Source organism: Xenopus laevis, chromosome 3L (genome assembly GCF_017654675.1).
Source record: "Xenopus laevis strain J_2021 chromosome 3L, Xenopus_laevis_v10.1, whole genome shotgun sequence".
Classification (NCBI taxonomy): domain Eukaryota; kingdom Metazoa; phylum Chordata; class Amphibia; order Anura; family Pipidae; genus Xenopus; species Xenopus laevis.
In genome coordinates this window covers 156,709,296-156,820,372 of record NC_054375.1, presented here as the reverse complement: position 1 = coordinate 156,820,372, position 111,077 = coordinate 156,709,296, and the positions used below count along the sequence as shown (strand labels likewise).

Sequence of the window (111,077 nt, the reverse complement as noted above, 5' to 3'; positions counted from 1 at the left end):
TTTTTGAAAGAAGAAGCAAGATTCGGGAGGAAGGTTTTACAGTCAATTGTTCATTTGAATGAATAAAAAGTGTGATTAACTGCTTATTGTCTTGGCCATGGCTGGCCAGGGTGACACCCAGATACTAGCTGTATAACTAAGACAGTGAGTAGGGGGTGGGCTGATGTTTTTTTTTGCTTGGGGGAGGATCCTGTCTGTGGGCCCGTTGGGAGGATTAACCCGTTGGTGAATGCTGCCATGGAAGGTGACCAGGAAACAGAAATTACAGTTAGTAAGAAACAATTTCCTGTTATTTTTGAGTTAATTCCTTTGGCTGCTGACTGCTTTATGCAAAAGAGACCACATACAGCACATTCTTTATTGATGAAGGAACACATATACAAATCCTTTGGTTAATTAATTCAACAGTAGTGCTAGCTGTATCTGTAAGGTAGATAATTTATCTGGTCCAAACCCCAAAAATAAACTTCTGTCACTTGTCATATGACTTGTTGCACCTGAATCTACAGTATGTACCAGTTCTGGGTTGGATATGTGTTTGTTACTTTAAAGGTTCTGTGAAACTGATCTCCATAATGGTTATTTAATGTTATTTTGAGTATTTGTTTAGAACTTCTTGGAAATTGTGTGGTTGCTCTGCTTTCAATATTGAACAGTCTTTTGTAACAAAATAATGATCCATTCAGGTTGTGGGATCCCGCTGTGCTATGTGTGTTACCCACATTGGAATCCTTTGCTGCTTTGGAATGTTGCTGCCATGGATACAATGAAGGGCAAATCTCAGTTTTGTTGCTTGGATATATCACTCACATGACCCACCTTCTGGGAGATGTACCTGCTGAGGAGAACTGACAGATGCTGTTTGGCTTAGACATTCAGATGATTTACTCTGCTTCCCCAATCCAATATGTTGCTGAGAACTTTGTGCAAAATATCAAATTTTTTACACCTAATAAACCAGCCTTTGTGATTGACACTGGAACTGGATTCCTCACCAGGATCGGACTGTTCCACATGCTTCCTATCTAATCCTTAGGAAGTTGCACTCTCTTATGCTTGGACTGACAGTGCTATTCTAAGATGGAAGAACAAGACCTATGACCTGAGTTTAACAGTTTTTGGGGGGTTAAAAATACACATTTTGATGTTATTGACAATGTTTAGGAGATTTTCCTTATCAGCTTGGCCAACAGTTTAAGAGGACATACACTGCTAAGACTGTGGTTTATTGCTGATACTGAAAGATGTGACTTTTGCCCATCGTGTGTAAAATCTCATGTCCTCATTTTCCTCCAATCAATGACCACTTAACAACTTCAATAGATTGTAAAGCACAGGATAAGGAGTTATAGTCGATGGCCCTTTAAGTCCATCAAAGAACAATGAGTGAGTTGAAGCCATGTTTCTTTGGCATGTCAGTACAACAAAAATGTGCCTTTTAACAGACAACTTGCCCTTAAAGGAGAATTCAAAAAACCCTTCCCCCTACCCTACATAGATCCCCCTTCTTTCTCCACCAGCCTAGCTGCCCCCGGGAAATGCCGCTAACTTTTTACTTGCCCCTTGGTGCAGATTCAGGGATTGCAGATCACGGCAGCCATCTTCCAGGTCTCTTGTGTCTTCTTCTGCCGCTTCTGCAATTTCCGTCCATTGGCACATGCGCAGTTGTCGCAAACTGAGAAATTGCTCCAACTGAGCATGCGCTGATTCGCTGTTCTCTCTGATTACCAAAAAGATAGCTGCCATGAATATAATGTGAGAAAACGCTACTTCCTGTCTACTGAAAAAAGGCAATAGGGTGACTCACTCTGCAGGATCTCTGCTCCACATCTCCTCCTACCGAGACTTCTGCCAAAGTTAAGTGATATGGCTGTACGGAAGATTTTTCAGCCACCTTGTAATATATATCAATCATCATATAATATTATATTTTTGGTTAAAATATAACTTTTTATGACATTTACTATAGTGCTGTTGCAGCCAAGCAACATGACATAGGAACCTCTTTTACCATAGGGATCAAGGCAAGACATTCTGAGACCATTTTATAGAACATTTATTTGTCCAAATATTTGACTGGCAGCCCTTCATAGACCTCTTCACCAACAGTTTCCAGAAGGTGGTACAGATAGGGCTTGAGGCGGAAGGTTAGGTGGTGGCCCTCCATCTGCCTTTTGGATCCTTACTCTTTGCATCACAATCTTGTTATGATTGCACCTCTTCAAGCCACTGAATCACTTGTACACCACATCAGTGTTACAGAGTACAGCACTTACAGTATTCACACCATCCACTACTTGCTGCCAGAGCTGTTTGAATCTGGCACCATTGATCTGACAGGAGTTCACACCAAACGTACTGTCCCATTGGTTGATTACCTCATCCACCAGTGCTGAATTCTCCTCACTTGAAAATCTGGGTCCAATATTGGATCTTGGCCTTTCATCCTACTACTGTGTTGGGGGGTGGTAGTGGGGGCCTTCTCCTTCTGACTCTACTATTAAGAGGCTGCTGCCCATCCTCCTCCTACTTCCCCCTAGTCCGAACCTGGGTCCCCCTACCTATACTTCCTTTACCACCACCCCAGCCCTGGATCCCCTGCCTATACTTCCTTCCACACCCCCTGTCCTGAGTAACCTTGCCTACACTTTCTTCACCACCCCTGCCTGGGTCCCCCTGTCTTGACTATGCCCACACCCTGATCCTTCTCCCAGGCCTCTTGGGCCTCCCCCTCCCCAGGGTCCACCACCTCCACCTAGCATTCTTACTTCTATCCCAAATGCTCACCCTCCCTCTGCCCTCCCCTTGGGGTTCCCTACTTACTATTCCCATTTGGTTCAGGACTTGTCTGAGAAGAGGTATCCTGCTCTCCCTTCTCCAGTTCCCTCTCAAACAAGTGCTGAGTCCACTCAACTTTTTTCCCTCTTTTCCCCCGCTTATTCCCACCTTCCTCCTACTCCTCCTCCTCCACCTTCTGACCATGAAATTTCCAATAAAATGGCCAGTTTCCAAAAACATCTCCTCCCTTTTTGCTTTTACAATGGCAAGTTAATAAAATGTGTGCCAGTGCTCCTAAAATGGCCACTGGAGGACTTTCTGTTGGTCATAAAAAAAACAGCAGTTGAGAAAAGGAGCATCCATTTAAATTTCCTGAAAACCTTTAATTTTTTGAGTAAATCATTAAAAAAATACTCACATTTTTTTAGAAAAAACCCTGAATTATTCATACAATTCAACTTGAAAAATTCAGGGTTTTCAGGAAAAAACACACAAAAATTTTCAAATTAGCCAATTTTTTTGTGATTAATATTAAATATGATAAAAATCGTGGAATTAAAATAAAAAAAATTGAGTTCACTTGGTTATAATAATTAGAAAAAAATTAGTATTAGTAAATAACGCATTTCAAGTTGCTGCATGAGTAGCTTCATTATCTATCAGTCGCTACTGAGCATGCTCACTGGGCATTACTAATGTCGGTCCCACAGCAACTGTTATAATACAATAAATACATGAATTGCTCCATTTCCCAGCAGTCCCTACTGAGCAGGCTTCCTGAGCATAACTAACGTTTGTTCCAGAGCAACTGTTACAATTAGAACATGAGTTGTTCATTTTCGTAGCAACACCTTCAACCACTACTGTTAAGAAATCCATTAACAAATGTATCCAAATTTTCAAAGTTTAAAAAGTCAGCAACTTGACATACAGAATTTACATAAATGAAAATAAATACATTTCTCAAAAGTACATTTACACAAAAAATAAAAATTAGAAGCGGAATAAAAAAACTACTATTTCTAAAATAGAAAATGCAAAAAGGAAAGGTTGTGGGAGCACAACATGGCTTAATAAAAATGTACTAAATTACAATGGAAGTGCTACTGATCTGGCCAAATTAACTACAGACATAGAAAAAAAGAAGAAAAATTGATCAATGCACATTCCCTGGTCCACTGTCATATCAGTAATCTATGCAGATGCATGTATTTACAAAGTCAGGGTTTTTTTAGTTACAAAATTATGATCATAAAATTGATAAGCCACCATACCACGTCAAGGTAAAACCCATATGGCGGTCCCTAACTATTTACCTCTGGTCATAATTTTAAGTGCTGAAGCCTCCTGGCATAACATCATTACCTGAAATAAAAGTGTAAAATATCTGAAAATTAGTTTAATGAATAACCCACTCAGTATGTGAGGAAATAACTCAGATGATTCTAGTAATATTTGTATAATAAAGATATAGGAATTTTTATTTTCATTTTGACTTTGACATTGGTTTTACTCTAAGGATTTTATTATTCCAGCCTCAATAGGCCTCAGCAGATTTCTCCATAGACTTAGTGACTGTGTAAGTTGGTGCATCTAGTAAATAAAAGGAGACAAGTTTAACACCTCCCAGTCAGTAGCCGGTGCCATTCTGATAGGAGCAAATCACGTCAGTACATTATTGCCAGATCCTCTGGGAGATGTTTCATAGGAAGAAATGCCTGTTACAATGTAGAGCAGGTTGGTCTGATGCTTCTTCTTTCTTGTAATTCCAGGATATTTCTGGTTTAATCTGTACTCTCTCTCCATATTCAGAACATCCTTGGCAATTAAATGGGGAACCCTCACAATTATATAAATGCACAAAACCTCATTGGGTGTTTCATAAATTGGTTATATTTTCACTTTATTTTTTTCTATAACAGTCGCTTTTTAACCTAATGTTATTTCTCCAGATGCAACACCACACACTCATGCTGTGAGTCACTGACTGATTTCCCCTGATCTAATTGGCTGATTCAAACAATACACTACTGACACACAGAATGGTTGGGTCGGCTGCAGTAGGAATAAAATAGACTAAAATCCTGTTCTGTACATGAAACAGCTCTTAACATGTTCTGTATTTCTGCTGCATATTGTTCCCTCTTCCCCAGCCAGTCTGTTAATTCCAACTCATTTCTTTCCTCTCACCGGCTATTCACTGCTCCTACTTCCCACTGTTCTCAGGTTCCTCACACTTCTATTAACTCTGGGTTTAATGGGAGGTTTCTTACAAGGGAGGCTTCATGGGCTAATGTTTTGGTTGAGCTCAGTCTGATCTTCTAACCTGAGTCTGCACTAGATTTGCTCTGATATTTACACTGAAAGCTCTAATACACCCAGTTCTGCTGCCATTGGCATCTGAGCAGGGGACATTTCACTGGTCTCTCCAACATGTACCTGAACTGATCTCCCCTCTTATCTGTCTCTATCTTCTGTATTTGTATAACTATGGGATGTAATATAGAGTTTATATGTTGCACTTTTACACCATAAACAGTGTTTATGTCTCTATAACTCTCTCACATAATCAAATCCATGTGTGTCCTTTTATCCTTTCTGGTATCTATTTCAGACAAACACTTGTAAATTCCTTTTTATAAATGGTTCTTTGAATCTCCCTGTTACATATCCCCATACATTTGAAAGGAACATGATTATGATTGTCAGCTCAGTGCCCAAGAACAAGATCAAAATATCTCAGATTTTGGTCCTACACTGTTGGTCCCAAAATTCCCTTCTTTCTCACTTGTATTATCATTTATGCATTTTAAAAATATTTCTTCTATCAGTCTTAGATTGTCAGCTTCATGCTCCCAGTACCGTTCATATTACCATGTGTTTTTGTGCTTCATATTTTTCTTGGCAAAATCTTTGCCCCAGGTCTGTGCTGCAGATAATATATCTCCCTATCTTTGCTCTTATATTGTCATGTTATCATAATGCTCTTTTTTTTTGCTTCTTTTTTTTGGTCTTCATTTTATCTTTTGTCTGCTGTTCTTCCTTAAAAAACTGAGTTACTCAGTAACTTTAGATTATCAGCTCTTCAAGGAAATGTCCCTGTGCCTTCAGCCTCATTATGGTATTGCCAATTCCACCTTCAAATCAGCATTTCAATTAAATACTAAATTGCTTTTTCTATTGTGTGTTTGAAAAGAAAATGTTGAAAAACAGCACATCCCTCTACTTGTGCTTGTAGATTGTCAGCTTTTCAGTCAAAAAAATATTTCAATGTGAAAGATCCGACTGATCTTTTATTGCTCTCTTTTGCCTTGTATCAGTGAGATTGTCAGGCCTGGCTAGCTTTCATACCATGAACTCTCTCCTTGAACCCATCCAATCTGGCATCAAACTGTTCAGTAGACCCTTGATATTCATATTTAGGGTGGTTTACCATTGTATGTAAGGTAGATTTGGGGGTCTTTACATGCCATGTACTTCAATAAACCTATGTACAATGGGTTCAGGGTTTCTTTGGACCCCTGACATTCATGTTTAGGGCATTGTATCTTGGTACCTAATGATATGTGGCAGATAAGATGCTGCAAAGTGGAAGTGTTGAGGTGATTTTAAAAAATGTCACCAACTTTAGGAAAGCTTTACAGCTTGGTACTTTGGAGTAGAAAGACATATATCCCCAATTTGGATTTAGAGGATTCTGTACTTTTCAAAAACATATGGCTTTCTGGGGTGAGTGTCCTTTTTGTAGTTTTACTACTTGTAATATTTACAACTACAGAAATGAAAGCTTGTATGGGGTGTCTTTATTTTGGTACATATTATGCTATATGGAGATATGATGAGGTTGATTGGAAGCTTTGAGATCACTTTTCAAAAACTTCACGCATTTTTATAAAACATGATAACTTTAAGAAAGAATTGTAACTTGGTTACTTGGAATAGAAAGATAGATTTACTCATTTGGATTTGTCAGAAACTGTTTGTAGTTAGTGGAATGTTTGGCCTTTAAATCAGAAGTTTTCAGTTTTGTGGAGTGGTGCTTTGGAAATTTGGTGTCCTGCTTGGAGTACATGCCACAAAACTATGTATATATAATTTTCTTGGGTAAATAAAAAGCACTCCCCCCCCAGGAAAATCTCCTAATGAGAAAGAGTGAAACATGTTGGCCAGATTGACTGGCAGTAAAAGGGTTAAAGTAAAGCTGTGCCAAGAAAATGTCATGTTGTTGGCACCATCAGACTGTCAGCTCTGTGCTCTAGTTTTTGTGAGGTTCTGCACTCCAGTTCTCTACAATAAAATTTCTATTTTACTCTTCACTGTTTAAACCCTTGAGTGAAACACACTAGGTGGACAGTTACAGTTCAAACATATTGTATCCTTCAGTGTATCAGCAGCACATTCACAGGGCTCAATTTCCCAGTTTTCCACATAACACTTCCTATAACACTTCCCATAACAGGACACTGCCAGGGGGGACTCAAGCTTGTAGGTATCCCTCATGGACCCTTGCAGGCTCACTCTCTGGACCTAGCTTTTCCACTTATGCTCCAGCTAGTGAGATTCCCACTGGGAATACTATTCCCTCTGACTTCTGGTTGGGCCCTAGCTGCCCATGCTAATTATCTCACTTATACTTCCTAGAACATACTGTTATACGCTAGGCCTTACTCTACCTAAGCTCAGTAACTCTTCCAGGAGATAACTCTACTGCTGCAGAAGCCACTGCTCATCTTTCTTCCCATAACCATCTCTAATCTCACTTTCTGATACCTTTCCTTTTGTAACTTCTTATTCTCAACCCAATGGGGCCTCTCTAAACCATTGTTAAACTCCCCCTAGTGACCAATCTGAGTATCTATATTAACCATTAAATACACAGTTATATTAAACAATTAACATTATAATATATTATATACTTGTATACAACAGTTGTACATCAATGCTAAAAAGTAATCAACCAGGATTTTGTATTATAATTTTTAAACTACTGACAAATGTGGAGATTCGTTGCCCTGTGATTAAGCCCCTCTAGTCTGGGTGACTGATCTCCTCCAAATGCTTTCCCAATGCTGTAGATACTGGCAAGCTTTAATGCATTGATGGAGAACACAAATGTACAATTTATGACTTACATAACTCTACCAAAAAGCCACATAATTTCTAGCCTATTTTTATAGCCCCTCATGACTCCCCCCTGTTCAATATTGCCCTCCCAGCCCAATATGTTAACCAATGATTGTCCTTTTCTTGTTTACCCAATATTTTATCAATTCCATGCTTGTCATTTTTATTGATTTCAATTTATCTAATTTGAAACATTTCAATCATCTCTGATGATAACTCTTTCTTGACAATTACTGACACAACGTGTGATGTGATACCAATATTAGGAGACATGTTGGTGACTGATATGATTTGGAGTGAGTGATACAGTGTGTCTTTACTTATAGCTTTAGTTTAACTTATAGCAGAAAACAACAGTGACTGTCTTCTATAAATCACAGTATGGTTGAGTTCAGTCATGTAGGCCTCTATAAACTTATTATATTCTTATTATAGTGTTTTGTTATTTCTTGTTTAATCTTGTGACTGTGTTTGATTGCTGCTAAGTATTACTGTTAACCCTTCTCATTTACATAGTTACATAGTTACATAGTTCCATAGTTAATTTGGGTTGAAAAAGACAAAGTCCATCAAGTTCAACCCCTCCAAATGAAACCCAGCCCCATACATACACATTTTCACACCAATCCCCCCATACACTCACATATAGCAATATCTCTATTAATTGTAGATTTTAGTATCACAATAACCTTGGATATTCTGCTTGTCCAAGAAACCATCCATGTCCTCTTAAAGGGGCGGTTCACCTTTCAGGTAACTTTTATTATGTTGTAGAATGGCCAATTTTAAGCAACATTTCCATTGGTTTTCATTATTTATTTATTTATTATAGTTTTATAGTTACTTGCCTTTTTCTTCTAACTCTTTGCAGCTTTTAAATGGGCGTTGTTGACTCCCTTTTAAAAACAAATGCTCTGTAAGGCTACAAATGTATTGTTATTGTTACTTTTTATTACTGGTCCTTCTATTCAGGCCTCTCCTATTCATATTCTACTCGCTTATTCAAATCAGTGCATGGTTGCTAGGGGAATTTGGACCCTATTCGCTGAATAAAAAGCTAAATAACTCAAAATCCACAAATACTAAAAAAATGAAAAGTAATTGCAAACTATCTCAGAATATTACTCTCTACATCATACTAGAAGTTAATTTAAAGGTGATCAACTGCTTTAAAGGTAAACAGAATCAGCATTACCAACCTCACTGTCCTCACTGTGATGAACCCCCTACAGTACATTGCTTCTGGTGTGGTGATCCTTATTATGGGCAAAAAGGTCCCCCGGTATCTGTCTATAATGTCCTCTAATGTACTTGTAAAGTCTAATCATGTCCCCTCACGAGCGCCTTTTTTCCAGAGAAAACAACCCCAACCTTGTCAGTCTCCCCTCATAATTTAACTCTTCCCTCCCTCTAACCAGTTTAGTTGCACTTAGTCTCTGCACTCTCTCCAGCTCATTTATATCCCTCTTAAGGACTGGAGTCCAAAACTGCCCCCATACTCCAGATGAGGCCTCACTGGGGACCTATAAAGAGACAGAATTATATTTCATCCCTTGAGTTAATGCCCTTTTTTATACAAGACAGAACTTTATTTGCTTTAGTAGCCACAGAATGACACTGCCCAGAATTAGACAACTTGTTATCTACAAAGACCCCTAGATCCTTCTCATTTAAGGAAACTCCCAACACACTGCCATTTAGTGTATAACTTGCATTTATATTATTTTTGCCAAAGTGCATAACCTGCATTTATCAACATTGAACCTCATTTTCCAGTTTGCTGCCCAGTTTCCCAACTTAGACAAATCACTGTGCAAAGTGGCAGCATCCTGCATGGAACCTATAGTTCTGCACAATTTAGTCTCATCTGCACAAATAGAAACAGTACTTTCAATGGCCACCTCCAGGTCATTAATAAACAAGTTGAAAAGCAAGGGACCTAGTACAGAGCCCTGCGGTACTCCACTAACAACACTGGTCCAATTAGAACATGTTCAGTTTACCCCCTTTCTTCTCTGTAAAATGTATCCTTCAACCAGTTCTCTATCCAAGTACAGGTCTGAGATCTGGCATTTTCTAGATAAAATCACCATAAAAAAAATGGAGTCTATTGGAGATGGTCGTGCTGTAATTTGGATCTTAATGGATAAAATGTTTTTGGATAACTGGCCCTATACCTGTACAAATATTATGTTTCAGGCCAATATTACTTAATTTAATCAGTAACCTTCTGTGTGGTACTGTATTTGATTATGGGGGGTGTCATCTTGTGAGAGTGTCTCTGAAAAACTGATGGTGTGTCCAATCTCTTTTAAAAGAGAAAGGAAAATTAATATGTGTATCTACATTTATCCCTGGTCTGACAGCAATTAAACTTTTTTTATTTTATCAAACTGATTCTGCTGTACAACTTATATAACTCATAAACCTGTGTAACATAATTACAGTCCATTTACGATGGAGGTCAGGTGTCCAATAGGCTTTTCCTACATAAAAAGTTTTTTTGCCTTTCTGTATTCTGTGTGTAACAAATGTGGTGCCACTTGAGGTGTCTGACTTGGGATATAATGCAGCATTTAAATTGTACCCAAAATTGACTGACCCTTCTTGGCACCTCTCTAGTAATATATCATTTGCACCATGAATATTTGTTGGTATGGCTAGGGAGATATAATCTGTAAAAATTAATTATTTTCCTCCTCATCATTTTGCTGTGATAATGCAGTGAGTGACGTGTGTCTTTTGGATATGGTAAAGCCATTGTTTAGGAGTTTTTGAATTGGATTTTAGAACCAGAGAATAAACATGACATACACAGGAATTAGATTGATCCAGCCAATGCGGGATGGAGGGGAGAAGAGTTATTAAAAGAGAAATTGTCTCCCAAGTTCTTGATAGTATAAAAATGGAAGATTTATCTTATATTGCTCTTAGATTGTCAGCTCAGTGCGCAAGAACAAAATATCTTCATGAGATAAAAATTAAAGTATATGGCCCTAGCAAACATACAAGGCAAAGCCCCTGACATACAGCTTTTACCAGTGCAGAGCAACAGTACATTATAATGTCATTCCTTTAAAACTCTTATATTTTTTGGTGTTACTGTTCCTTTAAAAAAAATGTGCTATTTTCCCTTCTAGGCAATGCAAGTGAATAATCACTCAATGGTCACAGAGATTTTCCTTTTGGGATTTCAAAATCTCAACAATTTCAAGATCCTGATTTTTTCTTTGATTCTTTTGATTCACATATTGACCATCTATGGAAATGCCCTTGTCATAGTATTGGTAACAATTAGCCGAAATCTTCATTCTCCCATGTTCTTCTTTCTCCAACAACTCTCCTTATCTGATCTCCTAGGGTCCATGCTTATTGCCCCCACCCTGCTCAGAACTGTACTTAATGAAGGAGCTAAAATATCCCTTATTGGCTGTATTGCACAACTTTATATATTTGGTGTCACTGAAGCTTTACTGTGTTTCCTTCTAACTGTGATGTCCTATGACAGATATCTGGCCATCTGTAATCCTCTGTGTTATTCTTCAATAATGAGCCACAGATTGTGTGTTAAATTAATTCTCATGACATGGCTACTTGCCCTTAGTTTTACACCAGTTACTATAATTACTGCAGCTACACAAAAGTTCTGCAACCAAAATACCATCAACCATTTCTTCTGTGATTATTTTCCTCTTCTGGAACTTTCCTGCTCAGACACCTCATTAGCATGGTTATTGACAATCACATTATCTTTCCCTGTGTTACTTATTCCCTTCATGGTCATCACTGGATCCTATATCTGTATTGCCCATGAAATCCTAAAGATTACGTCCAATATTGGGAGACAAAAAGCCTTCTCCACCTGCAGCTCCCACTTGGCTGTGGTCTCCATATTTTATGGGAGTCTCATTGTTACTTATGTGGTTCCCACAAGAAACCAGTCACAGACCATTGGAAAACTTCTTTCACTTTTATACACAGTAGTGACTCCTTTTCTTAACCCAATGATTTACAGCTTGAGAAGTACAGATATGAAAACTGCTCTTGGAAATATTATACAATAAAATATATTTTACCAAATATAAACCAGGATTTTGACTATTTCTATTATTCATTATATTTCTAATAATGCAAAATGTCATCAATAATAATAATAATGTTTGATTGTTTCATTATTCATGTTTCAAAGTGAGAGCTGCCATACTATTCTCTATGAGACTTTCCATTTAAATTGTGCCAGTCTCTAGACAGAGGATACCTGGTAAATTGCTGATCTACACAAATATCTCATCCTAACTGTAATTGTTTATTTATGATTGTTATGAGGCCACAAAATCATAATTTGCCCCAGGATAAAGCTCCTTGTGTACCATGGTCACTTTATTATTATTAACAAGTTTAAAGCACCAACATAGTCAGCAGTGTTGTACAATAGAAATATATAAAGAGTGGTAATTCTTGATTCCCAGAAGGTTTCCAATCTCTCCCAATCTGTGTTCAATCTAGAATATATAAACCCTTGTAGTTGAGTATAGCTCCAGCTGTCTCTGGGGTGTGAACCCCATCTTTTTTGGATTTCTGCCTGGGAAATCAATCTCTTATTTCTGATTATGTCTCTTATTTTGGTAGATTTAGTTCACTATTTCTCCCATCTATTAAAGGCCCTGTACTCCATACTTGGCTGGAACTCCGGGTGCTGCACTAAAGTTTGTAATATATATGGGGTTCTTGTTAACCATATTCTAATTTGTTTTTATGCCAAATTTGTTGCGGAAAAGAAAGATTTGGGTATTGTTATGGACAGTACTTGAAAATAGTATGATAGTTTTGGCATAAAAAACATCATAATAGCTTGTATTCTTCCCAGCCATGACAATAAGGGTTTTTTCCAATTATCTATCAATTTCTGGAGAATACTTATCAGTGATAGGTAGTTTTCTTGATATAATTTCCCAATTTCTGCCCTTAATTTGACTCCTAAATAAGTAATTGATTGACTTGCCCATTTAAATGGAAAATTTTATTTAAGTGCTTTAGCACCAGCTTTAGAGATATTTATACTTAGTATAAATATATATAATCAATAAATATATAATTATATATATTATATATATATATATATTATATATAATTAAATTTAAAGTTAGAGAGCTCACCAAAGTTTCTCAATAAATCTACTGCTTTTGGCAGAGCTAAGTGCGGTTTTGTAATATATAGTAAAAGGTCATCTGCAAAAGCCAGGCATTTGTATTCTTTGCCATATGCTATATTGCCGGAGATATCATTATCCTTTCTAAAGTGTGCTAATAGAGTTTCCATAACAAGTGTGAAGAGGATTGGTGAGAGTGGGCACCCTTGTCTTGTTCCATTAAATATTTGTATTTTAGATGATAATATCCCATTCATTTTAATTCTGGCAGTTGGGGTATTGTATAAAGCAAATATTCTTTGTATAATAGCTGGACCAAACCAAAAACCAACTAAAGTTTCCCTCAAAAATCTCCATGACACCCTATTGAAAGCTTTTTCCGCGTCCGTGGTAAGTATAATTGACGGAATGTCATTCTTTTTAGCCTGATTAATCAGTGAGATAATTTTAAATGTGTTTTCTTTCCCTTCTCTTTCAGGAATAAATCCCTTTTGGTCAGTATGTATTAATTCAGGTAAATAGTTTTTGATTCTGTTGCTTATTATTTTTGCATAAATCTTCATGTCTATGTTAATCAGCGAGATTGGTCTATCGCTCAGACATAATTGAGGATCTTTATTTGGCTTTGGAATTACAGTAATTTGGGCCTCCAAAGCTTGTGGGTGAAATTTACCTTTCTCCATAATACTATTAAAGTTCTCAAGTAGATATGGAGATATTGTATTTTTGAAAATGTTATAGAATGATGATGTGTACCCATCCGGGCCTGGGCTTTTCCCTACAGGTAAAGCTTCAATCCATTCATCAATTTCTTTCTTCTGAAACGGGGCATCAAGGGTTTGGCATACTTCTTGTGGTATTTTGTTAATGCCTGACTCTTTAATAAAGTTACTAATATTATTTATATTATCTTCTTCTGGCGTAGAAGTCTTTAATTTATACAATTTCTGATAGTATTCCTGAAAGACTTCAGCAATACCCTTAGAATCTTAACAAATATTATTAATATTATCTTTTATAGACGTGATGTTCCTTTGCGGTTGAATTTATTTTATTGTTCTTGCAAAGTGTTTATTACATTTGTCCCCCAACTCATAGAATTTCAATAATAAAGTTGCAGTCTTTTACTATCTAAGGCTACTAAAGTTTTTTAGTGTTTCCCACAGTGTCCCTGCAGATATATCTGATGTGTTGTTGTTATGCAATATGCTTTCTAACCATCCCTGTATCTGCTTTTTTTATGTTTCCTTATGAAGCATAACTTCGTTAATTCGCCATGTAAATTCTGCTCGTAATGTTTTAGGGATTGAGAATTCTGCTGAAACTGGTGAGTGATCAGACAGAATTGCCTTCCCAATCTCTCCCTTTGTGAATAAATGCAGCCAATGTTGTGAAGCGAATATATAATCAATTCTGGAATAAACTGAATGGATTTTAGTATGTATAGTCTTTTTTTTCAGGATTGAGTGCCTTCCATATGTCAATTAACTGTAAATCTGTTAACATTTTTTTAATTCTCTTCTATATAATATAGATGAGTTTTGGGAAGACAAATCTGAAAGTGGATTAAGTGTTATATTAAAATCTCCTCCCAGAATAAATAAACCTTCCCCAAAATCCTCTAGGACCTGTAGAAAATGTTTTATATAATCTACTTGCCCGGAGTTAGGGACATATACGTTTGCTATAGTACATAATTGATCTGCCAGATTACCTTTTATAATCACGTATCTACCATCTTTATCTGTTAATGTTTCTTGATGTTGGAAAGGAAAGTCCTTGTGGATTAAAGTCATGACACCTCAAGTTTTCTGTAATGGGTTATTACTCATATAGAACTGGGGATAATACTTCATATTCAATGTTGGTGTATGATTCATCTTAAAATGCAATTCTTGTATCTATCATTGCTCTTTGTGTTCTACACTCATTAAACATCTGTGCTCTTTTTATTGGCTCATTCAATCCGTTCACATTGAATGAAAATATTCTCCCTATAATATTAGATGTGTTAGCCATATATACATATTTCAAACATTTGTGCTTTATTCGTATGCCCAATAGTTGGGGGAGGGGGGTTAAAGGAGTCAAGAGAATGAAGAGATGAAGAAAACAAAATAACCGAAGGGGGATGAACAGCAAACTAAATAATTGTAAATAAAATAAAAATAAATAAAATAAGTAAAGTAAAAAAGAAAAGAAGAAAACAAAAATGAATGAATGTGCCATTAAAGATTTACTTGGGAAACTGCCCATTGCTTGCCGATTACAAAAACGGCTGAGGTGATAATCACCTGTAAGTAAGGGCGAGTGGGGGACTAAATAGTATTTTAAACAATACAAACATATCGTGCATAACCCTTAGCTCATCACATTATCTTACCCTTAAACAAATTGCGTCACACCTTTTTTAATCTAGGTTATAAGAAGTTAATAATGAAATGAAAGAGAAAGAAACGAAAAAAAGGAAGTTTGTTACAAATACAACTTTAAGGGGCAAATTTACTTATGGTCGAATATCGAGGGTTAATTAACCCTCAATATTCAACTGTCGAAGTTAAATCTTTCGACATCGAAGTCGAAGGATTTATCGCAATTCGTTTGATCGAACGATTAAATCCTTCGAATCGTTCGATTCGAAGGATTTTAATCCATCGATCGAACGATTTTTCTTCGACCAAAAAAAGATAGCAAAGCCTATGGAGACCTTCCCCATAGGCTAACATTGACTTCGGTAGGTTTTAGGTGGCGAACTAGGGGGTTGAAGTTTTTTTTAAAGAAACAGTACTTCGACTATCGAATGGTTGAATAGTCGAACAATTATGAGTTTGAATTGTTCGATTCGAAGTTGAAGGTCGAAGTAGCCAAAAAAACATTCGAAATTCGAAGTTTTTTTATTCTATTCCTTCACTCGAGGTAAGTAAATGGATCCCTATCAGTCATTTTGATGTGTCTTCTGTTGAATTTTAACGGCTGTGTCATCTTTGTGTGGGTTATAATTTGTATCCGCATTAGTACTGCCATTTATGAAGTATTTAAATCTTACCCTCTTAACTTCCAAGACAATATGGCTATAAATAAATATTTATCTTGAAAAGGCATAGTAAAGTCAAATAATACTAATCAAAGTATACTTATCAGTGATGTTGAAGACAGTCTTTCTTTCTGAAGGCAGATCTAGTATCGAACCAAGTGTACAAAAATACTTCAGAAGATTAATCATTTCTTATAGACCTTTAAATAAAACTGGGAGTCCCAATTATAGAAATGATGTTCTCCTAGAGTCAGTTTGCGGATGCCAACCATGGGGTACTTGTTCATGATGAAACTTGTGCCCACTCTCCTGCAATCTCAAATGACAAATTTGGCAGGGTGTTACTGTCTGTAGACCATCCCGGCAGGACTATAGCAAGGAGTTGAAGTTTCTTAAAAAAGTTGTAGGTGTCAGATGGAACCCGTTTTACTACCGATATCCCATCTTTGGAGGCTTGAAGAGAGAATGGAAATCCCCATCTGTGGAGAATACTGTTTTTTTTTAAGGAGCTCAGTAAGGGGTTTGAGCATTCTCCTTTTCGTAAGGGTTATTTTGGACAAATCTTGGAATAGAATAATTTTGTTGTCTTCATAGGTGAGGTCACCTATTTTTCTCACTTTGGATAGGATTGTTTCCTTTAGGGTGAAACTATGTAAGCAGAAAATAATATCCCTTAGGGCTTTTGGTGGAGCAGATCTTGATTTAAATACCCTATGTGCTCTTTCTATTGTAATATCTGTAGTTATGTCTCTTTTCAGAATACTGTTGAAGATTTGCAAGAGAACTTTGCAAATTCCATCCAGTTGTACTGCTTTTACTATGCCCCTGACCCTTATATTGTTCCTTCTGCTTCTATTTTCTTGATGTTCTGTTTGTCTTTGTAATTCGTAGATAGTAGTTTCCTGTTGTTTTGCATGCTTATAAATGGTCGCTTGGTTTGTTCCTCCTCATTTTCATCCTCCTCCTCCAGATATTGTCTGTCAATCTCTTCTTCTCTATTCTTCTCAGTGTATGCAGTAGCTTCACCCTTATTGCCTCTGGAGATTCCGTTTTTTACAAATAAAGGAGCCAGATATCACGGTACTAATTCCCTTACGTTTTGACGTGTAGTGATTGTGCGTGAGCTCGCCATTGTTTTCTTTGATGCAGGTGAGTGTACAGTATAAAATTTAGCCCCTGGTGTATGTAATGTTGAGGGCTTTGCCTCTGGTAGCTTCGCTGCAGGTGGTTTATCTTTTGCTTTGCCAGTTCTCCCCATTTGATTGTGTTTGATCAGACAATAACAGGTAGTTCGATCGGGTCTGATGGCCTCTTATTATCCTGCTACTTTTCCTCAATATTATGGCAACCAGTTGGGGGCCTATTGAGGGCCTGCTGCAGGGGCTATTAACACTCCCCAGTAATGGAGCTTTGTAGCTTTTTCAGGGCCCGAGGACTTATTGCTTCACTTCATTAGCAGGGTCTGGGTATATTGTCTTTAATAAAGCCAACCAAGTTTTAACAGGATCTGTGTGCCACTAAGGGGTTCAGCAACCTCCTAAGAATCTTGTTGGTTTCTGCTACTGTCTCCTAGTATTGTAATGGGGCTTCTTACCTAATCTGTTCGGCACCTCCTGGGCCGACCCTTACACTTTCCTTGGTGCATTGATAAGGATTGTGCGCCACTGAGGTGTTCACTGACCCCTCTGCTGTTTGCTCAGTTAATTTAGACAAACAGCTGTCTCCTCCTGTACTTTGGGCCTTGGAGCGGAGCCTCGGACTGAACCGAGCGTAGTGGGGATTCATGCGGTGATAAGTGGAGCTTCCTGCTAGACCTGCATGGCACTCTGGGTTCTGACCTTTTTCCGCCTACTGGTTCCCGGCTTGTGAGGGTATCGGTTGTTGGCGTGCTGTTCTATGCTTCCCGGCCTATCCCCCTGAGCCTCATCTCCCTTCACACGTTACATCATTACGTGCCAACCGTCTTTTTTTATCTGTGTTTTTTTTTTTAATTCTGCTTGATTATGAAAAGTTTCATAATCTAAAATGTCAAATATTGGTGTTTGATGGAGAGGTTGGGTGGTACAGTAAACCAAGGCAAGTTAACACTGTTAAAGTTGATGTTAAATATACTTAGACACCCCCTTGTTTATTTGTTTGCTTTTATTTTCTGACTCCTTTTCTTTCTTTTTATCTTTGCATTGCATGTATGTACCATTCTATGTCACCCTACTTTTCATTTAGGACCTCTGGAAGGTCTAACTGTATTCTATTGATGTACATGCCTGATTCTTAATAATAAAAACAAGTTGATAAAAAAAAAAAAATATATACTTAGACACTTTCTGCATAAAAATCCAACTGCTGTAGTGATGTCAGGTCTTGCCACTGTAGCAATGTAAATATGATTGTTGCATCTTGAATCCAAAGTAGTTTTACTCTGGCTTAGTTAATTGGTTTTGTATTATTCATCACTGTTTGTGTATTTTGTGACTTTGGTTAAGAAGAAAACAACCATCTTCTTTTCTTTCAATCTGCATACAAATCCATAAAAATGTCTTCTGTCAACTCACTGTGTAAGAAAGCTGTTTTGATATCAAATTGCTTCAATTGGTTCAGAATATACTTATGTATATATTCACATTTGGGTTTTTTGCTGTGTTTTTCATTACATTCATAAAAACCGCAAACCTGAATTTAAAAAAAAAAAATCTGCCCTTTAATCTCCTCTTCTGGAGGTTGAGATATGTCTTCAAAACCTGTAAGATCTCATATGCAAGTTGTATTCACTTTTAGAAGTCCAGCAGGTGGTTTGAATACATTGCTTCTGTTTGTATGATTATTTCCATCAGGGTTCTATTTTTGTTTAGCCTCTCCATTCTGCTCTGGTGTATATGTAACTGTCTTCCGATGCTCTATCTCATGTCATTTTAGGGTGGTGAAACACGCTAAGATTCTGGGGAGATTAGTTGCCCAGCAACAAATCTCCTCTTCTTTTGGGCAACTAATCTCCCTGAAGAGCAACTTCTGGTGACTTTAGAAAATGAAGTGCTCCAAGTGCCATCCAGCTGGTGATTTATATTCTAGCCGGCAGGAATGCTTTTCGGGGACATTACTTGCCCAAAGAAGAGGAGATTTGACGCTGGGTGACTAATCTCCCTGGAATCTTAGCATGTGTCATCACCCTTAATAAATTCTCTACTCTGTGTCCAGTCAATTCCATTATCACCTCTAAACACAAGTCATTCTCTAAAACTTGTTACTTGCCTGTTACACATTCCTGCTTATTTATTTTTCATTAGATAAGTGACTGTGTATCTTGTATGGTCATCTGTAAAAGTCACTATATGTCTGTTACCTCCTGTGTGGTCATAGAACCACATACATCACTGTGTAGAATACACTCTTGCCTTGTAGCTTTGGTTTGATACAACACTTGCATCTCACAGTAGTTGGACAGACAACAAGATTTTTTTGTTCTATCTATTCAGTTCATGACTACTTTCAGGATACCTGGGACTGAGACACCTGTGTCACAAGTGAATGTGCTTTAGTTAAGGTCGCCATACATGGAGAGATCCGCTCGTTTGGCGATGTCGCCAAACGAGCGGATCTCCCTCCGATATGCCCACCTTGAGGTGGGCAATATTGAGCTGATCCGATCGTGGGCCCTAGGGCCCAACGATCGGATCCTAGCATTCGCAAACGGGCGGTCGGATCGCGGGACCGCATCAACTAACATATGCGGCCGCGATCAGACGGGATTTTTAATCCCATCCGATCGAAAGTCGGCCAGATCTCGATCGGGGAAGCCCGTCGGGGGCCCCCATACACGGGCCAATAAGCTGCCGACTCGGTCTGTCGGCAGCTTTTATCGGCCCGTGTATCGCCACCTTTATTTTATGAATGTATGGAGAGTCTTTCCTGTTCCTTGACTATAACCAATCAATAGCTGCTTATCCACTCTCACTCTTGTTACCAACTTTGTCACCTTTTATGCAAAAGAGACCACATACAGCACATTCTTTATTGATAAAGCAACAACACATATAAGAATCCCATGGTCAATTCATTCAACAGTAGTGCTACTTCTATCTGCAAGAAAGATCATTTATGTTGTTATGTTGCTGTTCCAAACCCTGAAAATAAACTTCTGTCTCTTGTCATATGACTTGTTGCACCTGAATCTACAGTATGTACTAGTCTTGGGTTGGATATGAGTTTGTTACTTTAAAATTCTGTGAAACTGATCTCCATACTGGTTATTTAATATTATTTTGAGTATTTGTTTAGAACTTCTTGGATATAATGTGGTTGCTCTGGTTTCAATATTGAACAGTCTTTCGTAACAAAATAATGATCCATTCTGGGATCCCGCTGTGCTGTGTGTGTTACCCACATTGGAATCCTTTGCTGCTTTGGAATGTTGCTGCCTTGGCTACAATGAAGGGCAAATCTCAGTTCTATTGCTTGGATATATCACTCACATGACCCACCTTCTGGGAGACAGACCTGCTGAGGAGAACTGACAGATGCTGTTTGGCTTAGACATTCTAGACTTTGCTGCTAACTGTCACATTCAGATGATTATCACTTACTCTGCTTTCCCAATCCAATATGTTGCTGAGGTCTTTGTATCAAAATATTTTTAATTTTTTTTTAGGCCTAATAAATCAGCCTTTGTGATTGACATTGGAACTGGATTCCTCACCAGGATCGGACTGTTCCAGATGCTTCCTATCTAATCTATAGGAAGTTGCACTCTCTTATGCTTGGACTGACAGTGCTGTTCTAAGAGGGAGGAACAAGACCTATGACCTGGGTTTAACATTTTTTGGGGGGGTTAAAAATACACATTTTGATGTTATTGACAATGTTTAGGAGATTTTCCTTCTCAGCTTGGCCCACAGTTTAAGAGACATACACTTGACTGGAGTTTATTGCTGAAAGATGTGACTCTTGCCCATCATGTGTAAAATCCCATGTCCTCATTTCCCTCCAATCAATGGCCACTTGCCGACTGGAGCAATATCTTTTCCCAACATATTGTGCACTTCTTGCTTTCACAAATAATTTTTTTGAAAAAAATGATCATCTTTACCCAAAATAAAACTGGCTGCATTGAGTACTAAAGGGAAGCACTTTAGAAAGGGTTAAGTGATTGAGCAAAGCACTAATTTAATGAGACTTGATTCACCCCAACAGTCAGGTGAGGGGAACAAGGCACAGCTCAGTTTGAACATAGACATTATATAAAACATCACAAACAATATTTGGTTAAGACTGAAGGCCTTGGACTTGAAGTTTGGAAAGAAAAAGAGGAAGAGATAATATGAAGGCTGCTCATTGGTACCATATTCCAGTAGGAGGAGGAGGTGACACATAAAACACACTTTTGCTAAAGTGAATTGCAATAATAAACATTTAACATTACAAAGCAGATCTTTGTTTCCTCTGCACAAAAGATGGTAAAGCACAGGATAAAGAGTTAAAGTCAATGGCCCTTTAATTCCATCAAAGAACAACGAGTGAGTAGGAGCCATGTTTCTGTGGCATGTCAGTACAACACACAACTTGCCCTTAAAAGAGAATTCAACCATTAACTAAAAAATGCCCTACCCCTACCCTATGTAGACCCCCTCCCTCCTCCCCCAGCCTAGCTGCCCCCCGGGGAAATACCCCTAACTTTTTACTTACCCCTCGGTGCAGATTCAGGGATCACAGTTAGGCAGCAGTAGATGGTGTGAGTCCTGAAGAGATGCATTGCTAAAGTTTGTGGCTAGAGAGCAAGCTAGGAGTCCTACTTGCTCTTTTTAGCAGGCCCACAGTCAGGTTTGGACCCCCTTCCTTGGCTCCTTCCACTCCCACTTGCCCTAGGCTGTTGGGCAGCACTTGAGGGTGGTGGTTGAAATGCAGAAGAGAGCCCGGGAACTGACCCTTCAGCAGACCTGGCAGAGGCAGGTGAATGCAGAACATGACCCAGGACTGCAAGCAGAGCATTTGTATGCCATTCCTCACTTGCTAGCCACAGCACCTCAGCAGCCACACTCCTGGTACTGGTACTCTCTATCCAGCCTACTTTGCTCTAAAAACTCCCTCAATACAACAACTCCCACCTCAGTTCAGCTAGATAGCCATCAATATGTGCCATTCAGTACCTTTGGTGGACAGTGTCACTGCATTGAGAGGATAAAGTAGACTGAAAAGTGGCTAGCAAGTTAGCAGGCTCCTATGCAGTCCTACACAGAACTCCCACAGCTGAATCTTCAGCTGCTTCCCCCAGCAGCAGAAATAATTAGGATCTAGCAGCACAAAATGAGGGCAGACTGGGTAAGGAGACTGGGTAAGGCCCTGGGTCGGACACACTCAGAACAGTCCCCCATAACCACCTCTGCTAATGCAATACTCCCCTCAGTACAAATCAACTGTGTCTATTAAAAAGCCCTCCCTACTGACCCTGTGGTCCCTGTCAAGCCAAACAACATCAAAAAGAGGCCTTATTTACCATAAGTAACAAGACAAGACATTTCTGAGACCATTTTATAGAACATTTAGGGGGAACAAATTACATTTCCTATCTGTGTCTAAATATTTGCCTGGCAGCCCTTCACAGACCTCTGCGCCAACAGCTTCCAGAAGGTGGTACAGATAGGACTTGAGGCGGAGGTCATGTGGTGGCCCTCCACCTGCCTTCTGGATCCTTGCTCTTTGCATCACAATCTTGTTATGATTGCACCTCTTCAAGTCACTGAATCACTTGTACACCACATCAGTGTTACAGAGTAAAGCACTTACAGTATTCACACCATCCACTACTTGCTGCCAGAGCTGTTTGCATCTGGCACCATTGATCTGACAGGAATTCACACCAAACAAACTGTCCCATCGATTGATTACCTCACCCACCAGTGCTGAATTCTCCTCACTGGAAAATCTGGGGCCAATTTTGGATCTTTGCCCTTCATACTCCTCTTTCCTCCTCCTACTGTGTTGGGGTGGTAGTGGGGGCCTTCTTCTCCTCTTGAATCTACTACTGAAGGGCTGCTGCCCATCCATCTCCTACCTCCCCCTAGTCTAGGGTTGCCACCTTTTAAAAAAATCGTAACCGGCAGGTGGGGTTAAAAGGGCAAGTTGTGACGCTAAAGGGACGGGCCGTGATGCTTTATTGGCTGGCCGGGTCGTGACGTCTAAGGGGGCGGAGCCAAACGCGCATTTGGCAAGAAGCCCAGGAAAAAAGGTGAGTTTTGAGCAGGCTGGGGGCAGGCCACGGGCTTTTTTTAGGTGCATTACAAATTTACCGGCAGCTACATTGCCGGTAAATTTGTAATACCGGCCCCGGCCTTGGCTGGTGTTTTACCGGCTAGGCCGGTAAAAAAACGGCCAGGTGGCAACACTACCCTAGTCCTACCCTGGGCCCCCCTGCCTACACTTCCTTCCACACTCCCTGTCCAGAGTCACCTTGCCTACACTTTCTTCACCACCCCCACCTGGGTCCCCCTCTCCTGACTATGCCCACCCCCTGGACCTTCTCCCAGGCCTCTGGGGCCTCCCCCTCTCCAGGGTCTGGTGCCCTTTCCCTCCACCACCTCGACCTAGCATACTTACTCCTATCCCAAATGTTCACCCACCCTCCTCTTGGATTTCCCTACTTACTACTCCCCTTTGTTTCAGGACTTGTCTGAGTGGAGGCACCCTGCTCTCCTCCAGCCCCCCCTCAAACAAATCCTGAGTCCACCCCCCTTTCCTTCCCCGCTTATTTCCACCTTCCTCCTACCACTCCGCCATCATCTGGCCATGGCATTTCCAAAAAAACTGGCTAGCTTCCAAAAACACCTTCTGCCTTTTTGCTTTCAAAATAGCAAGTTAATAAATGTGTGCCAGTGCTCCTAAAATGGCCACTGGAGGACTTTATGTTGGTCATAAATCCTTTAAGTAAGGAAAGGAATACCCATTTAAATTTCCTGAAAACCTCAAATTTATTGAGTAAATCAGTTAAAAACTAAACATTTTTGAGAAAAAAATGTAAATTATTCATACAATTCAACTTGAAAAATTCAGGGTTTTTGCGGGGAAAAAAACACAAAACGTGTACGAATGAACCAATTCTTTATGATTAATATTAAATATGATAAAAATCGAGTTCACTCGGTTATAATAATGAGCCAAAAATGAGTTTTAGTAAATAACCCGTTTACTCTGTTGCTCCATTTCCGAGCAGCCCCTATTTAGCATGCTCCATGAGCATTATTAACATTTGTCCCAGAGCAATTGTTACAATAAGTACATTAGTCGTTCCTTTTTGGGGCAGCAGCTTCAACCCCTACTGTTAAGAAATCCATCAACAAATTGATCAAAATGTATTAAAATAACAGCAACCTGACATTGAGTGCATGAGTGCATTTACCAAATTTTTTTTAAATTAAACGCTAAATAAAAATGTTACTGTTTCTAAAATAGAAAATTAAAAGTGTAAAATACAGTAGAACCCCTATTTTTCAGGGGATGAGAAAAAAGGTGTAAAATCCAGGAAATGTAAAATCAGGGAACTGTATTATGCATAATATATAGGTGGGACCACGCAGGCCCGGATTTGTGGGAAGGCCACCTAGGCCCGGGCCTAGGGTGGCAGGATTTTAGGGGGGCGGCATGCTGCCCAACCACACCCACATTGGTTCAAAAACACTGGGGATGCGCAAGAGATACAATCTCCATGAAAATTTGCATGAATAAAGGGTAGGGGACAGGGGGGACAAACGGCAGTGGGCCTAGGGGCGCCCGCTATGTAAATCCGGCCCTGGGACCACAAAATGTAAAATGAGGGAAAACTTAAAATCAGGGGATGTAAAATGGGGGTTCTGTATCTGGAAATCTAAAAACCGACAATAGACAACATGTCCTTCACTCCTCATATCCAGTCGCTTATTAAATCATGTCACTTCCACCTAAGGAACATATCCAAAAAATACGATCATTTATCACCCAAGATGCCACAAAAATTCTTATTCACTCTCTCATCATATCGTGTCTAGACTACTGTAACTCTCTTTTAATTGGCCTCCCCCTCCAGAGACTGTCAGCTCCTTAGTCCATAATGAACACTGCTGCGAGGCTCATACACCTCAGCTACCGCTCCTCCTCTGCCTCGCCATTCTGTCAATGCCTGCTTCCACTTACTCTCAGAATTAAATTCAAATTAATGACCCTGACATTCAAAGCACTTCATAACTCTGCCTAAATCTCTGAGCTCATCTCTATATACTCACCCAACCACTTGCTGCGCTCCTCTACTGACCTGCTACTCAACTCTTCTCTCATTACCTCCTCACATGCTCGCATTCAAGACTTTGCAAGGGCTGCACCCCTCCTCTGGAACTCTCTCCCACGGTCTGTCTGACTTTCTCCCAACCTTTCTGTTTTCAAAAGATCTTTTACACACCCTTTTAGAGAAGCCTACCCTCACTCTGCTTAACTACCAAATGCAATACCACATACAGTACCACATCTCTCACCCACTCAATTCTGATCTTGCCCACTCCCACACCTTGTGTCTTATTCCCTTACCTTTAGATTGTAAGATCTTTTGCACAGGGCCTCCTTCAACTTTTGTTGACATTCTATAAATACATGTTATTAATAATAATAATAATAATAATAATAATAATTCTTGAATCTTGAATCTAAAGTAATTTTACTATGTCTTCTATCAACTCACTGCAAAAGAAAGCTGCTTTGATATTAAATTGCTTCAATTGATCCAGAAAATACTTATGAATATATTTAGATTTGTGTTTTTTGCAGTGGTTTTCCTTATATTCATAAAAACCACAAACCTGAATTTTAAAAAAAAAAAGTCGGCCCTTAATCTCTTCTTCAGGAGCTGTTCTGTCCTCCCTATGTTTTACCCTGGGGTAGTATGTAGTTCAACATGCAGTTAAACCTCACCACACTCCAATAAAGAGACTGAGAACTGAAGTTTGTCGATTTTACTGTATGGCAAGGGGAATAGGTGAAACTGTAACAAATAACATAGTTAAAGTTACACAGTTAGATTGGGTTGAAAAAAGACAAAGTCCATCAAGTCCAACCCCTCCAAATGAAAACCCAGCCCCATACACACACCCCTCCCTACTGTCACATAAATTCTATATACCCATATCTATAATAACTATAGAGCTTAGTATCACAATAGCCTTTGTATTATGTCTGTCCAAAAAATCATCCAAGTCCCTCTTATAGTCATTAACTGAATCATCACCCGGCAGTGCATTCCCCAACCTCACTGTCCTCACTGTGATGAACCCCCTACTCTGTTCCTTTAAATGAAACTTCTTTTCCTCTAGTCTGAAGGGGAGGCCTCTGGTACGTGATTCTCTTTATGGGTAAAAAGGTCCCCTGCTATTTGTCTATAATGTCCTCTAATGTACTTGTAAAGTCTAATCATGTCCCCTCACAAGTGTCTCAGAGAAAACAACCCCAACCTTGTCAGTCTCCCCTCATAATTTAACTCTTCCCTCCCTCTAACCAGTTTAGTTGCACTTAGTCTCTGCACTCTCTCCAGCTCATTTATATCCTATATCTTAAGGACTGGAGTCCAAAACTGCCCCCATACTCCAGATGAGGCCTCACCAGGGACCTATAAAGAGACACAATTATGTTTCATCCCTTGAGTTAATGCCCTTTTTTACACAAGACAGAACTTTATCAATTGCAATGAACAATGCAATATACACGTATTTGAGTACAAACTGCAATGAAAAGCACATATGTTGGCACAGATATCTATGCAACAATGTCTCTGGGAGTGCTGGCAGCTGTGGGGGTGATTTGGTGCAACTTTGAGTCTATTTGCTCACCAGAAATTCTACCATGAGGAGGGAATGGAAACTGTGTGCTTCTTCCATCCCACTAGGAAGTCTTGGCTCTAGATCATGGTGGAAGTACGGTAATCAGATAGGTTCAAATGCACTGCTATAACTGGCCTTATGGAAGTGCTGGATATATACAGGAAGTGGCCTTGCCTAATTACAACAAGCATCCAGCAGAGGGAGTTCATCAAAGGTGAGTAATGAAATATAACAGCATGATGACAGTTTATGCTGGAGACATGACACTCCCCGTCTGGTATCTATATATGCCACCAGTTTATTTCTCAGGGGACAAGTAAAGTCAGTTCAGAAATTGGTCTGAGGAACAATTTTGTTTCTCCTTGTTTGGAGGTTTTGACCTCAAACTTGCGGACTCTTCCATCCTCGTTTGGAAATGTTTTGGTGACCTAAGGAGAAGGAGAAAGACCTAAGGGCCATTCATTCCTCTGTGACTGACAGTCTTTCACAAGAACAACATCATCAGATTTGAGGTTGTGTTCGGTGGTTTGCCATTGATTTTGTGGTTTCAAAGTGGAGATGTTTTGCTTTCTCCATCTGTCCCAGAAGGTGTTTGCAAGACGGCCTTTTACTCTCAATAGGACAGTTTGGTCAAGGAATGAGTGAAGCTTCCTTAAAGTGGCGTCTTTGGGGACAGGTTTGTTTCTTGTGATGCACAAGAATGCTGGTCTTGTGAGCCAAGATGTGTTTTTAAGCTGACTTGCGGCAACAGCTCTGGTTGCATGGTCTGCAGGGTTGTAGTCCGTAGGTACATAGTGCCACTGTTCTGAACATGTAGCTCTCCTGATTCTGAGTATTCTGTTACTGACATAAACATAAAACCACCTGGTTGTGTTATAGATGTAGCCCAGTACTAGTACCTTGCTGTCTGTGTAGAATATAGTCTCATTGGGCTCTATGCCTGTCTCTGTTGTAATGAGCTCAGCTAGCTCCACAGCTAGAACCACAGCACAGAGTTCTAGTCTGGGTATAGTGTGTTCAGGAATTGGTGCCAGTTTTGCCTTGCCCATAGCAAACCCAATGTGACATTGTCCATAGATGTCCACAGTCTTAAGGTATGCAATGGCAGCTATGGCTTTTACAGAAGCATCAGAGAACACTCAAAGTTTATGGCTTTGCACCTCTGTAGAAGGAATTGAGTCATATGGGCCTGTTACATGAAAGCTGGAAAAAGTTGTTAAGGAACTCCTCCACTCTGCCCACAAATTCTTTTTGTCAGAGGCCAGTGGTGTATCCCAATCAGATGTTTCAAGGGTCTCTTAAAAGTGCTTTACCTTGTATAGTGACCGGATGTTCTTTTCCTTGAAAGTTATGTCTGAGAGAAGAGAGAAATGTTTAACGGCTTCCTTCTTCTGTTATTAGGCAGGCGTTGCCTCTGAAGCCTAAAAGGGAGAGGAGCGACCCAACTGTTTGAATCATTTTTAACTAGTCCTTGTTCCATTATTTCTAAGAAGAGTCTGTCCTCAATAGACATTGCTACCTGGTTATCCTCTTTTGTTCTTCTTCTGGAACACTGTGCGCCCAAGATGATCTTGGTCACTGCCGAAAGTGTGGTTGTCATCAGAAGTGTTTAAGTGTGTGTGTACCAAGATGGTGCTGTAAGGTTTTTCCAGGAACTGGTTGTGACATGGTTGAAAAATGGTTGAAAAATGGAAGGGCATCCATTTTCTAGTGTTTTTGTGAGCATGCTGTTTACACAGGATGGTTTGTGTACACTTCCCATGCAATCATCTCCTATTATGACCCATCCAAGGTCTAACTTTTTGTGAATGAGGTGCATTGTGAGGGCCATTTACCTGGTCTCTCGCTTTGTGGACCCATAGGATATCCCTCCCACAGAGAAGCATTATCTAAGCCTTAGGGTCAAGTTCTGGGATTAAGTGCATCATCAGTTTCAGGTGTACATGGTGTATAGCAACATCCAGTGTAGGGATTTCAGATCTATTAAAGGGGATCTGGTTGCATTCAATTATAGTTGGTAAGAGTAGACATACCTTTCCATCTATGGACTCTACTCGGTAGCCGAATGCCCTTCTTCCTGCTGTCTTGACAACTCCTGCACATGTTTTTAGAGAGTAAGGAGTGCTTGGGCCCTTGACTTTAAATGAATCAAAGAATGCTGGGCAGGCTAAAGATCTGTTGCTCTGGTCATCCAGGATTGCATAGAGCTTAATGCTTTTATCTGTTTGGCCTGTCGGGTATACTCTGACCAGGCACATTTTGGAGCAGGATCTGCCATCCATGGTTCCTTTGCAGACTTTTGTGCATTGGGAAGTGACCTCTGATATATTTGTAGCAGTGGCCAGTTCATATAGGGGCTACCAAATAGACAATTACAGTCCTTAATTGGCATTCGCTGGAACTATTTTCAAGCTTTTACTTGGGAAAGAAAGGGGCACATCTTGGCAATATTGTGAAGGAAAAAGCAGCAGGTTTGGGCAGTGGTGTATATAATATACAGTAGTTAGAGAATTAGTGAAGACTCCCAGCTGGCTTCCTGGCGTCTACTTAACTACAACAAGAATAAAAAAAACATTTTATATCATTATAAAGAAAAATACATATAAACATTCCCCATTTCCCTTTTTATAGTGTAAATATGTTAAGTCCAATAGTCCCCCCAAATTTCTTTAACCCTTGCTTTGATAGAAGTATTCTCTACTGACCCATGGCCATGAAGTTGGATCTGCTCCAAGTCAAAGGAATCTTGGACACAAGGGGACAATGTGTTTATATGTCCTATATGACTATATGCATTTGCAGTACACTTATATTCCACCATAAACAGACCAGGTATTTGAGGAATGTTAAAGTGAAGAAAGGGGACATGAAAAGCAGCCGAACCCACAAGCTATTTTATATAGCCCTCATGTACACTTGTTGGCACTGGGGATAAATCCATTAGAGATGGGCCATTTGAGGTACCGTCATGATATTCCAAAAAGTTTTAGATTTCTTAAGATCAGTGCATCAAAGGGGGAGGGGCCTTATCCTTTCAGACTTTTGGGAAATCTGTTGCCTGTTGAAGATAGAAATTTATATTGTCATATGTATCAAGACAGTCTTACCTTTTCGATTCAATGTTACTTGATCCACCTGAAACAGAACAGCATGATTATACTCTCAGAGCTTATCAGATCACTTAAACTTGTATATTTTACACCTTATTCTTAATTTTTCTACTAGTGTTGTTTGAAGGCTTTCTACACTTCACTCCGTTGAGTTAGATGATCCAGGTGTTCACAGTACCACCCACCAAATGGCATAATAATATATATCTCTGTTGCATTTTATGGAACACAAATTTATTATTATACCATTGGGGTTCTGTCAGTCACACCTCACCACTGAACATTAAAGCTTCTCCCTATTCATTGCATGCTGGTTTTAACTGCTGCATTATTAGCTATTCCATTGGATGGGGGTGAAGGGCAATGGAGTAAGAAATGTTGTGTTGAATGGCTTGGTGTACATGAAGCAGAGACCAATGTTCAGTAGGGAGTAGAGGTTATAAACCATAACGGTAGCGGAGGGCTCCACCCAAAGCCAAAGGTGGCTGCTATAGGCAGAAGAGTGGAATTAGACCTGAACCTTGGAGTTAGTTCTGGGTTAGGGATACCCTACGTTACAGTTAGCTACTGTTGGTGGAACTATGTAGGGTAAATAATGAGCAACGTTGGATGTGGAGTTGTAGGTGATGAAACATCCCTAAGAAAAATGTGCTTATTGCAGAAACTCTTATTTTATTTAAAGAAAAGAGCCACTCACCCGCACAAGGGATTCAAGTCCTGGGGGTACAATAGGATATGACCTAGAATTCTGATTAGGGTTCCCAGATACATATTGTGCCCCTGAGGTTGCATCTGGATGGGTACAGCAGGGTTTTGCTCACCTGTAAAAAAGAGATAGATGCAGACAATCAGTAGTAAACCCAACATCAACCTGCCTTTGGTTTAGATAATGGTCCAGAATGTTTAAGTGTGCAACTTCTTCTACTAGCTGTTCCTGAGAAGCCAAATGCTTGTGAGATATCTGTTTAATCCTCAGATCAGCCTGAAAACACATGCAAAAATGTTTTGCATTTTTTGGTCCAATATTCACTCTGTGTCGCTTCAGTCATTGGATCTGCTTCTTTCTATCTGCATGTAAAGCTTTTATTCATTTAGTCCTCTGGGAATGTTCTTGGCCAGCTAGACTGGGCCTGAATTACCATTGGGAAAGGGAGCAGGTTCCTTTTCAGTTCAGTGTTTGGCAGGGTGTGTCAGGGTTCAGCTAGTTTATAAAAAGGTTTATAAAAAGGTTTATAAAAAGTTTATAGTTTATAAAGGTTTATAAAGTTTATAAAAAGCTCACATATGCTTTGTCTCTTTCCTCATTTCTGACTGTGATGTCATGTTTATAGCCTACATAGTTCATCTGTAGTCGTAGATTTTTATCTCCAGTTTATCTTGTCTTACAGTATCCCCTTTGCACCTCACATTTCTCTCTGGGACAGTGGGCTGCTTTGTAACCCAAAATAGTCACTAGTAGCTCGGGATACATTGTGTTTCCCACTCTCACTGCCCTGCCTTGTACTATAAAATGAATCAATAGAAACACAGTAGAGTAGAGAAGAAACCACTGAGGAGAAGTAATCTTGTGCCTCTACCCACTCACCTCATTAATGCACAGATGCTTGTGCCAATGTGTGTTCACGCATGCATGCAACAAGGTGGGTGAAGGGGGGTGGCCTAGTTGCCTGGGTCCTGCAGTTGGCCTGGCACTGGCCTTGGGTTTGCCCTCTGGATGAGCTCACGACTGGAGTGGGGGACCCCTTAGGTTGCAGCCACAGTCACCCACCCCAGTCTGATGCTGTGCCCTTCCTTAACCCAAAATTCCTCAAATAACACTGAGTTGAAGTTATATTGTGTCTTATACACTCATTGCTCTGCCTTCTACCCTAAATTCCTCTCTGAGACAAGGGTTACAGCATGTGTCACAATCTCACTGCCTTTTTTTTGTACCCCATATTCCTCAAAGGGATGCTGATTTCTGGTTAAATGTGTCTCGCTGACCTTCGATGTACACTATTTTTCTTACTACAACATTTAAGATTACATTGAATAAAAATTGCATGTGTGATACAACTCCCAGCACCAAGGTGACCCTTGGCCAGATGGGGCAACTTTTATCATGTGGGAACAGTTCACCAAAGTGCTTACATATAGAGTTAAATTGGGTCCTATCCTCTCACTGTCCTGCCTTGTACCCTAAATTCTTTATTAATAGTGACTAGTATTATTCACTAGTGAAGCACATACTGTATGTAAGACTCTTCCCTAGGGTGCAGGGTACTAGTTTGCAGGCACATCAAGCATAAAGTGGCCCACTTTGTATATCCATGAGAGCTGGAAGGGGTGCTCTGTCCTAAAGGAGTAGTTGACCTTAAAGAGATTCTGTCATGATTTTTATTGTGTACTTTCTACTTCTAAATTACATTGTTTCCATTACAAATAATTCACTCTACTATATAATTATTCCTGAACCAACAAATGTATTTTTTTTAGCTGTAATATTGGTGATTGTGCAGCCGTCTCAGTGCTTTGTGCCTGATCCTGTGCTTTCAGAAGGAGCTAGCACTTCAAAATGGATGTTTCTCCTACCATGTCATGTAACTGGAGAAGAAGTGTTGGGGCTAGGGTATTTTACTATGGAGTTATATTCTCATATGGGAGCATTTTAGCAATGCAGGTGCAAGGGAGATGTTTTGCTTTTATCTTTCCATTGTTCTGTTGATAGGATGCTCAGAGGGAAATGGAGGGGGTGATATCACTCCAACTTGCAGCACAGCAGTAATGAGAGACTGGAGTTTATCAAAGCACATGATTGGGGGCACCTGGTAAACTAACAAACGTCTAGCCCCATGTCAGATTTGACAATGAAATATTGAAAAATTTACAGAATTCTACTGGACCAGCACTATTAACTGATGTATTTTGTAAAAAAAAAACAAAAAAAAAAACTTTCTTAGTAGAGCTAAAGCTTCAATCTTTTACTTTCCTATAGCCAATACCTACGCTTCAAAAACTGTAAAACCTACATCTACTAAAAACCATTATATAAAGCAGCTGGTATAGGAAGTCATTTATATCAAAGGCAAATGCTACAGAGTTGATTAAAAGAAGGACACAGAGGCAGTTTATTCACATAATTCCATTTTACATAATTCCATTTTATACAGTTGATTGCGTCAAATTTCAATATTGCTTACACCTCTAGGGTGTAATGTAACAAGGTCCAGCTATCAATCACTAATCCTTGTTCATGGGTTCCTGGTAATCTAGAAGTGAGGCCTGTTCTCACACATGGACCCTCAGCACTCCCACCTGCCTCTCAGGTGGAAGAGTGAAAGCTCTATTCAGTGTTTGAATTAGTGTGAAAAATGGGAGGGTTTTCATGTGCACCAATTGCAGTGCGGCATGGTAAAAAATACACCTCACCCACTATCATAATAAGCTTCGCCCACCAACACTTTCTGGTTTCACCCACTTTAAAGCACGCTAAAGAAATTAGGAATGCAATGAATCCATTATTTTGGGATTTGGATGAAGCCCTGAATCCTTCTTGAAAGATTTGGCCAAATACTAAACCAAATCCTAATTTGTATATTAAAATTAGGGACAGGAAAGGAAAAAGTGGGAAAACATTTTTTTACTTCTGTGTTTTGTGGCGAAAAGTCATGGGATTTCCCTTCCCGACCCTAATTTACATATGCAAATTAGGATTTGGATTCAGTTCAGCCAGGTACAAGGATTCAGTGCAAGGATTCAGCAGAATCCTAGCCAATTCCCAAACCAAATCCTGGATTCGGTGCATCCCTAAAAGAAATGTCAATGAAAACAGTTAATTAAATGATCCTCTCCTAGCTTTTCCATCCTCTTGCTCCTTCTCCACAACAGGACAATGTGGTGTGTCCAACACGTATCCAAAGTCACTTGGCTAATGTACTTTTGATTTAAAACATAAAAACTGTTGGTTGATATTAACTTGTGGGCAGTTAGACAGGGAGCATGACCCTGATTTTAAATGGTTTTGAAGCAGGAAAAAAGTGAATGTTGCTTAAGAAACATTAGGGACTTATATAGTTACATTGTTAGTTAAATTGGGTTGAAAAAAGACAAAGTCCATCAAGTTCAACCCCTCCAAATGAAAACCCAGCATCCATACACACACCCCTCCCTACTTTTAATTAAAATTCTATATACCCATACCTATACTAACTATAGAGTTTAGTATCACAATAGCCTTTGATATTATGTCTGTCCAAAAAATCATCCAAGCCATTCTTAAAGGCATTAACTGAATCAGCATCACAACATCACCCGGCAGTGCATTCCACAACCTCACTGTCCTGACTGTGAAGAACCCTCTACGTTGCTTCAAATGAAACTTCTTTTATTCTAGTCTAAAGGGGAGGCCTCTGGTACGGTGATCCACTTTATGGGTAAAAAGGTCCCCTGCCATTTGTCTATAATGTCCTCTAATGTACTTGTAAAGTCTAATCATGTCCCCTCGCAAGCGCCTTTTTTCCAGAGAAAACAACCCCAACCTTGACAGTCTACCCTCATAATTTAAGTCTTCCCTCCCTCTAACCAATTTAGTTGCACTTAGTCTCTGCACTCTCTCCAGCTCATTTATATCCCTCTTAAGGACTGGAGTCCAAAACTGAACTGCATACTCCAGATGAGGCCTCACCAGGGACCTATAAAGAGACATAATTATGTTTTCATCCCTTGAGTTAATGCCCTTTTTTATACAAGAACTTTATTTGCTTTAGTAGCCACAGAATGACACTGCCCAGAATTAGACAACTTGTTATCTACAAAGACCCCTAGATCCTTTTCATTTAAGGAAACTCCCAACACACTGCCATTTAGTGTATAACTTGCATTTATATTATTTTTGCCAAAGTGCATAACCTGCATTTATCAACATTGAACCTCATTTTCCAGTTTGCTGCCCAGTTTCCCAGTTTAGACAAATCACTGTGCAAAGTGGCAGCATCCTGCATGGAACCTATAGTTCTGCACAATTTAGTATCATCTGCAAAAATAGAAACAGTACTTTCAATGCCCACCTCCAGGTCATTAATAAACAAGTTGAAAAGCAAGGGACCTAGTACAGAGCCCTGCGGTACTCCACTAACAACACTGGTCCAATTAGAAAATGTTCCATTTACCACCACTCTTTGTAGTCTATCTTTTAGCCAGTTCTCTATCCAGGTACAAATACTATGTTCCAGGCCAACATTCCTTAATTTAACCAGTAACCTTTTGTGTGGCACTGTATCAAATGCTTTAGCAAAGTCTAAGTAAATCACATCCACTGCCATCCCAGAATCGAGGTCTCTACTTACATTCTCGTAAAAAGAAATTAAGTTAGTCTGGCAAGATCTATTACGCATAAAACCATGCTGGCACAAACTCATAGTATTATGATTTGCTATGAAGTCCAGTATCTTATCCTTTATTAACCCTTCGAAAAGCTTTCCTAATACTGACGTCAGACTAACTGGCCTATAGTTTTGAGGCTGAGAACGGGATCCTTTTTTGAATAGAGGCACCACATTAGCAATTCGCCAGTCTCTCGGCACTATGCCAGATCTCAATGAATCCTGAAAAATTAAGTAAAGAGGTTTGGCAATCACAGAGCTAAGCTCGCTAATTACCCTGGGATGAATACCATCTGGCCCTGGACCTTTGTTAATCTTAACATGTTCAAGTTTCTTTTGAATATGACATTGCAGAATGATGTTAGAAAAGCAGAGATGTTATGGAGTAGGAAGGGCCGAGGGAAGTTAAAGAAAAACAAAGGGTTAAATGTAGCAGATCGGAGAAGGGTTGTTTCAGTCGAAAATAGACTTTGGTTACTGCTTACCGATTGAGCAGTACTACTTATAACTACTTATACAAGTTCCAACTCACTTGTTTGTCTAGGGAAGAGGTCTTCAATCTTTTTTACCCATGAGCCACATTCAAATGTAAAAATTTTTTTACCAAATATGGGATGTAATTGGCTATTGGTAGTCACTATGTGGATTTGCAGCCTATAGGCAGGACAAATGGTTTTTATGCAACTTGAGCTTTCCTTCAAACCAGGAATTGAAAAATATCTACTTTGAGGGCACTAGAAGAAACTTACAGTGGGTTGGCGAGCCACATCTAACGGGCTAGGGAGCAACATCCAACAGATTGGGGATCAACATGCAATGGATTGGGGAGCAAAAGACAGGCACAGGGAACTAGCATAAGATGTTAACTGATGTCCCTTCAATCCTACTGCCCCCTAAGACCAAACATCTAGGCTTTCTTATCCACCTTTGGTCCAGGAAAATCACTCCTCGAGAAAAGGTAGTTTTGATGTTTTACAGCCCCAACAGAGCCCAATAGTTGTTGATGCATAAACAATAGAATGCAACCCCCTGGCAATGCAAGTTACCTATTTACCATATAATTGCGCAACTTGTTTGAACAGTTGTTCAACACACTCCTTGTGTTACTTAGCAATCCACTCCCTATACTATAAATGTATAATATAATGTGGCTATAAACCCCACACACACTCCCTACAGTTTCAACCGAAGCAAAGAAGGGGAATGACTTCTGGATCACTTTATGCTGCAGTGCAAATATTTTTCAGGGAGGAGGCAGATGGTCTACTGAGGAGAGAAGCAGGAGGTGTTCCAGAGAGTGGAGAGCAGAACGAGGAGAAAAAAATTACTCAGGCCATCTTTATTTTAAGACTAGAGAATGAAGCCCAAAGTCTTCACTATACTGAACCATTTGCATTGGGATTAGTCTTTGCATGTGAAGCAATCAGTGCCTTCTAGTGTCCTCTTGAGAGCTGCTTTACAACACTTGTTTTTATATGCTGTAAATGTTCCTTTTGACTGATAGTTTGTTTGTATATAAGTGTGTGGGAGTGAGGAGGAAAGAAGGAGGGCACATGCAGAATGCTGGTTACGTCTTGGAGAGGTGACTTATGGAAGAGCTGTACTGTTAAGTGTTTTGTAAGTAAGTACAAGGATCTTGAAGTGAGTTCTTCATATGACAGGTACCAGTGCAGGGACTGGCAGAGAGGGGCGGCATTTGGGGAGTGGGAGGAGAGGTGTAGGAAGCTTATGTCGCATGTGGTGGCTTTAACACTTCTTTTTGCAAAAATCAAGTACTGTACCTGGGTGTGAGTGAAACTAAGAATTTGGATTAAAAACCCACCACACAACAAAATTAAAGACATTTATTGGATTAGTTCATTAATGTGACCTTCCAGATTTACACCAAATATCGCAGTGAATTACAGAGTAGGACTTTATGAGCAGGGATAGAGAACTCATCATGTCTGTAGATTTCCAGGACTGGAAAAAAGATAACATCACTGAACTCAATTTTAGAAAGAATGTTGAGATGCATGAGGACCATCCCCCTTAGCAGAAGTTTATCAGCACTGGCCTAAATAGTTTATTATAAGATACATTTTTTTAAGCCTACAATTGTACAATCATCTCATCAACAGCCCCCACCACAAGCTCCACCACTGCAGGCCCCACCACTACCACAGCCTCCTCCACCACTCCAGCCTCCTCCACCACTCCAGCCTCCTCCACCTGCCCAGCCTGCTCCAACACTCAAGCCTCCACCACTCCAGCTTCGTCCAGCATTAGCAGAAGCAGAGTTTTGTTGACTGTTAATCTCATTCACACGAAATTTCTGTAAACAGAGAAACATTTAAAAAGGAGAAGTAGGAGGAGTTATAGGGAGGGTTATATTCAGCAGTATGAGGAGTTATAGGGAGGGTTATATTGAGCAATAGGAGGAGTTACAGGGAGGATTATACTGTATGGAGCAGTAGTTATAAGGAGGGTAATTTTCAGCAGTAGGAGGAGTTATAGGGAGTGTTATATGGAGCAATAGGAGGAGTCATAGGTAGGTTTAAATAGAGCATTAGGAGGAGTTATAGGGAGGGATTATATGGAGCAACAGGAGGCTTTAGAGAGAGGAGTTATAAAGGGCAATAGTTGGGGAGATATATTATGGCTTTCTGCTGTTGTGGGGCTAACAGAAGCTACTGTAGAAGAACTATGGATGAATAAGAAAGTGGGCCGTATATGAATCTATATTCTGAAATTTATCAGAGGCTACATCTACATTTGTGTCTATGGCATACTGACTTTCTACTGACCCATATTAGCTTCAGGACATTCATGGGGAACATGATAAACAGTATTGGTTATAATAAAGGATTTCATCAGATAATTCCCAGGATTACTGAGCAGGTTATGATGAGCTGGGATGGAACACTTACCATATACAGGTAGGTGGCCAGGATCACAGCTTTCATTTTAACCTCCAGGTCCTTGGGGAACTGAATGAGAATTTTTGAGGGTTTCCCTTTGGTCATTGATATCCTACCCACGGGATGATTCCCTTGTACACTGCAGATCTGATGGATACGGAGGAGACAGGATTATAATGTGATTATATCTGTTATTGAAGGGGAACCATCATTATTATAAACATTTTTGTTGTACCTCAATGGGTTTCATCAGGAAGGAATGAGATTTGAATTGAGATGTGAATATGGGCTTCCGCTGTTCGTCATTGATGGAGAATTTCAGGCCACTTCTAGAATCTTGGTACGTCACAAAAGCAATGGGGTCCCCTGGCGGGGCTGCAACCTGCAGCTGGAAAAGAATGATCCAAGCCTTGAGTCTCTATTGCTTCTATAAAATTGAACAATGTATCAGTGATGAAACCCTGACCGGTCCCTCCATGCCAAGGTGGCAGCATATTGGGCTGCATATGGGGCCTGCTGATGGAGATATTTGGCCAAAACTCAGGCAAAACTCCACTAGCCCCTCTATACTCCCGCACCTCCAAACCTTGGTGATAATTATCTGTATCTCACACATATATTGATATTGTACAGCGGTCAGGACCCCCACTGGCTACCCCAATGGGAAATGGGACCAGGAATAGCTTTAACCCTATGGGAAGAACTCACCTTTGTGTAGGGGTTACAGCACTCACTTCCAGAGAATAAATGCGCACGCAGACTCTCCCGTTCATAGGGATCTTTTAACTTGAGTATCAGAGGGTTGCCACAGCACTCCCAGTCCTTGTGTACAGAATAAAGGATTCGTCCATCAGGAGTCTGGAAGACTGGAAACAGCTTGGAATAAGTAAGAGTACCAGGTAAACGGTGGCAACTGCCTGTCACAGCTGACCCAGAAATCTTTGGGTTGAAAACCACAGGTTTCCCTGGCATATGATCCAGTCCTTGATATCAGTGCATCATCATGGGCTTTCACCCTTTTGTGAGCTAGCTATGGAATGGAATGGAATAATGTATCCATGTATTGTGTTTGATAGCTCAAACTTAGAATAAGATGGTTGAGCAGTCCCTTCCAGACCATTAGCCAAAAGTAGTGGGTTCTTCAATAAAAAATTAAGGGGTTCCTTGACTGGATAATTCTCAGAACAACCTCAGGATCCAACTCCCCTTCTCCTAGCTCTCCCTCTAGCTCAGTGTTCCCCAACCAGTGGCTCTTGAGCAACATGTTACTCTCTACTCCCATTGATTTTGCTCCCATAGTAAGTGCCTGTTTTAAAACTCCTGTGTTTTCGGTTGAAAAAGACACGGGTTTACTCCAATAGAACCTCCTGTAGGCTAGAAGTCCACATGGAGCTACCGATTAGCCTATCAAAGCCCTTATTTCAGCATCGCCAATGAATTTTATCTTGCTTTTGTAGCGCTCCAACAGTTTTTACGTTTGAGTGTGGCGCACAGTTAGAAAAAGGTTGGAACACCTGTTCTATTACTGTAACTATTCTTCATTGGTTGCTGATTTGTTACTGACAGTCTGTTGGTCACTGCTGAAAACAGTAATGACTTAAGCCACCGAATATAATAATAATAATCTGTTTAACCTAGTCCCGTGTATCTTATATTACAGCAACCTTGAACCCCTGTTTCCTATGGTTCTCTTTATCATTCTCTGATGTACAGATTTCTGTTTCCCATTCACATCAACATGTTTCTTACCGTTTTTCCAGAACAAAACTTTATCCACCTAATAAGGAAGAGTGAGATGGTTATTTATTGACCGTAATTAGTATCACTCATACATTGAATATCTAATGATTAGAGAAAGCTAAGGAAACAATTTCTTCTCAATCTAATATTTCCACCACTTTGGGTGTTTAGTGCAATTCCAACATATTTCAGAAGTCACAAAATGATTCAGAAAATGAAATGTTTTGGTGGGTAATGTACTGATGGTGCCTTTATTCCACAACTTGGATAATAAACCAGTTGTGGATTGTTACCAAAAAAATAACATAGTTAACCCCTTTTTCACCTAACCAGCCCACCTGATTTTTTAACTATATGAGTAAGCCACACCAACTGTGGATGACATACGGCTCCCAATAAACATGTGATTTACAGGGTGAACCAGTCTTGCCAGTAACATGGAGCTTGGGCAGACTTTTTCTAAAAGGTGTATTTAGTGTAAGAATACAAAGGTTTGTTAGAGCACTGTGAAGCCAATACAATCATTACTATTTATAAGAACTTAAATGCAGGTGCCACAGTGTATGACGGAATGCTTAGGGACACAATATGTCATGAAATGGTGGACAGTCATTGTAAGTAGATGGGACCACAAATTTCCACATCTTTTTAGACCCCCTTGTAACTGTCAAATGTTGAAATGTTTGGATACAACTGCCCAGCCTGCCACTGACCCCAATCAGCCCAGCTGCTCCAATTGCCCCACTGAGCCCTCTGTGTGCCCTAATTTCCTACCCCTCTCTCACCCTGTTTGCCCCATAATACTTGGGAGACCATGAAATGTTGAGGCCCAATGGGACAAGAAAGAGAGGTAAAAAGGTAGGGCACCGGAACCCCATGACTGTTGATGGGCACCCCACCAAAATGGTCCCAATTGGGCCCCATAGTTTATCAGACCAGTCCTGAGTTGATGAATAGGTGGTGGAGGTGTGGGAGAATCATTGAGCAGTGTCAGAGGGGTGGAGTAGGTGAAAGGTAATGGTGGGATGGTGTGGGAAGAAGCACTAAGTGGTGCCCTTTACGCACTAGTTGGAGAAGCAATGGAATTCACATCCCCAACTTTACATTATCCCTAAAAAAAACACGAGTTAAAATCTGAGGAGCCACTTACCATTAGAAGAAATTCAATTCCTGGGGGTACAACAGGGTATGGGATGGAATAGTGGCCCTGGTGGGAGGTCCCAGAAGTACTTTGCCATGGAGGTTGAGTCTGGATGGGTTGGACAGGGTCTTGTCCACCTGAAAAAAACATTAAAGGGGATATTGTCATTTCTGATTGGCCTCCTTGTTTTTAAGGCAATGGTATATGGGGTGTTATGACACCCACACAAGAACGTTTTCCCATTCGGCCAAAAGAACACCTAGAAGTACCATTTGAATCACCATCTACTTGCCTCTTTAATCACAAGTATGCCAATGTCCTTCATCAACCACATCTGAGATGGCTTCTCTTCATTTTCTTAAAGGAGAATGAAAGTGCTTTAAAAACCCAAGGCCACCTCTCTAAACCCACCAGAGTGGACCCCAACTCTGCACCAGTGGAGTAGAGCTTTGTGTGTGTCATTTAACTCTGCTTGATGTCAGAAACTTTGAGGAGCTGGGAAACGACATTCAGCTGAGCGGGAGCAACAGAAGGAACAAAGAAGGAGAAAGGACAGAGATAGAAGGAGAATAAGGACAAGAGCAATGGTGCCTGGAGGGAAAAGAAATAACTGGGATGGGGCAGGGTCAGGCACTTGGCATCAGAACAATAACAAATTGAATCTGTGAGTTTATATTGCTTTGTTATTGTCATAGTTGTTGCCCTGAGCTCTGAGTCAAACCCTAGGCTTTTGGGCTTCTGCCAGAGACTCTTTGGCAACGCTCAAAAATAAGTTGGGTGCCCCTTGTACTGTAACCAAATCACTTACCATGGGACATGGCTGCCAGGGAAGATTTCAAACCTGAAATATAAAGGCAATATAAAGATTAACAAGCGATATAACTGTTACTGTTGGCAGATTAGTGGACTATTAGCATCTTGGCACATTGTACTGGCACCCGTCACCCACCTGCAGCTGAGGTCTCACCACTGGATTAGGTGCCCACCCTTCCTATCACTTTAACCTTTCTCCTCTAATAATAACATTGGCACCAACATGACATACAGGGAGCAGCCCAAGGAAAAAGGGAATGTCTCCTGGACGTTGACCAGCTCTCTAAGTAAAGTCCCAAATGTTTGGCTCCTCCCACTGCTGTGAATAAGAGCCCAGTGTCTGTATCACAGGTAGGCACTGACAAGCAATAAGTTAACAGGAAAGTTTGATGAGGTTGGTACATGTGTTTATAGAATGTGCCAATGATATCCAGCCTGCAGATCAATAATTCAGCCCCTCCCCCAGCCTGGAGCTGCTCCTGAGATCCTGATGTAAAGCAGTCGTACCTGTTCCACTCGCAGACTGTGCAGAGAAATCAGAGGCCCCAGCCTGTAACCAACTCACAGGAGATCTGAGCAACACAAGGAAGAATATTTGTACAGCAGGAAGGAAGGGAGGGGCCTAATCGGGTGCAGCCTGTTGTCTCTTCTGTAAACATTGGATCTGGGTGTCACTCAGCACCAGAATCCTCATTCCCACTGCCCCCGGGTTCATTTATTCCTCCAAACACCCAAAATTATATAATTTCATCCGCTGATGCCACAAGTCACCCAATGATGCCCATTCATTAGGTGACAGTCAGTGAGTCTGATTTGGTGGGTGACAGTCAATGGGTGACAGTCAGTAACAATCCCATCAGTTCCTGTCCCAGTGAGCTTACAATCTAAGGTCCCTATTACATTCCCATCTGTCCATTCCCCAGTGAGCTTACAATTTAAGGTACTTTGCAATCACAGAGAAGGGCAGAGCCAGACCACATGGGATTTTTTTAGGGTTCCCCACTCCATTCACTGGGCCCTGGGCAGATCTCATACCAGTTGTAGGTTGCGGGAGATTTAGATGCTCAGTCCTTGGGCAGAAATGTGTTTGTTGTTCTCATTGGGTTCCATTGTGTCCCTAAAGCAGGTGCCTAATCCCAAGGAAGGATGTGGGTATTTATATATATATATAATGTATTGTGTAAAAATAATTACTGAAAGATACTAGACATTGATCCTTGCCCCAAAGAGCTTACATTCTTTTTTTTTTTTTATTAAAGATTTTATCACATCAAATACATAATATCCACATTCTTATACACATTGGTGGGAGGAAAATAAAAAAATATAATACCCATAATAGTTATTAGTGTTCCTTTTACATAGGAGACATATACCTTTACTCTTCTAAGGGTGGTTTTAGTGTTATTATGTGAGTCTCAATTATAGTGAAGGGTAAGTGTTAGTGTTTCTTACTTAAAAAAAAAAAAGGGTGCTTATCTGTGTTGTCCATGAAAGAAGGGGAAGTGCCTCTTTTTTTTCCCCCTTTTTTTCTTCTCCTTTCCCTCTCTTCTTTTTCTTTTAAAACGGTTGTGAAATTACTTAAAGGGACAATATCTAACCTAATAAAGTGCTTCCCAATATGTGCTTATATTATTATCAGTAACCCGGGCCTTTATTACTGTGAGTGACCATGTTCTAACCCTGTAGGGTCTATGGGGTCCGTTTACTAAAGTGCGGTAAATCTGACTTTAAGTTTCCGCATGTTATCGCTGAGAATATTTTTACGCCAGAATATTCGCAGCGACTAAGTTTACTAAACAGCGATGCGCTCAGAAGTCATTGCGATCACTTGCGGTAACTACGTTAAGGAACCAGCTTACGTTAGCGGTAATTTTAGCGAGTTGCGAATTTTCTGGCGAAAAATTACGTTTTTGCGAATATTTATGCTATAAAATAGTCTTGTTTTATGGCGGTTATTATGGCAATTTTTACTGTGACATTTATGGCCAGAAATGCATCTTCAAAACTTATAAACTTTATTGACTGATGATTATACCATCCAACAACATCACCAGAGTAACACCAATCAAACATTTATGCATCATATAAACCCTTCTGCCAATAGAATCATAGGAAATGATACCAGTCAATCTCTTTGCTTCATAGAAATGCACAGTTTAATGTAGCCAATCCCAATGAAACCAAAAAGCGTAGAGGCTGACGAATCCTTGGACTGTGATGCCACTGCCAATAATACGACTCTGAGCTGAAACTGCTGCTGTTGCACCAGATAGAAGCAGAAGCCAAAACATCCTGTCAGCAATAGCTACAGATCTCTCTCCTGTCAGCAAAGAATGATGGGTAAAAAAAAAACATTATTATGGGATATTTCCTGCCCCTTGAGAATTTTCTGGCGGAAAAAATACTTTTACGCCACTTCATATGTGGCGGTAAAAGTTTGCGAATATTCTGGCGTTAATTTTGTCTTTAGCACATTTCGCTGTTTAGTAAACCATGCGTTAATGTGTACGTAGCGTTATTTTCAGCAAATGCGATAACTGGCGAACAATTATTCTTGCGCAAGAAAATTCGCAAATTTATATTTACCGCAGGTTAGTAAACTGGCGATAACATATTTGGCGAAAATTCTGTCTATATATTGTGCGAATATTTTTAACGCACTTTAGTAAACGGACCCCTGTGTGTTACTTTATTTCTTGGGGACCTGTGTACCGTGAAGGGGCAGCGTCAGTGATAACATGAAGGGTGTGTACCATTCCCCTATATTTTAATTGCATTTGAGTATATATATAAATAAATTCTATTTCCCATACCTCCCATCTTCCACTTTCTCCATATCAGGGACATTATTAAGAAAACAACACAAAAGAAAAAGCAAGAGAAGAGAGAAAAAGAGAAAACGAAAGAGTTAGATAAGAGTTCAAGAAAAAGAGGGGGTATTTGGGCCCTGCTTGGCTCCTGTTTATTGCCGTTCTGTTGGGATTTTTTTATTTATTTATTTTTTTATTTTACCATCTTCCAGCTTATCCTCCAATTATGTTATCTGCATTTTTTAATCTTGCTTTTTCCACTTTTCCCATTTTTGATACATGGAATCTATCTTTTTTATTGTGTGGGTTTTGTTAAAGGAAAACTATACCCCCCAAACAATGTAGGTCTCTATTAAAAGATACTGATAAAAGATACTAATTGCCATTTTCTCGTACCTTAAATTTGAATCTGTAAGGTTTATCAGTTCCTCCGATGTTGGAATTTCTGTCGATTTCCATTGTCTTGATATAAGTATCTTAGCTGAGGTAAGTATGTGAAATGCTAGTTTCCTTACACTTGGAGGGTAATTTTGTATTTCCAAGAGCTCACATTCTATGTTCATGACCAGTATGATAAAGATTCAACCTTGTATTTCACCCATATGGGACTTACTGTATATCCACTGTGATAAATAGTAAGTAGATAGATAGACGGATGGGTAGATAGATGGATGATAGATAGATAGATAGACAGACAGACAGACATACAGACAGACAGACAGACAGACAGACTGACGGACAGAAGGACAGACAGACAAATAGACGGACGGACGGACAGACAGATAGATGGACAAATGGACTGATAGGTGGAGGGACAGACAGACAGATGACAGACAGATGACATAGAATATGAAGAACAATTAAATCAGTAAAATGACTGCAATATGACTTGGCACCACAAGATGGCATCACTTTAAATGAAGCACAGTCTCATTAATATGCAAAACAGCGTGAATTCTGGGAAGGAAACCAGTTTTGTTCTAGACGAGTCTCCCTTTCCATGGAATTCCCGATAGGAACACAAAGAGAAATAAAGGGAAGAAAGGAAAAGCACAGAAAAGAGAGAACCAATAAAAATTCTGTTCAAAATTTGTTTCTTTAAGTTAATTTTTAGTATGTTCTACAATGCCCAATTTATTTAATTTATGTTATTGCTTTTTTGTATCTGTTTAAAAGTTTTGTATAACATTGTTCTATTTCTAGCAACATTGCAATTTGTTCAGTTATTTGCGTCTTCTGCGTCTTTTTAATGAATGTACCTGTATGATGGATGGATTTATTAGCAGATCTTATTATGGACATTGCCTCTAGCACATTGACTTTAATAAATACACTGGGGCTGATTTACTAACAGATGCTGTGATACAAATATGACATGGCGGCCCATGTATGAATGTGAGTGTGATCACGTTTATCCAATATGGCTCCTTAGTTACAAGGTATAAGGCAGTGGCATAACTACCAGGGGTGCAGGGGGTGCGATTGCACCCAGGCCCGCACTGCTTTGTGGCCCGCCGGAGCCATGATAATGGTTATCACGGGTGGCTAGGCAGGGGGAGATTCTACAGCGCAAGCGATTCATAGGGGGGAGGGCCTGACAGGGGGGCCTGCTGGCAAGTAGTTACTCCACTGGTATAAGCTGCAGCTAAGTGTATAAATGGATGAACTTGTTTCTCATTTAGAGCTTTATAAATATTGTTTGGGAAATGCTAAGGCAACAGATAAGGAAATCATCCCAGAGACAGTACAAACATGTTTATCATGAAGAAGAAGGATCATGGTCACATTTCCAGGCGTATGGCCATTATTTTGATATATGCCCACAATTAGGATTCAGACCAAATTCTGTTATAATTGATTGTTTTATTGTTACCAGACTCTCTATAGAAGTTTTATTTCTCACTACAGCTTGTGGGTATCACTTCCAGGATTGTTGCATTGTCAGCATTACCCCTTCCAGTTTGTAAACTTTCAGCTCCATGTTTTACTGCTGCTGCTGCTTTAGCCATGTTTCCCATTCCAGTCCTGCCATTTCCATGTTTTGCAAGTGCTTCAGACTAAGTGCTTCCTATTCCAGTTTTCAAACTGCCAGTTCCAGGTTTTGCACTCAGCACTTTCCATTCCAGCATGCTGACTGCCAGTTCCAGGTTTTGCATTCTTAGCACCTTCTATTCCAGCATGCTGACTGCCAGTTCCAGGTTTTGCACTCAGCGCCTTCCATTCCAGCATGCTGACTGCCAGTTCCAGGTTTTACACTCAGCACCTTCCATTCCAGCATGCTGACTGCCAGTTCCAGGTTTTGCATTCTTAGCACCTTCCATTCCAGCATGCTGACTGCCAGTTCCAGGTTTTGCAGGGACTGTACACTCACTACTCCCCCCAGCAGTGTTTGGTGCAGACACAACTCATATGACAAATGACTCCTGATTGGCTACAAGGCTACAAAGTTCTCTCTCAGGCATTTTGGCAGTTTTCTTGCTTTTAATGAAACTTTCCATAACACAAGTGATGCTTCTGGATCTCAAGTTCAGCCGTTTAGATTCAGCAGCAGACATGTTTGATTTACTGGGACCAGCTGAGCATTCTGGGATACATTCATCAGAACTCACTGAAGGTACTTTTTTGCTCAGCAGAATCTTTATTGACATTTACATTAAACTTCTGGTTGAGCTTTTTCTCCTCACGTTGCACTTCCCATGTCTTTTAGTCGCTACAGATTTCTCTTTTTAGAGAGAGGAGCTCAGCATCCAACTAGTTCATCTGGCACTGGGTTTTCTTTCTCTGCTTAACTTACATTATTCTATAGTTCCAGTAGCAATTTCTGCCTGAAGATACTAATAGGTTTGTTCAGTCAGCACTCACCCACTTATTAGCCTCTTTGTGATTCTGGCGGTGCACGTGTCCAGTGGCCCACTGTCCAACCGACTTCACCAAGTATTCCAATATATGACACAGCTCCAATCAGGATAATAATCTAAAAAGCCTTTATTTGCACATGGCTTAAAGATCTACAACAACATGATGTTTCGGGCTCACCTGTAGCCCTTTTTCAAAGGGCTACAGCTGCACCCTCCCCTGGGCTTGAGGCCATCCTGGCCCCCTCTAGCAGGAACACACATATGAGTTATAGGGAGGGGTATATGGGGCAATGAGGGGAATTGTTTATTAAATATCCTTGCAAAACAATTACAAAACATATCAAATACAACAGAAAAGACAATATTATTGCAAGAATCTGTATGAGACTCATAAATATTGTTTAAATCATTAAGAAGTATTCCCAGCCCCCCCCCCAGCTTTCCTAGGGAGATACACCACATTTCTCTTTATGATATTTAGGCAGTTATCCTACAAAAATTTAAAAAAACCACAGTATTGGGCAAATGAAACACAAAGCTGGTGTATATATAAACAAAGGCAACAAGAAACACTTCATGGTCTGGATCTTTTTGCTGTAGGACCACTTCCAGTTCTTCAATGTTCTCACTTTTTGAGAACAAATATTTAACTTCTCTTCCCAGTTATTTTGGGTCATATTATCAGCAGAAGCAAGGGTTATACCAAGAATATATATAATCTCATGTTTCACATAAGGGATGTCAAAGGTCTTTCCTTCCTCCCCAACCCACAGAGCCTCACTTTTATCTTTATTCACCACCGAGTTGGACACATGAGAAAAAGCAGCTATTTCTTAACTGTAATACAGAATTATCTGCATCAGAATGGAGAAAGACAGTAATATTATCTGCATAAGCACAAGCCTTTACCCATTCTGACTGTCCCTTACACATACCTCCTTCCCTTGGATCCCGCTATGATCCTGAATTCTCAGTTAGGGATCAATACTATAAACATATAGTCGTGGGCTTATGGGACAGACCTGATGTACTCCAGGATCCTCCTAAACTTTAATTAAAGGAACACTCACGGCTTCTTTATACAAGACCAATTGATAAATACATCAGATATGCTTCAATGTAAGATACAGAAAGACACAATGAACTCTATCAAATGCTTCAGTTTGATCTAAGCCAACAACATAAAGATCTTCCTGGCATTTTCTATCACCTCCCTGAGAAGGAGTAAAGTATCATGAACGCTACGATGTTTAACAGCACATGATTGGAAAGTATTAGTTGCATATCAGTCACTTTACTCAACCTTTTAAAAAGAATTTTGGCCAGAATCGTATATTCCATATTCATCTATTGGGCACCAATTCTTTAGACAGTAGTAAATAGTTTCAAGTGTAATAACTAAAAATGACCACATGATGTCACTTTGTCCCTTCCAGGTAGCGAGTAACATGTTGCTCTTAGTGGCCTCAAAGAGCAATATGCGTTCTTTCAGTTGTCTGATAGACGCAAAACAGTGGGCGTTGAACCTAGATCGCAAAATTGTCCTTAGCAGCAATAGCAAAGTGCAAAACATGGATAGTGGTGTTTCAAAAGAGGTTTACTACGTGAGTCAATATGGTGTACAGTCCAATTACATGAACCAATGCCTGAACAAACACTGGCCAATAGTAACAAGTGACGAGTGCCTGAACAAAAAATTACCCAGTAAACCCAAATTGAGCTACAGGAGGGGGCGGAACCTAAGGGAGAATTTGAGCCCATCAGATCCATTAGAGAAATATATTAAACCACAAAGACAACATTTTCTCACTCAGAGATCAGGGGTCCACAATTGTGGCGGCTGCGTCATGTGTAGCAGCCTGATAATAGGAAATGACTTTCACCATCCGCAAACAGGGAAAAAATATAGAATAAAACACAGGATGACGTGCACCACGTCAATGGTGGTATATATCATCAAATGCCCTTGTGGGCTAATTTATTGCGGAAAAACTATCAGACAACTGAAAGAACGCATAGGGATGCACAGATCAAGCATCAGAGCAGCATTAGACACCACTACAAGTGAGAAAGATAAAAAGGAAAAGAAGCAAGATATATCGCAACAGTTGGTTGCGAAACACTGGGCAGAAGCTAGGCACAGCCCCTCTTCTTTTAGGTGCATGCCCATAGACCACATACCCATGAGACCAAGAGGAGGTGACTACAATAAGGCCCTACTGAGAAGGGAGGCCTTTTGGATATTCGAATTAGATTGTGTGGCTCCACGGGGGTTAAATGGTCAATTGGTGCTAAACTGTTTTCTGTAACAACATCCCACTTTCACGCAAGTGGCCAAGCAGTTTAGAAACGACACAAAAAAACGACAAAATACAGAATATTGATTCAAGGCCAGTTTATTGTAACATTGTTTTAAAAAAAGATAGAGCCACATTATTTCTTTTTTCTATGTCGTTAAATTGATAATATGTATGTTATTTGTATACACTTTTCCAGATAACAGCACTAACTTGTGTCAAGAACAGCCAGGAATCGAACGATGGTCCCTGTTGTTGGGAGGTTCTGCATTACCAGGGTGAGCCACTGGAGGATCTCTGTCCTCATGTTAGACACTGCTCTGGACAGACTTGAAATATATTCTTTCTCCCCTGCCTCATTATCCACATGTGTCTTCCATTCCCAATTAATGACCCTTTATAAGCCTGTTCCTGCCCTAAGATCCTGGCTTGATTATCTGAGCTCCTGAGCCCGATCCAGCCCCTTACTTGCGACTTCTGATCCCTGACTCCTGTGTCCTCTGCCTGGTTCCTGTGTTCCCTGCCTTGACTTCTGATTCCTGTTCCCACCTGGTTCCTGATTCCTTTCTCTGTGGATTCCCTGGTTTGACCTTCGGCCTGTTATCTCGACCCTGCTTGAACGCTGCCTGCCTTTGACCTTGCCTTCTCTTTGGACCTTGTTTGCCTGCCGCCTGCCCAGACCTTTTCCACCTGTTTATTGGACTTTGTTTGCCTTTACCCAGGTTGTATCTTTCAGTTTACACTGTTATTGATATTACATTCATCTCCATTAAAAACTCCTTTATCATAACATGGCTTTTGCTGTTAAACCTGCAGTAAATGTGTATCACCTGGGTTATCCAGCATATAGGCTCCATTCATCAGCACCCAAACCTGACAACTTGACACGTCTTGGACAATTTACACAGAGCACTGATGCCACCTAGTGGCGAAAATCGGTAAACGTGGAATACACAGGTTCAAAGGACTATGGTGATGGGATAAAATTTTCTGGGGTTAATGACGCCATTTTTGGCGCCAGATTCAAATGGGGGAGTGGTATAAAAGCACCATTTTGATGTACATGCATTATCCTTGAAAAAGGCCCTAATGTGGGCCGAAACGTCGGATCTATGTACCGAATAAAACACTTATTTTGATGAAAAATAGTGGTGTGCGGTTCCTTATGTACAAATCTCTATATGAATTTTTTGGACCCTGCACCCACAAAGATTATACCAAGTCCGGTCTTCAGAGTGTGGTCGTTTGACACAGACTATATATATATATATATATATATATATATATATATATATATATATATATATATATATATATATATAGGGACCCGTAGAGTTAATCCACAGTTTAAAGGGTTAAGGGCCCCTCCCCTGAGCCTCATGGCTTGAGATATGGGTTTTCTGCCTGAATTTTCCAGGGGCAGAGCCTTTGGATTGGTGCACATGGCTGATCCCAAAAGGAACCACAAGGTGGTGCTGTGTAACCCTATAAAAGATGATGCCATGTGCTCTGTCAGCCATTACAGTTCAGGTTACAGTTCAAGTTACAGTGACTGCTGCAGATATTTGTTTCACTTGGGATAGAGTGACAACACTGGCAACATGTAGGACTTTAATGGAGTATGATAGGTCTGCCAAAGGCTGGGCAGGATCCTCCAGTGCCTGGATAACTCAACTGAGATGGTTTGGAGTTTGGATGCCGGATTTCTGTATTCACCTTTTGGAGATGGGTGAGAGATGCAGTTCAGCATGGATGTCGTTTTGTGCTCGCGCTATAGACAGTGCTGGGAGCTATGAATGGAGGATCAAACAAGCTGCATGTGTTTCATGGAATGGATTCATCGCTGTGGATGCTGCTCCAGCTCTGGATGAGCCTACCCATCTGTGTGAATCCCCAGGGTAAGGTGTGCCATGGGGAGGGTAGAAAAAGAGAGGATCCAGGATGGTTTCTGTTTATGACACAGGCTGTTGTTGATGCCTGACACGAGGGAGCCAGTACCTAACGGAGGGAAAGGTATTTTGGGCTGTAGCGCTACCTGGGACCAAGTGTACTCTTTTGGGGACAAGGGATGGAACTCTTGGGCTGCCAAAAGGAGTAGTGCGGGACTTTGCCTGGCAAGGAGGTGTCAGGATTGGACTTGCACAGGTTCCCATGGGAGTGGGTCATGTTATATGAAGTGAATGTGTTTTACTTCCCCTTTAATAGTACACTTGTTTTATATAAAGTTATATAATAAGGTGTGTGGGTGATTTGTTTCCTAATGGGAATATCTTCAGGAGTATTCCAGGACCCCATTAGGTGGAGGCACTGCCAGAGAAGAGTTTTCCCAGTACCTTTCACCTTGCAAAGGGAACTCAGGACCCGAGTTGGTAAGCTGGTACAACCTTGGCACCAGGGGGGGGGTCGCCAAGAGGGTGTTACATACTTATTACAAAGCCCCCATTTTCTATTTTGGTTAAGGTGTCCATTTGTGGGGAGAGCTGCAGTGGCCCCTTTCATTTCTGCATCTGCCGATACTTATTCATGTTTCGAGAAAGGGACATTGGCAGAATATCATTTCAGATTAGACAGATGCGCTGATGTCCAAAAAGAGTTTTGGATGGTCTATTAAAACTCTACTGTTGGAGAGAGTCTCCCTGATGCATCTTGGGTAGACTATAAGGAGGCGCAGAGGAAGGTGTCTACATTACACACCCACTCAGGCCCAGTATGGAATCCAGGGAGTTCCTTTGTTTAAAGTCCTACTGTGGGGAACGTACAACAAAAGAGGAGATGCCATCTTGGATTGTGTATGTAGTAGCCAGTTAACTTTGGATAGAATGGAGGCCATGATATGGTCTGTGGCAGGAGTATTTCACCTCTCCATAGGCTTCTGGAAATTAGGTAGGAAGGCTTTTGATCAAAGTAACCAAACATCAGAAGGTTATTTGTACAATGAGGCTCAGGGAAGTCAACCTGTCAACCTTTGGAAAGTCAGTCTTTTGAAACCACCCCGCCCCACTTATATTTCTATAGATCTCCAGAGAGTTAGATAGCATGGTCAGAATAGGTCAAATCACCCACCTCAATCTATTTTGAGCTTCAGCTCGTTGTAGAGGGAACAAAAAATTTTGTTGATAACCACAGGTCACTTACTGTGTGAGTAGGCTTCTAGGTGGGCTTCCAACTACCTGTTATGGGGAATTGGTGCACATTACTCCATGATGTTTTGGCAATGCTATTTGGGAGACATTATCTTATCTCAAAATGTCAAGATCCCTAGTGATAAGTCAGACAGAATGTTTTGGGGTAATTGGTAATTTGGTAATTATACCATTCAGTGAATAAACTAGCCTATTTCACAGATCCAACATAGAAGATATTTACATACTACTAGTAATGCTGAGGAGTGATAACCCTGTGTATTTCATGCCCTCTTTTTAGCTTTACCTTGGAAAGAAGAGTAGGAAAACTAAGATGACCCTATTTATAGGGTCTATGACCCTCTGGGGTATATAAATGTGAAGGGGTGAGTCAGATACTTTCCCTTGGATACTCTCAGGATCACATAAGATGAGGAGATTAGGACATACTGTTATTTCTCTAGGGCTGAGCTTTGAAAAATTTTTATTATTAAAAAAAACTGCAATTTTATGACATAAAACAAATCTCCACTTCAAAGCTTCGAGCAGCAGGAGAGTGTCTGTGATTGTTAATACAATACGTCCAGTATTTCCGTAAATATGGTATATGATGAATAAATGTTATAACAATAGTAACCTTGAATTCAAAACCACTTACCTGTTGCTCACTTAGCATGCACATATTTTTAGTAGCAAATACATGTCATTTTTCTAGGGTTAGTGAATGAATGAAAGTGTTTTTATCTACAGCACTATTAAATTCAGTGATGGCAGGGAACTTTATCCAGATAAAAGCTGCTAAGAGCAATAATAGTAACTGCAAAAAAGGTTGAGTAGAAGGTAGAAATCTCACCATGTATAGGTAGGTTCCCAGGAGTAAAGTTTTCATTTTAGCTTTGAGATCCTTGCGAAACTGTAAGAGATTTTGTGAACCCTTTCCCTCGGTCTTTGTTATCTGGCTTACGACATGAGATCGGTGTATCCCACATATCTAATTGGATAAGGAGCATCCAGAATTCGAATGCAATAATATTACATGTATGTGATTGTAATTATCTTCTAGAAAGGAATATATTTGTGTAATTATTTTCCATCTTACTCCCTGTAACTCTAGTTTTTTAATGACTCAAGTTGCAGTTTCAGTCTTGCTGGCATTGCTTCTAAGGTGGACTGGACTTGTCCCAGAGACCTCCTTTTTCCTGATGAGTTACAATCTCCAATTATATATGTCCCATAAACCCCCCCTTTCAGTTGTTACAATCCCCAATCCTAAATGTCCCATAGACCCCCTCTTTCCAGTTGAGTTACAATCCCCAATAATAGATGTCCCATAGATCTCCTCTTTCCAGTTGAGTTACAATAACCAATCCTAGAGAAAATCTTCATAGTCAAATCCCCAATCCTATATGTCCCATAGACCTCCTCTTTCCAGTTCCATTACAATCCCCAATCCTAGATGTCCCATAGACCCTCTCTTTCCAGTTGAGTTACAATCCACAATCCTAGATGTCCCATAGACCTCCTCTTTCCAGTTGTGTTACAATCCCCAATCTTATATGTCCCATAGACCTCCTCTTTCAGGATGGGTTACAATCCCCAATCCTATATGTCCCATAGACCTCCTCTTTCCAGATGAGTTACAATCCCCAATCCTAGATATCCCATAGACCTCCTCTTTCCAGTTGAGTTAGAGTCCCCAATTCTACAGTATATGTCCCAAAGACCCCTCTTTCCAGTTGAGTTATAATGCCCAATCCTAGATGTCCCATTGACCTGCTCTTTCCAGTTGAGTTTGAGTCCCCTCCTCTGTTTGCCTTCAGTATCAGAATAATTCCTACCTTTTCTCTCCAATGTTACTGCTTCCGCCTAAAACAGAAGGACATGATTATACTCTAAGGATTTTTTTAGATCGCGTAATCTTTATAATTACTTAATTACTTATATATTAGCTTAATTGTCTGATTGGTGTTTCATGATTTCATTCATTTGAAGGAGGAGATTCCACCCACCCTTTGATATAATATATCTGAGATCCATCTCATCCATATCCATATATTAACTCTAAACATTTAGTGTTTTACTGAAAAATTACATATTTTTCCCAGCTACATTATTAGCTATTCCAGATCCAAAGCAAGCTCAACATATCAGGAACCGGTTTAACTTCTTTAGAGAAGACTTGAATGAGTCAACACATCGTATTGCTGATATTAGCTATAATAATAGGATATTCAAGTACCTTGCCTCAGTGGTCCCCAACCAGTGGCTCGTGAGTAACATGTTGCTCTCAGACCTCCCTCAGATGTTGCTCCCAGTGGGATCAAAGCAGGTGCTTCTTTTTGAATTTCTGGCTAAAAACCAGGTGTTCTGCAAACAGAGACTCCTGCAGGCTGCAAGGCAACATAGGGGCTTTCAAATAGCCAACCACAGCCCTTATTTGGCATCCCCTGGGACTTTTTTCATTTTTGTGTTGCTGCTCAAATTTTTTCACATTTGAATGTGGCTCACGGGTAAAAAAGGTTGGGCGCCCCTGGCCTAGAGAAATGGCAAAGTGCTAATTAATACTAAATTAATGGGCCCATTAATAGGCACCACTCACCTCCACAAGGGGTTCAAGTCCTGGGGGTACAACAGGGTATGACATAGAATCCAAGTGAGGGGTCCCAGATACTCTGCCACTGAATTGCATCTGAATGGGTATAGTAGCGTTTTGTACACCTATGAATCATGACGATGTCCTGCTCAAAAGAATAATGTATCTGGTTTTAGGGGAAATTTTAAAGAAATAAGAGTAAAATAAAGTATAACCCAATAACTAATGGACCACTGGGGCTTATTTATTAACACTGGACAAGTCTGATGTAACCATGTTAAATCACATCACTATAACATACAGTTACACAGGTTCAATTACCCTTTGAAATGAATGGAGTAACATGTTCATCAATACAATGTGCTTCACCAGTGAGGGAAATCACCCCCCCCCCCCAATCCATCCAGCTCACCTGAAACACTAAGGGGGTTATTTATTAAAGTCCGATTTTTTTTCTTATTGGACTTTTAAAGGGCAAAACCACCATTTTTTTGTGAAAGAAAACTCAAATTCTTCATGATTTATTAAACCCAGGGGGTGTAAAAAGTCTGAATAATAAAGTACTCCTACTCCAAGACCTGCTGAGTTCATGTATAAGTCAACGGCAAATGTTCCAAAGATATACTGATTTGCTCTGGGTTTCTGAAAAAGTCTCGATATTCAGTTGTCAAATCTAAAAAAGTTCCGGTTTTGGGATTTTTTTCCCTGAAAATGAAATTTTCCGAAAAATGTAGTGATAAATAATGGGAAAAAATCTGTGCGGATTTTGTCGGCGTAGTTTTCAGAAAATTTTTGGATTTTGATAAATAACCCCCTTAGTAGGAGACTGGTCCAGTTAGTTAATTTAGTAGAACTTTACTTTTTAGTATAGCCAATAAATACTGATTAAACCTGTCCACCAGCCATTTTTGTATCTTATTAAAATGCTAGACAAAAACACAAGGAAAAGGAGGAATTAGGCAGGGGCTGTGGAACAGTTACTTACTGTTACTGGTCATTTGTGCCAGGAGGAGCTTTTTTTTTATGACCTAAAATAGAAGAGAATACAAGGTAGATTCCCACTTTGCATGAACTTCTCAAGATGTTCACTCACCAGTGTTTAATCAGGTTATCATGTCATATAAAACAAGCTGAAATTGAGGCAGAGCTTTGTGGTGCATCAATAGTCAAGTGAAGTTCCCTTTAAACCCTGGACAGCTTCCAAATGCCTTGGTCCTACCACTAACCAGGTCAACAGACAGATGCAGCCAAGCAACAATGTGCCTTTGGTTTACACAATGGTTCACAAAGATCAAGCCCACAATCTTTAAGCCTTCTACTGCAGATTTTATTAGACAAGTTCCTCGTTCTGTGCTTGTAGCTGTTTCAGAGAAGCAAAATGTTTGGCAGATAGAGATCTACTTCCAGGTATCTCCAGTTCCAGATCTCCAGTTCCAGATCTCCAGTTCCAGATCTCCAGTTTCAGATCTCTAGTTCCAGATCTCCAGTTTCAGATCTCTAGTTCCAGATCTCTAGTTCCAGATCTCTAGTTCCAGATCTCCAGTTTTAGATCTCCAGTTCCAGATCTCCAGTTCCAGATCTCCAGTTCCAGATCTCCAGTTTCAGATCTCCAGTTTCAGATCTCTAGTTCCAGATTTCTAGTTCCAGATCTCTAGTTCCAGATCTCCAGTTCCAGATCTCCAGTTTCAGATCTCTAGTTCCAGATTTCCAGTTCCAGATATCCAGATTCAGATCTCTAGTTACAGATCTCCAGTTCCAGATCTCCAGTTTCAGATCTCTAGTTCCAGATCTCCAGTTCCAGGTATCTCCAGTTTCAGATCTCTAGTTCCAGATCTCCATGCATAGCACTGTTTGGGTGATTGCAACATTGAAAATGACCAACAGACAATAAGAATTCCAATTATTTTCTCCCTGCTTAATTGTTTGGTAGTTGGTATCTATCACCCCAATAACTCATATATGCTAGGCCCTCTTGTCTATAATATTTATAATAGCCATTACAAACTCACGTGTCCACTACTAGTGAGCAAGAGATACAGCACTAAAACTTGGTTTTGGTTATTTACATTATTCCATTTTACTCCGTTGGACACTGGTCAAGGAAGGGTGTTGCAGTTGAATAATATAATTATAGAACACAGTGAATTGGACACTAGTGGTTCATCAACACAAACAAGCGGTTTATTGAACTTCCAACTCATAACAGTAATGCCAAGTTGCCCTTAAAAGTGCTGATCATGTAATAACGCAGTAACAGAAGTGGCAATAATGCAGATGATACCTACTCTAAATAACATTAAAAGAAGGAGGAGTTTTAGCCATAGGTTGAATCCGGGTGCCCACAGTGAATGCCATCCATGGAAGAGACAGATGGCATTTGTGACCATTTGTGGTTGTGGCCAGAAACACACAGATACCTTAGTGATCCTTTATCCATGGAAGTTTCCCTTTAAGTGAGTCATATGTGCAGCAAAAATTACATTAATTGGATTGGAAAGGCACAACTGCCCAGCCTTTCTGTGTGATTCCCCAATATCACTGCAAGAACTTACATATTACCTTCCTTGTAAAGACATACACAAATATATATATATATACACGCACAATAAAATCTATTTTTAAAACAGCAATTCGGCAGGTTTTGGATGGCAAATGGTCAAAATCGAAGTTTTGAAGAGACAGCACATGATAAATTTCAATATTCAAATTTTCACATTTTTTTTCAAATTCGATTCAAACTTGTACTATTCCCTAGTCGAAGTACACAAAAATAGCTTGAAATTCGTTTTTTTTTTAATACAAATTTTCAATTCGACCCTTGATAAATCTGTCCCTAAAATGACCTCGAAATTCGAATTTAAAAATGAGGTTTTCCAATTCGTCCCTTGATAAATCGGCCCCTTAATGTCACATATGGTGGCCTTAAAGGAGGAGGAACAGTCTTTTAATTTGGGGGTGCGAAAAGTTAGGCAGCCTCAAGTGATTGCATGTACTTACCTGAAACCCCAGGTCAGTGCTACGATCAGGAGAAAACGGCACCGGACTGGGGATTCTTCCAGCGAGCACCATGGAGTGATCATCTTCCTGCTTCTTCTTTCTTCAAATTTCCTGGGGCAGACGCTTGCGCACTAGAAAAAATAGCGACTTTTTACTCTACTGAACATGCGCAGCCACGAGAAGAAAGAAGAAGCCGGAAGATGATCACTCCGTGGTGCTCACTGGAGAAATCCCAGACTGGTGCAGTTTTTCCCTTATAGGAACACCAGCCCTGTGTTTCAGGTAAGTAAATGGGATCACTTGCCTAACTTTTGTCACCCCCAAGTTAAAAGACCTTTCCTTCTCCTTTAAAGGAGAAGGAAAGCTACAGAAGCAGTTTAGTGCCAATAGATTAGCCACAATAATGCAAGCTATAACACTATATTTATTCTGTAGAATGCTTTACCATACCTGAGTTATCAGCTCTAAAAACTCTCTCTGTTTGTTTAGGATAGCAGCTGCCATATTAGCTTGGTGTGACATCACTTCCTGCCTGAGTCTCTCCCTGCTCACTCATAGATCTGAGCTCAGATTACAGCAGGAAGGGGAGGGAGAGAGGAGCAAACTGAGCATGCTCAAGCCCAAACCCTGGAGGTTTAAGCTGAAAACAGTTAGTCTGATACAGAAGCCCATGAGTACACAATAGAAGGAAAGAAATGGGCTGTTTCTTTTGACAGAGGACTCAGAGCAGCATTACTTTGAGGGATTACTGGTGTATTTATATAGACCTTTATGATAAAGCTTACTTACTTTTAGTCTTCCCTGCTCCTTTAACAACTCTTTTTGCAAAGAAACCTGAGTATCAGAGAAAAATATAAAGAAAGATTAAAAAAGCACCACATACCAAAAATAAAGAAATTTATTGAATTAGTCCATAAATGTGACCTTGAAGAATTTACAGCAAATATTACACTGGATTACTGAGTTATGAACAGGGATGGAGAACTCCTGACTGGAATATGATGGAGTCACTGAACTCAATTTCACGAGGAAAGTTGGAAAGCGTGAGGACCCTCCATTCTCCCAAGCCCCCCATAGCAGAAGTTTATGAGCACTGGCCTAACCAGCACCTCAGTTCTAGCCGTCCGCTGCAGCAGCTTGACTGTTAATCTCATCCACACGATATTTCTGTAAACAGAGAAACATTTAAGAGAAATGTTTAAAAAGGACCAATAGGATGAGTTATAGGGAGGGGTTCGATAAGGGCAATAGGAGGAAATTTCTGTTTTATTAAAAAAATTCTTGTAATAAATTTACAAAAACAATTCCAATAATTACATCAAATGAACACAGAAAAGACCAATCCATATTTTTTTAGTAATCTGTATGAGATTATTTCATATGAATATATGTACCGCTATCTTGGGCTATACAGGCCAATGGGATTAATATCCAGCTAGTGCTTAGAGTTTAGGTTACATGTTACTCAAACACTTCAGACGAGGGCCTTCGCTAAGTAGGAGATTTCAGGTGTGGTGTAGAGCAACTCCAACTCCCACAGGCTACTGTGCAATAAAACAGGAAAAGAATGGGCACCAGGAGGTTCTTGCAATATAACAAAATAACTTTTATTGGTCCAAGACAAATGATCCATAGGTTACTTGCAGTGGTACAGAGGCAGTGGCAGTATAAATATACACCTGCTCACACAGAGCTGACAGAGGGAGATGCCAGGGAATGTCCTCCAGAGACAACACAGTGGACCTCCCTGAGGCAATAGTGTCCACCTGGCTTTCTGGGCCTTGCGGTAACCAGGCTCCCTGGGCACACCCAGCCAGATCAGCATCCAGCAGCCAAAGAGGAAGCTCCGCCCCTTCTCACTCACTATACCAGAGGGTATCAGGATGTGGTCACAGAGCCTCCAGGCCAATAATATAACTATACAGATTGCCTCAAGCTACAGGGCAATCCGCCCAGCAACTAGGGAGATCAGGAAGTATAGAGAATTAAAGCCATAGGGACACATTTAACCCCAGGGGTCCCTACATATCTTTTAGATCGTTAAATATCAAGCTCTAACCCGTTTCCATAGACAAAAGAATTTGTTTTGCAGATTTTAAACTCCCTGCATTCCACAGATGATAAATAACTGCAGCATTTAGTCCAAACAGGGTGCTTTTATTGAGGTCTCTGGACTGTCTGAAATCCCCATATACTAACTGGGCTTAAGGCTGTTTTTTTCAGGTGGGGCAACTTTAAAGGAGAAGGAAAGGTACCCAAGAAGTTTATTGCCAATAGTTTAGCCACAATAGTACAAGCTATTACACTATATTTATTCTGTAGAATGTTAACCATACCTGAGTAACAGCTCTAGAATTTCTCTCTGTTTGTTTAGGATAGAAACTGCCATATTCACTTGGTGTGACATCACTTCCTGCCTGAGTCTCTCCCTGCTCGCTCATAGCTCTGGGCTCAGATTATAACAGGGAAGGGAGGGAGGAGCAAACTGAGCATGCTCAAGCCCAAGCCCTGGAGGTTTAAGCTGAAAACAGGAAGTCTGATACAGAAGCCCATGAGTACACAATAGAAGGAAAGAAATGTGCTGTTTCTTTTGACAGAGGACTCAGAGCAGCATTACTTTGAGGGGTTACTGGTGTATTTATATAGACCTTTCTGATAACGCTTACTTAATTTTAGCCTTTCCTTCTCCTTTAAATCCCTTGCAACTTCCCTCAAGACTTTTCTGCTAAAGGAACACTGGTATCGAAAGTGTTTCATTGTCTCTAACTCACCCGGACACTCATCTCTGGGGCAGTTCCTTTCATTTATGTCTTTACATTTTACATTTGCCCTGACTTACATCTTCCCCTGGAAACACAAGCAAATAACACCCTCATCTTGGCCGGGACTCTGGGACTGTTTGTATTCCTGATAGCGCTGGGTGCCATAGAGGAAGGGCAGTCCCTTAATGGCAGCTCAGATCTGGAGTTATACAATGACTTTCTATCAGACTGTAAGAATTGCTGATACAATATCTGCCACTTTATCAGTATATGGATACATTGCTGAGCATACCCTGCGCACTTCTTATATTTACCCACCATCCTCTTCATTCTATCTCCAATGAACCAAACTCTGAAGAATTCATTGATCTGTTTTCTGAACAGAACCTCCAGCTCTTCCTCCAGCCTATGGGAAGCTCTAGGGCTGAAATAGTGACCCCCAGCAGAACACTCGCTGTAGAAGTTTTATTTCTCACTGCAGCTTGTGGGTTATCATTTTCAGGATTTATTTGTGCTGGATTCAAGATCAGACTGGGGGGGGGGCAGGATTGCTGTCCCAGGGCCCCCCCTCTGGACCCCCCTACTGCATTGGCTCATCTGCACACAGGAATACAGCAGCAGCCATGTTTGATTTACTGGGACCAGCTGAGGATTCTGGGATACATTCATCAGAACTCACTGAAAGTACATTTTGCTCAGCAGAATCTTTATTAACATTTAAAATGTTAAACGTATAGTTGAGCTTTATCTCCTCACATTGCACTTCCCATGTTAGTCGTTCAATTGCTGCACTTTGTTCTCCTATTTCTTTCTTTAGAGAGAGGAACTCGGCATCCAACTGGTTAATCTGACACTGATTCTTTTCTTTCTCTGCTTCACTTGTGCTTTTCTGTCGTTCCATTTCCAGCAGAATTAGCCACCTGTCTGGATTTCACCTGGTCAGCTCGGTTTTTGGAATGACCCGGCAATCAGCCAATCCTTGTTCACCATGTCATAAATCCAGCCCCTAATGTCACCCGACCCCAACATCACCAGCCCCCCACCTATGTCACCAGCCCGCCCCCTGCCCGTTTTCGTAAAAAAAAAAAAAGGTAGCAACCCTAGTTTAAAGGGATACTGTCATGGGAAATTTTTTTTTTCAAAAGGCATCAGTTAATAGTGCTGCTCCAGCGGAATTCTGCACTGAAATCCATTTCTTAAAAGAGCAAACAGATTTTTTTATATTCAATTTTGAAATTTGACATGGGGCTAGACATATTGTCAGTTTCCCAGCTGCCCCTGGTCATGTGACTTGTGCTCTGATAAACTTCAATCACTCTTTACTGCTGTACTGCAAGTTGGAGTGATATCACCCCCTCCCTTTTCCCCCCCAGCAGCCAAACAACAGAACAATGGGAAGGTAACCAGATAGCAGCTCCCTAACACAAGATAACAGCTGCCTGGTAGATCTAAGAACAACACTCAATAGTAAAACCCAGGTCCCACTGAGACTCCTTCAGTTCCATTGAGTAGGAGAAACAACAGCCTGCCAGAAAGCAGTTCCATCCTAAAGTGCTGGCTCTTTCTGAAATCACATGACCAGGCAAAATGACCTGAGATGCACCTACACACCAATATTACAACTAAATACACTTGCTGGTTCAGGAATGACATTTTATATTGTACAGTGAATTATTTGCAGTGTAAACAGTGTCATTTAGAAATAAAAATGAGAGCATAAAAATCATGACAGAATCCCTTTAAGACCACCTTCCCAGATTTTAAATGTGGCATCTTTACTTTCCTGCACTGCTGTAATCAATGTCTCTTCCAAAAAAATCAGCCTTTTCCATATTAAACCTTTTTTAAAAGTATTACTCACAGCAGACTTTGGATCACGACTTTCCAACTGCTTCAGGCCTGGGACTGGGCTAGAAACATCCCCCAGCACAGCTCCACCCTCCTTTGGGCTTGATGCTATCCTGCCTCCCCAGGGACATAGTAATTATATGGAGGGTTACATGGAGCAATAGGAAGTGTTATAGAGAGGAGTTTATATAGGGTAATAGGGAGATTTATTTGGGCTGTTGTTTATTTCTGCTGTTGTGGAGCTGGAGGTAGGTAGTGTAGAAGATCTATGGAAGTGGACCATATATGGATCTATATCTTCTATATTCTGACATTTATCAGAGGCTGACTTTCTATTGACCAATATTAGAGTTAGCTTTAGCAGTTACAGAAAAAAACATTTATTGGGAACATCATATAGAGTATAAAACACTTATAATGCAGGATTTCATCAGATAATTCACAGGATTACTGAGCAGGTTATGATGAGCTGAAATGGAACACTTACCATATACAGGTAGGTGGCCAGGATCACCGCTTTCATTTTAACCTCAAGGTCCTTGGGAAACTGAATGAGAATTTTTGAGGGTTTCCCTTTGGTCTTTGATATCTGGCCCACGGGATGATTCCCTTGTACACTGCAGATCTGATGGATAAGGAGGAGGAAGGATTATAATGTGATTATATCTGTTATTGAAGGGGAACCATCATTATTATAAACCTTAAATTAAGTATAATGGATATTCATAAATCTCTTTCTTTATACAAGTAAATTTTTTTTTGTTTTTTGTCGTACCTCAATGGGTTTCTTTAGGAAGGAATGAGATTTGAACTGAGATGTGAATATGAGCTCCCGTTGTTCATCATGGATGGAGAATGTCAGGCCACGTCTGGAATCTTTGAACATTATAAATCCAATGGGGTACCCCGGTGGGGCTTCAACCTGCAGCTGGAAAAGAATGATCCAAGTCATGAGTCTTGTTGGACTCGTATAGGCCTGGAGATATTTGGCTAATACTCAGGCTGAACCCCACTGTCCCTCTATACTCCTGCACCCCCAAACCTTGGGATAATGATCTGTATCTCACACATATATTGATATTGTACATCAGTCAGGAACCCCACTGTCCCTCTATACTCCTGCACCCCCAAACCTTGGGATAATGATCTGTATCTCACACATATATTGATATTGTACATCAGTCAGGAACCCCACTGTCCCTCTACTCCTGCACCCCCAAACCTTGGGATAATGATCTGTATCTCACACATATATTGATGTTGTACATCAGTCAGGAACCCCACTTTCCCTCTATACTCCTGCACCCCCAAACCTTGGGATAATGATCTGTATCTCACACATATATTAATATTGTACATCAGTCAGGAACCCCACTGTCCCCTTTATACTCCTGCACCCCCAAACCTTGGGGATAATGATCTGTATCTCACACATATATTGATATTGTACATCAGTCAGGAACCCCACTGTCCCTCTATACTCCTGCACCCCCAAACCTTGGGATAATGATCTGTATCTCACACATATATTGATATTGTACATCAGTCAGGAACCCCACTGTCCCTCTATACTCCTGCACCCCCAAACCTTGGGGATAATGATCTGTATCTCACACATATATTGATATTGTACATCACCCCACTAGCCACCACTGATATACAGAATGACTGACTAACTGGTGCTTGATATGCTTCTTTCTGCTGAAGCCTATGGAAATGGGACCATGAATAGCTTTAAAGGGGTGGTTCACCTTTATGTTAACTGTTAGTGTGTTATAGAATGACTTATTCTAAGCAGCTTTTTTACTGGCCTTTATTTTTTCTGTTTTATAGTTTTGAATTATTTGTCTTCTTCTTCTGACTCTTTCCAGCTTTCAAATGGGGGCCACTGACCCCGTCTAAAAAAACAACAGCTCTGTACAACTATACATGTATTGTTATTACTACTTTGTATTACTCATCTTTCTATTCAGGCCTCTCCTATTCATATTTCAGGGGAATTTAGACCATAGACTTAATTTAAAGCTGAGCAACCCCTTAATCCTATGGGAAGAACTCACCTCCGTGTAGGGGTTGCAGCACCCACTTTCAGAGAATAAATGCGCATGCAGGACTGCCCGTTGATAGGGGTCTGTTAACTTGAGTATCAGGGGGATGCCGCAGCACTCTGACTCCTTTTGTACAGAATAAAGCGTTTGCCCATCTGAAGTCTGTAAAACTGGAAAGAGTTTGTTAAAAAATATAGATTGGAAGGTTGAAAGTGGCATTTGCTTGTCACAGTTGACCCAGAAATATTTGGGTTGAAAACCACCGGTGTCAGCATTAAAATATTGTTATCTTAATGGTAGACAGCATGGTTGGTTGCACAAGAAGATATTCAAATTAGCCTTAAGCCATAAAAAGGGAATAACCAACTGCTGCCCTGGGCTTTCTTGATTAAACCAGCAGCCAACGTTTCTACCAACACAAGCACCTTCCCATTCTGCGACCTTAGCTTGTTTATAGATCACTCATCTGTAGCAAAAAAGGAAAAGTTCACCAAGTACAACAATCATTTTTAAACCATTAAGCAGGGTTGCAATGAGCATGTGACCACAACATTCATAGACATAGACAAGAGGTCCTCTGCACTCAACCCATTATCAATATATTAAGGACATTGAGACATTAAAGAATGGCTGACGTAGTTGGCCAGCCTAAATAAGGGGGTTTTGTACTTACCGGAAAATTCCTTTCTAGTTTGGCCGAACTGTCAGTGCAGACATAGTGGGTTATGTCATCCTTGACCTCTGGAGGCAGGTCAGAAACTGTTAAGTCTTGGCTCCTCCTCCCAGTTATGTGTGGCTGGCTCCACCTTCTCTCCTCAGTTCTTTTGGAAAGTTCAGTCGGTGGAGACATAGTTAGAAAGAAGACCAACAGACAACAGATAGAATGATAGCGACAAAGATGTCCCATTTCCCATACTAAAATCAGCCTGGGTGGGATTTACTTCACTGGCAGTTCGGGCCTACTAGAAAGGGGTTTTCCGGTAATTACAAAACCCCCTTTTCTCTAGTCGGCCCTCCTGTCAGTGCAGACGTAGTGGGACGTCCAAAAGCTGTCCCTCTTTCAGGGTGGGTAGAACTGTAGACTGCGTAGCTTAATTTGCCTATTCACTATGCTACTGCAGCCTGGAGCACTTTTGTGAAGCAAAAAGGTTTAACTTGTAGAACTTTATAAAAGTATTTGGTGAGGCCCAAGTGGCCACATTGCATATCTGATCTGCTGTTGTCAGATATTGAAGTGCCCAAGATCTACTTTGTGCCCTTGTAGAATGGGCCTTTACAGAAAAAGGTCTCTGTTTGTTTTGGAAGTCGTGGGCTATATTGATTGTCTGTACTAGCCAATGGGCAATTGTTATTTTTGAAATGGCTAGCCCTCTGTGTAGTGGCGTAGGAGACAAACAGGCTGTCTGAATGTCTGTATGAAGATGTTTGCTTATGATAAATTCGAAGTGCCCTCACCACATCTAACGTGTGTAATAATTTCTCTCGCTCATGAACTGGTTGTGGGCGGAAGGACGGTAGTATAATGTCCTGGTTGATGTGGAATTCAGACACCTACTTTGGGTAGAAAATCTGGAGCAGTCCTGAGTACTGCTTTGTTTGAGTGAAGAGAAGTCCACAGTTCTTTGCAAGAAAATGCGGCAAGTTCAGACACACGTTTTGCAGATGTGATGGCCACCAAAAAGGCCGTCAGCACCAGTGGTAGATCCCAGGTTGGGAGTGGCTGTCTCAATTGGGGGGGGGCGTGCTCTAGCTACACCCTTAAAGAATTGTTGGATTTCTGCTCTGTCTGCCCACCTCGTGTGGCTTAGGACAATTAGTGGTGATTAATTTTGAGATTACGGAGGGCTAATAATGCAATTACTACCGATGAGTATGCATCCTCCCAATGGAGTCCCTTTTGGTGACACCGGGGCTGATTCATTAAAGGGTCGAATATCGGGGGTTAATTAACCCTCGATATTCGACTAGGAATTGAAATCCTTCGACTTCGAATATCGAAGTCGAAGGATTTAGCGCAAATTCTTCGATTGTACGATCAAAGGATTATTCCTTCGATCGAACGATTAAATCTTTCGAATCGAACGTTTCGAAGGATTTAAATCCAACGATCGAAGGAATATCCTTCGATCAAAAAAACTTAGGAAAGCCTATGGGGACCTTACCCATAGGCTAACATTGACTTTGGTAGCTTTTAGATGGAGAACTAGGGGGTCGAAGTTTTTTTTAAAGAGACAGTACTTCGACTATCGAATGGTCGAATAGTCGAACGATTTTTATTTCGAATCCTTCAATTCGAAGTCGTAGTCGATGGTCGAAGTAGCCCAAAAAATACTTTGAAATTCGAAGTTTTTTTACTTCGAATCCTTCACTCGAATTTAGTGAATCGGCCCCACCATGTAAGGAACGTTTTCCATACCTTGTAGCATGCTTTGGCCGTAGACTGTTTTCGTGCTTGTAGCAGAAGATCTATGGCATTCTGTGAGTACTCTTGTTGAGTCCACCATCCAGTTTCAATACCCAGGCCGTCAAACGAATTAGAGGCAAGCTGGGATGGTTGAGGGGTCCCTGAGTGAGTAAGTCGGGACGTAGAGGCAATCGTCAGGGTTTGGATATGGAGAGTCGGACTAAGTCTGTGTACCATACCCTGTTTGGCCAGTCTGGTGCAATCAGAATTGTGGTGGCCAAGGGTGGGAATGCATACACCAGTTTGAAATTCCAGGGAATGACTAGAGCATCCACAAATGCTACCCCTGGATCCCTTGTTCTGGCGCAGTAGATCAGAATCTTGGTGTTGTGTCTTGATGCTAACATGTCTATCTGCGGGGAACCCCGCCTGTGTATTAATTGCTGGAAAACTACGTTGTTGAGTGACCACTCTCCCTGGTCGATTGTCGTTCTGCTCAGTTAGTCTGCCTCCCAGTTCTGTATTCCTGGTATGAATACTGCTGATAGATTGGATACTGTTTGCTCTGCCCATTGGAGGATCCTTGTGACTTCCTGCATGGCCCGCTTGCTGCGTGTGCCTCCCTGCTTGTTTACATATGTCACTGCTGTGGCGTTGTTGGATTGTACTCTCACTGAATGGGATTGCAGGAGTGTCATCCAACCGTCCGGGGCTAGAGCGATCGCTCTGAGCTCCAGGATATTGATGGAAAGTGTGTTCTCCCCTGGAGCCCTTATGCCCTGTAACATGTGATTGTGATACACTGCTCCCCAGCCCCTGAGGCTGTTGCCCGTGGTTACTACTTCCCAGTGGATGGGAGCCCAGCTCCTGCCCTTGCTGAGATTGTCTGGCTCTGTCCACCACATTACACTTTGTCTGGTTGTGTGAGATATGCACATATCACCTGCTGTAAGTCCTTGTGGTTCTTATTCCACTGGTCTAGAAAATTGTTCTGTAGTGGTCAAAGATGGAATTTTGAGAACAGGATCGCTTCCAGGGCCGACGCCATGAAGCCCATCTGTCAGGGTACCTGTGCAGCGGGGACGCCCGCCGCACTGCTCTCCTCTCTAGCCGCGGCCAGCGTGTCTTCGCTGGCGCCGGCTTCTCTCTAGGGCGCGCGCGGCGCGCCTCCTGGGGATTTAAAGGCACAGGCGCGCTGAGGTCATACGTCAGCGCGCAAAGGCGCGAAATTCAAATAGTATTTAAAGCCCAGGGTTGCTGCTTGTTATTGCCCTTGATAGGATTTGTTCCTGGTGCTTCTGAGCTTAAGCTATTTTTGTCTGAACCTGTTTGTGATTCCTGTTGTGACCCCTGCCTGGCTTTTGACTATTCTGACTTCTGGATCCTGACCCTTGCCTGATTACCAACTACCTCTATTGATGTCATGAAATTGTTTGTTTCCATAGTCGCTATGACTGATCGGACGGATTCCATTTTGAACTTGTGATTGGTGAACATTGGGTTCAAGGGTTTTAAATCCAGCACTGGCCTGAAGGTGCCTTCTTTTTTCTTGACGAGAAAAAGATTGGAATAAAAACCCTTGTATCTTTGAGCTAGTGGGACTTCTTGTATCACTTCAGCTTGTAATAGTGAGAGGACTGCTTGCTGTATCATTTGTTCCCTGTTGGGAGAAGTTGATGAGGTGTGGAACCTTCTTGGTGGTAGGTCCGGAGAAAACGGAATTCTCTATCCCTGATGAATTATAGTTAGAACCCATATGTCTGTCACATTCCCGAGGTAATTTTGCAGTCTCCCTCCTACACTCGACCCTTGACTGAGGTGGTTACTAGTTTGTCTACCTCACTTTGTAACTCCGGTGGGCCAAGCTTGCAGAAGACACTGCAGGTCGCAGTATTGCTGCTGCTTGTACATAGGATTTTTTTTAATGTGGATTCCATGCAGCGATCTAAGGGATCCTTAAATGCCGCTTCCTCGGCTGGTAAAGCTGTGTGTCTGGAGAGACGGGCTACTGCCGAGTCCACTCTAGGGGCTTTATCCCATTTATTTTGGTGCTCTTCAGGCACCGGGTATGTTTTTAAGAATCTCTGCGTTAAGGCAACTCGCCTCTCTGGTTGATTTCATTCTGTTTCTATGGCCTGTGTAAACAAATTGAATATAGGGAATGTTAATTTGGATTTCTTTTGAACACCCAGTTTGTCTTCTTTGGACAGTGCTACTGTCTCATCTTTTATCTCCAGTGTCTGTAACATCTCCCTAAGTAATTTCTTTGACACCTCTGGATTTGTGGCTGACATCTGTTCATCCTCTGAGTCTGTATCAGAATTAGACTGTATGTGGTCAGATGAATCAATGTCTAAGTGAGGAATACTGTCCTCCTCGGAATATGGCGCTAACCCTTCCTCTGCATCTGAGAGGGGATCTGCTGTTAAGACAGCCTTACAATTTTTTTGTTTGCTTGTTTATCTGCAGAGGTTGTGGGAACTGGTTGGACAGTATTCATGAACCACTGTAAAAATTCACCAAACTGAGGTGGCACTTGAGTTGGGGGGTTTGGTGACGGTTGGTTCCAGGGTGCAGAGGTGGAAGCGTGCGCTGTGACAGACTGTGTGATTGGGGCTGGTGATGCGAGTAACATTGGGCCAGGGGACGACCCTCTCTCATCAGTGTTAGGAGTTAATGTTGGCCCATCTGCTGAGTGAGATAAGGCAGGTTGTGGAGACAATATTGGAGGTTCAAGTAACTCTGTTGTCTCAGGAGTATTCTTACAGTCAGAACAATAATCCTTCTCTGACTTCTTTTTTGCATTTTTTGCACTTTGGTATTTTGTCTGGTTCACTTGACCTTTTTGCAGGCTGTATGTCTGCCCTCAGATCATTTAAGGAGTCGGCTTTTTCCATCTTAATTACTCAGTGTTGGTAGCTAATAACAATACATTCACGGCTCGCAGATCTCTAGATGGCCCCCGTGTAATAGCGCCACTTATGATTTGTATAAGAAATCAGATGTCACCTGAGGCTCCCCTTGTGTTGTACAGTGTCCGTGTGGGAGTTTGTTCAGGTTGCCTGGGTGTTTATACACAAACGCGGCTGCTCTCTTACTCTCATGTTGCTGCTTGGAAGACTGGTGCGGTAATGCTGCTCAGACCAAAGACGTCCGTGCGCCATAAGAAAAACAGCGCGAAAGTTTGGCGCGCTCACTCGCACACTGAGTACCGTTGCTAGGCATAGCGATTCACTCTGCACAGCGTTTATTGATCTACTACAGCGATCAGAGCGAGGGGGTAAGGTGTGTTAAGGCTCCCGGTAGCTTTAACTACCATGCCTTTTACTTACTGCACTTCCTGTTGTAAAATGCGATAGTTAGTAATGTAATTTACTCGCCACTGACACTGACCCCAGCGTCATCAGGATTCTCCTTGTCCTGAGGCTCAACATCGACTCTTGTGTGTAGCGAGTAGCTCTGTGTACCCTATAGGTTGTGCCATGCGGCTGCTCTGCTGCCATGTTTTGCCTCTGTAACAGCAGTTCTGTTTGTGCTTCCCGGCCAGATCTGCTGCCTGTCGGCTGTGTGCAACTGATGGAAAGCTCTGCGTGTCCTTTAGCTGCTGGGCCTTTCTTCTGTAAAAGTTAAATGGTCCAGAAAAAATAAAATTAAAAGATAAGAGAAGAATGTAAAACGTTCCTTCACCTTCTGAGGCAGGACAAAGAGCTGAGTAGAGAAGGTGGAGCCAGCCACACATAACTGGGAGGAGGAGCCGAGAGTTAACAGAGAAATATTGAAAAATATGAACAAACAATCCCTGTTTTGTTGAAGGGGGAGGAATTTTTTTAGGTTGAGGGATATGATGTCTCAATGTCCTTAATATATTGATAATGGGTTGGGTTGAGTGCAGAGGACTTCCTCTATTTTTTAGATAAACAGTTTTAGATAAACAATTTTTTTCCAAATTTTTTTTGGGGCCCCAATTTGTTTTTAACTTATAAGGGGGCCCCTGCCACCAATGATTTTTTAAAAAAATTATTTTTAAATTTTTTGGGGCCCCAATTTTTTATAAGGGGGCCCTGACCATCAATAGCTTTTTTATAACTTGTGGGGGGGGTTAATTTTTTAGCGCTGATGTCTGTGTGGTCTTTTAACTGCGATGTGGAGTGGGCGGGATATGGGATGGAGCGTGGGCATCAGTGTGGACGGGGCCCAGGGGCCCCCAAAAATGTTGTTGTACGGGGCCCCGTGATTTCTAATGGCGGCCCTGTTGATGTCGTTTCCAGTGGCCTTGCAGTAAGTGCCTGTTATTACATTTTTGACTTAAAGTCAAGTTTTAGAGGCATAAAGACACAGGTTTCCTCCAACAGAACCTCCTCCACATAGAGCTACTGGTTAGCCTATCCCAGGCCTTATTTGGAATCCCCAAGGAATAGAATCTTGAGTGGCTCTCTAACAGTTTTTACATTTGAGTGTTACTCACAGGTAAAAAAAAAGTTGGGGTCCCCTGTTCTATTACTGAAAAACCCCTCATTGGTTACTGATTTGTTACAGTCTGTTTGTCACTGCTGAAAAACTGTATTGACTAAAGCCACAGAATATAATAATAATAATAATAATAATCTGTTTTACCTAGTCCCATGTATTTTATCTTACAGAAACTCTCACCCCCTGTTTCCTATATTTCCATTTATCCTTCTAGAGTGTAAGCTCTGATGAGCAGATTTCTGTTTCCCATTCACATCAACATCTTACCTTGTTTCCGGTACAAAACGTTATCCACCTAATAAGGAAGATCAGAACGGTTATCGTCATTCGTATCACTTGAATACATTGAATATCTAATGATTAGAGAAAGCTAATGAAACAACATTTCCTCTCAATCTAATATTTCTACCACTTTTGGTGTTTAGTGCAAGTCCAACATATTTCAGAAGTCACAAAATGATTCAGAAACTGAAATATGTTCTGTGGGCTGTGGGTAATGTACTGATGGTGCCTTTATTCCTTAACTTGGGTAATGAAGTTCAGGTAGGGGATCTGTTATCTGGAAACCCTGTTATCCAGAAAGTTCCCGAATTGCAGAAAGACCGTCTCCCATAGACTCCATTTTTTTCAAATAATTCACATTTTTTTAAAAAATTATCTATTTTATCTGTGTAATAATAAAACAGTCGCTTGTACTTGATCCCAACTAAGATATAATTAATCCTTATTGGAGGCAAAACCAGCCTATTGGGTTTATTTCATGTTTATATGATTAACTAGTAGATTTAAAGGTGATTTTTATGGCTTATTTCTAAATTATACTGTTTACATTGCAAATAATTCAATTCATGTTATTCTTGAACCAACATTGGTGGAGTCACCATCTCAGTGCATTGTGCCTGATTCTGAACTTTGAGAAGGAGCCAACACTTCAGGATGGAACTGCTTTGAGACAGTTATTGTTTCTCCTGTTCTCATTGTACTTCAATCCAATCCAAGGTACTGAGTATTCTGGATAACCGTTCTAAACAAATAAAGTACATATGTATACACATAAATATCTGAGTAAACACTATGTTGATGAGTACTATAGGTAGGTATTGGAGAACCAGTGAGTAGTATCAGGAAGGGTGGAGTAGGTGAAATGGTCAGTATTGATGCTTTAGGAATAGTGAGTTGAGGAGTAGGTAGTTCATGAAGGAGACATAGAGGAGAAGCAGTGAGCCCAGACAAGATTGCGCCCTAGGCAGATGCCTCTTCTGTCCAATCCTAGTCCTGGCCCTGGTCAGAGTCCTTGTTGCCAGGCAGTGGGCGGGAATTATGTGGCAGGAGTGAGAGTGACAGGAGTGGGCAGGACGGGGAAGAGAAGGTGCTGAATGCTGGAGAAACTGAATTACAGTCAGACAAGAAAAACTGGTAATGGCAGTGCTGCTGATGCAGAATGTTTATTTTTGCTACCCCTAAATAATCAGAGATATTTGTTTCAGCACATAATCTTTTAGTACAGTTTGGCTCCCTCTCAGCTTGATTCTGAAAATAACTAGGGATGCACCAAATCCAGGATTCCGTTCGGGATTTGACCTTTTTCAGCAGGTTTTGGCCGAATTTAAGTGCCTGGTCGATCTGAATCCAAAAAATCATGTGACTTTTCATCACACAAATAAAGAAGTCAAACATTATTTAACTGCACACTCAGTTCTCTTTCCCCGTCATTTCCCTAATTTACATATGCAAATTGGGGGTTGGATTTGAGTCACCATTCAGCCGAATCTTTCACAAAGGATTCGGCTGAATCCTAAAATAGTGGACTCGGTGCATCCCTAGAATCGGATATCTGGAGCTACAAATCTGCCCTGCGCTCCTATAACACCAGCCTCTTCCAAGCCAAACAAACTTACTTTACTTCACTCATTAACTCCCTTTCTAAAAACCAGCACAAATTTTCTCCACCTTTAACACTCTCCTTTCCCCTTCTCCACCCCCTCCATGCACATCTGTCTCTGCCCAAGATATTGCTGAGCACTTCAAAAACAAAATTGACACTATCAGAAGGGACATTACACTACTCAACCCCCCTAGACTTCCACCACCCTCCCTCCACACTGCCCAGTCTCTCCTGTGCTCCTTCACCCCTGTCACTGATGAGGAAGTCTCAAAGCTTCTGGCCTCTTCTCACCTTACCACCTGCCGCTTGATCCTATTCCCTCAAAACTTCTCCACAATACCAATCCTTGTCTAATCTAATCTTAACTCACCTATTTAATCTCTCGCTCTCAAATGGAATCTTGCCTGCTCAACTAAAACATGCTCTTGTCACCCCCATTCTGAAAAAAACCCTCTCTTGATCCCTCCAATCTTGACAACCTCCGACCTATCTCTCTGCTACCTTTCATCTCTAAACTACTTGAGCGCCTAGTCTACAACCAACTAACCTCATTCTTCTCTGATAACCTGCTGGACCCCCTACAATCTGGTTTTAAGCCACAACACTCCACTGAAACTGCCCTGACCCGACTAACTAATGACCTTTTAACCACTAAAGCCAACAATCATTTCTCACTACTAATACTACTTGATCTCTCAGCTGCACTTGACACTGTAGATCACCCTCTCCTCCTCCAATCCTGCCATTCACTTGGTCATCATGACACTACGCTGTCCTGGTTCTCTTCTTACCTCACTTATTGTTCCTTCATTGTCTCCTACAACGGAGTAGCATCTTCTCCCCTACTCTTTCTATTTTGGTTCTGCAAGGCTCTGTCCTGGGCCCCTTATTATTCTCCCTCTATACTTCCTCCCTCAGCAAACTAATCAACTCGTATGGTTTCCACTACCACCTCTATGCTGACGATACTCAGATCTATCTCTCCTCTCCTGATCTTAATCTAGAACTCTTAACTCAGGTCTCCTCCTGCCTGTCCACTATCTCTACTTGGATGTCACAACGCTACCTTAATTGAAATCTGTCTAAAATGGAAATGGTTCACTTTCCCCCAACTAACACCTGTAACATCCCAGGTATCTATCGTAGTTAACAATTCCACTATCACCCCATCCCCCCAGGCCCAGTGCTTTGGGGTTATCCTAGATTCTGCCCTGTCCTTCACTTCTTATATCCAGTCACTTGTTAAATCACGTCACTTCCACCTAAGGAACATATCCAAAATACTGTACGATCATTTATTACCCAAGGTGCTGCCAAAATTCTTATTCACTCTCTCGTCATATCACGTCTAGACTACTGTAAAGTTGGCCATACACGGGCAGATTAAAGCTGCCGATATTGATCACCAATTCGGCAGTTTATATGGGGGCTTCCAATGTGTCTTTGCAATCGATATCTGGCCACGATATCGATCGAGAAGGTTTCCTTTTCCAGGCGATTGACCCGTCGGAGCCCATTGATCCTCGTTGTAATCTGATCGTTCAGCCTAGCGGAATATAGTCCTGCGTTGGTGGGCATATCGGGGAAAGATCCACTCATTTGGCCAAACGAGCGGATCTTCTAGTGTATGACCAGCTTTACTCTCTATTAATTGGCCTTCCCTGCCAGACACTGTCACCTCTCCAGTCCATAATTCTGCCACCAGAAGACGTTTCACCCGACTGACTTTATCAATTCAGAACTGAATTCAGAAACCACAGCAAGTCAAGTTGATTTGATTTATTTCTACAGATATTCCATGACCTGGATGAATGAGAATCTTCCCAAATACATGTTAATAATAATAATAATCCCTAAAAATAACATAGTTAACCCTTTTTTTCACCAGACCACCTGTTTTAACAATATGAGTAAACCACACCTACAGTGAATGACTTAAGGCTCCTAATAAACATGTGATATACAGGGTGAACCAGTCTTGCCAGTAACATGGAGCTTGACCAGGATTTTTCTACAAGGTGTATTTAGTGTAAGAATACAAAGGTTTGTGAGTTCACGCTCAGTGATTTGTTATTATAGTGCCACATTTAGGTTGTCATGCAATGCTTGTGTATTCTCACAGTGACTGATTTACATGCAGGTGTGTCACCGAATGCTTAGAGACAGTATGTCATGAAGGTAGATGGTCATTGTAAGTAGATGGGGTCACAAAATTTTAGACCCCCTTGTGACTGTCATATGTTGAAATGTTTGCATACAGCTGTCCAGCCTGCCCCTGACCCCAATCAGCCCAGCCGCCCCAATTGCCCCACTGAGCCCTTATTTCCTCCCCCTCTCTCTTGCCCTGTTTGCCCCATTTCCTGCCTCTTTATATAATATGCTTGGGGGACACATTGTGCCATGAAATGTTGGGGCCCAATGGAACAAGCGAGAGGTAAAAAGGTAAGGTACTATTTGTCTACCCAACCCTGAAACCCCATTCCAGCCAGCAACACTCTGTTGAGGGGGGCTTTCCAAAATGGTTCTAATTGGGCCCCACAGTTGCTAAGACGAGCCCGAGTTGAAGAATAGGTAGTGCATGCGGATGAGGTGTGGGAGAATCATTGAGCAGTGTCGGGGGATGGAGTAGATGAAATAGTATTGATGGATAGAGAAGAGTAAGTTAATGGTGGAAAGGTGTGAGGAGCAGCACTAAGTGGTGTCCTTTAGGCAGTAATAAGAGAAGCAATGGAATTCACACTCCCAACTTCACATTTCCCCTAAAAAAGGTTTTAAAATCTCACCTCTACAAGGGGTTCAATTCCAGGGGGTACAACAGGGTATGGCCTGGAATACTGGCCCTGGTGGGAGGTCCCAGGTGTTCTTTGCCACTGAGGTTGAGTCTTGATGGGTTGGGCAGGGTCTTGTCCACCTGAAAAAACATTATTGGGGATATTATAATTTCCGAATGACCTCCTTGTTTATAGGGCAATGATATTTGGGGTGTTTTGACACCCACAGGCAATTCAGGCAAGATAACACCTGGAAGTACCATTTGGATCACCATCTACTTGCCACTATAATCACAAGTATGCCAATGTCCTTCATAAACGACATCTGAGATGGCTTCTCTTCATTTTCTTAAAGGAGAACTATAGTGGTTTAAAAAACCAGAGGCCACCTCTCTAACCCCAACAAAGTGGACCCCAACTTTGCACCAGTGGAGTAGAGCTTTGTGTGTGTCATTTAACTTTGCTTGATGTCAGAAACTTTGGGGAGCTGGGAAATGACATTCAGCTGAGCGGGAGCAACAGAAGGAACAAAGAAGGAGAAAGGACAGAGATAGAAGAAGAATAAGGACAAGAACAACGGTGCCCAGAGGGAAAATAAATAACTGGGATGGGGCAGGGTCAGGCATTTGGCATCAGAACAATAACAAATTGGATCTGTGAGTTTATATTGCTTTGTTATTGTCATATTTGGTGCCCTGAGCTCTGAGTCAAACCCTAGGCTTTTGGGCTTCTGCCAGAGACACATTGGCAAGGCTCAAAAATAAGTTGGGTGCCCCTTGTACTGTAACCAAATCACTTACCATGGGACATGGCTGCCAGGGGGAGATTTCAAACCTGAAATATAAAGGCAATATAAAGATTTACAAGTGATATAACTGTTACTGTTGGCAGATTAGTGGACTATTAGCATCTTGGCACATTTTCCTGGCACCCATCAACCACCTGCAGCTGAGGTCTCACCACTGGATTAGGTGCCCACCCTTCATATCTCTTTAACATTTCTCCTCTACTAATAACATTGGCATCAACATGACATACAGGGAGCAGCCCAAGGGAAAAAGGGAATGTCTCCTGGGCTTTGACCAGCTCTCTAAGTAATGTCCCAAATGTTTGGCTCCTCCCACTGCTGTGAATAAGAGCCCGGTGTCTGTATCACAGGTAGCCACTGCCAAGCAATAAGTTAACAGGAAAGTTTGATGAGGTTGGTACATGTGTTTATAGAATGTGCCAATGATATCCAGCCTGCAGATCAATAATTCAGCCCCTCCCCCAGCCTGGAGCTGCTCCTGAGATCCTGATGTAAAGCAGTCGTACCTGTTCCACTCGCAGACTGTGCAGAGAAATCAGGGGCCCCAGCCTGTAACCGACTCACAGGAGATCTGAGCAACACAAGGAAAGAATATTTGTACAGCAGGAAGGAAGGGAGGGGCCTAATCGGGTGCAGCCTGTTGTCTCTTCTCTTCTGTAAACATTGGATCTGGGTGTCACTCTGCATCAGAATCCTCATTCCCACAGCCCCTGGGTTCATTTATTCCCTCAAATAATATAATTTCATCTGTTTATGCAACAATTTACCCAATGTTGCCCAGTGAGTCTCATTCAGTAGCTGACGGCCAGTGAGTCTCATTCAGTATGTGACAGTCAGTGAGTCTCATTCAGTAGCTGACAGCCAGTGAGTCTCATTCAGTATGTGACAGTCAGTGAGTCTCATTCAGTAGTTGACAGTCAGTGAGTCTCATTCAGTGGGTGACAGTCAGTGACTAATTCAGTGGGTGACAGTCAGTGACTCATTCAGTGGGTGACAGTCAGTGACTCATTCAGTGGGTGACAGTCAGTGAGTCTCATTCAGTGGGTGACAGTCAGTGACTCATTCAGTGGGTTACAATCAGTAACATTCCCATCAGTCCCTGTCCCAGTGAGCTTACAAGGTCCCTATCATGTTCCCACCTGTCCCTGCCCCAGTGAGCTTACAATTTAAGGTACTGTGCAATTAAAAAGTGGAGCAGAGCCAGACCACATGGGACTTTTTATGGTTCCCCACTCCATTCACTGGGCCCTGGGCAGATCACATAACCTCATTAGGTTCCATTGTGACTAGGGTTGCCACCTTTTCGGGAAAAAAATACCGGCCTTCCTATATATTTATCTTTATTCCCTATTAATAACATTGGGATCACTGGCCTTCCTATATATTTATCTTTATTCCCTATTAATAACATTGGGATCACTGACCTTCCTATATATTTATCTTTATTCCCTATTAATAACATTGGGATCACTGACCTTCCTATATATTTATCTTTATTCCCTATTAATAACATTGGGATCACTGACCTTCCTATATATTTATCTTTATTCCCTATTAATAACATTGGGATCACTGACCTTCCTATATATTTATCTTTATTCCCTATTAATAACATTGGGATCACTGACCTTCCTATATATTTATCTTTATTCCCTATTAATAACATTGTGATCACTGACCTTCCTATATATTTATCTTTATTCCCTATTAATAACATTGGGATCACTGACCTTCCTATATATTTATCTTTATTCCCTATTAATAACATTGGGATCACTGACCTTCCTATATATTTATCTTTATTCCCTATTAATAACATTGGGATCACTGACCTTCCTATATATTTATCTTTATTCCCTATTAATAACATTGGGATCACTGACCTTCCTATATATTTATCTTTATTCCCTATTAATAACATTGGGATCACTGACCTTCCTATATATTTATCTTTATTCCCTATTAATAACATTGGGATCACTGACCTTCCTATATATTTATCTTTATTCCCTATTAATAACATTGGGATCACTGACCTTCCTATATATTTATCTTTATTCCCTATTAATAACATTGGGATCACTGACCTTCCTATATATTTATCTTTATTCCCTATTAATAACATTGGGATCAACCATAATTTTTACATTCCAGGTGGCAACCCTAATTGCTGAAAGATACAAGACATTGATCCCTGCCCCAAAGAGCTCACATTCTATGTTCTTGACCAGTTTTTATAAAGGTTCAACCTTGTATTTCACCCACATGGAACTTACTGTATATCCACTGTGATAAATAGTGAATAAATAGATCGACGATGATAGATAGATGATAGAGAGAGATAGATAGATACATAATAGATCGATGATAGATAGATAGATAGATAGATAGATAATAGATCGATAATAAATAGATAGATAATAGATCGATAATAAATAGATAGATAATAGATCGATAATAAATAGATAGATAGATAGATAGATAGATAATAGATTGATAGATAGATAATAGATAGATAGATAGAGATATAGATAGATAGATAGATAGATAGATAGATAGATAGATAGATAATAAATAGATTGATAGATAGATAGATAGATAGATAATAGATAGATAATAGATAGATAATAGATAGATAGATAATAAATAGATAGATAATAGATAGACAGACAGACAGATAGATGATAGAGAGAGAGACAGATGGATAGATAAATAGATAGATAAATAATAGATAACAGGTATGGGATCTGTTATCTGGAAACCCTGTTATACAGAAAGTTCCAAATTACAAAAAGACCATCTCCCATTGACTCCATATTATCCAAATAATCCACTTTTTTTTTTTTAATGATTTCCTTTTTCTGTGTAATAATAAAACAGTCGCTTGTACTTGATCCCAACTAAGATATAATTAATCCTTATTGGACGTAAAACCAGCCTATTGGCTTTATTTAATGTTTATATGATTTTCTAGTAGATTTAAAGGGATTCTGTCATGATTTTTATGGCTTACTTTCTATTTCTAAATTACACAGTTTACATTGCAAATAATTCACTCTAGCATTTAAACTGTTACACTTGAACCAACAAATGTATTTTATTTTAGCTGTAATATTGGTGTAGAGTCACCATCTCAGAGCTTTGTGCCTGATCTTGAGCTTTGAGAAGGAGCCAACACTTCAGGATGGAACTGCTTTGAGACAGTTATTGTTTCTCTCCTTCTCATTGTACTTCAATCCGACCCAAGTTGTGCTCCGTAGCCCGACCAGAGTGTTGTCCTGAAGCAGTGAGCCCAGACAAGATTGCGCCCTAGGCAGGTGCCTCTTCTGTCCAACCCTAGTCCTGGGCCTGGTCAGAGTCCTTGTTGCCAGGCAGTGGGCGGGACTTATGTGGCAGGAGTGAGAGTGACAGGAGTGGGCAGGACGGGGAAGAGAAGGTGCTGAATGCTGGAGAATTGAATTACAGTCAGACAAGAAAAACTGGTAATGGCCGTGCTGCTGATGCAGAATGTTTATTTTCGCTACCCCTAAATAATCAGAGATGTTTGTTTCCTTTGTCTCCTCCCTCTCCACTCCCTTATCAGCACATAATCTTTCAGTACAGTTTGGCTCCCACTCTCAGATTGCTACTGAAAATAACTAGGGATGCACCAAATCCAGGATTCCGTTCGGGATTCGGTCTTTTTCAGTACGACTCGGCTCTGACAATAACCTACTGGATCCCACTGAAATTGCCCTAACCCGACAAACTAACGACCTTCTAACAGCAAAAGCCAATAACCACTTCTCACTACTAATACTACTTTATCTTTCCGCTACATTTGACACTGTGGATCATCCTCTCCTCCTCCAATCCTTACCTTATCTTACCTCACCAATCGTTCCTTCAGTGTCTCCTACAATGGAGTAGCATCTTCTCCCCTACCTCTTTCTGTTGGAGTTCCTCAAGGCTCTGTCCTGGGACCATTACTATTCTCCCTCTATACTTCCTCCCTCAGCAAACTAATCAACTCATATGGTTTCCACTACCACCTCTATACTGACGATACTCAGATCTATTTCTCCTCTCCTGATCCTAATCTAGAACTCTTAACTCGTGTCTCCTCCTGCCTGTCCACTATCTCTACTTGGATGTCACACTTTAAATTAAACCTCTCTAAAATGGAAATGGTTCTCTTTCCCCCAACTAACACCATTAACATCCCGGAAGTATCCATTATAGCTAAGAATTCCGCTATCACCCCCTCTCCCCAGGCCTGGTGCCTTGGGGTTATCCCAGACTATGTTTAATTTTTCAGGCTTTCAACCCATCGGAGCCCACATGCAGGTGTGTCACCAAATGCTTAGAGACAGTATGTCATGAAAGTAGATGGTCATTGTAAGTAAATGGGGCCACAAAATCTTTTTAGACCCCCTTGTGACTGTCATATGTTGAAATGTTTGCATACAGCTGTCCAGCCTGCCCCTGACCCCAATCAGCCCAGCCGCCCCAATTGCCCCACTGAGCCCTTATTTCCTCCCCCCCTCTCTTGCCCTGTTTGCCCCATTTCCTGCCTCTCTATATAATATGCTTGGGGGACACATTTTGCCATGAAATGTTGGGGCCCAATGGAACAAGCGAGAGGTAAAAAGGTAGGGTACTATTTGTCTACCCAACCCTGAAACCCCATTCCAGCCAGCAACACTCTGTTGAGGGGGGGCTGTCCAAAATGGTTCTAATTGGGCCCCACAGTTGCTAAGACGAGCCCTGAGTTGAAGAATAGGTAGAGCATGCAGAGGAGGTGTGGGAGAATCATTGAGCAGTGTCGGGGGATGGAGTAGATGAAATAGTATTGATGGATAGAGAAGAGTAAGTTAATGGTGGGAAGGTGTGAAGAGCAGCACTAAGTGGTGTCCTTTAGGCAGTAATTGGAGAAGTAATGGAATTAACACCCCAACTTCACAATTCCCATAGAAAAGGTGTTAAAATCTGAGGAGCCACTCACCTCTACAAGGGGTTCAATTCCCGGGGGTACAAGAAGTTATGGCCTGGAATACTGGCCCTGGTGGGAAGTCCCACATGTTCTTTGCCTCTGAAGTTATGTCTGAATGGGTTTGGCAGGGTCTTGTCCACCTGAAAAAAACATTAAAGGGGATATTGTCATTTCCAAATGAGTTTTACTTTGAAAGCAGCAAGTAAGTTGCAGGTAAAACTTAGTCCCTTTGTAAAATGTATAATGAAGCAATAGAATTCTTAATGAATCAGATAAAATTGAGCGTAGGACTGGCCAGATATGGGATGACTTTGACGTAGTTGGCCAGCTTAAATATATTGCAATATATGGACAAACAATCCCTGTGTTGTTTAAAGGGTAAGGCATTTTTCAGTAGCAGTATGCACAAAATGTCTCAATGTCTTAAATATATTGATAATGGGTTGAGTGCAGAGGACTCTTGTAGTTGACTATATGTATTTTGTGGTCACAGCCTCATTGCACCCCCGCCTAATGGTTTTAAAAAATAGTGGTGAGCACAACTTTCCCTTGTATGTTATTGTTATATATATATAGATATTGTATTGTGTAAATATAATTGCTGAAAGATACAAGACATTGATCCCTGCCCCAAAGAGCTTACATTCTATGTTCATAACCAGTATGATAACCTTGTATTTCACCCATATGGGACTTACTGTATATCCACTGTGATAAATAGATAGATAAATAGATAGATAGATAGAGGGAGGGAGAGGCAATGCTTAATGTATTTGGTCCTGCCTATAAAGCTCATTTGATTTGATTTGATTTGATTTGATTTGAGAGGGGGAGAGAGAGAGAGAGAGAGAGAGATGATGATGAGAGAGAGATGATGAGAGATAAATAGATAGATAGATAGATAGATAGATAGATAGATAGATAGATAGATAATAGATAGATAGATAGATAGATAGATAGATAGATAGATAGATAGATAATAGATAGATAGATAGATAGATAGATAGATAGATAGATAGATAGATAGATGGATAGAGGGAGAGAGAGAGATGGATAGAGGGAGAGAGAGAGGGGGAGAGAGAGAGAGAGAGATGGATGGATAGAGGGAGAGAGATAGATAGATAGATGATAGATAAATAGAGAGAGAGAGAGAGAGAGACAGAGAGAGAGAGAGAGAGAGAGAGAGAGAGAGAGAGAGAGAGAGAGAGAGAAATGATAGATAAACAGATAGATTGATAGATAGATAGATGATAGATAGATAGATAGATAGATAGATAGATGATAGATAGATAGATAGATGATAGATAGATAGATGATAGAGAGAGAGAGAGAGAGAGAGAGAGAGAGAGAGAGAGAGAGAGAGAGAGAGAGAGAGAGAGAGAGAGAGAGAGAGAGAGAGAGAGATAGAGAGAGAGAGAGAGAGAGAGAGAGAGAGATAGATATCCCCTGCCTCCCCTCCGGTGCTTTGTGCATGTCTGAGCACACTGGGTTCGGACGCACACGAAGAGGATCTTGTTGGCCGGTCGGGTTGTCTAGGGCACCTGGTTGGATTGGCACTGGGCTACGCAATTCCATGATGTTAAAGGGTGAATGGTCGGCCCCCACACTTTTTCACCTCACCAAATCTGGCCCTCGTTGTAAAAAGTTTGGACACCCCTGTCAATATGCAGAAGAATTAAATCAGTGACATGATAATACGACTTGGCACCACAAGATGTCAGCACTGGACTCTGAATGAAGTTTAATCTCTACAGGAGCACAGTCTCATTAGTATGCAAAACAGCGTGAATTCTGGGAAGGAAACCAGTTTTGTTTTACATTCTCCCTTTCTATGGAATTCCCTATAAGCCGGACTCACACACTGAGATATAAATCACAGCCGGGCTGATTAGATTGTGACACCTACAGACCAGTTTGTTTGTACAGACCAGAGTTGTACAGAGCTGTCTGTATCTTATTATCATCACTAACAGCTGAGCAGGTCTAGTAACCCATAGCAACTGAGCTGTTCAGCATTCAGCAAGAATGAGGGGCAAAGCAAGGGAAAATGGGGGTTTGCTTGGTTGGGGGTTTCTCATTAATGACAGGGAGAGGCACAAGTGACTGGTCTGTACCAGGATTAAATGGGGAAATATCAGGTATTTATTATTACTGAAACCCACACTGTGACATCATCTGATTGTTTCCTTTATATTAACTGTTATTCTGATGTAGAGAGAGAGAGATATTCTGAGACAATTGGCAATTGGTTTTCATTTTTTATTATTTGTAGTTTTTTTTACTTATTTAGCTTTTTATTCAGCAGCTGTACAGTCTCCAATCAGGTTGCTAAGGTCCAAATTCCCCTAGCAACCATGCACTGTTTAGAAACAGAGACTGGAATGTGAATAGGAGAGGCCTGAATAGAAGGATGAGGAATAAAAAGTAACAATAATAATACGTGTAGCCTTACAGAGCATTTGTGTTTAGATGGGGTCAGTGACCCTTAGTTGACAGCTGGAAAGAGCCAGAAGAGACAAATAATTAAAGAACAATAAAAAACAGAAGGCGAATAAGACAGTAGGTATAGAATGAGCAATTGTTTATATGATAGAGATAATAAGATTCGTCTGTGTTTCCTATGTAACAGGTAAAATGCCATGAAACGGACTCGCCCTCAACCAACATGGCGCCTCTAACCCTTTTCAAGTCAATGGAACTTCCCAAATTAAAGATGGCGGGCGAAAGGCAGGAAGTGAGAGCGGCGCTTAGGAGTCAGCTGACTGTGCGCTTCCTGTCGGGTGATGATGGAGGCTGTGCTGTCTGATACGGTAGACACGGAGGATTTGCTGGTGAGAGGACGGGGCGGGGATGTTTGGGAAGAGACCGGTGCCGCTTTCTGTGGCCCCTCTGTCACCTCTTAGTCTTCTGTCCCGTGTGGAACTCGTGCTGCTGATGTCATTGTTATTGATGAGGTCACAGCTCGGGTGTTGCTCATGTTGTAGTACGAGTGACGTCACGGAGAGGGGACTGAGTCTGTGGGAGGGGCAAGAAGTCACAATGTGTGCTGGTCGGCTCCTGGAGATGATGTCACGTGACAGGGTGGCTGCTCCTGGGGATCACGTGACAGCGTGGCTGCCCCTGGGGATGATATCACGTGACAATGTCTGAACCTGGGGATCACGTGACTGTGGTGAATCTTACAATATGGACAATATTCTGGCTGCTGATGTTGATGATGATGATGTACCAGTGTTTGGCAATAGCAGGAGCAGAGTTTCTCCCCCCAAATGCAGGTCCCTATTGTGGAACAGCGGAGCCCCTGAGAGGGAATGTTCTGGCCTGTGTATGGACTGATCTTTATTGGGATTCGCCAGTGAGTCCGGGCGGCACATTCCTCCCAACTTTCCCTTTTTCGTAGGGGCAGTCCCTCCTCTTTTGACAGCTCAGCCCGCAGTCCCTCGTTTGTACTGGAAAGTCCCGATTTTCTCTGCACTGAACAGCCAGAAAAAGAAACAAATTTTCTCACTTCGTTGGCTTTTAGCAGATAGGGTTGCCATCTGGCTGGTATTTTACAGGCCTGGCCGGTAAAAATAATGGCTGATCCCAATGTTATTGATGGGGGAAAAAAGATAAATATATAAGAAGGCCGGTATTTTTTTCCAGAAAAGGTGGCAACCCTATAAGTAGAGAGCCCAGAACAGCCGCAGCTGCAGAGAAGATACTTTGTAACAATTTTGAGAGACAAAAAAACACTTCAGATAAGGAGAAATATTTTCAAACTTTCATAACTTGCCAAATGTTGTTAAATGAACATGGTAATTAGGGGGTGTGGTCACTGAAAGGGGTGTGGTCAAAAAGTCTTGTCCCTCTTTTTACTCCAAAATGTTGGGAGGTGTGTGGCCATTTCAACTCAACCCAGTGCCCCCACTTAGCCAATGAATAGTCTCACTAACTGTCATGTTTGATTGTCACATGGCCGGGGGCCTGGCAAGCCTCTCTGTGCCACGGGATTGGCTCTCGGCCCTGTTGTTCTACACGATCCGTATAATTCCCTGCAGCCCCCAGGGCTTTTGTGTCTGTAACACTGCACAACTAGACCTCGACTGACACACAGAGCAGGGGCCCCGGGCCCTACACAGAGACCAGGGAGCTCAAGCGCATGGAACTGTTTGCTCTCCAGTCTGTTGTATGTGATCCTCCCCATTGTTACCCTCTCACTTCCCCACTACTACATGTTGTACAGAGCTCTCTGTATCTTATTATCATCACTAACAGCTGAGCGGGTCTAGTAACCCGTAGCAACTGAGCTGTTCAGCTTTCAGTAAGAATGAGGGTAAAAGTAAGGGAAAATGGGGGTGAGCTTGGTTGGGGGTTTATCAGTAATGACAGGGAGAGGCACAAGCGACTGGTCTGTACCAGGATTAAATTAGGAAAATCGTGTATTTACTGAAACCCACACTGTGACATCATCTGATTGTTTCCTTTATAGTCACTGTTAGTCTGATGTAGAGAGGGATATTCTCAAACAATCGTCTGTGTTGCGGTTGCAGAAGTTCGAGAAGAAGTACCTGGCGGAGCGCCAAATCGGCTCGTTGAGTAAGGGCACCCAGTTTGAATACGCCTGGTGCCTGATCCGCAGCAAATACAACGATGACATCAAGAAAGGGACCCGGATCCTAGAGGGTGAGTCACCCGGGTCTGTTTGGAACCCGCCTGTAACGTCCTGGGCCTATTGCTTATTGGCCAATTTGTGTCATTTCAGATCTCCTGCCCAAAGGGAATAAAGAGGAGCAAAGGGACTATCTGTTCTACCTGGCTGTGGCGCATTACAGGTTAAAGGTAAGTACCACTCTGTGTATCTGGCCTGGGTCCTCTCATGATGGAGCTTGCGGGTCAGACCCTCATACAGCTGACGGGCTAAGGGCCCAGTGCAGGAAAGGGGCTCATGTTCAGTTGTAGACTCTGGGGCAAGAGAGAGACTATTTCACTGCACTTGAACCCCAATATTGTACAGCACAATGGGGGTAGGTACCGAAGCCGTTCAGATGCACCAAAGTGGGTCAGATATTTGGGGTATCTCTGTTTCATCTCAACACAAAGGATTTTATTTCCGAAGGAATATGAGAAAGCGCTGAAATATGTGCGGACTCTCCTGAGTGCCGAGCCAAAGAACAACCAGGCCCTGGATCTGGAGAAGGTCATTGAGAAGGCCATGCAGAAAGGTGAGTTGGGGTGTCCGTGAGAAGACATGGGGGGACATAGGGGAGAGAAGCTCCGTAGAGCACTGGGCATTCTCATCACACAAGGGCGTTAGGGATGGGCAAATTTTTTCGCCTTGTTTCGCCAGGGAAATGGCGCCCATAGACTTGCATAGCATCATGTATACAAACGAATTTAAAAAAAAAAAAATTGATGTTACTGGTCCTTTAACTCTCAAGTCATCCTGGGCGGAGACATGCAAATGAAACCTTGGTGCTTCCACAAATCACGGATCTACTTGCGCACATAGAGATTTAGTACATTATGGGGGTTATTTACTAAACTAAATTTTTTTTTCTGGTCAAGGTTTTTTTAGCCAAAAAAAAAATCACATTATTAGATGGGAAAAAAAACGTGAATTTTCTCAACATTTATTATACCCCCAATGCTGCAAAAAGGCAGAATTCGAAAAGCCGGCCCTGTATAAGTCAATGGCAGATGTACCGATCCCAATATGAAGATATCGTAGTCTGCGCTGGGTTTAGCCTGATACCCCGGAAAAATCGAGCAAATCGGGAGTAAAGTCCGAAAAATTTATGCGATTTAGGTTTTTGCTCAATTTTATCAAGTCTTTATGATGTCTTAAGCATACAATTTATTTTACTTAAATGTTGAAATCCAACATGTGACTTAAAGGAGAACTAAACCCTAAAAATGAATGTTGCTAGTCTTTCCACCATCTAATTTATTTGAGTTATTTAATGCTAAATATGGTGAAATTGTTAATGGAAGTTTGGTCGAGCTTTCTTTCTTTAAAAAATTGGATAAATTCAGATTTTAGTAAAGAACCCCCTAAATCTACCGGGTTGGGCTCATGGTCATCATTAAATCAACATGAATGTGTTCATCTGTGTGTGATTCCCGCCTCACCATTACATCAGCATGATGTCATAAGGATACAATTTATATTACCTAAAAGTTGAAATCCAACATGTGACTTAAAGGAGAACTAAACCCTAAAAATTAATGTGGCTAAAAATGTCCTATTTGATATAGTGAACTTATTGCACGAGGCTAAAGTTTGAGCTTGTCAATAGCAGCAATGATCCAGGACTTCAGACTTGTCACAGGGGGTCACCATCTTGGAAAGTGTCTGTGACACTCACATGCTCAGTGGGCTCTGATTGGCTGTTGAGAAGCTAAGCTTAGGGCTCGTCACTAATTATCCAGCAGAAAATGAGCTTCCCTGGCTGTAATATAAGCTGATGCTACAGGTTTGCTGATTATTCAATTCTGATGCTAATTGCACTGGTTTCTGTGCTGCCATGTAGTAATTATGTGTATTAATGACTAATCAGCCTTATATTGTGACATTTCTATTCTATGTGTACTGTATATTGTGAGTGGCTCCCTAAGCTCAGTAAGTGACAGCAGCACAGAGCATGTGAATCAGTGAATCAGCAGAAAAGAAGATGGGGAGCTACTGGGGCATCTTTGCAGACACAGATCTTTACTGTTAAAGGGCTGTGGTTGCCTTAGATTGATATAGAAGGCCAAAATAGAATGTACATCATTTCTAGCAACTTCTTTAGTTAGGCTTTAGTTCTCCTTTAACACATTCATGCTTCTGCCAGTGGCATTGATGCCCAGTCGACCCCAAGACTTCAGCCAGTAACAGGTCACACTGTGCTTGTATTTCAGATGGACTGGTCGGCATGGCGATCGTCGGCGGAGTTGCTCTGGGCGTCGCTGGTCTAGCTGGTCTAATCGGATTGGCCATCTCCAAGTCCAAATAAAGGAAGTCGCCACAGAAAAGCCTTATTTTGCACTAATTGTGTAGCCCTTGGTCGCCCTACTTCTAAAACTGGGGGGGGAGCTAAAAGATGTCAGTACTCCAAGCCAGCCCATTGGTGCCGGATATTAATTTATTTACTGCCCCGCCTACCTGCGTCCTGTTCAGCTTTATACGCCTTCGCTCACAGCAGATTCCATGGTTCTCTATTTAACGTTCTACAATAATAACAGAGACACTTACTTGATTTGGGGAGTGAGAGGTCACCCCGTTTTTTTCCCCTTCCTTTTTCCATTTCTGTACATATAACCTGTTCCTTCCATGTCTGACATGAGCACTTTGGTTCTAATAAAGATTCTTTACTAAGAGCATTGGTTTTATTATTTGCACTCTCAGAGATCTTGGGCATCTCCAACAGCAAGAGCTTCCACCAAGAAAATGATCATGATTTGGGCTGGGTGATTAGGTGGCATTGTCGCCAAACCACGGCTTTGCAATCAGACTTCAGTGACCCGTCTCCCAGGCCAGTTGTCTCATTTGGAGAAACCCGCTAAACCCTGGATACCATGGATGGTTTCTCCAGGTTGAAGACCAGAGTTGTTCTTGGCACATTTAGACTAGAGGGGCCATTTATTATGCATAAAGCCAAACACCATGGATTGCCCCATGTGTGAGAGACCCAAGGTGCAAGAACCTTGCCTCATTTGAATTCAAAGTTGCCTGCATTGTATTCTTGAGGGTAAGCATGTAAGTTGGGACATGTTTGACCCATGGTGCAGAGTGAAGCAAAGACCTGGACACAAGTGTTTGGAGAATGAGCTCTAAGTGGTGCATTTTTTGGTTGGGGGGGCAGCGGTTCAATACACATATATTATTTTGTTTAGAACATAACTGATTCCAAACAGATGGTTGGTTAAGTTCTGTCCATGGGGCTCTTAGTGCCATAAGTGCAATGAAGAAGGCATTTGTGCCGAGTGATGTGCCCCCGCGTCGGTGTCCTGGGCAGATCTATGAGAAATGAATGAATGACCAACTGTATAAACTAAAACAAAGGAAGTCATGGTCACCACTGATTTTTAAAAACATTAAACTGGGGTGCAACGAGGCTGCAACCACAAAATTCACATGGACAAATACAAAAAGTCCTCTGCACTCAACCCATTATCTTATCCTATTCGGTGAGTGCAGAGTACTTTTTGTATTTGTCTAAATAAATGACCATCTGTGATGTCCATGGCCCTTAAGATCATGCCCATAAAGCTGGCCATACCCTTACCAATATAATAATTGTTATATGTGTATTGTGACCCCCCTCCCCTAATGCCGACCAATATTTATGTACCCTGGTTATTGGTCAGTTCAGCCATTGAGAAGATTAATATGACTGTGTTGGGGTTAGAAACCCTCCCAGTCTAGCGGATAACATGTTGGCCTGTAGGAAGCGCCAGATTTACAGCTGCAGGTGGCATATAGATGTTTCTATATGTTACTTATGATTCCAAAGAAATGTGTTCCTGCTCTTACTGGCTAAGAGGGGTCAGGGGGCAGCAGCATCCTGAGTAGGATTCCGATGGTCAGAGCATTGGCTGGTTGGAGCACACGCAAGGTTATGGCAGGACATAAGGAGGGTTTTGGGCTCATTCCTCGTGTTTCTCCCACAGGTTATAAATCATGCAGCATGGAGGGGGCCTGACACTCAGGTATTTCATGCATTCAGCTCCAAGGAGAAGTTGCAACACCAACATCTGAGACTTTGTGCAACTGGGAACAGAACAACATTACTGGGAATTGGTGTGAGGCCAGGAGTCACTTTGTTTACTCATAGTTTGTGGTGTGGGGCTGAAGCATTGGGTCAGTGGAGTGTGTCCGTCTGTAAGCAACAGTGACCCCCCTCTAATGTGACAGCAACGTCCATCCCTGTCACCTCTCAGTCGGAGGAACATGTTGACATTTGATTCTGTCCCTCTCATAGGCAGGAGAACATTGTTACCCAGTGTTTTGGGAAGTCTCCCACCCTTCAACTGTTACCCTATCACCTTCAGTGACTGTCACAAGACACCAGTCCTTCCTTCCTCCTGCTTAACAGGATCTTGCAATGTTTTGGCTGGACGAGTCCCAAAATAAATGGACACATCAAAGACCTCCAAATTTCAGAGCCCTGAGGCCCGGCCTAACCTTCAGCCTGCTGCTCCCCCTGCTTTTATCCTGCACAATGCTGACATCTCAATAGTAGGGGGAGGTTTTCTCATCGTCCTTTCTTCTATAACAATGAGACCTGTTTCCAGCATCACCAGAGCGAGAGGCGCTTGTGAGAAATGAGATCGGGATTTGTGCCAAAGTCCAAATAACAAGCCCGGCAGTTAATTATTGACCGATTATTGACTGTCTTCTCAACTTCAGTCAATTCTCCGTTCAAGGCAGCATCGCCTCGGAACCTATAATGTGCCGCGCATTTAGTGGAACTTCAGCAGGGCCTCTTTTTTTAACATTTCCTTTTCTGATCTGTTCCGCTTGAAACACTTTTATTTACAGTACTAAAGTTCTCAGTGCAACTCATCTAAGCATAATGCTAGGGATGCACCGAATTTGGCTCGGTATTTGGCAATTTTCAGCAGGATTTGGATTTGGCAGAATCCTTGTGCCTGGCCGAACTGAATCCGAATCCGTAAAATCATGTGAATTTTCATCACATATCAAGGAAGCAATAACATTTTCAGCCGTGCCTCTTTTTCCCTACCCTTTACTGATTTGCATACGCAAATTAGGGTTTGGATTAGTTTCGCTATTCCGCTTAATCTCTAACGAAGGATTCGGGGGTTCAAGCGAATCCAAAATAGTGTATTCAGTTCATCCCTACTATAAACAATGCCTTGGGGTCCAACAAACTCTTCCCTGGTTCCCTTGTGGTTGGTTCTAAAGTGGAACTACCCAGTGCCCCCCAAAACCCACTCTTATTTAGGGAGTAGTCCAATCCTTCACCACCTCTACCTATAACCTGGATAAAAAGAGGAGAATTCTTCCTTATTTATTCATGTAGGTGGAACTAGTTCTTACAAAGCCCTAATCTTCGGGTCTATAGCAAACAACTGTTGCTCTTTAACACCCCTCCCCCATCCACAATCCAATGGTTAAAAGTTCTATAGTGGTTCCATCCCCATGTTCACATATAAGTCCCTATTAAGGCTAATGACACACTGGGTGCATATTACGTTGGTGGAGAAGAGCCAAATTCTTTCGAGGAGCCTCTCATTAGTTTTAATGGAAACCACCTGTCACCAGGGGTGTAATGGGCAGGAGCTCCTCGGGCAAGTTCAGGCAATTCTCCGCCTGTGGTTTTCCCGTGTGCCGAAAGCCTGAATGAGTAAAGTCTAGACTCTAAAATTCATTATAAAGAAGTGAAAAGGCTCATGCCCTCATATAAAAGTTCAGTTGAATGAAGAGGAGGAACAAGAATGCAAGGAAGAGTAGAAGCTCATTTGAGGAGGTCAGGAGCCCTACACATTGTTGTGCATAATCACTCACACCAGGGACAGGGCAAGTACTAGTGGCACCATCCATTCAATAATCAGAGTTTTAGCACCACTTCTCTCTTCAGTCCCAACACTAGAACATAACCCACCCAGTTTAATAACCCACCCACATGCTCATCAGGGGAACCAAAACAACTCATTAGACTGGCCTCACTACCTTGAGGTCCTGGAGGACCTGTACCTTAGCCATCATCTGGCTAATGCTCATGGAAGGGGATACCAACACATAACTTGGGTTTTTCTGAGGTCTCCTGCACCAGCACCCACTAGGGTCTCCTACCCAAGCTCCTCCTCAATATCCTCCCTTCTTCAATGAGAGCTTGATGGTGTCCCATCGCCAGTCTTTTTCCAAACTCATCTAACCAACACAGTGGCTGTGTTAAAGGGGTGGTTCGCCTTTAAGTTAACTTTTGGTATGTTATAGAATGACCAGTTCTAAGTAGTATTTTTAAATTATTTGCCTTCTGCTTTAGACTCTTCCCAACATTCAAATGGGGTTCACTAACCCCATCTAAAAACAAATGTTCTGTAAGGCTACAAATATATTGTTATTGCTACTTTTTATTACTCATCTTTCTATTCTGGCCTCTCCTATTCATATTCCAGTCTCTTATTCAACTCAATTCATGGTTGCTAGGGGAATTTGGACCCCAACAAGATGGCTGCAATTGCAAACTGGAGAGCTGCTGAATAAAAAGCTAAATAACTAAAAAAAACCACAAGTAATAAAAAATCAAAACCAATTGCAAATTGTCTCAGAATATCCCTCTCTATATCATACGAAAAGTTTATTTAAAGGTGAACAACCCCTTTGACACTCCTTGCTCCTGAAGTCTTATTACTAATATGCTGCAATGTATTCCTGGCAATTCCTCCATATCAGCATCAAACAAGGCTGATCCCCCTACAGAGCACAAAGCAGGTGCCAAGTAACAGGATTGAGGTGTAGAACTCCCCCACTGTTATCAGACCCGCTGATATGGAACGAGGAGGGATCCTTTGTGCTGCCAGCGAGGGAATGTTCTGCATACTGGGTGATACTTGCTGAGCACAATGTGTGGGACTCCCCCAGGCACAATAAGAGATTAGTATCAGTGCATAGATACTCACTGCCACTATACAGAACAGGAATATCCCTATGGGAGTATAGATGGTGCCATTATACAGAGCAGTATGGAGATGCTCATTACTATTGTAGAGTGCAGGGTGTGCATGGGAGGGCAGGGCTAAATCAGGGGGAGACAGGGCAATGGCTGATGTGCCTTGGAGCAGAAGATGAGTGATATTTACATTAGCTGAGCATTGGTTACTAGAGCCGGGGCAGGACCTGCACATTCACTTCTCATTGACATCCCTTCTACCAATAACAATGTGACACCTGCAGGCGAGGGAGGGGCGGCTTCCATTTCTTTTAATCTCATTGGCACAGAGAGACATGATTATATAGTGATCATATCCCCTTATATATTTATATATAGTGATCATATCCCCTTATATATTTATATATAGTGATCATATCCCCCTTATATATTTATATATAGTGATCATATCCCCTTATATATTTATATATAGTGATCATATCTCCTTATATATTTATAAATAGTGATCATATCCCCCTTATATATTTATATATAGTGATCATATCCCCTTATATATTTATATATAGTGATCATATCCCCTTATATATTTATATATAGTGATCATATCCCCTTATATATTATAGGACATTATCCCCCTTATATATTTATATATAGTGATCATATCCCCCTTATATATTTATATATAGTGATCATATCCCCCTTATATATTTATATATAGTGATCATATCCCCCTTATATATTTATATATAGTGATCATATCCCCCTTATATATTTATATATAGTGATCATATCCCCCTTATATATTTATATATAGTGATCATATCCCCCTGTATATATTATATATAGTGATCATATCCCCCTTATATATTTATATATAGTGATCATATCCCCTTATATATTTATATATAGTGATCATATCCCCCTTATATATTTATATATAGTGATCATATCCCCTTATATATTTATATATAGTGATCATATCCCCTTATATATTTATATATAGTGATCATATCCCCTTATATATTTATAAATAGTGATCATATCCCCTTATATATTTATATATAGTGATCATATCCCCCTTATATATTTATATATAGTGATCATATCCCCCTTATATATTTATATATAGTGATCATATCCCCTTATATATTTATATATAGTGATCAATCCCTTATATATTTTATATAGTGATCATATCCCCTTATATATTTATATATAGTGATCATATCCCCCTTATATATTTATATATAGTGATCATATCCCCTTATATATTTATATATAGTGATCAATATCCCCCTTATATATTTATATATAGTGATTCATATCCCCCTTATATATTTATATTATAGTGATCATAATTCCCCCTTATATATTTATATATAGTGATCATATCCCCCCTTATATATTTAATATTAGTGATCATATCCCCTTATATATTTATATAGTAGTGATCATATCCCCTTATATATTTATATAATAGTGATCATATCCCCTTATTATATTTATATTATAGTGATCATATCCCCTTATATATTTATATTATAGTGATCATATCCCCCTTATATATTTATATATAGTGATCATTATCCCCCTTATATATTATATATAGTGATCATATCCCCTTATATATTATATATAGTGATCACTATCCCCTATATATTATATATATAGTGATCATATCACCTTATATATTATATATAGTGATCATATCTCCCTTATATATTTATTATAGTATAGTCAATCAGATCCCGCTATATATTTATATATAGTGATCATATCCCCTTATAATTTATATATGTTATCATATCCCTTAATATTTATATATAGTGATCATATCACCTTATATATTTATATATAGTGATCATATTCCCCTTATATATTTATATTATAGTGATCATATCCCCTTATATATTTATATATAGTGATCATTCCCCCTTATATATTGTATATATAGTGATCATATCCCCCTTATATATTTATATATAGTGATCATATCCCCCTTATATATTTAGTATATAGTGATCATATCCCCCTTATATATTTATATATAGTGATCATATCCCCCTTATATATTTATATATAGTGATCATATCCCCCTTATATATTTATATTTAGTGCATCATATCCCCTTATATATTTATATATAGTGATCATGTCCCCCTTAACTGTCTCTTCTCCAGTGTAACCAATCCCAACTTGCCCTTCCCCATAACTGATCCCTTCCATTCCCTTTATCAGCTTAGTCGCTCTTCTCTGTACTTTCTCTATATTTCTCTATTACTGTCCCTCCTTATATATTTATATATAGTGATCATATCCCCCTTATATATTTATATATAGTGATCATATCCCCCTTATATATTTATATATAGTGATCATATCCCCTTATATATTTATATATAACGATCATATCCCCTTATATATTTATATATAGTGATCATATTCCCCTTATATATTTATATATAGTGATCATATCCCCTTATATATTTATATATAGTGATCATATCCCCCTTATATATTTATATATAGTGATCACATCCCCCTTATATATTTATATATAGTGATCATATCACCTTATATATTTATATATAGTGATCATATCTCCCTTATATTTTATATATAGTGATCATATCCCCTTATATATTTATATATAGTGATCATATCCCCTTATATATTTATATATAGTGATCATATCACCTTATATATTTATATATAGTGATCATATCCCCTTATATATTTATATATAGTGATCATATCCCCTTATATATTTATATATAGTGATCATATCCCCCTTATATATTTATATATAGTGATCATATCCCCCTTATATATTTATATATAGTGATCATATCCCCCTTATATATTTATATATAGTGATCATATCCCCCTTATATATTTATATATAGTGATCATATCCCCTTATATATTTATATATAGTGATCATATCCCCCTTATATATTTATATATAGTGATCATGTCCCCCTTAACTGTCTCTTCTCCAGTGTAACCAATCCCAACTTGCCCTTCCCCATAACTGATCCCTTCCATTCCCTTTATCAGCTTAGTCGCTCTTCTCTGTACTTTCTCTATATTTCTCTATTACTGTCCCTCCTTATATATTTATATATAGTGATCATATCCCCCTTATATATTTATATATAGTGATCATATCCCCCTTATATATTTATATATAGTGATCATATCCCCTTATATATTTATATATAACGATCATATCCCCCTTATATATTTATATATAGTGATCATATTCCCCTTATATATTTATATATAGTGATCATATCCCCTTATATATTTATATATAGTGATCATATCCCCCTTATATATTTATATATAGTGATCACATCCCCCTTATATATTTATATATAGTGATCATATCACCTTATATATTTATATATAGTGATCATATCTCCCTTATATATTTATATATAGTGATCATATCCCCTTATATATTTATATATAGTGATCATATCCCCTTATATATTTATATATAGTGATCATATCACCTTATATATTTATATATAGTGATCATATCCCCTTATATATTTATATATAGTGATCATATCCCCTTATATATTTATATATAGTGATCATATCCCCCTTATATATTTATATATAGTGATCATATCCCCTTATATATTTATATATAGTGATCATATCCCCCTTATATATTTATATATAGTGATCATATCCCCCTTAACTGTCTCTTCTCCAGTGTAACCAATCCCAACTTGTATTTCCCCATAACTGATCCCTTCCTGCGACTGCCTGACATTGCTTGACTAGAGAAGAAGTGTTGCTGTAGATGAGCTGAGCAGTAGATACACTGGAGAGGGAAGGAAATACTGTGGTGATGCATTAAATATTAACCTCTGAGCTTGTAGCAGAGTAAAAGACCAGTAAGTAATGACTTGGCGTAAACGAACATACCGTAACAAGAGTGTGAGTTAATGTTTTTACAGTGGATGGGAATATATCTTAACAGGTTTTCCAGCACAAAGTTCTCAGGTTTTATTGTAGAGGAAAGAATTACATCTGTGACGCATGCAATTTTTAAAAAAAAAAAAAAAGATTACAAAAGAAGACGTTTTGTCCTTTTTTGGCTCTGGTGAAACACAGGGCCCAACTCCCTCTCTAGGCCTCATCCTTCAGTTGAAAAAAGCAAGATATACCGTAAGTCCAGTAGGTCACACACTACATTTGTAGAGAAGAGCCTGGTACCATCTAATGTCCCATCATCCCAACATCTGCATTACTTGCCCTTTGCCAGTCCCACCAGCAAGTTAAACTGGTTCTTTGCTGCACGTATGACTGGGTCACATGGGGTGAGCGCGCCAATCTGCTCCCACCTGCCAACCACTGCTCAACGGAGTTTGCTATTGGTCTAAAGTCTGTTTCTACATTGAACAATGCCAGTGCCCAACTAAAAACAGCCTGGTTAGACTAGGCCCGGATGTGCCCAGCAGACATCAACCGAGTGTGTCAGGTCACGGTTTCTTTAAATGCCCATAAAGATCTATGAGTTTGTTCAGGGAGCCAAAGCTATAGTTACCAATGATACTGTGGAAGGATCAGTGGCGTTTTCTTTGCTTTAGGTCAACACAATGAGGGTTTTGCTTATGTAGGACACTACTTTGGCCTAATATGTAACTTTGAAATGTTGTTATGTTTAGTAATGACTTCTAAATTGGTGGGTAAAAAATATTTATGTATGATTACATCAGATTGTATAAGGCAATAAGCAACAAGGCAATAAGCGCAGGATGTTTGTCACCCTGCGAGTGGGAACATAAGGATGAAACTGTAGATAAGGTGGTGTATGTACATTCCTCATGCAATACTCACTCATCCCAATGGCCTTGGAAAATGTTTAAGAGGAAAATAAATGATCTTTAAACAATCACTTGTTATCTCCCTAGTGTCCATTTACTACTCACAGCTCTTCAGGTCTATCATGTACTACTCACAGCTCTTCAGGTATATCATGTACTACTCACAGCTCTTCAGGTCTATCATGTACTACTCACAGCTCTTCAGGTCTTATAATGTACTACTCACAGCTCTTCAGGTCTATCATGTACTACTCACAGCTCTTCAGGTCTATCATGTACTACTCACAGCTCTTCAGGTCTATCATGTACTACTCACAGCTCTTCTTGGACATCTTTGCAAGTATCCAAGGAAAACAGTTTTCCCCTTCCATTTCAAGGTCTCTCATGTTCTTTCAGCTAGTGATGAGCAAATCAGAAATCAACTCAAACTTGACCCTAACCCACTACTTCCCAACCCAGCATGAAGTCCTCCTTTTCTACTCTTCTCCTCTCTTATAGTTACATGGCTAAATCATGTTGAAAAAAGTCCATCGAGTTCAACCCAGCCCCATACACACACCCCTCCCTACTTTCACATAAATTCTATATACCCATATCTATACTAACTATAGAGTTTAGTATCACAATAGCCTTTGATATTATGTCTGTCCAAGAAATCATCCAAGTCCCTCTCATAGTCATTAACTGAATCAGCATCATAACATCACCCGGCAGTGCATTCCCCAACCTCACTGTCCTCACTGTGATGAACCCCCTACTCTGTTCCTTTTTTCCTCTAGTCTGAAGGGGGGAGGCCTCTGGTTATCCTTTTTAGGGGTAAAAAGGTCCCCTGCTATTTGTCTATATTTGACCTGCTCCTGACCTGACTCCCTTCTGATGACTTGAATATGGGTGAAATCAACCTTCATAGTGGAAGGGTCAGCACTATTACTTCACCAAAGGGGATATGCCTTGCTTGAAGTTTGACCCACCACCTACATCTGGGGACCACCTTCTTGGTCTTAAGCCACCGAACTCTCTGATAAACCCATGGGTCCTGTGGGTTTCCGGTTAACTCGCTCATTACTACATTCATGCTTTATTCTCACACTAATTGCCCATTTTCATATAACCACTTCCTTTCTATAGATATTTCCCATTCCTTAAACTTATCCTTCTATTGAAAGTGACACCTTTACCACTTCCTTCAGGTCACATGACATACTATATTATTTGGGAAACTCAGTGTTATAGAAGAACTTCTCTAAACAAAACAAAATACTCTTCCCATGATCGAAGTGAGTGCCATTTTATCTTTTCTCCATACTCTTTTGTGTCAGTTGGAGTTGACTTGGTCTATTTCTTTATAGACTAAACCATCATTTACTTGAATTGAACTAAAGAAGTCTCTTCTGTCCACCTTTTCTTTTATGCTGTTACCTTTGTGCTTGTCTTTGTCTTATTAAAAGGCAAAGCATACCAAGTTTCGCCATCCCTAATTTTGAAAAATAACTATACAGAGTTCAAGGATTAGGCATTTTGTAAGCCGTATGTTTTTCATTTGAGCAGTAAAAGGTTTATTTCAGTTATCTTGCCGTGTGCTGGCTCATCACAGTATGGATCATCTCTGGCAGTTCCTCAGAAGACAGATAATGAGTCATAAAATCATTGCGTGCAGTTATCTCCGCAGGACTTTGGATGTCAATAAGTTCTGAGGTTTGATCTATACATTCTGTTTCCAGTATTCTTCAGTAAGTGGAAATATCTTCATTACTATGGAGGAGAGCTTGAATGCTAGCATTATCCGGTAATGCAAGTCCAACTTATCCCTATGAGCCCATTTATCACTTATTAAGGTAATAATGATACAGACTTGATGGTGTGGGTATAATCTTGGACAAGTAGTATAACTAGAAGCCTTTGGACCAAAGAAAGATCTTTCTTTAGTTTCCCATCCTCAAAGTCTTGGAAAAGTCCCCCTGATTTGCTGAGTTTTGGTAGGTTGAGAATGGACACTACTAGTGACTGGTTATTCTACCTACTCGTTTTATGCTGACAGCAGAAACCCTCAGTTCAGATGCCCTGCTTAGGTTTCCAATTATATGAGCCTTATTGAGCAGGAAAATTATCAATAGTTCCACCTGTTTAGGTACAGTTTGGTAAGTATAACATTCTGGTAGTGGTTCCAGACTAGCTTTGAAACGTAAGTCCCTGTTGGCCTTCTTGAAGCTTAAGCTCTTTCTGTTCCTTCATGAAGTACACCAGCTTAACCAAACTGAGACTCATATGCTTGATCATCTGTACATACTTGGTTACCTAAAGGCATAATTTGACGGTCATTCTCTGGTGTAAAGACCATACCACACTACACAAGCCAACAAGAGCAAACTAATCAGCCCTCATATCTGTGCAATGTGCCCATCTGACTTGTTGTTGTAATGCATGAACATTGGTCAGATATTCAGAAATATAGCCCATGTAGACATGTAAACATATCAGTGTTAGTCTGCCCTTTCCATACAGGCAAGTTGGAACTATGTAAATGTAGTGTTAAATGTAAAGTTAAACCCCCTACTGATTCGAGAATTCCCCTGCTGCCTCTGGAAATCCCCAATTAGCTAATGAAGTCCTGTTACTGTGTGGGATAACTTTCCCTATTGGCCCAGGAGGGTAATGACCATTTCCTGTTCATATTTAATATAGTAGGAGAGAGAGCAGGGCTATTCCTCTTTATCCTACACCTGCTGTATAGACTGGATGCTGCTGGGGAGCCTGGGACACAAGGCCTCGGTAAAAAAAGAGTGCTCGAAAGGAACAAATCCTTTAATGTATGTTGGGGAACAGAAATGTAAGATAGTATTGGAGCTATCTCTCCCAGGTGATACTCTGCCAGAAAGTGAAGGGTCCACATTTGGGAAAGGGGCTCAGGATAGACTTACTCCCTAAGGTTCCACTGGAGGGGAACTGAACAACTAAAACGTGCTGCAGAGGTGAAATTGAAACCTTCCTAGTCTGTCTCCATAGTTGCTTCAGTGTGTCCTGCCCTGTGAATGATTATCACTGCAACTCATATACTTCTGTGCCAACACTGCACTATGTGAGTACTACCTCTGTGTTTAATAAACCCGTGTTTATGCTTAAGAACCACTGGCGTTCAACAAAACCACTCCCTTCCACCAAACACTCATTTGAGGGCCAAGTGGGGAGAAAGAGTCATAGTTTAACTGTGCTCTGCTTCCTTACTGTGTTGGGCCAAAAAAGGGTTACACTAGGGGGCACATTTACTTAGGGTCGAATATCGAGGGTTAATTAACCCTCGATATTCGACTGTCGAAGTTAAATCCTTCGACTTCGAATATCAAAGTCGAAGGATTTACCGCAATTCGTTCAATCGATTCGAACGATTTGAAGGATTTTAATCCATCGATCGAACGATTTTCCTTCGACCAAAAATTTGTTAGGAAGCCTATGGGGACCTTCCCCATTGCACCCCGATAGGTTTTATTTGGCGAAGTAGGGGGTCAAAGTTTTTTTTTAAAGAGACAGTACTTCGACTATCGAATGGTCGAATAGTCAAACTATTTTTAATTTGAATCATTCGATTCGAAGTCGTAGTCAAAGGTCTAAGTAGCCTATACGATGGTCGAAGTAGTCCAAAAACCATTCGAAATTCGAAGTATTTTTTCTTCTGTTGCTTCACTCGAGCTAAGTAAATGTGCCCCTAGTATTGCCAAAACAGCTACCACGAATCCTCTAAAAGACAGGGGCTGACATGCCTTAATGGAAAGGATGTTTGGGAAATTCCCTTTACGCAAAGAAATATATTAGATAACACTATCACTAAGCTTATGGTTGGACTGGGGTGTGCATTCCCTTGAGTGCCACTTCTGAAGAAGGAACACTTTGGGCTACAGGGAGCTATAAGTCTGTGCTATTATAAAACTTAAAAAGTGCTTGACACAGATTGGGAGTGGCATAAAAAAGGGTCCGAGACATGATAAATCAGTGTTGACGCTGAAGGCGTTGAGAAGACATCATTGAAGTGAAGAGTACACGTAGGGGCCGAGGCGTATAGATGATAATGTAAGCTCATTGAACTAATAGGTTTACCAAAGGTGTGGCTGTATATGAAGAGAATAAGGAGTGGCTGAAAAGCAAAGCCATGAGGTGCACCTACCTAACATGCTATTCCCAGGACAGGACAGCTGTATAACTATGTATTGGTTTTATAAAAATATTTTTGGATGGTATCTTGTGCTACCCATAGAAAACTAGGTGAAAAGGTGGCCATATATGCAGAGATCCGCTTATTTGACTAGGTCACCAAATGAGTGGATTTCTCCCCGATTTGCCCATCCAAAGGTGGACGATATCGGACTGATCCGATCCTGGGACCTAGGGTCCAACGATTGGATCACAACAACTAGAATACAGGTGGCCAGACCGAGGACTGCATCAACAAACCAATGTGGTCCTCAATCTGACAGGATTTTTAAACCTGGCCCATCATCGGCCAGATATTGATTGGGGGAAGCCCGTTGGAGGGACCCATACCCTGCCCAATAAACTGCCGACTTAGTCTGTCGGCATCTTATATTGGCCCGTGTATGGGGAGGCTAAGACTTCTAAACTTCTACTAAGCAGTGGCCCACAGTACTGAAGGAAGAAGCATATTTTGAGATGCCCAAAGTAAAATATATCAGCTGACTTATATGTATACAAGTTTTTTCCTACACATGCATTTATTGACTCACATTTGTGTAATACTCCATATAAATGATCTATAAAATGAGCAAGCAACATAAAGAAAATCTCTTAGAAACGATAATAATGGTTCAATAACTGGTCAGATGCCTTTCTTGTGAAGAAATAAATATGTAACGGGAAGTGATTTCATTTGGGGTCAGGAAGAAATTTCCTCCCCACTAGGCTGAATTGCTCTTTGACAGGCTCGAGCTCAAACTTACTTTATTAAAGCTCATCAAAACTATACCTTATAAGTTCTCCAGTCCCGTAATCATAATGTATTGTGAATAAACATAGGATTCCACGGAAAAGGGCTGACTTTCCTTCAGTATTTGCTTGGCTCATCTCCAGAGTTCACTGGAAAAGGTAAAAGTGAATTCAGCACCTGGAACAGATGGTGGAGGAAGAATGTTTCAAGGAGCTTAGTTAGGCATTGAGCTCAATTCTAATCTCAACTCTAATCTTCCAGGATGGAATTTCTCTAGGAAGTGCCAGGATTCTATAAGAAAACAGACACTGCGTCATTAGTTAAAATGAGATCTTCCTTTGACAGTTGTCAAGGTTTCCTGTGAAGAGGCTATCTAAGTATGGCATTCAGGTAATAATATATAAAGAAAAATGTCTGGGCAGCAAATGAATCAGCGATATATATGGAGCGCCGAGCAAAATGCTGAGTAGAGAAGGACAGGGAGATTATTAGCATATAAGAATCCCAGATGCTGTAGCACAAAACTCATCAAGTCGGCACTTCTTCTGTTCTCCATAGAACTCAACGAATAATCTCCCAAACAGAAGTGAAATCAAGTTGGCATTTATTTAGGTACACATGGAGCCGATTTATTAAACCGCAACGTTTTCGGGTTGGGCTTTTTTGATGCCAAACATCTGAGTAGTGGAGAAAAAGTGCAACTTTTCCAGACAAAACTGACACAATTCAGAATCCAAAAATACTCCAGCTAAAATCTAAATCATGTAGAATTCAATGGCAGATGTCCCTCTTACAACTGGAAGATGTAAAAAAATGGAAGGTGTTTTTGAAACTGGCTTTTGTGCGACAAGTCAAAAAAGTTGCAGTTTCCATTCGTGCTATTTCGGCTCTGATCTTTTAATACATTTCTTGACATTTGTGGTTTTAGAGAAAATGAGTTTAGTCGTGGTTTCAAAAACCTCTTAAACCACTAAAATTAGACTGTTGCTAAATAGACCTCAACATATTTGTTGATTTTTTTGAGAGATTGTTCTTTGAGTGCCAGCTCTATATCTTTACAGTTAGATCTGCTCCCTTATCTGAAGGCTCAGTATGAGGTGAGTTATGTGAACCATTATTGGGCCTTTCTAATGTCTTTCCATTATATTCATAGCACTGCCTTGTAACACTAACACAACTAATGGAAGAAATTCTTCTCATGGCTTAAATAATATATTCCATAAACGGTATACTGATTAACGACAATTAAGGTAGACATCTGTGAGTTGGATGAATATACAGTATAACAAATTGAAGGGGATGTCTAAACGATCTAATGAAAAAAATTAATGTATTTCCAAGAATTTAGTTATTTGGCAAGGTAATTTTTATTGGGAGCAATACTGTTCCCTACAAGGCTTGTCCTGACTACTAGCGCCAACTCAACTGTCCTACAGCCAAGGCTCCAATTCCCAAAGTGCTTTGGATCTAAAGGAAAAGCTGATTGTTTGTTTTTCACTCAGTTGTGACTGTGCCATGGAAAGAATTTAAGATCTGAAACCCTTATCCATTCTTCTGAGGTCCCTACACTATCTTTCATTTTATAATCAGTTCTAGATTGCTCTAGATCGAGGGTCCGCAGCCTTTTATACCCATGAGCCACATTCAAATATAAAAAGAGTTGGGGAGGAACAAAGACATGGAACAAAGTCCCCAGAGGTGCCAAAAAAGGGCTATGATTGGCCATTTGGTAGTCCCAATGTGGACTATCAGCCTACAGGAAGATCAGTTTGGCAGTACACATGGTCTTTATGCAACCAAAACTCGTCTCCAAGCCTGAAATTCAAAAATATGCGCCTTCTTTGAGGCCTCTGGGAGCAACATCCAAGGGATAGTGAGCAACATGTGTCTCGCCAGCCAGTGGTTGGGGATCACTGCTCTAGATCTACAAAGAGACCCACCTTACCTGGATATCACATTTTATTGTGTATACATGTATTGCACAGAGCAGTGCCTATGCTGTTGGGCCACCAGATGTGCAAGCAAGCCTCACATGTGAGTCTGACACCGCAGTTTAAGAAAGTGATATAAAAGAACATCTGCATCAAAACGGATCATGAAGTTGCATTGACATTAAAGAAGGAATGTCTCGGTCATCGAGTTCATACAGGGAATTCTAGGCGACGGAAATGTCTGTTATTCGCTCTCAGCAAGTCCTTTTATCTCGCTGGGCATCAGGCTATAACCATTGGATTGTGTTTATGGCGCATGGGTGATTGTGAGAACTTAATCCTGGTGTGGGATTGAGTCATTTCATGTTATTAGATAAAGGACTTGGGATGCCCATAAAATGTCACTATGAAGCTGGTATAATATGAACGTATTAATAAATATAGGTTATACCTTTTTTAAATTTGTGGGTACTCTACCTTCGTTTATTTTGCACACAAAACCATTAATTCCGTGGAGAAATGTGCATAGCTTTGTCCCATAATAGTCGTTATTAGATTGCACCCTTTTATCATCGACCACTGTTTCCGCTCACCTGTCATACTAAAGGCCATCTGGTTTATTTCACTACATACTGGAGTCGACATACCAACAAAGAAGTTGAATTCTATTAAACTGAAGTCGATGGTTATTTAGACATGAAAACAACATCAGCAGTAGACATCTCAAGCACAATACAATCCTGTCTATGAAGTCTTTGGCAGGCTTTGTTCTTTACCACTATCCATTTCCAATCCACTATATTTATATAAATGTTTATAAATTACCCCAATTGTGTGCCCAAAGCAATTCATCTGCAGAGATTATTTTCCTGATGTTATGTCTGCCATGATAAATAAGGAGCAATCATTTCTCCTCAGCTTTGATAGATATAGCCCATTAGACTTGGCGGATAGTCCTATATTTATCAATCTCAGGCTTTATCTGAATGTTGTGCTTGATAATAAGGCATGACTTTTTCATACTTTTATGGAATTGTTACATTCTTGTGGTCAGATCTTTTTGCACTGCAGTCCAGGGGTTTATTCGATTGTTATTAACTTACACTGGTCATTAGGGATGGGCGAATTTGTTCTCCTTGTTTCGCCGCAAAAATGTCGGCCATAGACTTGTATGGCGGCATGCGTCAAAAAAAAAAATTGCCACGCGACAAAATTTTTTTATGCCGACATTTTTGGCAAAACAAAACGGGTCAAATTCACCCATCCCTACTGGTCATGAACCACCAGCAGGTGGAGTGATGGGAGTCACTCTGCACAATTAAAGTATCTGCTGACCTGGTTTGCTCTCTATTCAACGATTCTTTCCCTATTTTCCAAACTAAATGGTACCCATACCTCCCTTCTATATATCCTGTTTCGCAGACTATGGGGCAAATTTACTAAACGGGAAGTGACTAACGCTGGCAAAAATTCGCCAGTCTGATGTCCTTTCGGTACTTTGACGATTTACTAATGGGCGCTGGCATAAATTCAGTAGCGAAGCAACTCCACGTCGCACTCTGACGCCAGGCAAATTTTTGCTCTGGCGAATGGACGTAACTACGCAAATTCACTAAGATGCAGATTTTACTGAACGTTCCCTCTTGCGCCAGACTTGCCTTCGCCACCTCAGACCAGGCAAAGTGCAATAGAGTACATAGGAGTTCCTCAAAAAAAAAAAAGTGAAAATTATAAAAGTCCCAAAAACCGCTGGCAACTTTTCAGTTTTTCAGGGTGAAAGGCTGCGAAAGATCGTACATTTTTTTAGGGTACCCGGCTTCCCCCCTACATTTCCTAACATATGGCACATAAACTATACACTGGGCTCATGTGTAGGGCAATATAACAACTTTATTTTATTTTATTAAGCTTCCCTGAGCTTATGTAGTGTAATGTATTTGCTGCAACATATACGTCTATTGAAATGTAACTTCCCACCGTATGCAAATTAGCCAACTTCCCTTTACTTGCCGAATTAACGCTAGCGAAACTTCACCATCGTATTTCGCATTTTTAACTTCGCATTTTAGTGAATTTTTGACTGGCGAAGTGTCCCAATGTGAGCAAAGCTGTCGCTGGCGATTGGAACAGGCATTTACCAAGATTCATATATTATGGAGTTATTATTGATGATAACATCATGTGCTCAGCCAGGGCTGCCTTCAGAAATCATGGGGCCCTGTACAACAACATTTTCTGGGCCCCTATGACCCCTCCCACTGCCAAAAGGCCCCAACCCAGGCCCATCACCCTCCCAAGTAAAATAAGGCAAGAAAACAGTGCCCAGTGTCCCCCCTACAAGTTATAAAAAACAATTGGTGGTCAGGGCCCCCCCATAAAACTTAAAAAAAAACTTCACTTCACTGGTGACAAGGGTCCCCCTACAAGTTAAAAAAAAAACCTTTAGTGGCAAGGGTCCCCCTACAAGAGGATTAAAATAGAATATGGGTGGCCAGGGTTTTAATTAAAAAAACCCATTGGGCTCCGTTTGTGGCTTTGGGTCCATTCAGGGCTTTGGTTCTTTGACTTTGGCTCCATTTGTGGTTTCGGATGTTCGGCTTCAGCCCCATTCACGGCTTCAGGTCTTCGGTTTCGGACCTTCGCCACCATCCACCGGAAAGTGCACCCCTTTCAAGCTAAATTCTTCCAGGCCCAGGACAACTGTACCCCCCCCCCCCCGCCTGATGCGCAAGTGCAATTTTTCTGATATACAGGAACCTCACATTTTCCTAGCTTATATTTTTCCTTGCAAAAAAACAGGTTTTTTGCAGTTGTAGAAATTTATTTGGACTAAAAAAATCCTAGAGGTCATCATTTGAAGTTAAGGTTCCCATGCATACGCCGAGCAGTTCCGTTTTTCCTGTATGACCATTTATGAGCCCTGTAGTTGTTCCGAAGTTTTCCAGCTCCTTGTTTTTTGCTTTACTTTTTCAAAAATACAAGGTGCATCGATACCAAAAAGAAAAAAGCAAACACAGGAGATTACAGAGGTTTATGAGTCAGGAGTGGTCAAACATGTGTAGGGTTGAGTGACCTGTAAATCAGATAGGAGCATGGACAAGAAAGTAAAAACATTATGGTGAAATGTAACAGTTAAACACAACAAGCACTTAGGGTTACTCGGTTCTGGGTTGCAGATCATCTTGCTCGAGGCACTTAGATTAGTATTGCCATAGGAAAATTCTTAAAATATCAACAATTATTTTTGGTTGGTTCATTTGTAACTAATCACGATGAGGCTCATTTCCTATTCTAAAAAGTGCAGCATTTTGTCCTCCAGAAGTGCAAAGCTTGAAGCCCTCAGGGCTTAATACTGTATTCACCTTCTATATTTAACAAAGTTTTAGAAATGTTCGGACTTTCTTTCATATTTAATTATTTATTAGATTTCCAACATTTGTATGCATGACGAAGAGTCATAATTTTGGGATAACAAATATGCGAGACTCCCGTGTCCTGCAGGCAGTGGGTTTGTTTGAAGTTGAGTTCCAGTGCCATTTTGTATGTGCAGATTGCTACACATATAAAATGGAACTGAAAAAATTGGCCCATAACTTGCCCCACCATCCTTCACTATCCATGTCCAGAAGCAGGATCTCCCAGAAGAGGAGAGTCATTTTGGGTCACTGCAACAGAATTCTAAGGAAATTTTAATAATGATATTAATGCATAAATAATAATAATTATTATTTTGGTTAATAAAGCATATTGATGGGCCTATTCTGACTCCTTTTTTAATTGGCTAAATATTTTCTTTGATTATATCAGAGGGCCTTTCTTGGAGATCTAATGTGAGATGATTCCAGATTTGAAGATATTTGTAGAATTTATGGTTCTCTTTCTTGTGAGAAACAATGAAGGTTAATGGACTGTCTTGGAATAATTATTCTATTGTTTCTGCCCTAGTTGCTTGACCAAATCTCCAAACCTTTCATTTCAGGGATAAGTTTGAACAAGCCTTAAATTTCAGTTGTATATTACAGTATATTTCAGAGATGAGCTTGGCCAAGAGTTTCATTTTTGGGATGAGTTTGGCCAAGTCTTTCATTTCAGGGATGAGTTTGACCAAACCTCCAAACCTTTCATTTCAGGGAGGAGTTTGGCCAAGACTTTCATTTAAGGGATGAGTTTGGCCAAGTCTTTCATTTCAGGGATGAGTTTGGATGATTTTGGCCAAGCCTTTCATTTAAGGGATGAGTTTGGCCAAGCCTTTTGTTTAAGATATGAGTTTGGTCTAGCCTTTCATTTCAGTTGGGTCAACCTTTTATTTCAGAGATGAGCTTGGCCAAGATTTTCATTTTTGGGATGAGTTTGGTCAAGTCTTTCATTTCAGGGATGAGTTTGACCAAACCTCCAAACCTTTCATTTCAGGGATGAGTTTGGCCAAACCTCCAAACCTTTCATTTCAGGGATAAGTTTGGACAAGCATTTAATTTAAGGGATGAGTTTGGCCAAGCCTTTCATTTCAGGGATGAGGTTGGCCAAGCCTTTTTTTTTTTACGGATGAGTTTAGCCAACCAAGCGTTTGGCCAAGCATTCCATTTCAGGGTTGAGTTTGTCCAAGCCTTTCATTTTAGGGATAAGTTTGGCCAAGCTTTTCATTGAGATCAGCAGGCACGAGGTACTAGCAAATTTTGCCTGCCTGTGTCTGCACACTGACAATGTGGTATGATTGTTGACCAGAGATGTCCAATAGAAGTTGAAATATGATGCTGGAAAGCATTCCTTGTTCTTGAATATCTTTTCAGACTTTCTAGCCATCTTAGGTTGAATAGTTACTGAACCACTCTGGGTGGGTTATCTTGTCACACCATATCAATTAATTATCTATGGATTGTGGAGCATAAGAACTGGAGAATTGAATACTATAGGTAAAGCTGTAATAAATATTAAGGTTAATTTGCCAGTTTATTTCAATGAGCATGATATTTCACATTTTGTTTGTGACATGCTATTAGTACTTAGATAGCCGAACTCATACAGTATAATCATTTTAGGAGTAGTAGGACACAACATGATATACGTATATATTAAAAACGGGAGCATTTTAAAGACACCTGTAGTAGGTAAGATTGGATGGAAGGGTGTTTTTCTCCCTCCCTAT

The 111,077-nt window shown here is 40.7% G+C and overlaps 3 protein-coding genes across 4 annotated transcripts; 1 reads left to right on the top strand and 2 right to left on the bottom strand.

Moving 5' to 3' along the window:
• Positions 1-37,208: 37,208 nt before the first annotated feature.
• Positions 37,209-42,897, bottom strand: LOC108711794 (phospholipid scramblase 1). Its single transcript, XM_018253844.2, has 8 exons — positions 42,480-42,897; positions 41,968-42,000; positions 41,169-41,296; positions 40,028-40,055; positions 38,987-39,144; positions 38,514-38,666; positions 38,288-38,425; positions 37,209-37,692 (listed from the first exon to the last, which is right to left on the bottom strand). Exons 2-8 carry the CDS (start codon positions 41,975-41,977, stop codon positions 37,492-37,494), a joined length of 816 nt encoding a protein of 271 aa, XP_018109333.1. The 5' UTR covers positions 41,978-42,000; positions 42,480-42,897; the 3' UTR covers positions 37,209-37,491.
• A 16,635-nt stretch (positions 42,898-59,532) lies between these two features.
• Positions 59,533-78,242, bottom strand: LOC108711793 (phospholipid scramblase 1). The gene is made up of 8 exons (XM_018253842.2): positions 78,155-78,242; positions 77,641-77,674; positions 76,853-76,980; positions 72,452-72,479; positions 65,323-65,480; positions 64,038-64,190; positions 63,750-63,887; positions 59,533-59,819 (listed from the first exon to the last, which is right to left on the bottom strand). Exons 2-8 carry the CDS (start codon positions 77,648-77,650, stop codon positions 59,769-59,771), a joined length of 666 nt encoding a protein of 221 aa, XP_018109331.1. The 5' UTR covers positions 77,651-77,674; positions 78,155-78,242; the 3' UTR covers positions 59,533-59,768.
• Positions 78,243-85,402: 7,160 nt separating this feature from the next.
• fis1.L (fission, mitochondrial 1 L homeolog) lies at positions 85,403-89,961 on the top strand. 2 transcript variants are annotated; one of them, NM_001096647.1, is given in 5 exon segments: positions 85,403-85,451; positions 87,153-87,285; positions 87,365-87,441; positions 87,719-87,824; positions 89,503-89,961. In NM_001096647.1, coding segments are annotated over 5 exon segments (456 nt in total). In that variant the 5' UTR covers positions 85,403-85,406; the 3' UTR covers positions 89,598-89,961.
• The last annotated feature ends 21,116 nt before the right edge of the window (positions 89,962-111,077 follow it).

Coding starts and splice junctions, on each gene's coding strand:
- LOC108711794 (XM_018253844.2), bottom strand. Junction 40,056..41,168: donor GAATTGAATTTCTTCTAATG/GTAAGTGGCTCC, acceptor CTTCCTTATTAG/GTGGATAAAGTTTTGTTCTG. Junction 38,426..38,513: donor TCCTGATGAAACCCATTGAG/GTACAACAAAAA, acceptor CGTATCCATCAG/ATCTGCAGTGTACAAGGGAA.
- LOC108711793 (XM_018253842.2), bottom strand. Junction 64,191..65,322: donor GCTGCAACCCCTACACGGAG/GTGAGTTCTTCC, acceptor ATTCTTTTCCAG/CTGCAGGTTGAAGCCCCACC. Junction 59,820..63,749: donor TGGCCACCTACCTGTATATG/GTAAGTGTTCCA, acceptor CTCTGTTTACAG/AAATATCGTGTGGATGAGAT.
- fis1.L (XM_018251276.2), top strand. CDS start 85,763: ATGTCTGAACCTGGGGATCACGTGACTGTGGTGAATCTTACAATATGG. Junction 85,976..87,152: donor ATCTTTATTGGGATTCGCCA/GTGAGTCCGGGC, acceptor TTGCGGTTGCAG/AAGTTCGAGAAGAAGTACCT. Junction 87,442..87,718: donor TGGCGCATTACAGGTTAAAG/GTAAGTACCACT, acceptor TTATTTCCGAAG/GAATATGAGAAAGCGCTGAA.